At 48.1% G+C, this 144,179-nt stretch overlaps 2 protein-coding genes across 3 annotated transcripts; both read left to right on the top strand.

The window, feature by feature from the left end:
* The first annotated feature begins 59,993 nt into the window (after positions 1-59,993).
* LOC149353101 (RPA-interacting protein B-like) lies at positions 59,994-60,891 on the top strand. The gene has a single exon (XM_089582304.1). It carries the CDS (start codon positions 60,030-60,032, stop codon positions 60,717-60,719), a length of 690 nt encoding a protein of 229 aa, XP_089438430.1. The 5' UTR covers positions 59,994-60,029; the 3' UTR covers positions 60,720-60,891.
* A 599-nt stretch (positions 60,892-61,490) lies between these two features.
* LOC149353100 (influenza virus NS1A-binding protein homolog) lies at positions 61,491-123,252 on the top strand. Of its 2 annotated transcripts, XM_089582303.1 has the most exons (12): positions 61,491-61,891; positions 62,263-62,400; positions 91,106-91,342; positions 93,824-94,008; positions 95,027-95,151; positions 96,773-97,029; positions 100,312-100,591; positions 103,573-103,776; positions 104,744-104,983; positions 114,918-115,043; positions 118,425-118,598; positions 121,095-123,252. In XM_089582303.1, the coding sequence occupies exons 3-12, from the start codon at positions 91,181-91,183 to the stop codon at positions 121,421-121,423; spliced, it is 2,082 nt and encodes a 693-aa protein (XP_089438429.1). In that variant the 5' UTR covers positions 61,491-61,891; positions 62,263-62,400; positions 91,106-91,180; the 3' UTR covers positions 121,424-123,252. The 2 variants fall into 2 exon arrangements, with proteins under 2 accessions (XP_089438429.1, XP_089438428.1); XM_089582302.1 differs by lacking the exons at positions 61,491-61,891; positions 62,263-62,400 and adding an exon at positions 84,434-84,637.
* The last annotated feature ends 20,927 nt before the right edge of the window (positions 123,253-144,179 follow it).

The raw sequence follows: 144,179 nt of genomic DNA, 5'->3' as shown, positions 1-144,179 counted from the left end.
TGCGCTCTGTTCTGGATAACGACTGGCGGGAGGGGCTCAGTGACGTTATTTGAAGAGTATCTGCTGCACGGACTCGGTCACCGCTCCAGATGAAAAGAATAAAAGGGTGGCACATCTACGCGGCTCAATTTGCAGTTAACTTCTCTGTTATTGCATTCCTACTTAGTATGCACCGATTAGAGACGTAAACGTGGGAATGAAGCACATGTATAAAACGTCCAGGCGCGTAAGTTGCCCAGCACCCTGGGTAGGCTACAGGGTACACTCGAAACAAAAGTTGGCGAATCACGCGCCTCGCTGGGAAACAAGTCCTGCGGGGACTTCGCACATGGACCCGTCATCGCTTGGTGGCGTGTCGCTAAAGAATGTAGGTTTTTTTAAGTGGATGCGTAAACTCCCGCCTCTGCGCGTGAATTTCTAGATGCTGATGATAGCCAACTTCGATTCGACAATGGCGGCTGCAAGGAAAGGGTAGGATCGTCCCAGGAATTCCTTAGTGCAGTGAATCAACTCTCTGTCACCAGCATGCTCGCTGCACAGACATGACCTATATGGTTACTGCTAGAAGTCGTAGCCTCGATTCTACTTCGCGCAGGAACTTCCGTTCCAAGTTTGCGCGAGCGCTATATCTGCGTTGGAAAGTGGCTGTTTGCAGCGTTTCCCTCGTCTTTCTCGGAGAACATCGACCGCAGACGGTCCCCTTCAACCGGGAGAAGTCGGCCTCCCGCATATGCAGGTGCGCCAATCGAACGCGCCGAGAGCGGCATCGCCCCCTTGAAGGATGAGCAAGCCAGCAGCGGCCGGAATCTCCGATAAGGCGACGCGTCGATGTGCCGAGAGCGGCGGCCGGGGCGACCGCTAATTTCCGCCCGTCTCGTCCCCTTCCCGCCCCCGCTGAAAAAGCTGCAACCCCGAGATAGCTTCGATTTTTGGCTGCCGGGGCGCGCGACGACGGTCGAGGGTACGCCGGCTGTGTTCGCCGGGACCAAACTGTCACTGCAGCAGCTTCCCCTGCTCGACCATCGAGGAGGGGGCGCGCTCCGGGGCCTCCGACGGGAGCCACGCGTTTGGCGCGGCTGCCTCGGGCGCTCGCTCCTTTCCGACGCTCACGAATGCGGAGAGTGGAATGATGGCGACAGCGGCTCTGGCACCGCAATACTTTGAGTGGGCGCTTGGAGACGCCCTCCGCAATGGCGATCGCACCCGTGAGCGACGTGAGCTGCTCGCCTTGTCGCAAATTTGACCGCATTCACAAGCTTTGCGAGCGTTATACAACCTGAGACACAGCCGCGGGAGTTGTGCGCACCTGCTCAAAAAAGCCATTCGAGGGCGCTCGGCTAGTGAGAAATGAGTACCCGGGTTCGAACCCGATCGCGAGAGCCGCATTTCGATGGAGGCGAAACGGCAGAGGCGCCGGTGAGCTGTGCGATGTCAGTGCGCGTTAAAGATCCTCAGGTGGTCGAAATTATTCCGGAGCCCCCGCGGCACCTCTTTCTCTCTTTCTCCTTTTACTCCCACCTTCCTCCCTTCCCTCACGGCGCATTTGAGGCGTCCACTGAGAAGAGAGACAGTTACTGCGCTATTTCAATCCCTCAAAAAGACCGTGAAGTCCTTCAGGCTGCACGAAAAGACGTTCAGTTTGCGTACAGTGTAATAAAGCATTTGGGGAAGAAGCGACGCGCAAAAGGTTACCGCTCATGTGAGCTGCATCGTTGCCGCGCTGTTCCTGTTTTACGCCCGTTTTGCAGCCTGGCATACGCAGCCGTTGTTGACTTATTCTTCGCACTCGCCTCAGTGCCGAGCCACATCTTTGCTCCATCCAGACGCATGCCACTTTTAATTACTCCGTGGCAGCGGCGCATATAGGCACCATACCGGGAGACGCGTTCTCTTCTCGCACCAGTCTCAACTGGCTCGTCGGCACTGCGCATCGGCCGCCGTCGACCGCCTCTCGCGCGAGCAGTGCCCGCTTTATCCTCCGGCCGGGCGGCTGTCCGGTTCTGTTTCGGCGATAGCTCCGTCTTGTTTTCTCTCGCGCTGATTATTCACCGCGCGCGAAATCCCGTTAAGCGCGTCCGCCGCTCGCCGCGCACGTTACACACACCGGCGGCGTCGGGCTTTGCGCCACCGGCTCCTCTTCTCCCGCCGGGAATTGTGGATCAAGTCGGCGGCAGACCCGGAGGCTTTGGGGAGGAGTGGAATATGGCGACGACGCGCCGTTTACGCAGACGAAAGCCCCGAAATCCTCGCTAATCCCCCGGAGGTACATCTTGTCGCCGCCGCCTGTTTGCCGAAGCGCTTTCTGGCCGCCATCGTCGGCTCGCAGCTGCGCGCGTCCTCCCCCTCCTCCTCCTCCGTTCGCCGTCCACTCGTGCAGCTAAGAATAATGATGTCACGTAGCGTACGCCGCTAACTATACGCGCGCGGCCGCCGAGAAACTTTTGGACAGGTGCTGTTTCACGCCTCCAAGGGCCGCTACAGCACTTCGCCGCCCGTCAGCGCGGCGCAGCCGTAATGAGCGCCTGCTGCCGTTTCCCTCCTCGCTCGCTCTCGTTTTAATACGCTCGCGTTTTGATGATACGCGCGTCTCCTGCAGTTTCTCTTGCGACTGCAGCCACGATGAAGCGGTTCTGACTGCTTGCTTCTGATCTCCCCCTTGTTTCGCAGCGCGTAAAAAGGTACTTTTCGTCTCCTCACCGTGGCGCTACTTAAGCGCTTTTCCTTGTGTGGCCCTCTGCTCAGTGGCGAAGTTTGCGCTTGCAGATTTTCTCTCAAGCTCCACTTAACGTTCAAAATAAAAATAGGCATGTAGTAACTGTTTGGAAGGTTTTCTGCCCACATTTGACGACGCGTCGTGCATGCCGGAGGTGTAAAAAAAGGTAGAACACCAGAGCCTATAATAACCTTTTCTACTGAGGACGCTAATCACTTCTATCTTATTTCTCTCTTATTCTTGCATCAGACTCACGCATTCTTCTTGAACACCAGCTATAGGTAAAGTCTTCAAAGACTCTGGCGTCCTCTTAGATGTGGCAAGCAGTGGCACCAGCGATCAAAGACGAGCGATCAGAAAAGCAAGAGAGGAAGTTATCCCCCAGGAAAAAGATAGAAAGTAAAAATAAACGCCAGTTCGTCATCCATACAAAAAAAGTGGTAATTGAAAAATACAAAACCTGTCGTAACAAACGGTGAACAAAAACAGCGAGAAGCGTTAAACCGCTAGCAGCAATTACCAGACTGGCCGCACTTAATAATTCCTCCAGGGGACCGGAACGGAGAGAAGTGCCTCATCCTCGTTTCTGCTAAGCGCCCGGAATAGAGGAAGATTTCCCACATTTCTCCGGAGAGAACCACGTGCACGGAGCGATCGCACGACGCAAAAAAATAATGACGACGAGCAAGCAGTTGACGCCGCTTGACGGAAGTTGAAAGCACGGCAGGCCAGAAAGCAAATAATAATAAAAAAATGACCATGGCACGACCGGTGAGCGCAGCGCCGAGACGAGGCTGTTGCCGGGCTACCGCGCCGCGCAAATTACTATGCAAATTTTTCTACGCGTTCAGGTTTGTCTATCCTAAATTTCTCGTTTGTATTCGCTAATTCCATTTCCTTGCAGTTTACTATATCACCTTCCCTGCAGCTCACACTTACTCGCCTTTCCGCAGGGTGATCCACAGCCCACCGCGGCTGAAGTTCGGGAAAGTGGACGTCTTGTGCCCTCAGCGGTTGCAACTGGCTCGGCTGCCCGGCTACTTTTGCTAATCATCCACTACACATACACGCCCTGCATCTTCTTTTCATCTGCAGCTTATTCTAAACTAACTATTGTGTAGGTCGTAAAGGCAGTCTCGTCCTGGTCTGGCTTTTTTTGTTTGTTTTCCTCCGCTTTGCGTTACATTTTACCTAAAACAGAGGCGCCCCGTGGCGGTTGACGTCGCAGTGACCATATGACAGCCAGTTTCTCCGGAGAGGTCACCGGTGCTGACAGCTGTCGCTAGGCAGTGCAACTCAGCATCGCGCGTATACGCTCCGTAGTGCGGCCCACACGGCGACGCAAAACGCAAGGATACACATTTGCAGCTCGTTTTATTTGTTTCTTCCGGAAGTTCCAAATCCTCAGGCTGTTTAAACTAAGCTCCGTTACTAGCCCTGCGCCAAGCCGTAATCCGCCGTATACGTCCCTCGTGTCTTTAAACTCTCTCTCTCTCTCTTTCTCTTCTACCGCGACGTATAACGTGCGGGCGGAATGCCAAAGAGGAATCGAGCAGCTCCCTCCAAATTCTGCGGGGCTGCTCGATTCTTCCCGGGCGAAATATAATTGTGAACCGTCAGCCACTTTCAAGTCTACCACAGTCCGCGATAAACGATCGTAAGCGAAAAAAAAAAAAGTGCTTCGAACGGAAAGAGTTTTGGCCTCACTCCTCTAAAGCTTTGGCACTGGTGGGAAGAATCAAACCGGTTTGCGACGGAAGTCGCAATAGCTAAACTAGGGACGAACGAAGAGTGAGGCAGACAGTTTTCGTGCGGCGTCCTTTTTGAACAGTGACATCGATTACTAACGCCAGGCATCTCCGTTGCGGGGGATGCACAGGCGTGTCGTGGCTGTGAGCGCTTCTGCCCGGGCTGCAGACGTCCGGTGGGCACGTCGTCGAATCCCTGCAGCATCAGCCCACTCGTCGAACTAAGACATCGAACGACGACGATCGCCGAAGCAAACGAGGGGTTAACGAATTTAAAACGAGAGCAGTACTCCGCTTGGGCAGTCGGCACTTTTCCCCGCTACCTGCGAAGTGCCGCAACTCGGATGTGTCTCCAATACACTGTAGCGCAGCAAAAGACGAGGACACAAGAGACGAGAGACGAACACCACGAGCGCTAACTTCCAACAGATTTTATTCTCCTGAAGCATCACATTTATACGCCAGAAAATGGTAATCACATGTGCGAACAGTATCAATTCCTCAGAAAAACAAGCTCTTTATCTGAGAGGAGAATGGAAGGTGTGCTTACACACGAGCATCCTGACCTATTTATCTTTTCAGCTTCGATGATTTCGCGCGTTACTCTTTCTCTGCTTTTTCCTATTACGACACTTTTATCAAAGAAAGGCTTACAGGTTTTTGACTTGCATGCGAGAATGTGGTCAACCAGCGATCCGCCTTGCCCGTTTCTGACGTTGCGAGCCTGTTCCATTAGGCGCTCGTTCAGACATCTCCCCGTCTGGCCGATATAGTGTTTCCCGCATGACAAGGGAATTTTATACACAACACCTTCATCGCACGTGACGTAGGGCTTCTGGTGCCTAGTTGCGCATCCGCGCGCTTTGTTGGTGTTTGTTTTTCCCAGTTTGCACAACGTTGCAAGTTTTTTCGGCGTCGAGAACACGACGGTTGCATTCGCTCGTTGACCAATTCTTTTCAAATTGTGGGAAATCTGGTCTTTTGCTGCGCTACAGTGTATTGGAACTATGTACCAACAAGCCCAAAAAGCCACGCTCGGATGTATCCACGTAAAAAAAAAAAAAAGCGGGGACGGGGAGAGAGAGGAGTGGAACGCTGTAGCGAAGTAATCCAAAATGGATTTTGTTAGATATTACATATAGTCGCGAATAGTATGGAGTTTAACGACAATTTAACGACAATAATCAGTTTTTCTGTACTGCCTTCAGTGCTCTCGTCTCGTTCGAAATGGCCTAGTTTGTTATCAGAAACAGTTGCTTCAGGTTAGCTTGGATAGAAATGTTTGGCCTCCCTCATCTGATATTTTTTTTTTTTTTAGGAAGGAAGAAAGAAAAAGCCCAGACAAGAAAACAAGAAAACACCCTCAACAGCTCGTCATCACAACGAAGCTTTCAAGCACGATGGCATTAAAAATTAAAGCGCACTCTGCTTAGCACAGAGCCACGCTTCGGTGCTCGTTGAGAGACAAGAGCCAGTGAACTGCGGAAAGGGTCGGAAGCTGGCCAAGTCGGTACACGCTGACGCCACTGTGCGACCAACGAAACGAGGTGCGCGCGAGGACTAGCTCCGTGGTGTCCATTTTTCGTTTCTTGTGAGTCTATTGTTTTGCTGGGGTTGCACGCTGAGTTAGTGAGCAGCCACTGGCGGTTATTTGGGAGCCTGGTCACCTTTTGAAGCCTCTTCGATCTCATGTGTTCATTAAATATACGCACTTAAAGAAAAAAAGGTGATCGCCGCTACAATTAGCTCATGGCAGTATGCTTGGTCCCATTTCTCTGCAACGCTGCACATTCTTTTTAAACACTTAATGCACGCTGGAGTGCTGGGACCGAGCTATGTGATCGAAAATATATGTTCCTCCACCCGCAAAAAGTTAGGACTTCTGAAGCTTCGGATGAGTGGTTGCCCTAGTGCCCTAAGACTGAAGGCATATAAATCTATTGTAAGGCCAAGTCTCGAATATGCCTGCATTGCATGGGACCCGTACACGATAGATGACATCCAAAAACTAGAAAGAATGCAACGTCTTGCGGCACGATTCATTTACAACCGTTACAGGCGCCTAGACTCTCCTTCCGCCATGTTGGAACTCGCAGACTTAGAACCACTTGCAGATAGAAGGAAGAAAGCCCGTCTGAACTTCCTTCATTCATTATACTTTTCTCGACTTGGTATCCGACCTGAAAATTACATCGTTAATGATTCTACACGAGCCTCGAACCATAAGCATGCCCTTAGCCTGAAACCTATTTTTGCACGCACAAATACCTACAAGTTTTCTTTTTTTCCGAGAACAGTTTCTGAATGGAATGCTCTACCGGAGAACTCTCCGTTACTTTGTAATCATTCTTGATTTTCACTGTTGGTCTAGTAGCTGTACTGTAACCGCGTTTTCAATTGTACTTTTGCGTTGCTTGTTTTGTGATATTTATATTGTTCGGTACATCGCACATGCTTTGCTTTTTCCTCCTGTATGTATTTCCCTCTCCTGCTTGGACATACAGCATGTCCGCAGTATTCAATAAATAAAAGATAAATAAAAAAGTAGCCCGAAGCTTTCCGCTTGAGCGTACGTCACGGCGCGATTGCAGTTCTGGCGTGTAAAACTCTATTTTTAAGTAATGGTGCGTGCCAACTTGGGCATGATGCATACTGTAGAAGAATGGTGGGCAGCCGACATTTTTTGTTGTTGTCTTTTCGACGACTAACCTCTCATCATGAGGTCTGCAAAAGTACTTGCTAAAGGCGGTGTATTAAATGTTATTCCAACGTCAAATTAGGCCTGTGTTACTTGCAGTGACAAATATTGTCAGCGATTGCATTGCACGCAAAAGCGAAAAGTAAGTGGTACGGAAACCGGGCAAAAAAAGACAGTGTCCGCGCCAGAGAATAAAAAAAAAATAAATACAAAATGCCGTGCACATCAGTCAAGGCCCACACAATTGAAGCGCTTAGCTTTTATCTTGCAGCGAAAACGAAGAGACTAGAAAAACATCGGGCGAAAGAAAAAACAAAAAAAAACGACAAAACTAAAAGCGCTGCTGTCGGAGGAATGAAAAAAAAAAAAAGAAAAACCCGCACAGGGGGCGCCTCAACAGGGGCAAAAAAGGCACAACGTGCCGCTCCTCCCCAAATTAAGGGCCCCGCCGCCAAAGAAAGCCTCAGCGAGCCGGTTGCAAGAGGAGCCCCTCGGAGGCCCATTTACAGGAGCAATCTCTTTGCAAGGCGACGCCTCTTGGACGCAGTACGCGTTTCTTCCCAGGCTTGAACAGCATGCGACCGTCGCCGTCTTTAGGAGTAACAATCCTCGAGCGAGCATTGTCTTTCGCGCGGTGAAAAAAAGGAAAGGAGAAGGACCGTATACGGGGGCTGACACGAAAGGGGGGAACGTAACAAGTGGCCGGGAGGAGGTGCGACACAAAGGGCTCCCGATAGATTCGCCTGGGAAAGCTGCGTTGCTCCTTCTTTTATTTATTTTTTACAAGAGTCGCATCGCACGACGGGGGCTTGGCATCTTCTCGGGCGTGCGCAACTAGCAGGCCTGGCAAACGAGCACGCCTCGGTTTCGAAGGAGTGCTATCGAAGAACTGAGGAGCGCGAAAAACAGGGAGAAAATGTGAAGCGCCCTAACCAGCACTGAGCGAACGAGTTGCCGAAGTGAACTTTTCCCCTCATTTGAATCGCCCATTTCTTGACTGACGTCCACGCTCAGCGCATGCCGTGCGTGGCTCGAGCGACAGTCGGCACGTTAACGGGTTCCACCGGGGCGCCCCATTAGCGGCCAGAGATTACGCCACGCAACTCGCCTCTGCCTTCTCCTTTCACCCCTGCCCTATCCTCGGTAGAATATTGGGGCCCCCTCTGTCGCGGAGCGCTTCGTTAGAAAGCTACCATTTCGCGCGCTTTCGCGATTTCAAATCTCGCTCACTCGTTTTTGTTTCCCGCTGAGGAGGCGATAATGATCCCGCATGCCCTGCCCTCGCTTCAGATTTTGTGGCACCCTTGGCTTGAGAGCCGGCGTCCTGGCATCGCGAACTTGTCGCGGACGGCTTGTTCAGTCGTGCTTTTCGTTATATATTTATTTTTCTAGCGTGTTCATCTCCATTGTGACAAGCCCTGTTACTCGTTACGCGTCGTGTTGCTTTCATGTTCCCACCGTAATGGGTGTCCAATTCACCAATAGCTGTGCGATATAGGAGTTTCACGCCCAGCACTGCATTTCCTTTCTTCTGGGTGAGTCCTTTTTTTACGTGGCCGCACCATGCGCGACTGGTCTCACACAGAAAAGAGGCAGTCTCAGTGCAGCTGCATATGAGCATGCCTTCCAGCTCAGTCATGCATCTGCCGTTGTGCTAACAGCCCCGTTGACCATTTTCTACTATGTTGTACGAAGGAAGGTGCGCTGCTTGCACGGGCAACGTGGGCCGTAGTGTTTCACCTGCCCCACAGATAACTCACCATGAACTCTTCAGTGGCTCTGCTTTCTCTGCGTTATGGGAGACTTCTGTTTATTCGTCAAAAGACACAGGAAGGTGATAGGAAATAGTAGAGCATTTTTAGCTGCCATGGTTGAAGGATGCAATGCCCCAGAGTTAGCGGTTACTTACAACAACGCCGGTGAGATTCCCAAGAATGTAAAAGTAACTATTCCCCAAAAGCAGCGGACGCGACGGACCCCACGCGCGGCTTTTCAGAGGTACCTGGCAGCGTGGACAAGTGAGAAGGGGTAAACGCGATACACTCTCCCCCGGTCTTCCTTTTAGCAGAAGCCGCTTCGGCGTTAGTCTCAAGGCTCGCCCGATTCAGCGCTATTAACAGCACCTCGCGCAGCTACTGTTGCTAAATTCGAGGTCCCAAGCTGACCCTCTTTACTGGCCATTGAAGCCGCATCCAACCCGCCTTATTGTCGGTATAGGAACGTACGAAGTGTCACTTTAAGAGCAGTTCACATAACGAGAGTGTCAACGTTGTCCGGGCACCTCGACTGTCTCGTGCACACGGGTATCGGTCGAAGGGATTCCTGGTAGGCCGGCGACCTTCGGCCATCTAGGCAGCAACCGGCGCTGCGCGCGACCTTGGCCGCCTGAATGAGTCCACTGAGTGGCTTAACCGCGCAGGCGCCGACGAACCAAAAGCGCTGCCCAGCGAGCGTAGCGCAGAGCCCGTTGCGAGAGCCATACAAGACTTGGCGATTAGGACCGCCCGCAGTGGGCAACTCTCCGAACGATGATTGTGGCTTTCCTTCAATGGCCCTCCTGCCTACGCTGAGCGCATGCTCGAGGGTCAAGCGGGGTGGCTGTTATGGCCAAGTAAGGAAGTCACGTATTTTTTTGGAGAGCCGGTGCGTCATACTCACACAGCTGAAGAAACTCCTAGCGGGATGGCGGCTCACCTTGAAGTGAAGGAGATATGCCGTCGCCTCAGACCCGCTGAAGAAAGGTCAAGCGTTCTTCAAATTACTCTAGGGAACAGTGATTTTTTTGCATGTAGGCAAAAGTCACTGGCCGCTCAAGATATACGTGAAATACCTTCAATAACGGCCATACTATTTACTTCTCACCGTAGCACTTCGCTGAATGAATAAAATGGCCAAGTTTTCAGGCAGAATTCGTTAGGCCACCAAAAGCATGTTTTTTTCTTATGTCTCTTTCGCGTTTCAGTGAAATATGGCTTTATAAAACCGCAAAATACGAAGCTCACTCAAATATCTTTATTTGCTTTAACAAACTCTTTTCTAGCGCTTAAGTGCTTAAAGAAGATTTTAACTCCCGAGCTGCTCACGAACGCCCACTGAAATTTCAAGTCTGAGAGTCAACCGGAATTCCCTTTCCGTTCATGCACTTGTACTAGCATCGGAGCAAATTCAGTCTGGATGTCTGCAGCGCCAACATAAGCTCCTCAAAGACTGCTGCGAGACCTTTCCCCTCCACGCGCTGCCATCCATGAGGAGAAGAGGAGGGCTCTGGCGGCAGGGGAAAAAAAAGCCTCGCAATCTGCCGCGTGATTCGGGGCCAATAGCGGCCACGTCTTCTTCTACCAACGACACCAGATGAGTTGTGGTGCCACGCACCTCCCTCCTTTCCCACCTCCTCCCCTCCTAATGAGTACGGTTTCATCTCGCATCATTACGCGCTCTAATTACCTAGTTCTGCGCGAGAGGGCGCCACAAGTGCGGCTTCCACGGCTACCCCGGGTTCCAGCGCCGAGACGCCGTCTCTATGACTACCGCGGCGCGGCAGCGTTGGTCTCCTCGGAGATGTGCCCGCTTTTCTATTTGCCCTGGGCCTGTCGCATGTCTGCCGCTTGACGGGCAAATAATGAAGAGCGGCTCCTTGGCGCTGTCAAGCGGCTCGGTCCTGTCCGTAATCGCCCTCCGGGAGAAATCAGCCGACGCCACGCTTTCGCTCATTTGGGTGCCCCCCGTGCGCGGGTCTCCTCTAATGGCGCCCCCGCCACGGCGCCGCTCCCTTGTTCGCCCTCCGCAGGAAAGGGGGGAATTCTGCGCGGGGGAGCTGTCTTTCTCCTCTTTTTTATCACTCATCAGACGTCGTTGCTCCATTAGTCGATTGTCAATATCGTGAAGGGTGATAGAGTGAGCCGAGCGCATACGTTGCTGCGCACTCCTTTCATTTAGAGCGGATGAATAAAATCGTGTGGCCGAATGACAGACTTATAGTTGCTGGCAAACGAAAAAGAAAATAATGTCGGCGCGGAATCTCCTTTCCTGCCATGATTGAATTCTTTCGCCTTCATCCTGTGAGTAGAAAGAATCAGTGACCTGTCCAGCCTCACGTTGAGCCCCCACTTGCCGTCCCAACTGTGCTCGACCTTTTCAAGCGCAAGAATGGCACGCTGAGCGCAGTGCGTGCGAATCCTGACTTGGAGGCTCCTGTTACCGTATGTTCGCTATCTGTCACCAAGCTCGGGTCCCAGGGGCCCTATTTTCGTAACGAGTCCTTTCCGATTAATTCCTTTGCCTCTACACCGTCAGTCGCTGCAGGCCTGCCACACAATGTTGACAGCTAGCCAGCAATGTCGTTGAGTGGCTCTGGCGTCAAGATCGACGCTGGCCAACGGCAAACAGGCTCAAGAAAGGGTGAGAAGAGGAATTTTAACTAGATAAGGTGCCTCAAACCATATCCTGCAACTATCTTCCTTTTTCACCGAAATTTTCTTTTGGACCTTTTTTATTGGTGGCGCTCGCCTGTGACGTCAGGGTTAGTAGATCTGACAATCAATGCCAGTCGCCGGCTCCAGTATCAAAGCCGGGCGCTCCAATGGTATAGATGCAGATGAATTAATCGGAATAAAAAAGTGTTACAAAATATGGCTTACTGGTCACAGCAAAAAAAAAAAAAAACGTTATAATTCTTTTTAGAGGGCTTCTGAATGGCTTTGTTAGTCTTGGTATTCCTATTTAACCTCATCTACTTCGTTCGCCGCCCACCTACGAGCTTACCGTCTGTGACTGGCACAAACGGAGAATTTGAGCGCATTCACTAACACCCGGGGTCACAAGCACGAAAGAATCTCTAGTTCCTCGCAGTCACCTGCGGACCATAAAAACGGCGGACTGATCATGGCGTTCTCGAGTCAATGCGCCGGTTGCGTGTCTGCATTTCAAACTACATGCAGTGACGCTATGCAGCTCAGTTCCCTCGCGGCTCAGGTGCTCCGGTAACTTCAGACAGCGAGTGCATACGTGTGCCGCTAGATTCGTCCAAAGTTCACTACTGTTTCAGGTTAGCTTGAAACATGAAAACATAAAATACTCCATAACATTTCATGGCAATGTTGAAATTTTTTCGTCACGACGTCAAAGCTGCGCGGGCGTTGTGTACCATTTCAATTCAGCAAAACGCAACTGTTGCAAATTCGCAGGGCCCTCACTTTTTTTTCCTTTGTTGCGTAACCCGGAAATTTCCTCTAAAAAAAGAAAAGAACTCCCGGTCGAAAGAACTTCGCCTCCAGTACCCTGTCAGATTCTCAATGGTTGCTCTGGAAAGCGGCTCCATTGCACGCATTTCGCTAGCAAATGTCTGTAAAACGACAGCTTTCAGTACTAAAAATCCTCTGTCCCCTAAATTCATTCGTCTTTCTTCGCATGAGATTGGAGCCATTCATTACTTTGCTCCGTAACTTCTCAGGTCGCAAGACACGCTTGTTCGATGTCATTTTTCTTGTTTTTTTTTCTTTCTCAGTTTGTCATGATAGTGTTTTCCTTTTATCATGCCATCAACTTACACTTAAGCCTAGTTATCTTAGCCAGCCACTTTTATTTCGCAGCGAAGCTCATGCTCGCTGCTGGCCTAGCGTCCGCCGCCTACATTTTGTCTCGCCCCTGTCGCCGCGTAACTGCCGCTTAAAGCGGCATCGTCAAGACTTCCTCTTCCTACGCCGCAGCAGCATTTGCATTGCCGTCACGCTCTGTGTGTTGCCACACTGCCACGGGCCGATCTCAATCAAGTACGGATAGAAGTTACGCCTTCCGGACAGAGCGACAGGCTTTTACTTACACACATCAGACCCTCATGAAGTTCTCCGGAAAAGAGTGGAAGCAGTAGGTCAGCAGCAGCAACCTTGCCAGACGAACAGCTCTGTACATCAATCTGCTGGGATACCGGTCTACACAGGATCTATTCCAAGCACTGGTGGTCAAATATTGTGAAAACAAAACTGAGAATTCTGATTACGGTTAATTAGCTGTGCCGCTACAATGTAGAGAGACAGATGAAAAAAAAAATGTTTCAAGAATACAAGATATATAAACTTCATTAAAACTCGCAGGAAAAATTGTAGCATTTCACGCCATTAACACCGTTGTGCCACATTTATAATGTATTCGGAACTATGCTATTTCCGTCAACACGTCAGCCTTGATTCGTAAAAATAACACTGTGGGAGTCGCGCTTTTGACAACTGCAGCCATAATTTCCTTCCCGTTTCGGCTACTCATAACAACCATGTCATTTTTTTTTGTAGTTTGTGGTGTTGTTTGGAATATATTGGCAGAACCTTGCCCTAAACAGCGACACCAGGCAGAAAAACATGAACGTGTAACCAACGTCACGTGCGTGACATATGCTAACCGGCAAAACACACATATATCTTGTGCACATTTTATTTTTCAGTTTGCACAAGCTATACAATTTAAACAGCGCATTGCCATGCAGTAAAGAGTTATTCTACGCCTTTTGATAAATCATGCGTAAACAGCGTCACGAGCCTCATAGAAAATTATCAAAGTGATGGGGACAAAACAAATGGAAAGATGTTCGGTAGCGCACTGTCCGTGCCAGGAGACATTTCAACATTAGCCTTGTTCAGCAACAGTACACGACTTCTGAGAAATTATTTTCTCTGCATAGACTTGAAAGGGGGTGGAGGGAAAGTCCAGAGTGGTAGCTAATGCATACCATTGCCGCCAAGACGTCACTAAAACAGTCACCACTGCTTCAGGCAAAACTTCAGCCGTCGGTTTTTCTCTCCGCAGTGCCTTTCAAGGGATCAGCCTACACTTAACTTACGACAGAGTAATTAGGGCACAATAAAATGGGACTTAAAATGAGAAACGCAGATGCAGTGCTCTCAGTGTGACTCGGCCGTATAATAAAGATATAATATTGTTGGCTGTATTTAATGCGTAACTTCGAGAGACGTAAAAGCTCGCTTGACCTTGCCATCTAAATACGGGAGTGCCGAGCATGCGCTTAACAGGCATTTCTATGACACTTTAAGTTCAAGTAATACCGGCAGTTACAGAGACAGATAACTTAAAGTGACGGGAACGACTTATGTTTTCGCTTAACTTGCTTTATATATTTTCGTTCACTGATTCTTCCTCGAATTAGACTTCAGCCAAAATTTGTTATTTGCATCTTTCTGGGTATGTTAACGCTATTAAGGCTGAGAAAGTTTAATATTAAAATTTTCCCGCCATTCAACTCCAACTTGCTACGCATACACCGAGAAGGCCTGGTTGCCATCATTTTGAAGTGTATGGTGGCCCAGCATAGCCGCCAGGATCCGCACCCCAAATTCGTTCTCAACGCACGGATTTACTTTCCAAAGCAGCCAGTGATGGCGACACCAATATTTCTTGGTCTTTTCAAAGCTATGTTTTCGGTGAGATCGGTCTCTTTGTCGGTATAATGCCCTGCTCTCTCAATATAGGCCAACTTCAACTCGTCCTCAGTGTTCCTTCAACGATACGCCCACGTTGATCGTTGCCGTTCTGTAATCACCCCCTCCGTCTGTGAAGCTTCACAGCAATAACAACCTTGCTGCAACGAAGCATCCTTTACAGGACGGATCATTTGACGCATTTAAAGGGACACCGAAGCGGAATACTATATCAGGCTTGACTGATAAGGTATAGGCTCACCTGAAAGCAAATACGTCATTTTTAACGAAAACAACGCTTATATAAGAATAAAGTTGTATAAAAGCGAAGTGCACGTGGCGTCGTCTCTGGAAGATTCGTGCAGTGGTGGCGAGTGTCGTATTCATGACCGAACACTATTTCGCCGTCTCGATGGGCAATTACCGTCGATATGCGAGGAAAGCAGCGCGGCGAGCATAGCCGACAGTGGGAAGGGTCTCGTAATTAAAGCAACGCAAGACAGACGACGGAGAGAAAGGTTAGTCGCAAACACGAGCGCTGAAGCTTTCTCCTCGCATTCTGTACGCTCAGGCTGCGTGCAGCCGTTCTACGCAGCAAGTTCAGAACCGCAAGCTCACAGCGGCATTCACGCTGTGGGCTTGCTACGGGGCCGGCGAAGCGGTTTCGTTCTCACTTCAGTCACCAAATAAGCTATTTTTGCAGGCTGCGGGCGTTACGAAATTGCGAACTGTTTGTCTCTTCATTTTTTAGCACGCGCTCATGCAGACACGCGCACGCATGCACGTCGTGAACGTGGGAAGCGCTATGTAGCGTGTGGCCTTCCACGTTTTCTGCGCACGTGCTTTGAATCAGGTAGCATTTCGTGACTTTCACTCACAGCTTTCACCGCAACGCAGCCAACTCTCCGCTTAGAAAAAAACGTCGGTAGTGCTCCTGAGGAAAAATCCATCCATCTTGCCTAGTTTGATATATCCATTTAGTGTCCCTTTAAGGTCTAAAATGTATGGCAACGTCACCTTTTGCATAGTAAAATATTAATTGGTGCACTGTTTTTAAACATTGAGTCATTAGCAGTGACTTTTGCAGAAGATCAGTTGTGACTATATATAATAATCGTCAGTGTCGCGTCATTTGCACAGAAAGCCGACTACTGGCTTTGAAGCGCTGTAGCTCCAGCATTAAGGTTCATGACGCGTTCGTGGCATTCGCTTTCCTTGATTAAAGGCGATTCGCTGTGACTGAATTTTCTAGCCGTCCTTGGCAGTGCAGCACGCGCTGCTAGAGAGAAACTGCGATAACCGACGGTGCTGATGCTTGCGGAAAACTGGAAATACACATGACTTTGTTGGTATTCGACGGCGCGGATATTGTAATAGAGGGATTCTATTGTGGGTGGTATTAGGCCCAACGCTTTGTTCTACAAGGTCCGTAGCCTATTCAAACAAATCAACGATAGCGCACCAGTTACGATTCATCAGTTACGCTGCTTCGAAGCTTACCCAGGTGGTCGCCATTTGGGCTTCAAAGGTGACTTTTTATAGCTGAACGAAGTCTGCTGGGCGCCACCGCTAACTGCCCAACTCGCAACCGTTCCTGGTCGAGCAGACCGGTTCCCGCTGTGGCCGTATGTCGGGAGATACTCGCGAAACGACTATAGTAGGATACAACTTAAGTCTGCAGTGAAGCTCCGCCCACATTCAGCCTCCGCGCAAAGAATCCCTCCCCGACGAAAAAGTAGTCCGCTGATTAAACGTATCTTGTCACGTAAATAAGAAGCTTACCACAAGAAAAAGATTATCAGCTCTATAATTTTGACACCTGGAATGTTTGATATAGTCAAACATTAAAAAGCTAATTTCGCTTACTGTTTGTATTGGCCAGCGGAGTAATACAGAACGCAAGGACCGCAGCCCAGTGTTAGCAGCTGCTGTTTTTTTTTTTAAGTTGTATCCTAATATAGTGGGGCTCGGCAACTTGTGTAAGCGCTATGCGACAGCGACACGACGAAATTAACTGAATTCTTGCCTTCGGTGAACCGCAGCCTTTCGTTCCTGTAATTTTCCCGAGTGCCTATTTTACGCGAAGGTAATCGCATAAACGGCGTGGTTACGGCGTCGTAGACCCACTTTTTACACGGTTTTCAGCGTGTGAGTGTGAGCCGTGCCTCTAAAAAAAAATTTCGCCCCTAATACACGCTAGATATTAATATTTACTTCTGTGAGAACACCCATAACAGCCCTCTCCGGTTCGTTCTCAGTGTCAATGAGTGCGCTTTCAAGCTGTGGCGGCAATCACGCCCCTTCGAAAACTGTTCACCCCCTCCAATGGTATAATGCGTGCAAAATACTGTGTCGCCCGTGAATATGAACATGCGCTTATGCTTAAGATGGACGGCTGAATAAACGCAAAAACACTGCAAGCTCAAGGAGTGGCCGCTCTCCAACAGCCATTCTTGTCCACTGGCATGAGTCTGAAAGCACACATAGCTTTCGTGAGGGAAAAAAAAGTGACGATCGCGCCTAATTCGGGTACGTTCCAATGCCAACGCACTGGCGAGAATTCACATACGGCGTGCTACGAGTTCGGAAAAGCCATGTCCGGGCATCGACTCGCCGGAGGCCCAAAGAAGAAATAGAAACAGCGCATGTTTTTGAGCTGCTGCGCGCTAAATGGGTTGGGAGGAGCTCGAAAACGAACACGCAAACCAGAGGGCAAGAAAAATAACGGCCCCGAGTTTTAAGGACCTATCAGAATTTTTAATCTGCTACAGAATGTTTCAAATTGGTTAGACGCTGCAATGAATAAAATCACACCCAGCGTTGAGTAAAGTTCTATAACAGCGTCGCAAACGAAAATTGCCGTTCTGTCGGTATATGTACTGTAAAAGAATATGTGTACTGGGACGCGCCAAAGGTCAACAAAACCAACGGGTTTTTCAAACGGCGCAGACCACGATATTTGTCAGTGACATGAGTGTCATTTCGCCTTAGGTGCATGTTATAAAGATATTGTTAAGACTTCTGGTTGCAGCGTAAAGTGTGCGCGTCCTGTTTGTTCTGTGTCATCTTGAAGAGATGAGCAAGCTCTTCGATTCTGGCATATAAAAACGCTCCTTGCAATAAACATCACACTGTAAACTCAAATAAGCCCAAATAGGAGTATAAATAGCTTGTGTCCGCTTTTAAACTCTTTATTGAAAATTGCGCAATCGACTTTAAGTAGTAAAAATGAGGAAATCCTCCTTTTTTACCGCTTTCGCGAAATGGAGGAGTAAAATAAAGTATTCACATGATTTTACTACTTTTCCAAGCAGGAGCATATCGGCTTCAATACTCCTTCAGACCCTTTATGCACTCCTTAGTGTCTGCGCGCCGCCTAGTGGCAGCTGCCGGTTCGCTGCACTTGCAGGTGACGACGCCTGCTCGCTCGTCGCTGCCTGCTCGCTTCTGCTTTTTCTGCTTCAAGCCCGTTTGTCATGTTACAAGACACCGGATCGTCGCAGCCTTGCGCAGCAGTGTGCTCTGCACAGACAGTTCCTGTGAAGTCTCCAGTGTGTTCGGAGAACGCTTGGTGTTGCATCGCCTACGACGGCAGTCCGCGAGAGGCTTAGCCAGCCTAGCTCAGTCGAACCAACATGGCGGTGTGTGACGCGTCGACCTGCCCGCAGCCGCCAGCTTGCCGCCCGCTCCTTTTCGCGCGCTTGTCGGGACATAAGAGACTGGACATCATCGGCCTTAGCAGCAAGATGCTGCAATGAACGTCTCACTCAAGTCAGCAATATGTGCAGAAGCAGCGGCTGGTCGTTCATTGTCTACGCAGCATACAAGTGTTGGCTGCTGCCGTTTCGCCGGGCCGACATGGCGGTGTGTGTGTGACGCATCAGTTTTCTCGACACCGACGGCCCCTCGTTCTTTCGCTGTATTACAGCAAGAATACAAAAGACCGGATTATCATCGTCGTGTATAGCGGTAAGCAGTATTAAACTCTCCTTTGATGCCACATACGCGCATGCACTTAACGCCGCTCTCTTTTCAGTATGCGAAGGCTTGCTGTGAACCCCGGGTGCACGGAGACGAAAGGCTTCATCGTCGTCCGGAGGAGTCAGCTCACACAGAGGTCATTAAGTAAGCATCTAGAAATTTGTTGTTGCATGCGGCTGAAAAAGAGTGTGGCACTGCAGTCGTGGCTGTTTACGTTAATATGTATGACTGGAAGTAGGGTCAATTCTTCTAGGGACCAAATTTTCTCCATGCGTTCTCGCCCCATGAATATGGAAAAGCTGTACAGGCAATGAGCAGGTGAAAATGCACAGCCTTGGGGTCCGGAAATTTTTGTCACGTTATTACGAACAGTGCTGAGAACAAAACATTGCCTGCCCTAATGTGTTGCTTCCTTTCCTGTGTTTTAAGAGGGCCTTGTTATGCAAAAAATGCAAGCGATTTTTTTCTTTTCAGTCATAGCACAGGACATGGCGAAGCCTTAGCGCTCAAGCAGATTGCCTAAATTGTTACATTTTCCGAGTTGGTGGCGTCTTACCGTAGCAGCGATTGTCGGCAGCGGACATGAGGTGGCAACCATACTGAGCGTTGCCTTTCTGGATCGTTAGGCGTCTAGTGGTGGTGGTGGTTTAATAAAAAAAAAAAGAAATAAAATAAAAATAAAAAGTGAAGCAAAAGAGTGTTGCCGGCCGCGGCAATTGCTATCTAATATCTTAAGCACCCGAGCTGCAGCCGGCGGAAACGAAAGGGAACGAGAGAGGATAGTGAAAAGAAGTTGCCTCTTCGCGTGCAGTTTCCGAACACATTCCATTATGTGAAACTCGTGGAGGCAAGCGTTCCGGTTCGGACTGCTGATCCCGGGAAGGTAGCGAAAGAAAAGAAATAAAGCATACGCTAGAATACAAGATCCCCTGCTCGAGCTGGACATAGTACATTGGCGAAACCAAGCACTTCCCCGAAAAATTGAAGCAGCACAAAACGGATGTCAAACAAATGAATAAGGAACGAAGCGCGGGTTGACAAGACTGACTTCAAGGGAACTCTTGTGCTGGACACTGGGCCGCACCCGCGCAGGACGCTCTTACTTGAGTCACGGCACATTCAGCAGACGCAAAGAAATGTTATACTCTCCCTAGAAACCCTATCCCCCTCTTGTATCAACTGTCTACGAGCAGTGACCCGGCGGATGACTAATCGAAGGCTTAAAAAACGCGTTGTGACTCGCTCGCAGTCGCACCTGGTAAGAACCAAGAAGGTTCCGTCGTGTTTTTTTTTTCGCTTTTTTTTTTTGGTTGGCGTTCTTTCCTACTTAAGTTCCTTTCCCAGCCAGATAGACCTGTGTAGAATGTTTTCTTTTGAATCCTGGCATGGAATGTGAGGGCAAAGCATAACAGAAGACAGGTGGCGGCGGAAGGGTGGGTCTGGTGGTAGCTTTCTATTCCTAACAGTGCCTGCTACGTTAGTCACCCTTGCCCTGCCTTTGACCTGTACCACGCTTTGCGCTTTGTATCAAGCGGCCGTGCCTTTACACAGAATGACGACGCCCTCAAAATGCACGGCTGCGGGTTCTCCCATCAAGGAAATAGCGCTTTGCATACACGCAGTGGAAGCTCACATGCAGTCTTTTGTTTGCATGTTCTGATTTCAATAATTGGTCCTGATATGGTGCCTGGAATGTGTGGGGAATCTTCTGACAAGTGAAAAAGAAAATTATATCGCAATGCTTCTTGCAGTGCCGGAACGCAGACAAAGGCAGCGCGAATGCGCAAGTGCCTCAGTAAGACCATTTTGTTTTTTTAGTTTTATTCTTTACGGGAAAAATGTACCCCATCGACGCTGCTTCCCATTTGCCGTATTGCCTTAACGTTTACGAAAGCGGCTCTCTGGAATTTTTGATTCCCTGAAAAACGCGTTTAGCCGCTGTCATGCGACAGTGTACAGATATGTATTATAGCTAGTTGATTACCTACTATGTTCTACTAGCTAATCTTTTGTCACGAGAAACGTTTAAACTTCAACAACACCTACTTTATTGAAAAGTGCACTCTGAACTGCTTTGGGAACTTGACTTCTACACTTGAAGCACATTATACTTCAAGCTTAGAGGTGTAATTCCTCTGATGCACTTTTTTTCTAATCTTTCTTTCAGAAGGAGCCTCCTTTGACGTCGTGCCTTTTAACCAGCGATAGCATGACATGCCCGTATGTTGACAGCAAAGCATTTCAAGGTTCCCTCCTTGCTTTCTAGTGTGGCATCTCTATTTTTATTCTTTGGGATATTTCAACTCTGCAGCCAAGACATTGGTTTTCTGTAACCATCGAAAGCAAGCTGCCGAACACTTGGTTCAAATGTTTTGTACACAATAAAATATTGTTTGAAATAAATCACTGCAATTTCATCGACGCATTTATCCTGGGAAGGCTTTAAAATGAGCCTTCCATAGGAATACTTCATTTCAAATGGGCTTCCTCATCAAGTGAAATGATAAACTCGTCTGGGCATCATGAATGTTACCTTATAGTAAGAGAAATTGCTAAAAAAATTTCCTGTCAAAACTACTCAGCAGGAACAGGCACGTACTCCTGAAATGTACTATAAAAGTAGCTGCAAAGGAGTATATAATACTTCTGTTAATTGCCATGCTAACTCCTTTGTGATCGCAAATTTACTCCTAAATAAACTCCCGTCTAGAGAGCGGTAACACTTCACTCCTTCCCGCACTCCGAAAGTACCCCTTCAAACAGAGGAGTAGACGATATACTCCTATTCTGAGGAGTATCAAAACCCCTTTTCGGGAGTGTGCTACGCGATGAGCCATTTACTCCTTTTTGGGAGTTTTTCGGTTTGCAGTGCAGGTGCAGGTCTGCGTGTCTTCTATTTGCACCTTTCCTCTGACCCATCCTGTAGCGTAGTTTTTCTTCGTGAAATGTACTTACTGAATAAGTACAGGCTTCAATTCTTACTTCGCGCTCTCACTAGGGACGGTGGTATACAATCTGCCCATTTTTCAACAGTATCGAGTGAGCGTCGCCAGGCCGATGTATCAGTGCCTCATCACGGCACAGGGCGGCAAAAATCAGCGAGGATAGGCGCATGCCTGGAGCGTTCATGCCATGACGTGCGTCATGTTCGTGTCATCCTGTTTCGGCGCCGGGATAAGCTGCTAACACTCAAGCCGGTCGACGCTCGCGCTGTACTGCTCAAAAAAATGATCGGCTGTATATCAGTGTTAGCATGCGCAGGGCGCTACATGCAGATGCAAGTGCGTAAGTTCAGTTGATATATGCCATGAACCCGGGATGACGTCAGCAACGTTCGCCGGGCTGAGGGCGCTTTAGTCGACATTTTTCTTCGCTAAAACCGGGGTACGTCCTCTGTGGTCTGCTTTTAAATGGGCCGTAATTGGTGCATTAAAGAGCGTCATTATGCTCCCTGCTGGCGGCTGCCGTGGTCGGCATGGTAGTCTGCCGGCTGCTTTTGGAAGGAGAGCTTCTTATTTGCTACTCCAACGCTATGCGCAACAATTTCGCGGTCGTTTGTACACCATAATCAGCCTCACGTCACGCATTAGTAATTACGCTACCATCATTAACCTCCTGACAACACAAGTTTAGCGCATTTTTTTCTACCTTTTAGCGGAAACCTGACAAACATATAAAAAATAAACCGAACCAATTAGGCTGCACACGAGTGTAAACCCTTTGACGCACTTGAATGAGCCCTGCCACTGGCCATGCCCCAGCTGGAGTACCATAATTCATATTTAATACACCCATACACACACACCTCATCTATGTTCGGAAAAGCTAATTACATGTTTAGTGGCTAAGACTGTACGCCCTGCGCTGTCGACGAAGTTCATGTTTCCGGCAACCTTTACAGTAAGCTCATAGAATAAGCTTATGAATAGGCAACAGCGTCGCTATGTAGACCGATGATGTCCACCTCGTGGAAATGCAGACATCAGAAGCTTACATGTGAAGCTGTCAGAAGCTGACATCAAATAATCGACATCGGAAACTTGCATCAGTCAGAATTAGTGTTGGCTTTACGCACATGCGCAACTGGTATGTAGGAAGAGGAGAGTTGGGAGGGGGAGGGGGGGGGGGGGGGTGCCTCAGCCCGTTAAACGTTTGTTGGCCTTCACAGCCGTGCATACTATACCGTACTAAAGTTGAGGAAACCGCATCCGCCTAGCATGCGGGAGGTGCGGGGTTCGATTCCCAGTGCTGCCCGGTGCCCACCGGTCATACAATGGGTACAAGCTTCCCCTGCCCTGGTGCTCGGCTTCTTTGGGGTGAAATGCTTGGTAAATGGGTCGTTTACCCCACCTTGAGTAGAAAAAAAAACCCTGAGCCATGGCGCTGTTTGGCCATAGATGCCCTTACGCCATAGAAATTCATCATTATCATCGTGATCAAGCTCAGGAAATAATGATGGCAAAAAATAAAGCTGTATCTATAGCTTACGTTGTGGAAACTAAAAATTATCAAAGTCATACGGCACGTAGAGGAAGAAGCAAGAATTGATGCCTTGTCGATTACTGAACTGAGAATGTAATACAAGTGCCATTTAGATTTCATGCCGCCGCGGTGGCTCAGTGGCTATGGTGCTCGGCTGCTGGCCCGAAAGACGCGGGTTCGATCCCGGCCGCGGCGGCTGAATTTCTTTGGAGGAGAAATTCGAGGCCCGTGTACTGTGCGATGTCAGTGCACGTTAAAGAACCCCAGGTGGTCGAAATTTCCGGAGCCCTCCACTACGGCGTCTCTCATAGCCTTAGTCGCTTTGGGACGTTAAACCCCATAAACCAACCAACCAAACCAAACCAGCCATTTAGATTTCACTGTACATTTCAACTGAGCATAAATGTAACTGGCGTCAACATAAGGCCACAGCAGTTTCGACCTAAGCGTTTTCTCTGTGGGATTAGAATAGGATAACGCGGAACACCGAGGTGTTATTTTTATTTCTATTACTTGGTCGTTACGTGCGCGAAGCTAACGTATCAGCGAGATTAACGCAGAACAGATCACAAATATCCTACCAGCAGACAATGGTGCTCTTTTAAGTGAATGAGAGAAGCGATTACATTAAATAATTGAGAACCTAGGCATTAAAAAGACATTGATATATGTCTAAGAATCCACATGAGTGAAACGAAATAAGTCTTGAACGATTCTGTCAAACGCCAAACGCCCTACTTGCGCAACTGCAGCAGCTTCCAGCACCATCAGTAGCGCGCGTAGCAACGCGCTTGTGCTCCGAAGACGTGATGCGCGCATAGATAATCTAATTTCGTCGAAAAACACGCTGTGCATACGTGAAAATTACACGCGATGCCGTCAGATATCTGTGATAGTATCGATTTTGCTGTAACGATGATCAGCAATGTACGGCATTCAGTAATTTGCAAGCACAGCCAGAACATAACGCACATTTATTATGCAGTTATATGCAACGGCGCTGCACATAGTAACTGAACGTCTTCAACGCTGAGAATTGGATATTTTGATTTTCAAGTTCTAATTCGAAATCCTGCCCATACCGCCAGCGACAGTCCTCGAATCCTAATGCTGGCAGCTATAACCGGTGCTTCCGGTTTGAAGTAGTGTGGAACGCCATCTCAGTTCTGTAGCTTATGAGATCCACTCCACAGAATGATGCACATAACCTCCGTTATATGTGGAGTGTATAGCCCCTAACCTATCTCTGAGATGCTGGTGGACAGGGCGCCGTGCGAAAGCTCTTAAGCGTGATGAAGGGACAAGGGGCGTGCAGTTTTAACGACGGCTCTGTCAGGTACAAAACTAAAAAAAAAACTAAACTGAAAAACTAAACTAAAAAAAAATAGGCAGAGACATTGAAGACTGCTTACGCGTGGGAATGCGAAAGCATGACTGTCCCTGGTTTTTGAGGAAAGGAAATGGCGTAGTTACTGTCTCACATCTCGATGGACACCTCAACAACGCCTTAAGAGAAGGGGTAAAAGGTCTGGTGAGGCATACAATTGCAGGGGCATATGTCGTCGGTTCGAAACCCTGTCTCAAGCTAGCCTCCAACTCGACTACACATGTAAGCTATATGCAACGCGAAATCGTATGACACCACCCGGAACGCTGTACGACAAATGGTTGCGTCACAAGTACGAATGTTGTAGGGAAAACTGGCGCCACATTGAAGTCGGCCAGTGGCGAAGTATGTGTAGAGGAACGACACGTATAGGATTGCCTCAAGTGGAGGTACTCGGCTTGCTGCGTGCGTCATATGGCCTTTTGGTGATGTCACCCTATTTTTCTTGCCATATCTCGAATTTCCTGCACCATCTTCGAGTACAAACACTAACACACACGCCTCCGGCTTTTCTTGTAATGGGACTAGTAATGCTTTTCTATTAAAACTCTCTTTTGCTGTGCGATGTCCGCTTACGTTAAATAACCCCAGGTAGATTAAATTAATCCGAAGCCCTCCACTATGCCATCCCTCATAGCTCTCATGCATCGTTTCGAGACGTTAAACCTCACTTTCCCTATATACAGTCTCAAAACCAGACGGCGTTCTATTGACGAAGCATTTCTGTGTGTGCATATACGGGCTTGAGCTTTGAAGCGGCCGGCTCCTGTATCTGCAAATGGCCTTTGTCGAGATTCCATAGGCTTGTTACGCTTTAATATCCAGTCCGTTTTTTTCTACTAGTGTTAGAATATAAAAATTTCGTACTGGCAAGCTCTCACTAGATTTCTCACAAGCCTTCCATTAACGGCCCCTAGAGCGCAGTCGAGATGTGAAAAATGCGTTCTAGCTGGATGTTTGGCACTAACTCCTTTCCTGAGAACACAGTCCCTGTAAAGTGCATCTCGCCATCGAGAAGCCAGTTATCCTTCCCAGCCATGGTCAGACGCTTGGCATGGGAATGCAGGGATTGTTGGCGACACGACTTTGAGAAGCGTAGTTTCCCTAGGGGTGTAGTTACAGTCATAAGTAGCGCACTTTACGCGACTACAACAGTGCTGTGGCTCAACATTTGTAAACGACAACGCCCCCGTCCAAGTTTCGCGGAGAAAAAAAAAAAGTTATAAATCACGAAGCCCTTCACCTACCAACCCGTCAATTTGGAAACAAATAATATGGCAATGCGTCGAAGCTACACCGAAACGTCCGAGTGTTGAGAATTAACGGCCTCGGTGGAACGAATGTGCTCTCTGCGCACCATCTACTCCGTGTGTTTTCATTATTCTACAATCAAGACTCGAAGAACAGAAAACCGGTGCACCTTTGAAGCGTATTAAATTTTCTTTATATTTATTGCTTTTTTTCTCGCAGAAACTTTATCATAAAACCTATCCAGAGATGAGCCAGACAATGCAGGAAGCGTTAGCCTGAAACTCGCTCGTGCAATACTTTGAAGTAAGGCTGCAGAAGAGGTGAATATATGCAAGCAAATTATACTGTCTCACTAATAAATAGTGCTTGTTAAAAATGAATTTCCCTTTTGGAAGGCGGGCTCCTTGAGCGTCATTAATATGTCGGCTCTTTGCGAATATTGTTCTCCAGCCCCTGCACAACTGCACAAAGGAACATCTGCGTTTGCGTGCCTGGCAGATGATGCTACATCGAAAACCCTCCTTCTGGCGAACGCAGCCCTCGCCGTAGCTAAGTGTGGTCCCGACACAAAAGCCCAAATTACACGTCTCGTTCTGCCCGGTTCTGTATGCAGTGAAATGTTCAAAAGAGTGTTCAGTGTTTCTGACCTCTCACTTTTTACAGACCAGATAAACGACGTACAAAGTCGCACCGCTGCGCTCCATAAGGCAGCGAATCATCCGCCATTTTCCTTGCACCATCGCCGCGTTCCATCAATGCAAAGCTTCGGCAGCTCTGGCGTCAAGCGCACCCCTGCACAAGAGGAACAATCTCGCGCCGACGCTGCAGCGGTGGCAGCTAGCGGTGTCCCCTGTAGTTCGGCGCGAAACATGAAACCAGACAACGGTAGTTGCGTGGCCAACAGCTCACGCGCCTCTTGTGTGGCCTGGATGTACGGACGCCCACAGCCACGGTGGTGTCTCAAACGATTTCATCAGCGATGCTCCGCTGTCTGCTTCTTAGTTATAGCATCCACTCCCGCGAGTTCTGGAGTCATCGCCACTCCACGCTCAAGGTGGTATTTCGCGCCCGAGACTCACCATGGACAGGAGGGCGTCGGGAATGGGGAATTTCTGTGGTAGAGGCAACCTAGTGTAATATTATGCGCATCAGTGTTGAAGCTGAAAACAACAATAAGTGGGGGTGCACAAAGAGGGGAGCCATCTCTTAAACGCACGGGGGCGCGATCGATGTTGCTCGCAGCAGGCCGCTCCCTGGTGCACGGCGGAAGGCAGCACGTGTGGCCCGCAAGGCACGCACGTCCGCAGCTGGACACGAGTGCGCTCCCTGGCCCGAGCTATTTGCAGAGCTGGCGCCTCTGGATCGATGCTGCGCGCACAGGGCGGCTGGCGTGCGAAGCACGGCAGATGCCAGCTCTGCGGATCCACGCCGCAGCACATGGCCAGGATGGGGGACACCGGCGGCACACCGGCCGCAACCGGCTCCTCCGGGATTCGGCCGTGCATCGAGCGCGCTCCGCACAGAGCCGGCGCCCCCTCCCATCAGCGTGTCCCCGCCGCGACGTAACGGAAACGGCGACGTGGTCGGTCTCCTGTGCCGCTTCCGGTGTCCGCGGAAAAGCGCCAAGCGAAGCAGCGCACAAAAGCGAGAAAGATGGCCACCTACTTGCGCAACTCGCTTCTCTGGCTTCGTTCTCTCCCGGTCGCGTCAAAAGGCGGCCTTCTGCCCGTCGTCGGGTGCCTGCTCTTGCAGCACTGCGTACAATGCAAACACAATGCGCGGGTCTTTCCTGCCCGTCGTGTTCACCGAGACGCCTCCTCCACGCGCGCTGAACAGGCGTCCTTCGGCATGGATGCCCGAGCGCCAAGAGCCTCTTTGGCTAGACGGCGTATAATTAGATTCGGAGCAAACAAGCCTCGTACGTGTGTCCAAACAAGTTCGCCTCATTAACGGCAGCGTCAAGTTGACCATCCTGTCCGCAGGCGGGCGCGGTATTGCTCTTGGTGTCTTCGAACGATAAACGGTGTCGTGCACGAGGAACTACAAGAGTAGTTAGTCTTCACAAAATGCCTTCTTTCACACTTTGGGATCTCATTATAAAAGGCGAAACAATACATTAACAACGGCTGACGTATTTTCTGCCTCTTCAGCGACTGCAGATTCTTATGTGCAATGCAAGCCAACGCGGCGCTGCTTACACAACGGCTTGGGTGGTAGAACATATCGCACGGTTTTCCTGACAGAACTGCTGGCAAGCATTTGGTAAGGTAACTCTCTAGATAAAACAAACAAAGGCGTTGCGGCGCACAGCAGTACTTTTACATAAGAAATTCCAGCTACGTGAATAGGGTTTAAAGGTGCTGTCTTACCCATCATTGGCGCTTACACAAAAAGAAGCAAACTTCAGTTAGGAAAAGCAGATGGTTTTATTTGTCGTGTACAAGAAGGCAGCAGCGGCTGCAGTGCGTCCATTTCGTGTCCTGGGTGATTGGCTAAATGATTCCTTTCATTTGAAACATTCCAACAAAGCTACACCGCTGGCAGTGATGCGAAAAGCATAATGTTCAACTTTCTGTACGGCAATGGCGTGTACAGATTCGCAACGCAGCCCCAGCACGCAGGGAAAGTTCAGCGAATCGTAGGGTGAGTGCAAGGAGTTTCGAACTGGCGCCTACAGTTCTTTAGACGTGGTTAAAAGGGAATTACTGAAAATACTTAAGCTGGGACACAGACATATGAGTTCTTAACATCTCACACACTGGCTGCCCGCGAGCACGACATACCAAGTGTCCCTACATGGTCTTACCAAGCATGGCTTTAATTTCCCGTTTCGCTTCATGAAAATTAGCTAATTCCATTCCCAACGGGGCCGGTTTCGATGTGTGCATGAAGGTCGTGAGTGGTTCTGATTCCGCTTCCTTCGTCCGTGTCTTTTTAAGCCGCTGGAATGTCTCAGTTGTATTCGCTTCCTGACCCAGAGAGGGAAAACTTAATGGCCACTCCGTTTCAGTGCACACCTAGTGGCGCGCGGGACAGTACGAGCTAATGATCAACCATGCATGGCGTTTTACGAAACGAATGGTGAACTCCACCATGACTCGAATAGCAGAACACTGATTACCGCGCAATTATGGCCATGCACATTTACCCGTGTTGTTTCTATATTCGCTGCTTTGCCTGAGTAATACAAGTAACAAACTGTATTTGCAGCGTCATAATACACTATACCTGCTTGAAAATACGTTTCACACGCAACAGAAAAGTGTTTGTAGGTCATGAAATGGTGGCATACATTGGCACTGAGCGCAGACAGTGTTAGGACCTGTGTAAGTCTCCACCGAATAAATGCGCATAAGAAATGCTCCCGAAAACGGGGAGAATTTCTCATGAGAACAGACGGCGTTCCGGTTGGATGTCTGCTCTCGCTTCCTGAAATGAAGTGACCCCTGAGGCGTGGCTTTCGGGTGGGCTGTTGCCCCCAACGCGGCCCCGTGGCGCAAGCATAGGCCGGCTCGGCCGGAGGCTGTGCCACCAGCTCCGTGGCAGCGAGCCGGACAGCCGCCCGGAAGCGGCGCCGCTGTCCTGACCAGAGCGTGCACGGACCGCGCGCGATGCACGAATTCGGGGGCCAATGACCACGCGACAGCCACCACTACGAGCACGTCCCGCGAACGATCGGCCGCGTGCCGGCTCCCCTCCGCCCTCCTACGGCGCTCCCTGGCCCGCACTTCTCCGCGTAGCGGGGGCATAGCCTCGCGGCCCGTGCCGCGAGTCCTACGGCGTTTGAAAGAATGGTGCGCCGGGCGCGCCTTACCGCCTCGTGCGTGACGCGCTCTGCCGCGGGGAAGCGCGCGTACTACGCCGAGCTGCCGGCACGCGCGGGGAGGCAGCCCTTTCCGAGCGATTTCGCCGGCTTTACGCTGCCGACCCGACGAGCCACACGCGGCGCGAGAAAACGGGGTTCGCCCTTTGGGCGCTGGCCATAGCTCCGGCGTCGACTAGAGAAGGAAAAGCTCGAACAACGCTGCCGCGCAGCCAACCGGGCATCCGCGTTGTCTGCCTTCGGTGCGCTCCGTGCATTGTTCTAGCGCCGTGTCCGCCGCGCCAGAGAGCCCGGGGTGCAGCCCGAAACCGAAGCGCAACTCGCACGCTCGTTGGCCGCCGCTCGGCTAGCAACGGGGAAGCGCAGCAGCGAGCCTCTCACCGGAACGTGAGGCGGGTCCGGCGTCGCGGGCGTCGTCAGCAGGCCAGCCCAGGAGACCGGAGCAGAACTGGAGCGGACCGGAGACTCTTGCTTCGCGGCTTCGGAGCCCGGGCGGGAACGGTACAAGCCCTACAAATCTGGAGCGTTCTCAAAAAGGTGTCCGGGCCCACGCCAGACGAAGGGCCGAACCCTAGTTCTTCCCTATTTATCCCCTGCGTCGAGGATAACGCTGCGCGCATGCGCGCTCGCGCCACCGCCTGAGGAACCTCCTCTTCATTTTCCGGCCCTCCCTCGCCCCGTTTTCACCCTCGCTCTTTTCTCGCGATCTCTCCTCTCATAGGGAGAGGGCGCTCCCAGTTTCCCCCTTCTCCCGTTCCCTAGATCGGGAGAGTCCACTGCGAAAGGGAGCGCGATCAAACACGCAATGGGAGCGCGCGATAAATATGAGTGGCGATTCGTGCTGGAATGTTTCGGAAGTGTGCGAGGGCCGAGCTTGGACACTCACCCCTGCAACAGCCAGGCGGATGGAAATGACAAGAGGGGAGGGCTAGTGGGCGGCCGCACTTTTCGGCCTTAGCCTGAAAACGCGTATCAGAGAATAAAAAAAACACCAATGTCCGTCCGTGCTCTGGCAGCGTTTCCACGGCTACCTTTCGCACGTGGAACCACGTGGCTGGGCTCCGGGTCCGTCGGTGGCTCTTGCGATGCCTTTTCGTCCGGAGCAGCTCGCGTTAGCTCGGTAATGCTTCCCATAGGAGCGCCTTTTTGGGGGCTCCGTCTTTTGTAAGCCTGTCCTGATTACATACGCTACGGCAGGTAAAAAGTGTGTGCGGACATCGAAAGTCGTCGATGTCCGCACACACATATAAAGGCGTTGAAAAATAAATGAAGGCACAGAACAGGCTTGAGTGGAGAGGTGTTGCCACTTTATTCAGCGAACGAGAAAAACGCACGAGGCATGTCGGGAACAGACTCGTGCGGGAGTGTTTGCTTGTGTGTGTGAATTAACTTTGGAAGATAGTTCAATAAACTGATCCCTTGGCGAAACTCATCGTGACCGCGGCGACTGGAATCAAACTCGAGTGACACAAATGATCCCGGAAAATTTTAAAGCTTATAAGGCTGAATGAATAGCACCTTTTTTCTTTTTCCAAAACCGAATCGCGCACAAATAGTGAATCTTCGCTACTGAATAAATTACTGAAAGGACCGTACAGAGCGCGGAGTATCTGAAAAGAGATCTTGTGACAGCGTGCGCGCTTCTTGTAAAGGACAAAAAAGTATTCTGAAATCACGTTTCTTGGCAATGCCATTACATGAATATATCCCAGAAAAGTACTTGTGCGTCAGACTGGCTGCGTCAGACTGGCTGCGTCAGACTGGCTGCGTCAGGCTTCGCAAAAAGTAAGAAAAAAAATGAGACTATGTTAGTACGTCGGCATCGCCAGAGGAACACGACGCAAAGCAAAGTTCAAATAAAGTAACGGCGAATATTAGAATAGAATCAGGAACAAGATAACATACAGCATGGCATTACTCGAACTTACTAGTGGAAAAACAGCAGTGGTAATTAGCATCAGTAACCAAGCATAACTTCAGCCGAAAATGGTCTATACCTGAGCGTTTCTTAACAAACGTGCAATTATAAATGAGGGCGTTTACATTACTCGAATACGCCAGTGAGAAGACTTTCAGGGCACTTCCTTGCTTATCGTTCGTACATCTCGTAGGAATAGAAGCCATGTGTACATGCGTGAAGAAGCTGTTCGCAGGCTAAACGAGCGAAAAAGTTGCGCTTGCAATTACAGCGTGCGTGGGATTAATTACAGGGCATGCAGCGCGGCCATCTTAACGGTTGCGAGCAGATGATTAAGAGATGAAACAAGAAAACAACCGCACCCGCGTGGAGAAGTAAACTTCGAGTAATGATGATCATGGTGAATGAATGGGTACCAGAACATCCCGGATTCCCGATACGCACGGTTATGTAGCGCAAGACACCACAACACGACGTTCTTAACCTCTTCTCCTGCGCACATATATCACAGTAGTTGTTGAGGCGGAACGGGGCTCTGTCTGTCAGTGAACACTTCATCCATGACTCGTGAGCTGATATTCGAAAAGTACCCGAAAATATTTTCAATAGCATCCAGGAAATGTTCTGAGCTTCTGACAGCTTCGAATGCATCGTACTTAATTCGCTCGCCGTATTACGTGGGCGGGCGCGTAGGTCCGCTGTTCGAAAATTTTAAATGCTCGCCCACCCTTCCTAGACCTGTTATACGTTTTCCAAGACGATACCCCGGCCCACTGCTTACCCTAATAAAAACACATGTCTAGAACGACCGAAATGTGTGTTTCGCAGCTCCCAAAACAGCTGCGACCAGGAAGGCAAAAAATGACGATGAAGTCCTACGAGATTGACTGCACATGCTTACACTCAGACCATTTTTAACCAAATGTTATCGCTATACATGTATATCGCGTGTTCAGCCCGAAACATGCCCAGAACGTGTTCTAGACAAGCGTTTCGCCCTCTGTACCCATGCGTGTATGTAAGTCCCCTCTGCGTCGAATGAAACGTGAACGGGATAACTAAAACGCGAACACAAGAGCACAAAAGTATTAGCTGCTAGAAGAGAAAAACAGGCGGGATCCATTAATACCTCCAAAGGCAAGACAATCGTGCCTTCGAAGTCAAAATCTTCTGCGTTAGCATTCGAGTACCCTACACTAGGATCTTTTCGTCTTTCTGTTCGTGTTCTAAATGTCTTGTTCCCGCTTCATTTGGCGCCGATGGTACGCACAGTAAGCAGCAAAAGTCTGCGCGGTGCCTTTGCTCGGGAACAAGTTAATTGTAGCGCTGCCGGAACCCAGTCGCCTGGTATTGACACCAGCAGACGGAGCATGCAAGTTCCTTCATATACTGTCAGGAATTTTAGGCGATTAGCTTGAGTGACATTGCCGAAATATTTTTTTTCTTTTCGCACCCGATTCCGGCAAGCTTTTCCTGCCGATTGTATACTAGGCGCACCCTGCACTCGCGCCTTGTCGCCATGATCACTGATCTGCTGACTTTCGGTTTTCGTCCTCATTTCCGGTCTTTGGAAGTGGCGCCTCATTGGTCGGATTGCAAAGACGTCATAGAAATGCCGTAGCGGCAGTTCACTTCTCACAGGCGCTTTTAATGCGGAAGGGTTTCGGGACTTTCATTTCCGGTTATCTCAGCAACGCAGCCACCTTTCCGCGTAGAAAAAAAAGGCGGTAATATTCCCGATAAATGATCTATCTGTCTAGCTTAGTTTCATATTTTCCTTTAGTCTCTTTAAAGTGTCTCTTTAAAGTTGCATTGAAGTCGAAACTATAGATAAATGTGTTTAAAGCTTCTGTTTGCTTGCGAATTCAGGCCCCATACGCGGCGCTTTCCAGAACCACCAAACACTATCGACAGCGGTCATCAGTTGGCTTTCAGCTGCAGTCCTATCCATCACCAGCACTCCAATATAACGAGCTCTTCTCTTCTACGCCGAAGAAACAATTCCGACGCTGCCTGCTCAGGATGAAGGTGGATGAAATGCGCAACACCCAAGCGACGCCCACCAAGCCTATGGTCGCTTCTGCGTGCAAGGCATCGTCGGAGCGGCTTCTTATTGTTCCTGGGTACCTGCTGCCGTCGTTTGACTGTCTGTTAGAGTGTGTTCTGCAAAAATTTCCTATGATCGAACCTCTCGCAGTATGCAGACTTCATAGAATCAGGCAGTGGAGATGCGTGCGTTTTTGCAATCTAAGCAGGGTCTCACAAAACCAAACTTCAGCCGTAAGGCACTCGCTGCTTAGTTTAGAACGTAAGGCACAATGCGTATTTGTTTAAACTGAAAAAAAAAAATGAAGAAAATAAGTTTTGTTGTTCTGCGGTGAGCTTGTAGCGTGCTTCGGCAGCCCGGCTGGCGAAGACGGCACGCCACAGCACGCTCGTCTGGCGCGCAATTCAGAATTCGGCAGCTGTATGTCGTTGGTGCGCCGTCTCGGATTGCAGACGGCTCCGCTCCCTCCTTTCTGAGCGAGTTCTTTTCGAAACATATTTATGGACACCAAACAGCACCGGTTTGTCTGGGATGCTCCTCACACAACCTTCTGCCTGGCTGATGCCTGCGGACTTTCTTTGCGCGTGAGTTCTTACTGCATAATACACTGCCAAGGCAGGCTTCGTTGGTTGGTGTGGGTTACGTGGGGTGTGACTATACTCTCTAGGCCGCCTGTTTGCTCCTCCATGTAACGCAGTGTGCCACAGCATGGTGTGCTTTGGGGTCGTTTCTGAGAGCTATTATTAGTACAACACGCCTGAGCACTTCCGACTTGATCAATTTAGGCGCCTGGCTAAACGTAGGCCTATACATACGATCCAGGAGCCCATGATGCCTCGCGCCGCGCAGTAACTTAGAAAGTTACGTTATGGAAGCGGAAGCTATTTCTACTGTCAGAATTGGTTATTTCGGTTTGTTTCTGCCTTTCTGACTTTTTTTTTGTCTGATTTTAATTTGCTTCCTTTTGCGATCTCAGCAAAAATTGGTCGCACCTACCAAATTTCCAGGCGTGTCGCAACCGGTCTTGTCCCGCCAAGAGAGGAAGAAACCCACAGTGGCTTCGAAACAACTTTCTGAATTTGGCTAAGCTCAGTGACGACTTTTTTGCCTCATCGCATAATGCCTGATCAGAGCGATTTTCGTCCAACTATCTTCCCAGAAGGCGGCCATGCCCGGCCTCTTTTGTTTCACCGCTACGAATACCCCGTAACACACCGAGTAGATACATTGCCGCGGAAAGTGAATTTATCGAGCAGCTGACAGTTTTGACGTCACTACTGTGAAACCACCGCTCCCCAAATGTTCCTCTTTTTACTTTGTCGCGGTAACTTAAGAGCGAAAATTTTAGAACGCGTCAGCACCGCAACATCCGGGTACGCGCAGCCGGCGCATCCTGAGCCATGGCTGCTAGGTAACGCGACAGAAGGGGCATCAAACTCCGACATTGCTAAGGGTTTTCGGGGCTTCAAAGCAGATGCAACTTGCAGGCTCTGTTGGGGAATCCCTGAAACAGGCCATTACAGTCATCCGCACTTCGTATATAGTCTGGCTCATTTGCGGTCGTATGCCGGGCGCACTCAGGGCGTAATACTGCAGTGATTTCGAAGATGTGCTCTCCCTCTTTGTTTATTTAACGATATTTAACTATGTTGTATAAATGTCCGTCGCCGACATCCGCGAACAGGAAACCGCTGCTGTGGCAGCGACAAGGCGACAGAGTGAACAGTAACGGCGCAGATGCCGGGAAGCCGGCAAGGCGAACCCCGATAGTGTTTGAAGAACCTGCCGCAAGAGGGCTTTCAGCGGCGCCGCTTATGCTCCCGAAGGGAGCAGAGTTGCGAGAATGGGCAAGCGAGTCCAAATATCTCCCGCAAAACTTGAAATAGAGTTTTGTGGATCTTAACAAAGTGGCAGTTTGGGCTTGTTGATATAGCATATTAGAAGACATGGCGCAGCACAACAAGACAGAGAAAAGGATCACATTGGGCTCTGTCCCGTGGTGCCGCGATATGTCTTCTTCTAACAAAGGTTTGTGAGAAAGCCGCTCCTCGTGTGGAAAGAGCCATGCTAAGGACAGCGATAGGGATGTTCGGTATAGGTCGCTTCATTTTTCTTCGCCAACAAGCTGCGCTCGTGATCAGAGACAACGCTTCTTTCTTGTAGTATCTTAATTTATAGACACTACTGCAAAGTCCAGCGTACTTTAGAAAAAAAAAAAACATTACGCTCAAAACTCGATCATCATGCAGCTCGTCCGGAGATCTCAAGTGATTTGCCGAGCGTCCAACAACATCATGCATGAACGGGATCCCCGGGCTTTTGATTAAATGTGCTCCATTTGCCAAAAGTAACCGAGAAATGGGTTTTGCTTCTCAGGCGTATTGTGGAGTCCTTTTGGCACTCCTACGAACTAAAAGATACCGAAAGGTGAGAACAAGGGTTCTCCTTACCTTACACAGATCCAGTGCTTAAGGGCCCCGCTACACGTCTAGGAGACAAACCCCATTGACCGGTTACTATTGGCAAAGACTATACAGATAAGATTTGCTAGTGGTAGCCTAAGGTCTTGACACAGTGGCCATAAAATTATTGGAAAAAGCAAGACTGTGTCAGTTGCGCGAGGAAACGAAGCACATTCATGTATTTTTAGACCCCGGCTAGTCGGGACAAACAAAGAAAAAAAGTCTGCTTGATGTTTCTTTCGTTTTCTGAAATAAACAACAGCTTACAAACAAAGAAAAGGCAGCATAAGAAGACCAAAAAGTTGAGCCCGCATATATCAAACCCGGATATTTCGAATTATTGTCTATATCGAACACACTGCTTACCCCTAGGGGTGTGGGAATATTCGGAAATTTCGAATGCCGGATCAAACATCCTCCTATTCGATTATTCCAACGGATCAAATATTGTACGCTCAAAATTATTCGAAACGAATTGAATATATCAAGTTTTTGGATACTTTTCGAATAACTGACGCGGTGTTCGAATAATGCCTGCCGTATTTTCCTTCCACGACTATTCCAGAAACAGGGACTATACATGCCGCGTACCATGCTGCCACAATCGGTGTGCGTGGGGTGGAGGGTTCAGCGCCGCGGTGCGGTCCATTCGCGTGGCGAAGTTCATAATCCTCATACATGGCCTCAGAGATGGCACGACGCGGCAGGACCCAGGCAGGTTCAGCAAAGGCGGCCTTTATGCCTGACCTCGGAGGCCATGCCTCATCGTAGCTCTCGTCCGTCTCGTACACTTAGATGTACCTCTATTTTATTATCTTATCAAGAGCAAAATTTTATTTTACCATGCGCATAGCATGACAATGATAACGTTAATACGCTGACTTCGTGTTGTGGCCTCACAAATTTAGATCAGTGTTGCGTCTTTGAACAGATAGAGCTATAACTGAGAAAGCAGAGCTTTGATTTTTCTCACGCTAGCTCATTGAGTATTCGCACAAGTAGCGAATATTTGTAAAACTATTCGATTCGTATTCGTTTCCTTTTCGTTTCGGATTTGAAGAAGTGCTATTCGCACACCCCTAATATATATATATATATATATATATATATATATATATATATATATATATATATATATTGCAAAATCGACAGTTGACGCTTGTCGAACCTGCGGCCATAACCGCCGAAGGAGGAACAGCATAAGAACAAAATACGAAATGAAGATGATGAAGCTGAGGCTTTTGTCCCCTTGAAAATCCCGTGTAAAAGTACAGGAAAGTCACGCTGTATATCGAACTGCAATTTCGCCGGTCCTTCGATATACCGAAATGCTCTCCGAGCTCCTGCAAGTGACGCTTCTCCTAACGGAGCTCTTCGATCGCTTTCCGGCTGCGTGGCCTTTCGCACCTGCTGACAGTGCTAGCGCTGTGAAACCGTGTAACGACGTGAACGTGCGCTCTAAACACGAATACGACTGTATGGGAGTATAAAGGGAGCAAGCAGTCCTCTATCGCAATCCCTTTATAAAGGGGTGTGCGCTAGAGGACAACTTGCTTCCTCTTTACTCATTACTATTTGGAGTGAGCGGTGTGTTTGAAGGGGGCCTTCGGTGTCTAGTACTCATTTTCCACGCCACATCACTGCCATGCGGTGAAGCCAACCTAACTAAAGCCTAACGGCGGTCCTTGCCTAAAGTGTTTTGCTGCCGAAGGCGTTGCGAATAACAACTGCACATTAATTTTAATGAGGTTATTCTATTTATGATGCACTGGTAACCTGATTAGACATCTCATGATAGGCGCTGGCTTGTTCCAAAGCACCGCCCGCAGCGGCTTCGATGCGAAGCAGATAGACCTAGCAGCGCATAGCGCGCGTGGCGCTGCCGGCCTGCCGGCTGGAGGCACGCCGCTGCAAGAAGCGCGTCACTAGCGCGGGTGCAGTGTATTCTCGCTTCTAGGATACAGGTAAGTTTACCTATTGCTATTTTCATATATCGAATTTTCAATATATCGAACTAATTCATGACTCACTTCGAGTTCGATATATTCGGGTACGACTGTATCTACCTAGACGCTGGCATCACACCTGAGGTCTTCGATGTGGCAACCTAAAACTTTACCACTTGAAGAAAACAGCACTCATTGACCACGCAAATATTTGAGGTTGCACTTGCAATGGAAGACTATGTTTCCACGCAATTCAGATTTTGATTGTTTTGGAGTCTTGCTGGGACCATCGGTTGCGCAGTTTACGTATGGTCTGCATAAAGCTAGCTTTAGCCTTGTTTGAAATACACTCGTTAGAGTCCAGAGCCATCTTTCTATACACAGTCACTGCAAATCTACTGTGCCTACGCCAATAGTTCGATCGCATTTAGCCGCTCTCGAATACCTCAGATGAGCGTGAATTGCGACAAATTGAGCCCCGAGAGTAGTGGGTACGCAACATACTGTCCAAGTCGTATGTCATGCGAGGGTTTGAAGCACAAAATTTGCGGCCACTTGCTTGATGGCAATCCGCTACTCAAAGCTCTACACATAGTATGGCTCTACACAGGCATGTAGCAGCTTTGATCCGCGGTTCGGTCACTGTTTATCGGAACCGTTAAGTTTCATGGCTCGTCAAGTGCATGATCGGGCATTAAGTGCTCGGTTGTTACGGCATTACGACAAAAAGTGCGTGTCAGTACCGTTGTCGTCTGCAGTAAATCTCGTACAGGGGATGTAGTGTCCCGAGTGCCCCGGCGACGGTAACAGGAGCACGGTAACACGGTGCACCCTATACTTAAGGTCGCTATCAGCCGGAACGATGCCGGAGCTAGCGAAGAATCAACGCTGCACCCGTGACGCAATGAAATGGAACATCTGGTGTCATCTGGATCATGTGATAACCGCTCGGCGAATAGCGTTACGGGGCGCGGGAAAAGCAGCCGCGCCACTCTGCTACGGGAACCTGTACAAGAACGCTACCACTACAGGAAGCGCTGAAAGGCACATTTTGCAGGGTATTGCAGGGTATTCGGTATTGCTTCTGACGCGATAGCGTTAAGGAGCTCGTATCGCAGAATATACGGCGTCGTCGTTGGCGTCGTTGAACGTGAGCGAAAAATGCACGAAAAATTCCCCAGAGAAGCAACCTAGGAGGCAGATGGGTCACCTTGGTCACGTGACCTTGTGGCGTCATCACAACGTGACCACCGGAATGTGAGTAAACTGCGCACCATGGCAAATGGCAGTTAAATTAATGATTGGCCACGAGATGTTGCTCGGGAAGAGCAGCCTGCATGGGTCGCAGAAGCCCCACCGGTGGAGCGCCTGCTGTCGGAGGGCAGCGGCGCATAACTTAACAGCTGCACCACTCTGCCAGCCAGAAGTGGTCTCAGGACACCCAAAGACCTATGAATGTTAAGTAGAGAATGACCAATTCCGCATATATGGGCGTCAATCCATTAATGCTATGACGTCATACCCTTAAGGCGGATCTTAAGTGTCCCCTCCCTTTTTATTACATTTTTTTTTGAGGAGAGGGGGGGAGCGTACTCGACCTTATCAGCCTTTTTACTTTGACTTGAAATCTTCTGAGAAGTTGAACAGCTTAAGTACCTCGTAGTACTTGCTTTCGTAGAGATTCAGTTAAATGTGCTCCCATTACAGAAATAAAAAAAATACGCCAATGACCACAGCCGCTAGCAGAGCATGAGAAAAACCTGAGGGTGCAGGTCGTTCGACGCCTCGTGCGAAGCGCGATGAAATCTCCTCCAAAACGTATCAGTGCGTTTGTATTTTTGTGTGGGCTTGAAATGCGAAAGAAGCGAACCAGGCTCGGGTTTGAAAGAAGAAACGAAGCGAAAAACTGCTTTTGTTGATTGCTTTCTTGTTATCTTTCTTGCTCATGACGAAGGCTATTGTGAACAACAATGCTCACAAGAAAAAAACACAAAAATATTCCTTGTCTTTCTTTTTTTCTTTCAATATTTTTGTTTTTTCTGTTTTACACCAACAGACTAGAAAAAGCGATACTTGTGGCCTCGTCCAGGTCCCGTGCAAAGTAGAGGATGCAAAGTTTTAAAATGTACATTTTAAAACTTTGCATTCAACTGTTTTGCACGGAACCTGGACGAGGCCACAAGTATCGCTTCATATTTAAAGCTTTCTGATGAAGTGGGCGATATTTTTTTGCCTTGATGTTTTTTTTTACGTGGTCGCTTAACGGCCGGCAGCTGCGTTTTGCGAAGAGGTTATTGATTAACTAGGGCTTTATGGCGCATGGTCGTGGTCACATCTGTCTGTGTAAAAAAAAAAAAAGAAAGGTTTCAACGCTTCGTTTGTGTATCTTGTCAGATCTAAGCTGATTTCAGTGCTTTGGTTTGACCTTAAGGAAAGCAAACACGCTGTGTTTTGTAATGGCTGTCCTATTAGGTCCTCATTAGGTCTTCAAAAATAACCGCGACTGCGTAAGACACACCCAGGAGGTCGTAAATGTGGACTCAATCAATCAATCAATCAATCAATCAATCAATCAATCAATCAATCAATCAATCAATCAATCAATCAATCATTCGATCATTCATTCAATCAATCAATCAATCAATCAATCAATCAATCAATCAACCTGAAAGGGGCTTTTGACATCGTAAAACGGGGGATGTAATTCAAAAGCTGAACGGCAGGCAGCGCAAAGGGCGGCCAGTCTAACCACAGCAACGACCTTATCCAGCACGGCTGCGCTTCCTCTTTCTCATTGCCATCTTCCAGGCGCGGCCGTCATGTTTAGCTACCATTACCCCTGGAAATACGAGGAGCCACCCTGGCGACCTACTGCGAGAGCGAGTCGTAGCAGGTCTTGAGGCGCTGACGTGGACAGTATATCGGTCGCGATGACGCAAGTTCGAAGAGAGTGTGAGCGGCTCCACGATGTAATTTGCAGGGGACGTTTGCTGGACGGCGCAGTAAGGACCGTGATATTAGGTGCGGAATTTCAAAGGCATTCCCGGTGGTGTGCCTGGAACCCACAGCCAAACTAGTGCTCCAGTAGGAAAAAACGTGTGGCGTGTGATCTTTATGGTGGCGATGGTTTTGGCGGCCTGAGATTCTTAGGTAAAATAACGGGCCAACTGACGACATTCCTCTGCCTGCTTTGCAACTTCTGAAAGGGGCACCCATTCGGAGCCGTCGGGAGTGTAAGGTAAGACTGTATCCATCGCGGAGGACGGTCCACGCCCATACAGCAGGAAGAAGAGGGAAAATTCGGCGGTGGACTTCGTGGCGGTGTTGTATGCGTACGTCACGCAAGGAAAGACAGCGCCCCACTTGGTCAGATCTGTTGTGACGTACAGTCTGCGTCGCCCATATGTAGAGCGCTCAGGCGGCGCACTTCCCCGCAAACAAATCCACATCTCGTCGCAGCTGCTACGCTCCAGAGGATACACCTGCGCAGAGGTATAGTGCCAGATAGATTTGCAAACAAAGTTGACACGAGTACTTAGCCCAGAAATCAGGGGCCGCCCTCTGATTTCAGTTTTGGTTGCCGGGTACGCACTGCTCGAGCGTTCCACACAAGGGTAACGCAGGCTGCACATCTTGATCATGTCTCCGAGAGTGCGATCAAGCGCTAGGTCAGCCCGTTAGTTTCAGGTGGCAGGCAGTGCTGGTCCGAGGTACGATGCGACATTCGACAAGCAGAGTTTCAGCGACATGGGAAATCAATCAGTCAGTCACAATTATTGTGACATGTGGCACCACACATTTTTAAAATATGAATCATGCATCTAGTACCAGAGCACCATCACGGGGGTGAAACTTTCTATACCTTCCATCGGCCACGAATTACAGACGCCAGCGCCAATTCATCCTTCAGTTACGTTCATAGCGGTGTTAATCTGCATGACAACGGACGACCGAAACAAGCGGGCGCAGGGGGTGTTCGCATGGCATCTGCTTCACGCCCGGACTGATGCAAAATCGGGCCCGCTTGGGGAGGTGTAGGCGGATGTATCGTTGTCCGCCTGCTCTGCGCGCGGCCTTGCGCCACGCTTTACTTGGATTTTCGTACACGCCTTTTCTTTGCTGTTGTGGCATGTTAAAATTGATTGCGTTGCTGGTCAACAATGGTAAATGCAGCGCTGAACCAATGTACGGAGAACAAAGAATATATTTTCCATGCTTTTATTGACACATATATCCTTCCCGTTACTTTCAGTCTAAAAGAAATATTTCTCAAAATGTGCTATATGCCGCAATATACAAATATACTGTGCGATGTCAGTGCACGTTAAAGAACCCCAGGGGGTCGTATTTTCCGGAGCTCTTCACTACGGCGTCCCTCACAGCGTGAGTCGCTTTGGGACGTTAAAACCCAATAAACCATAAAATATAAACCGTAAAATACAGATAATGTGTGTTGACGCACCAGAGGTGTTAAGTTTCTCTCGAACAGCGCAGCTGACATTTTCAGTACATCATTTCCTGTATCATACACGCAATACATGTGTGATCATTCCGTGCATACTGTTCGCGCAATACAAAAGTATCATTCTGTGCACAGTGAGTGGGCACAATTTAATACATGCACGATGCACGGTTGCAACGGCCGCGCGGGTAAGAAATTCAAAAGCGGTAGAGAGAGAGAGAGAGAGAGAGAGATCTCTTCTCCTTTCAGAAACTTCTTGCTGTTAGTTCTTGTTCTTTCGTACAGACGCTAGCGTCAATTCCTCCTTCATTTACTTTCATAGCGGATGGCGGACCAGTTACTGCTTCAGCGGAAGTTTCTCCAATTAGCCGGGACGGAAGTTGCTAGCGTTTAACTCCCCCTGACACAATCTTCGCTTATGGGAAGTACAATGTTCGAATCCCGCAATCAGCTAAATATCTGGAAAGGGAGCCCGAGGCTTGCTCATGCCAGGAAGATGTCGCGCAGCAGGGAGTATTGGGCGCCCATGTTTTCGACCCCGGACGGCATTGTCTCTGGATGTACGCCGGCCGCAGAAAACATCTTTGGCCGTCGGGCACCTATGTGCCGGTGAGACTGCAATGAACGTTTAACTAATCGTGTGGTGTTCGGCTATTGTTGGCGCGAAACGCTCGGGAACAGGGCCCGTACAAGACCGTAAGCAGAACCTACGGTCTTGTACCGCGGTATACCTCTTGCTGTATACTCCTTGTGTAATTTGTTCTCAATTGCGAATAAACTTTTAACTGCAAGTTCAAAAGAGACAAGGAGCAAGATGCACAGAGCGGTTCTGACGTCCTTGCGCATCAGAACATTTCGTGGTCAGCCGGCGCCCGTGGCAGCCGGCTGTCGTCAGCGAGGCGACAGCTAAGCGTAGCGAATCACAAATCCCAAATCATGTTGATTGGCTGTGCAATAGGGTCGAAACAGGGTGTCGGTACAACTGGTGTTTCATATCGTTTTGCTGTCGCCATGAGCACCGTTAAACGGCCACAGCTATAACAATAATATAAACGCGAAAGGGGCGAAGCCACAGCAACAAGGTCGCGTGTTAGCTAACACCGCGGCACGTTGCATGGTGTAGCTAGCACTGGGGGCTGCTGGTAAGCATTGTCAAAAATATAAATAGTCAATGTCGTAAAACGCATCGCAAGCAACCAATGAAACTTCCACGCGCTGGATTTCACATTATTTAGATTTGCCTCCATCAAATGAAACATGCGTTTTTAGTTTCCAAGACACCCAAATAATCTTGCCATTCCCTGATAGCAAAAAGAAAAATACTTTCCGAGTGAAAGCTGGCAGAAACAGACTTACACGTTGATGCAAACCAGTGCTGCTTAGAACTGGAGGCAATGTTCCTCAGACATTACCGAGCTGCGAATCGGGATTTAACCGTCACTGTGCCAAGGCTCTATATATAATAGAGAAAGAACAATGCCACGAAATTGCCAGAGCAAAGGTGCGGGCCTTACCTTGTTTCTACAATTTGTCACTTATCTTTTTTCACTGGTCCGTTCCCGCTGATCGTGAGAGCGCATTTCGGTAATTTTAGTTTAGTTATAAGAGAAAACGAGGTGCAGTGCGCCCGTAGCCGAGCTGCGTTTGTGGTGGCATGCAAGACTGCTTTTCTGACTGCGAAAACAGAACTCTCTCACACCGACGTTCCGGGCTCAGTCTTCGTAAATACTGACTTTAACTGAATGCAAAGTCTGCGCTCTGCACACATCTGTCACTTTTTTATTCTTTGCACCCTTGTTTTTTTTTCTTCCTAGGCATCACTGGCTTCCTTAACTATAAGCGCAAGAATAATCTGTGTGAGCAAGACTGGTCATTCGCAATTATATTTATTGTAAGCGAAACGCAAATTGCGTTGGGGTAAAAAATTTTCTCTCGTCATTCGGCGAAACTCAGACTGGTTCATCAATTTTCCGTCTAGCTTGAGAAATGCGGAGATGAAAACAAAATAGTGCAACCGTGACGTCAGCGCAGAAGGAAAAAGCACAGAGGTTGGCGGCGCGTGAGAGAGTGCGAAAGGATCGGGCGAAGACAACAGCAAGATAGGAGCCGGCTCTTGCTCATCAGTATTCGCCGCGTCGCGCTCGGCGCAGTGACTGCACTCCTTTTGCCAAGTTTTAATTAGCCGACGCCTTGGCAGGGCACGAACCAAGCCGGCCGCTGATTCTTCGGTTCCCTGCACTTGTCGTCGTCCTCCTCCTCCGCCTCCGTTTCTCCGCACAGCAGGTCCCCGCTCAGGGCGCCTTCGCGGTCCGCAATTATACTGCGATCGGGACGTCTCCTCTCCCTGCATCCACGTGTCTCCCACCCCAGGTTCCGGGGAGGGGGGGGGGGGGGGGGTAACGTACGAGTGCTGCTGCAGCCCCGACGACACGTGCTCGCCAGGCCCGATACCCAGCGATGTACGGGTCCGCTCTTGAGAGCAGCCGCGCCGAGTGGAGTCCCGATGTACTGCTGCTCCGGAACCAGACCTGTGTCCCGGGCAACCAAGAGTGGACCGAGATATTTCGCTGCTTCGAGTGGCGGCCCGCTTGTCGGCTGTGCCCCTGTTCTGCCTGGGTTCGCGATTCACTCTGAGGAACAGTAGCCTTCGTTATCTATGCAGCTGTGGTGGTCCATAGTATACCACCTCCTTTTTTGCTTTGCGTGGCTGCAGTGTCGATCGGTCGCTGAATGTATACCGGACCCGGCTTTCCGTTCAAAGCCTCTGGAGGCGTGCAGACCTGTTTTTAGGCTACTCAGATATTTTGCGCAGGATGCAGGCTGGCGAATCGACACAATCTCGTACTGTAATTCACCGGTAATGAAGTGGAAGCTGCAGAACTGCCGCCAGCAAACTTGGGGATGAATGCCCAAAGTATTTCACACGGGAAACTATTCGAGACTGGCTCGCTCCCGTTACTTCAGCCGCCGCGATAGCCCGGAGTGCAATATACAAGGCGCCATGCCAGCCCGTTTCGGACCGTTTTGATCTACGAACAATGGGCGTTACCCACGAGTAAGTTCGTGGAAAGAGAGACCGATTGAATATATAAAATCTCATGGCTCAATATGAAATAAATGAATTAAAATCAGCCGGGGTGCACAAATTATGCAGCATTGCGGTGCGTATGGGGAATTTAGCGTGCTTACCTGCACTACAGCATCTGTATACTCTCAGGCAGCAGTCAAACGCTAACACCACCATGCATGAGGAGTCTCTGCCCTTTTTTTACGTTACATTGAACATCTAGCGGGACTCGTGTTTTCACATAAAGGGTCCACCAAAACTTGAAACGTAGCGACATTTCCGCATTTCCTGCCGGCTTCCTCCTCAAGTTTCACTGAATATCATAGCACGAGAGCTCCCTCAGAGTCAACATTTGTCAGTCCTCATAAAAAACGCGAAGCTTAGCCAGTGTTTTGCGCCTCATTTATGATCAGCTTTTGATGAGCGTCATTCCACTCACTGAGTGACCACTCTGGCTACGATGCAGCCACGTCATAAGCATGCGCTGAAGTGCTTAATCTTTCCTGAAAGGAAATAAAAATCACCAATGGTCGTGCGATGCATCATGGTTACACAGGGCCAATCACAGATGTTCGAGAGAGAAAGTGGAAAGTGCAGAAGTAAGGAGGACGGTGGCAACATGAAGGAACGTCGTCACCTTCAGTGTCGAGGTGCCTTGATCCTGAAAAGTCCATATTCGTAAAACGGTCACACGTCGCTGATGCGCTACACGCAGGTGAAAGTGACGCATAGCAGAGTTCATGTCCCTGTAGTATAGGCCGTTAGAGTAGGGAAGGTGCGCGTCTCAGAGGTGGTCCTGCCCGTATTTATCCCGGCATATAAAGACTCACCTGAGATGCTTCTCTGGCAGAACAGTTGGTAATCACATGCCACTGGAGAAGGAATTTACGAGGCGCGAAAGAGCAGGATCCTCATCCCATGAGTGCAATTTGCTACTGAACTGTATCTCGTCGCTGCCTGCCTTACGTGCATTCCATCGGCACCTGTCCAAGCTCAATGAGGGACGTGAGTGGCAAGCAGACAGACCGCTTGTCATCAAGAAAAGCACACACACCAGTCATGCGTCATCGTTGCGTTACAGCAAAAAATTTGCGACGCCATACTATTTATTGAAGTAATATCATTTATTGACCTAATAGCACATGAATGGTGTGTGCATGCGTGTGTAACTGCCGCAGCCTCCAATAGTTAGCGGGGCCAAAGAAAATCTATGATATGACTAAATGGGATGGTTGTTTATCATTTTTACATGTCGTCGCGGGTACTTCGCTGGTTCTGCACTGTGGAAAAACGCAACTGGAGCGAGGTCACCTTCATCGGTGCGAAAGCGGTACGGGACGCGCTGTTCTCCGAGGGTAGCGAGGCAGCCTGGCCCTTGTGTTCTCGTGCCCAAGTGACGGCACACAGAGATAAGGAAAGCGATCTGGCCCACCTCCGTCTGGAAAAAATGCCGGCAGCTGCAGTGCTTAACGGCATGCTGCTTGTGTCCATGGAAACCGGTCCTCCGAGACGGAAACGCTACGTGACCATTCTTATAAAGAATACCTGCAGAGCCTGAAGCCCACGACGCGTCATTCGTCCCGTCGACCGCTAAAGCGGTCAGTGACGTACGCAACGACGAGGCGAGGCGCGCGCTGGACCACGCCCTTCCTGAGGCAGCGCCCCGACATCGCCACTGGTCGCGCCCGACGAGTAGCGCCAGAGAGACTCTGATAGGAATTCCCCGCCACTGAGTGGCTGTGGCGTGGTCAGTAAGTATGCTTTCGAACAAGAAGTGCGGGCGCAAATAAATCAACGGCGATTCCAGCCAATGAGAGTTTCGCCGCGGACGATAGCTACGGATGAGCAACGGCAGCGAGCGCATTGCGTTTGGCGCGCGACGAATGAAGACATTGCTAACGCGAAGAGAATCAACGGGACCCCTTAACGCGAAAGGTTATCCAGTGAGGCGAGCCTCATAAAAAGCCTATTTATATCGAATATCATTTACATCGGGGCTGCCTCAAATACCACGCCATGTACATGTCTGGACGACGATGTAACTCGACTAACTCGACGATGTAATGTAATGTAAGTAATGTAACTAACTCGACGATCTCGACTAACTCGTCGACGATTTGGGTCGACGAAGTGAAAGGTCCTCCATATTCCAAAAGTGCCTCGAAAAGGGCATGCTAATTCCGTGTTGGTGATAAACGCAAGCTGCTCCACGATGGCTGAGTAGTGCGGAAAAACGAGGACATAAAAGCTAGGCGACAGGGCAGCGCTGTCCTAACATAGTTCTTTGAAGTTCCTGACTACACCAACTATCCTCTGGCTAAACTGCTCTTTGTAAACAACTGTGAGGTAATCGTCCCCATCCCTGAAACTTTTTGTAAGCAGATCGCAGAGTTTCGTTCGGGGGTGCTTTCGGCAATATAAGAGGAGGAAAAAAACTTCATTTATGGCCAGTACTAAGGCCCAGTGAAAAAAGCCGACTACTGAAAATCCAGACGCATTAAATTCTGATGGAATGCTATAAATACAATCCAAACATTGCAATCGCCCTGCGTTAGATATCTGGTCATGCTGGGATCGAGGGTAATGAGTTTGCTCATCAACTAGCCCGCCAAATTAACATCCGGGTGCCCTCGATCCACTGGCCAAATCCAACATCAGCAGAAGACGCCGCAGCATACAAAGAGCAAATAGCTGAACCCTACCTACCAGAACATAGGGAAGATGATCTCCAATATGGGAGCAACCCTTGCGATCTTTGCGACCCTTGAGACCATGGATTGTAAATAAAAGGTCAATAATTCCAGAAAGCTCTCCATGGAACAACACATTGGTTTCGTTTCTGAAGTCCAACTCCTCATTATCATTAAAAGTTTACTCCTTTACGCTCTGCATGAGGTGGGCATGAGACATACTGCAAAACAAATCTTCTCCATCAACGCTAAATCCAAAACAACCTTCGTGATATTGCTCTATTCGGATGTAGACAACAGCCAGAAAGCGAGACATGACGAAAGGATCGTTAGCATTCACTATTTCGACGTGAATTTGCAGCTACGTAAACAAGTAGTGAAGCCGAGAATTCCAGTCTGATGCATTGGAGCGAAAAGGAAACCGTTGCTGCTAAACAACACCTTCAACGTAATCGTTGGCCCCTAGTTAACCTCACCAATCCCCTCGAACCAAGGCAGTCGACACAATATTTGTGAACATACCCACTTACGGAACGACACTGTGATAAGATGGCGGTCATGTTCCTTGCATAACGAAACTTATGCAACAGTGAACGACGCAAATTTACTTCCTGACGGCCGAAAGCTGCGTGCAAGAGAAAAGAGCGTTTGGGGAGGGCTAACCACGTCACGATCGGCAAAGGGAACCGTCCCGAGGTGCAGAGTGGACAGCCAGCCCTGGAGCAAAACTCCCTCGGTCCGCTAGAAAACTGAAGCTCGGCAGGAAGAGGAAGGGAAAGGGCGTCCGATTGTTTCGCAACTGCGCGGCTGTATAGGTGATCGCAATATATGGCGCAGTCCTACGCCAAAAAGCGAGAATAACAAAGAGGAGAAGCTCTCGCGAGCCATCAAATGGGAGATTAAAGGCATATCGCATAACGCCTATCCGGAAACAACGTCGCCCCGCCAACAGGTGAAATGGAAAGCGGATTGTTTAGAGAAAAAGAGGGCCCGCGATGCTCCCTAAAGCAAGATATTGGAGCAAAAGCCCCGGGGTATGGCCGCAGCGAATTGGTCTGGCAGCGCGCGCGTGAGTCGCGGGAAAGGGGGCGCACCGGTGCACGCGGCCGTCCGGCCATGATTGGAATGCTTAGATGAAAAAGCGACCTTCCAAAACGGGCACCGTCTGCTGCCGCCGCCTCCGCCGCCACTGGCCGGGCTTCGCGAGAAAGCGGGGGGGAGGGGGTGGCGGGAGGGTTGCATAGGGGAAAAAAGAGTAAAAGGGACGACTAGCCGGCACGACTGGAAGGGTGTGGAAGAGCTCTTTAGAGTTTGGAAGCGCGTCATGGTTATGGATTTCCGTCGCGCTGGCACCGTGGGGAATATGGGGCGCCCGAGAACGCGCGTCAAAATGAAGAAGGCGATGAAGTATATTGACGCGTTTGGGGGGGGGGGACGGTAATAACAAGGAACAGAAAAAAGGGAAGGGAAGCAAATATGAAGAGCGCCGAAAGGGAGAGAGGCACGGAGGAGAGTGTGAGCCCCGGTGAGTGGGATTGAGAAGTTGGCCGCTCTAAAGCCCATTTGGAAGTTCGGGCTTGCGAGACCTCGCGTTGTGGTAGTGGCCGGCCTGAATGGGGAATGACGTACGGCGAAAATGACCGCGCGACAAAAATGAGAACAAAAATGAGGGGAGTAGGAGAGTGAGGGCGCCCGCGCATAAGGGGAAAAAAAAAAAAAACAAGAAGCGGCCCCAGGCCGAGGTGATTATATGAGAGCCTGTCGAGCGCGTACCGCGTTTCGCCTCACAGAGGCTACACACGGTGCGGATGGTGTGATTACCTGCGTTGTCACCATCGGGTAGGCACATTGCTAAAAAACAGGGCTATTTAATAACTTTGGCGCTTTACAGATTCGTTACAGTGAATAAAGTGAATCCGAAGCGGCTCGCCGTTGTCCCCCTAGCACTCTCTCAACGAAGTGAAAAGTGTTGCTATTTCATCTTGTCATTTTCTACTTGTGAAAACATCATTCTGTTTTTCAAACCCTACTTTCTTCAAGTTTTAGAAGAGGTGAAACATCAAACTATCTTGCTTAAAGCAACACTGAGGGCAAATAGAAGTTGGGCCTGTATCGACTGACTACGACATTCAAATGACATGGAGTCCACACTCACGGAAACCAAACCTTTTATAAGCTAAAAGAGACCAAGAAACTAATGCAGGTGTCGCCATCACCGGCCCATTTCACAAGTCAACGGCGTGTCTGGACATAGGATTTGGTTCACAGATCCCATTGGCTATGCCCAGCCGCCATTAGCTTCAAAACGGCCGAAACCAGCCCATGGTGTCTACGGAGGAGGGTGAAACATCGTATACCTCTCAGCGGCCTCGAATTACAGACGATAGCGCCAATCCCTCCTCCAGTTACATTTATAGCTGATGGCGGGCGAACAACGGCGTACTAATCTCCGTGACAACGGACGACCGAAACAAGCGGGCGCAGGTGGTGTTAGCATGGAATCTGCTTTACACCCGGACTGGCCCAAAATCGGGCCCGCTAGGGGAGGTATAGGCGAATGTATCGTTGTCCGCCTGCCTTGCGCACGGCCCCGCGCCGCGCTTTACTTGGGTTTTCGTACACTATTTCTTTGATGTTGTGGTATGTTATTAGTTGCGCAGCTGGCCAACAATGGTAACCGCAGCGCTGGGCCAATAGACTGAGACCAGAGAACACGTTTTCCATGGTTTTATTGACACATATATATCCTTCCCATTACTTTCAGTCTAAAACAGATATTTCTCAAAATACAATATATGTCTATGTTACAGCATTCCGTACAATGCAGATAATGTGTGCGCAGCTGATATTTTAAGTGCGTCATTTCGTGCATCATTCTCGCAATACATGAGCGATCATTCCGCGCATACTGTTCACGCATACAGAAGGATCATTCTCATTCTATGCACAGTGAGTGCACGCAATTTAATGTATGCACGATGTACGTATAATATTTGTAATAGCAAAAAATTGTTTCGTATTTATGCAAACACGTGAAATCACGGAATGGCCTTCACTGTCCATGCATACCATTGATGACAATGGAATTCAGTTAACATACAGTTGCATGATAATGCGACTAACGGAGTTCGCGAAACACGCAAACGATGCGCGGTGGTTGCAACGGCTGCGCGGGTCAGAAATTCAAAAGGGATAGAAAGACAAGAGAGAGAGAGAAATTTTTTCTCCTTTCAGAAACTTCGCGCGGTTAGCTCTTGTTACAGTAAAAAGGAAAGACGCAGAAAGGAAAGACGAGGCACAGCGTCTGTGTCTCGTCTTCCCTTTCTGCGTCCTTCGTTAAATTTGCGCTGTTTTCCTTGTGATGGCCAACCAACTAGCTCGTGATATGTTCTAGATCTTGTTCTTTATTACAGATAGCGCCAATTCCTCCTGCAGTTACGTATAGCGGTTGGTTGGGGGCGCAGGTACAGCTTCAGTGGAGGTTTCTCCAATTAGCCGGGTCGAAAGTTGCTCGTTATTTCCTCTACCTGGTGTGGACGTCACGATTTTTCATCAAGTGGCAAGAAAATTTTGAAATTCAATTTATTTCAGCCATAAATCTGTTTTTCTTTTTCTTTTTGCTGCTAGATAAACGTTACCATACCCAGAAGAAGCCGGAGAATCGACTTTTACTAAGAGCAATAATTAGATGTAGTTGTGCTGCTGCTGCTGCTGCTGCTGCTGCTGCTGCTGCTGCTGATGATGATGATGATGCATTTCCATGGCGCAGAGGATTTGTGGCCAAAGAGCCTCTTGACACAAGGTGTTTTCCGACTACTCAAGGTGGGGTCAAAGTTCCATTTCCAAAGCATTTCACCCCAGATAAGCCAAGCACGAAGCCAGGGCTTGTACCCATTGTATGACCGGTGGGTACCCGACGCCACTGTGGATCGAATACCGCTCCTCCCGCATGTGAGGCGGATGCTCAAACCACTAGGCCACCGCTGCGGTTGGAGTTGCACTCAGTGTCCCTTTAATGACATTCGAGACGTCCGCTTTGAATTACGCCCTTATCATGAACACACTACTCACGACGCATTATACTTCAGCCGGATTTGAAATGCATTAGGTCCGACATGGCCTTTTTTTTTTCTGTTATTCTGGATAAGCTATGTCTCTCTTAAATGATATATTTTTTCTTCTGAAAATTTTAGCTTTTTTTTTTTCAGCTATCAACATGTGAAAAGCTTAGCTCCCTGACTGTAACAGGCTACTGAAATAGCGTCCACCCAGAGTCGTCTTACTTTCATTAGTTCGCATACATTTGACCGCCTTTCGCACTGCTTTCGAGGTGCATTCTAAAATTTGCAACAGCAGCGTACGTGTTTGACGACGCTAGCCTTTGTTCAACCTCCATGCTATTTTCCGTTGCTCTTAAGTGACTCATGTAGAAACGAGTAGGAGCCTCGCCAAGTTGTCAGCTGCTGCCTGATTATAGCTTGAATCGCAGGGATCTGGGCGCATTAAATAACTTATCACGTTCAATGAAGTTTACTATTTGCTGCCACTAGCGAACACCTCAGCAGCCGCAGTGAAACGTGCACCTCGGGGGCTGACATGGTGCCTATGACTCATGTAGTACATAGCCTCATGATCATGTTATAGCCACCATTTCCAAAACTGCTACGCTTCTGCGTTTTTGTTACCTTAATTACTAAAATGAAGTAGGCATCTTATTATTTATTTTAAGCACGTTGTGGATGCTGCAGGCTAACCTGGAATACTGGAAACGAGTTCTCTTGTGAAGCACTCTCCATTTCCACGGCAGGCGATCACGCCGCACAGGCGATTGGGCTGTTACCGGCAGGGTGCAACCGCGTACGAATTTGATTACTGCCTCGCAGCTGTTTTCTGCAAGTCGTTATGGCTTTTATAGACAATGCCCCTGGTATTCCACACCACGCCTCATGCACCATCAGTCGAATATGCAGTTTGCGTTTTTTCAAACAAACAAACAAACAAGCATCAAACAATTTATTTAGCATTTCTTTCAATACAGAAATAAATGCAAGGGTAAGAACAAAAAGCTGCTTCTCGAGCAGCTTGACAACGGTTCTTACCCCTTTTTTCTCTTGACAACGGATAACAGCAGAAATAAAACAAAGCTGCGATTAAAATTGTACGAAGATAAGAGCATGCAGTATACATAGTAACTGTAAACACAAAATATAGAGTAAACACAAAATACATATAGTATACACAGTAATTCCAAACACAAAATGCCGCATATTAGTAAAAAGTAATAATACAGGTTCAATGTAACTGATAGACATGGATTCAATAAGACGAGTACTAATACTTAATCGCCAATATTTTGCCCACTGAAGAACATCTAACGGCGAAACTGACATATGGCTATACGGGACTAAAAATATTTCCTACTACATTTGCAGGCATAGAAGCACAGACCACAGTTTTACCACACACAGCTGTAATGCAGCCATCATTGAAAATACGTGCACAAAAGGCTGCAATAATAAAACAAGATTTCAAAATATTGACGTTACCTCCCTAAATTGTAAGTGAACAAACGCTTAAGGTGTTGTTTCGACGCCTACAGCGAACACATAGCTGGCGATGACTATCCATTTTCTTACAACAAGCGACGAAGCAAAAGAAACTGCGTGCCATGGTACAGTAAAGAGGGCAGTTCGAATTTGGCGCCGTAGTCACTACAACACGTCACCAGAAATGCACTGGGCTTCCAACAGTGCCCATGAGCTCAGTTTCGGTTTTCTGCAAAAAAAAAACAAAAAAAAGGAGCCGGATTTCCTCGCGCCGAAGTGCTTTTGTAGAACGGCTTGATTTTTTTTTTTCGTTTAAAAAACCCATATGGCATGGTCTTGCCTGAGACTACGAACACGCCATTGACACTAACCACCAGCCCATTAAATACAAGTTATTGTAAGTCTTGTTTAACTAGCTGATTGGAATGCTCTTTTAGGTAATTAACGTCCGGCGCTGCTGAGAGTGCGTTCCTGTATATAGTTTCTTTCTATTTAAACAACCTGTTTTTAGGAATTTTTTTGTGTTTGCTGGAGCACCCGGTATATATTCTGTAGAGTTTCTTGACGTGCAAATTTCTGCCGCCAATCAAATCGAATGCCTTTCTAAAATTGGCGACCCGAACTCTGTTGAACTCTACTGCTAGCTGAGCTGAAAAACGTCTCCAATGAAATGGGGCGTTTCATATTTTGTCCTTGGGCATCCGCAGCGGCAGTGGAAGGCTCAAGGGATGCGCGCGCAGGCGCCGGTGGCTTTCGTGGCAAGAGGCAAGATGTCCCCCCTGCCCATCATCTACGCATAAGCAAGTGCATATGTGGTTTCACGAAAGCCACATTAAAAAGCAACTTATTCTGCCGAAGGGCCCAGCGGCCAAAGCTTTCGGGTTTGCGGGGTTATGGGATGGAAGCCAGAGGCTCTCTCGACCTCATCGCGGCACCTTGGAAATTGTTTCGCTCTGTCCCCATAGGATAACGTTGCTTGCAATTAGTAACGAGCGGGTGTTCGAGTCCTCTAGGTATCTTACACCCAGCTGCAGTTGGGATGAAATTAGGATTTTCTTGACACGGTGTTGTAGTGGCCCTGTTGGCGCGACATACTAAGACAACACAGCGATGGAAAGGAAAATTATAGACGTAACGTTAAGAGACAGGAAGAGGGCAGAGTGCGTCAGGAAACAAACGCGGTTTAATGACATGCTAGTAGAAATCAAGAGGAAGAAATGGGCTTGGGCAGGTACTCACCTATGGGGCAGAAACGTGGAGGCTAACGAAAAGGGTTAAGGACAACGCAGCGAGCTATGAAAAGAAAAATTATAGGTGGAACGTTAAGAGCCGGGAAGACGGTAGGATAAATCAGAGAACAAACGCGGGTTAATGACATGCTAGTAGAAATCAAGAGGAAGAAATAGACTTGGACAGGTACTCACCAATGGGGCAGAAACGTGGAGGCTAACGAAAAGGGTTAAGGACAACGCGGCGAGCTATGGAAAGAAAAATTATAGGTGGAACGTTAAGAGCCGGGAAGAGGGTAGGATAAATCAGAGCACAAACGCGGGTTAATGACATGCTAGTAGAAATCAAGAGGAAGAAATGTGCTTGGGCAGGTACTCACCTATGGGGCAGAAACGTGGAGGCTAACGAAAAGGGTTAAGGACAACGCGGCGAGCTATGGAAAGAAAAATTATAGGTGGAACGTTAAGAGCCGGGAAGAGGGTAGGATAAATCAGAGCACAAACGCGGGTTAATGACATGCTAGTAGAAATCAAGAGGAAGAAATGGGCTTGGGCAGGTACTCACCTATGGGGCAGAAACGTGGAGGCTAACGAAAAGGGTTAAGGACAACGCAGCGAGCTATGAAAAGAAAAAATACAGGTGGAACGTTAAGAGCCGGGAAGACGGTAGGATAAATCAGAGAACAAACGCGGGTTAATGACATGCTAGTAGAAATCAAGAGGAAGAAATGGGCTTGGACAGGTACTCACCAATGGGGCAGAAACGTGGAGGCTTACGAAAAGGGTTTAGGACAACGCAGCGAGCTATGAAAAGAAAAATTATAGGTGGAACGTTAAGAGCCGGGAAGACGGTAGGATAAATCAGAGAACAAACGCGGGTTAATGACATGCTAGTAGAAATCAAGAGGAAGAAATGGGCTTGGACAGGTACTCACCAATGGGGCAGAAACGTGGAGGCTAACGAAAAGGGTTAAGGACAACGCAGCGAGCTATGAAAAGAAAAATTATAGGTGGAACGTTAAGAGCCGGGAAGACGGTAGGATAAATCAGAGAACAAACGCGGGTTAATGACATGCTAGTAGAAATCAAGAGGAAGAAATGGGCTTGGACAGGTACTCACCAATGGGGCAGAAACGTGGAGGCTAACGAAAAGGGTTAAGGACAACGCGGCGAGCTATGGAAAGAAAAATTATAGGTGGAACGTTAAGAGCCGGGAAGAGGGTAGGATAAATCAGAGCACAAACGCGGGTTAATTACATGCTAGTAGAAATCAAGAGGAAGAAATGGGCTTGGGCAGGTACTCACCTATGGGGCAGAAACGTGGAGGCTAACGAAAAGGGTTAAGGACAACGCGGCGAGCTATGGAAAGAAAAATTATAGGTGGAACGTTAAGAGCCGGGAAGAGGGTAGGATAAATCAGAGCACAAACGCGGGTTAATGATATGCTAGTAGAAATCAAGAGGAAGAAATGGGCTTGGGCAGGTACTCACCTATGGGGCAGAAACGTGGAGGCTAACGAAAAGGGTTAAGGACAACGCGGCGAGCTATGGAAAGAAAAATTATAGGTGGAACGTTAAGAGCCGGGAAGAGGGTAGGATAAATCAGAGCACAAACGCGGGTTAATGACATGCTAGTAGAAATCAAGAGGAAGAAATGGGCACGGGCAGGCCATGTAATGCGAAGGCAAGATGACCGATGGTCTTCAAGAGTAACGCACTGGATTCCAAGTGAAGGCAAGCGTAGCAGGGGGTGGCAGAAAGTTAAGGGGGCGGATGAGATTAAGTTTGCGGGTTTAGGATGGCCGCAGCTTGTACAGGACAGGGTTAATTGGAAAGATATGGGAGAGGAGAGGCATGTGCCCTGCAGTGCGCAGTCAGGCTAATGATTATGACGATGGCTAGAAATGACTACACTACAAGACCAGTGATGAATTTAAGAGGGAAAGCTGAAAATTTTCCATGAAAAAACCTTGACAAACGCCATTTTCAACAAAGAAAATTTAATAAATTCATGGCTGAAATACAACCTCCTCCCAACGGCCCCTTCCATGAGTCACCATAAATCCAATGGATAAGTATACGAGACAAAACAGCAGAAACGCTACATAAATATGCACCAGTCTTCTTTCGTCAGTCTGTCCGCATCCCACTAAAAACAGAATACCCTGTAGATGTCTTGAAAGGTCTGTAGCACTCATACATATCTTGGGCTTCAAAAGACATCTTCAAGACAATGCTTAATACTAGCGAGTCGCGTGGCCATTAGACATATATGAGAACAGGAAAAAAAGAAAACTTGACAGTGGCTAAGCTCTGCTATGCCAGGGTATACGTAGCGTGAGGTGAGGGCGAGGTGTCCACATCTCGGTGGGCAACTGAACAAGAGGGAAGACGCATAACTGCCCTCTTGGAACAGTGGACACCTCAACCGTGCTTTAAGCTACGTGGCGGTATGTGCGCTGCATGCGTTGGCGTTGACAACGCTGTGCCAGAAACGCGGCGCTGAAGCCATAGGCCGTCGGCTACCCTCTGGAACGCGCGCCGGCGCCAGCGTGTCTTCCAGGTCTATGACGTCACGGTTCTGGAATGCGCAGCTGGCGAGTCTCCCCCGCGCAGCGGAGGCGACTCCGGCGCACCAGCTGCGCAGCTTTGACGTCACTCGCTCCTCGCGCATGCGCAGCTTGGCTCATTCATGCTCACGCAAAACAGCGGCCAGTGCAGCTCACGCTACAAAAAGCTCGATTCACATGTGACCAACACGTACAGAGGTCAAAACGCTTGTATAGAACACGTTCTGTGTGTGTTTCGGGCTGAACACGCGATATCTAGTGATAGCGTTGGGTAAAAAATGGTATGGATGTAAGCATGTGCAGTTAGCCTCGTAAAACTTCATTGTCATTTTTTTGCCTTCCTGGTCGCAGCGACTTTGGGATCTGCGGAATATACAGTTCGGTTGTTCTAGACATGTGTTTTACCCTGTGTACACGCATGATTAACTGCGCATGATAGTTACTGTAAGTAATTGTCCATACATCTTATAGACGTTTAGTAATTGTCTCAGTGGCCAGTTGAGACATCCATAAGACAGTTAGTTGATCTTGGCAAGGCGCCTGGCAGCCGTCTAGTAGAATGGTTGCTGTTCAGTGTAAAAGGCCTTTGTAAACATATAGAAATCGCCTTTGAGATTTCTACAAAATGTCTTGCAAGACGTCTTGTAGTTTTAAAAAAGTGGGTGCATGAACTCAACCGCCGCTCTAACCTCCTAGAGAGTTTCATTAAAATATTTTCACTACTAGCTAAACATGAAGATGACTGCAAGATGTATCAAGATGTCTAGAAGTTTATCGCGCATGTTGCCAGGACGTCTAGCAAGCGTTTGGCAATTCTCTCAGGTGTCAGTTGAGACGTCTACAAGGCGGCTTGTATATCTTGGCAAGACACCTTATAGCCATTCAGTAGACGGGTTGGTGTTCAGTGTGATGCGTCCCGTTTTCCTTCTCTCGCTCCAGAACAGTGTGACCTAGCTTGCAGCGCAATTACTTCTAGCGCACTTTCTGCGGGCAAAAGGGACGAGTAGTTCCAAAGCCTCGGGATACGATCTTTAACACTTGATTGGCTAACGCAATTCAATATGGGAAATTGTTGATCACCCGGCTCTGAGTGTGCGCTCTATTGAAGATAAGAGCGACTGAAGCATAGAGTCTTACTCACTTCGCTCACGTATATTCTGCGTGAGCAGTCGTTGCGTACAGTCTAGGTGGCCTTGCACGCGATTAGATGCATTGCGTATTAGAAGCTTTTGTGTTTGGCGATGTATCTCTGCTATTGGCTTCTAGTTCGGTGCCTTAAAGGGGCTCTCAATAAAGGTCTGGTATGCCTAGGATGTTAAAGGACGCCCCCCCCCCCCCCCCCCCGGTTGCTGACGTAGCTTGCACGACAGGACGTCATGTGCCAGATTTCGCTCGAAAGCCCGGCACCTCTGTTCGCCGCGAGCTGGTGTGAAAGCGGTAATAAATGATCTGCGTTTTGAGGTCTTTTAAGCGGCATGAACGCTCTGTGGCCTGTACTCTGCATAATTCTAGCGGCTGAAATCTAGTGAATAGTTTGACCGCTGTTCAAATATCTGGATGGTGGCTTGCAGGCTCTCTCACAGTCTCCTGTAGTAGGTTTCTTAGCGCAACCGATGGTAGAGAGCCTATATATATGGGCGCGGGTTTCGTTGAACGCAAAGTGAGTGCGGTCAAAATTAATCCTTAATGAACACCCTACAAGGCTTTATGTCGTCCGTGCACTTTTTTTTTTGTACGCCACAAAGCTCATAAACCGCAGTGACTTGACCACTTTTCTCTTTTCACCTATGCGAATCCGAACTATGCATTTCCAAATCTGCACACAGCAAATAACCTGAGACATACGAAAACAAACCAGAAAAAAATATGTTTCGTCCAGCATGAAGAGTTAAATATTCTATTTTACGGCCAGAACAAAACAACAAAAATTGAGAAATGCAAGTCTCTTTACTTCTTCACTTTGATTCTTTCGTCGTAATTTGGCTATTGAGGCTGTTTCTATCTCTTTTTTTATTTTGCTTGCTGGCCTCATCAACGTAAAACAATCAAACTGGCTTCCGCCTTCGCGAAACATCCATACACTTTTAAAATGACATTTACAATGTAAATTACCATCTCCTGTATCTCCGCTAATTCAACCGAAAATGAAACTAGCTACCTTTCTGCACCTATTACACCTAGTAGAACGTACTGAAGAAGGACCGCGAGCTGGGGCACAGGACAGTGCTTGCCCCACGTACCCATGTGTCTCTTCCGTGTTTTAGTCCCGCTTTTTTCGAATTATGAGCCTTTCAAACCCTTCACAAATCGGTGCGACGCATGGAAACCGAAAGAGATAACACGATTGACAGGACCTACAGTCAAAGCAGTGAAGGCCGATATTAGTAAAAATTTACTTCTTGCATTTCCTGATTGCTTGTTTATGTTTTATACGACTCAGTTTTTTTCCATGTTTCCTTTTAATAATTTCTTAACTCAGTGCTTTTGAAATACCCATCGAGATGACAATATTTTTGGCTTCGGCTGCCTACTTTGCAGCGACAGCCGAGCCAAGCGGAGTCGCTGCTCGTACATGCATTAGGCAAGATGGCGTCCTCATGCTCTCCGGGTTATTTACGCCACCAGTTGCTCTACAAATCGAAGACACCGCCCTGGAAAGAAACGTATCGAAACCGATGCAGGGAGAGGCTTCGAAACGGAAGGCAAGCCTTATTCGAATCTTTCCGCAGTAGCGGAGGGACATGTCACAGTGAACAACAGCTCCGATATTCCGTTACGAAAGTCGTTCGTGAGGAGCTTGACAAATTTCGCTGTTCGTCTGCAGCCTCGTCTGTTGCCTTAGTGGCATCAAGTGCAGAAAACGCTGTTCCAGCAGCACCGTGGGATGAAGCACAACTGAATGAAGAACTCATGGAAGAAACTCTTGCTGCGTTGTTGGCGGAAGAATTGAGTGTTTGGAAGCAGTATGAAGACATCATAGCGCTTCAAAACCAGGAAATTACTGCTGCGGTGCACATGTGGAGCAGCGAACTGGTGGCATGTCCTGTATGCCTCAGAAATGACTTGGAGAAGGATGGAAGCCGCATAATTTGCGCCTGTGGTCTGGCGATTCCTACTGCACTGTCACTGAAAGAGTTTCGTTTGTCCGTTGAGCGCGTTGTTGAAGCTCACTCTCTGCAATGCCGTTCCTTTCTGTCATTTTCCTTTATCGAGACTTGTGAACCCGCCTTGGTGTGCGTCTGTAGCTCGTGCGACTTTATGAGTAGTGTTCTTTGAAGTTCCTTGTGAAAATGTGCTAGCCTGAAAGTTAACTCTTGTTTGATAATGCCTCATTTTGCGTGCTCTAAGAGGTGACTGATTTCAAGATCGCATTGACGTGCCGAGTTGCTCCTTTTGGCTGTTTTCGAAATTGTGTTATTTTGAGTAAAATATTCTTGAAGCCGTGTTATCTGCATTTGTTTCCTTTAAATAGAAATGTGAAAAATTGTGCACTTGGTAGGTTGTGCACAACAGAATGTTCTCTTTAGTGCTCGAACTCCAGAAGGAACTTTTTTTTTCATTTTTTTTTTTGACAGTATAAATTGCGTTGGTTAGTAAACTATCTGCGCTGTTGTCGCATATCTCGTACAACGCAGTGACATAAACTACGATCTGGATAGGTGCTGCCATCTATGAGCGTATGTTTGCGAATTGTGCAGCTAGTCTGCCCACCCTACTGCTAGGTGGCAGCACATCCTCGCATCTTACGTTTAAACGTTTATCTTTGCATTAAAAAAATTCAAAGTAGCACTACAGCTGAGATTAATTTTCGCTTGCAATAAATTTACTGACTTATTTTTTTTTTCATTATAGTTTAAGTGCAAGCATTGCTCATATAGCTACAAAATTAGGTCGGAATGTTTTTCGCATGCATTTAAGTACTAAGTTTTCCACATAGATGTCGTTAGAGGCTATATATAAAATCAAGCTATCAGTTACGAGTTTAAATAAACGCGAAACGGGAGCTGCAGTGGCTGCCAATTTTGCAAGCTACTCACCGAGTTCCTTAAAAGCGCAAACTTGTGTCTTTCTCAGTTTGGCTACCGCTTTTAGGTCATCCGGCGGCGCAAAGCCATAAACTAAGCTGCAGATCAAACCACGACAGCGCCTCGCGGATGGTAGCGCTTCTACACGGGCCTCTGATTGGTTGCTATATGACGTCATGGTGTTGTTAGGATAAGCTCCTGTGCATGCGCGATGCGCCTCCGTCTGTATGCGTTTCGCGGCTTCTCTGTGCAGCTGCTGTTGCTGACAAAATAGCCACGTTAGGTTGGGAGTTTCGGCTTTGAGTGTGGCGACAGCATCTGTATTTTAGGTAGCCTTTGCTTTGGAACTGAGATTTCTGTGATTTTTCGAAGCTCCTGAAGCCGTCGGCGCAGGGAGGCTACCGGCGTGGTCTACGTTTAGAGGTGGGTGCGTTACTACAATTTTCGCGCTTCTGCATGCTACCAAGCGTGCGCGCTGTCGGCAGTGTCTCGTACCATCTTGAATGACGTTTTGAAGAACCGATAAAAGGTAATTGATTTGCACCTTTTTGTAATTATTGCTCTTTGTGATCGCTGGCCAGCAGTAACGTTTAGTGCATGCACATGCGCGGAAAAATGCCCATGAGCGGCGTAAGGCTGGGACTCTGCCAAGCCCTTGGCGCATTGGGTTAGGTTTAACACCGGTTCATGTGTTTGTCCTCCTTCAGCAATAGTCTGGCAATAAGCGCTTCTGTTTCCCACATTCGCTTCGCTTTACACCGTGCGGTATGAGTGTTCCTGTTGCTCTCTGGCAGCTCGGAGGCGCAGAATCAGTTGGCGGTCATCCCGTTGGGCTGCCACCATTTCCGGACACCCCCTACCGAGCTACTTCGCTGCAAGGCATGCACGTGTTCTTATGACGGCTGCTCCCCGACAAGCCATCCTCCATCAAGGTTTGTTGTGCTTGCATGCAGGCTGTTTGTTTTGAGATTGTGACTTCGCACAATGAGATGTCATAGGCGGTACTACTAGTTTCTTCATTGCCAGTGTGTCGGGATTGGTTACGTTGGCGTCATCCTCGCTGCATCGGTTTTGCAGACCGTTGCGTGGGTTTAAGTCGAGTCAGTGTTTCTCGGTCGGTTTTTTTTTGTTATTTAATACACGTACAGGTGCGAACAGCTGTAAAAGTAGTACGCCATGTCCTTCTTACCCTATTTACGCATTGCCAAATGGAAATTGGGCGGCGCGGCATATGCGTGATGCTGGTATCGTTTCTCTTGCGTACACATTGATGTTTTTCAGTGGAGTAGTTAGTTGTTGGGTTAGTTGGCATTGTAGATTTAAGTTCATAGTTTTTCATAGCGTTGTGTTTCGACGTTCTCCTTGTACGTCTTCCCTGCCGTAGCCGTGGGCCGTTGCGCTGGAAAACTGTGAAATCAAATACATATTCTTTTTGATTTCTGCTAGAGCAGGCGTGATTTCACTCGGAGCTGAATAGCGTGCTTCGTTTACTTAGGACCGTACTTGTACATATTTCCTCCTCTACGGGCCTGTCTCGGCCGGTCTGTAATGAAAAGTTGAAGATACAAAACTTGGACCAGTAGTGTTGCGACCGGCAGCAAGTTTTTCAGAATTTTCTTCTAGTTGGGAGGGAGTGCTTTCATAAATAAATTTACTGCGGGCAAATTAAAACTGCACAGAAATGAGTCATCACACATGTCAAAAAAATACTGAATTGAATATGAAATTTTTACCAATGATGCCATGTCGGGTTGGTAAATGTTCATTGTGTAGCACAATAGCTTATCTGCATTTCAATCATTGACTAAGTGATAGCACAACAACAGTTCTGTTGTCTGTGCCTTGTCGGTTTTGAAAACAGCATCCCGACATATTTCAGGTGTTCCAAGGGTTATAGAATCTATAAATACAATAGTGCGGCATTCAAGCCAGTCATGTTCCAGAACAGTGAAGCTTGTGGTAGTAGTATGCGTTGCACCGGGATGGGCATCTCAGCCATGGCACACGAGCACGTTAGAGGTAAAATTTCGGTGTACTTGAGTGTAGGCATCTGCATTGTGATAGGATCAATTTTGAATGCACCAATGACCACATCTACCAATGCCTTGAGTTTGACCTCGCTCATAGCTGGGGTGGTTGTGGTTTTACATTATTGGGTTGACTTCTGTTTTGAAACTGGTTTTACTCTGGAATTTATCAGGGTTGCCCATAAGTTCAGTCTGCTTCTAATGATCTTGGACTTATGTTGTGGTGAGTCAGGTCTTACAGCTTCGGTTGATAGTAGTTGTAACAAAGAAGTGCCTTTCTTCAAAATTTTCAGCACATCAGAAGGACGGCAGATTGGGCGAGTTGGTGTTCCATAGTGACAAGAAAATTCAAACAGCGCTAGACAACTGGACCAGAAAGAGGACAGCACGTCAGTTTTATCTATGAACTGTAAACTTAAGTCTAATGAAACGTGAAACATCTAGTGCAGGAACCACATCACAAAAACGAGCTCCCTAATGACATAAATTACACTAGTGCCTGTACACTTGTTATTGTATTATGCTTTGTAGTCTTCATAGCGTAAGGAATAGCAGACTTTGATTTAATGCAGAGCTTTTGATTCTTGGGGAGAAGTTGCAACATTCAATTCGTTTAGAAGTGAGATTAGTGCTAAAGATATTGACAACTTAAAGGAGCATAGACACCTAATTTTGGTGGCATGTTTTCTTCTCTACAAGGGTATGGTAGACACTACTATGCATGAATCAGCATGTGGTATTCGCCTATGACCGCTAAATAATTTATAATTGAATTTTTCTGTCATGCTGTTTCGGTTTCGAGAGCCAAACGATGGCTGTGACGTCAAAGTGAGGTTTTATGTCACTTGAGGCATGGAAAAACGTCGATATAGTTGCTGTTTCATCATTTTAATTCACTACAGTGCTGAAGCCAGGTTTCCTCAAGAGCCCGAATGATAAAAAATATAGAAGCAGCTTTTATATTGCAGTTTTTTATGTCTCGCGTGGCCTATAACCACACTTTGATGTCATAGTCCTTGTTTGGGTGTTGAAACCAACACTGAAGCAGCACAAGAAAGAAATTTAATTGTAAATTATTTAGTGGTCATAGGAGAATACCAGGTGTAGTCCATAAATAATAATGCCTTATGCATCATTACAAACAAGAAAATGTGCTCCCGAAAAATAGGTGTCTGTACTTCTTTAATCTTTCGACAGCCCAAAACTGCATACAATGTGGAGCTGCCCACTGGAATGCAGTGTTTCACAGCCATTGCTGCCTATCACAGAAACTCCATTTGAGGTTCACACATTAATGAGAAGTTTGAGTCGAAAAAATTGGTGTAGGTCTTTCAGGGAGGGCCAAGTTAGGAATGGTGTAGAGGAGACATAGAGGGGGATTGAAAGGGAGGGGTGGGAAGTAACATTAGATCTTTTCTTAAGCCTTGTTTGTGAAGTTTTTGTGATGAAAAATGAACCATGATGTCAGCTGGACGTATTGTGTGTGTGTGTGTGTGTGTGTGTGTGTGTAGTGTTTTTGGCAGTAAATTTTACGCAAATTCAACATAAGTGGTAACATTTTTTTCTCCTTTTCTTGGGATGATATTCTTTGCAAGCATACCCCCATCTTTGAAGAATGTGATGAGCTTTGTTTTGATGTCTTGCAGTTAAGCTTTTTGCCCATGCTACTGCTTTATTCATTGTTTCAATTACTGGGTACACTCCGAACACTTGTACGCCTTTTTACAGCCTTGTGATTTTTGCTGTAATCTATTTTCTTGCTGAAACTCGAATTGGCCTTTAAAGGCACAGTTTCAGATATATCATTTGACACCATGTAATGAGAGTTCCAAACAAGATCCCATCTGATGAATTTTTTTGGAGAGTGGATAAGAAGGTGATGTATGGACACACTGTTCCAATCATGTCCACTTCACCCGAAACAAGCTTGCGAGATGCTGCCAACGAAACGTGTATGGTTGTCTTGAGACAGCATGTGAACAGCACATTTGTGTAAGCCACCGCCTCACACTGCTTGCATTCTTCACCTTCCAGTTTACTGCTAGCAAGTTGCTGCATGAAACCACTGCATTTCTAGAGGCCTTTGTATTGTCGTACTTTCATTTTGTTTGCATTGCTGCAGGGGATGCATTCTAAATTTGCTGCTCACATCTTACTAGGTTCTACAGCTTTGCTATGATAATCATGTTCGAGCTCAATGTACTGTGTGATGCTTAGAGTTGGCAACCACTGTTGCTTTGATCAAGTCAGACTTCAGTTTTTCTTCTGTAGCGCATGCTCAAAGTTTCGCAGTATTCAGCCATGTGTGCAGCAACCTAAATTATAGTACAGAAAACAGTTAACATCATGCCCAAATTGAGTTATCTGGACTTGCATTTCATGGCATGTTAAAATTCATGATATGCTAAAGATTCATGGAAGGCCTATTGTACATGATGGAACCTGGTGCTTTCCTCAAGTTTTTAATTTGGTAGACATGTTCATTAATGGCATTAAAATCTAGCCAGAACCACCTTCTATCCAATCGTTTGCGCTGTGCATTGCGCAGAAGTCAAGGCTTTAACGGGGAATGTGGAGAGAGGTGAAATTTGTTGGTTTTTGGTGCAGATTAATGAAACTTGGCATGCTTATTGGGTTGTTCACTGAATGAGTAAATATAAAATTCTGCTGAAAATGTTGAGCAGTTTTGACAGTTTTTTTTTATATGCTTCATTGCTATACCAAACTTGCAGAAAGCCTGGCTGGCATGACAACAAAATGTGGTAGGAGCCTGTAGTCACTCTTAAATTTTACCCAAAGGAATGGTTGATAAAATGATAGTCTGTAGTATTTTTAGCAGCCTGATAGCGTTCCACACAGAATGTTATATCCATGCTTGCATAATGCACCCATTATTGTCTAGTGACACAGTGAAAAAATGAAATAAATAATTCAGAAATATAGGAACATCACTGCATAAACTTATCAAGGGACACCATGCAGCAAATTGCATGAAAATCCATGTAGCCATTGCCGTGCTATGCTTTCTGTAAGCAGGGCAGTCATGTAAAAAAAAAACACTTTTGAGCAGACTCATTTTCACGGAGATTTCTGCCAGTTTCTTGCTACCTGCAGTCGCAAATAATTTTTCAGAGTCACTTCTGGGCTGATTTCGGGGAAAATTTTTGGGGGGGTGTAGCTAAGAGACCCTATAGATACCAAATCTGGTGTTCTCTATGATCCTTTTTTTTTTTTTCTAGATTTTCGGGATTTGATCTCCGCGTCTCCCATTAAGTGACTTTACGATAGTGTCGCCTCGCGGGCTAGGACCGATTGCACGTCGCGGGTGCAACCGACATTTTTCGTGACTTGCACATGCGGCGATGTTTTCCTGCTCCACTGTTGCCCCCTGGGCAACCTTGAGGCGCGCCTGTCCCCCAGGTCCCTCTTTCGACTTCCCAGTGGGTGTCGCGCGTCAACCAGTGCCGCTAGCTGCATGCCATGCACGCCTACTTAGTATTCTGGCCGCCGCGTGAGTTGCGTTACGCGACCACTTACGCGCTGCGCCTGCCAGTCCTTCTTCCTTGCCCTTTCTGTTCTTAAGTGGCATCGAAAGCGTAGTGTTAAGCAGCAGAAACCATGAAATGAACCTGCAGCACACCAGGTGTGCAGACGGATCTTAGGCGCTTGCAAGATTATCATGGATAAAATCGTTAAAGGTCTCCTGATTCCGTGTGCGTGACGTCCAAACATCGGCCTAACGCTCCATTTTGACGTAGTGAGAAATTTTGATTTCCCAGCTGCGCCGAAAAGTTATCAAGAAATCAAGGACGAAACTCATTGGCAGCGAAAGTAGTTGATTCATAAATGCATTGGCAGTTTCTTGTGGGGTTCGAGAAGCGTCGTTCATCTGGCATTGCAATGGAGCTCCCGTCCTTTTGCAGTCCACAGCTATGCTAAGCTTGACTGTTGCTTCCTGTTTCTTTGCCTTTGAGGCTAAGCACGGCGCATTCTTTGCCGAATGAAAGTTTGAGTGAATTTCCTCCTTTTGATGGCAGCTTGCAGGTTATCCTACATGCCTCTTCTTGCCGTATCCGAAACCCTTTGTGCAAGTAATTAGCCCGCAGTTCACTGAATGCGAGTCAGAAGGAAACGTCCGCACTGTATTTCGAAGCCGTATAACGCGGGGCATCATCGGGCGTTTGAGCAATGGCAGAACGTGTCGAAAACAGCGAGCGAATGGTCGCACATGGTAAGCGCACCGAAGCTAACTTTGTGCACGGACGTGCTCCGGGGACAGCGATTAGGAGTGCGCGAAATGGAGGAAGGGGTGCTTGTCGTGTCCGCGTCGTTCCCGTGTGACCTGACGCCAGGCACGCCGCCTACGTAGACGCTATTTCTACTCTTGCGTGCTTGGCGGGTCTCTGGGACGTGCCCCCGAGCAAAACCAAAGCCTGGAGTCCTTTGTGTGGCTCCCGACGGAGGTCGCCGGTCGGGCACCGCGTTCCGCCTCCCGATGTGCCCCGGCGGCGTCTGCCCGCGGCCACAATGAGCTCGAGAATAGCGCGCGTGTTTATTGCGAACGGATCTAGTCGGCCGGGGAGGCTTAACGGGTCCTCGTGTTTTGGCCTGCGAACAACTGCTGTGCCAGTCCAGTGACCAGGCGACGGACTCGCAGAGGTTTCAGCTTGAAGGAGCGCTCGATGCCCGGCGGAAGGTCCAGCGACCGACTGGGAGGTTCTTCGGCCCCCTCGCGCTGATCGGTGTTTACACGCAGCTGCGTCGTGGCGAGCGGTTGGGGTCTCCAGCCGTCTAAATTCGGGCTGCCGGCGCAGCCAACGGAGGCGTAAACTCGAGTTTGAGAACAAGCAGATGGCCGATGGTGAACGCCAAGAACGCGAAGCTTCTTCTGCGCATTGTGCGGCGCAAACAGAACTGTTTGGTTGGCGGCTAGCTTCAGACAGGAGTCTGATCTGGAACGAGTGCCGTCTTTTATTGTTGGCGTCGTTTCTAACGCCACGCGAGCCAAGCGAAGTAGGGTACCGCGGCGCCTGAGCACTGCGCAGTACTGCTGAGGGCAGGGAAGAACCACAGGGCTGAATCGTCGGGCAGATGGCGTTTTGTCCACCCGTTACGTCCCCTGTTGAAGGCAGCTGAGAGGGAACGTGTCGCCGTGCGTGTTGTACGACTCCCATGATGTGCCCCCCTGACAGGCACCGGGATTAGCTTTTGTTGTTTGTGCCGCAATTACAGGAAATTTGTCCTGTTTCTTAATGCGATACGTGGTCCTTTAGTCTTCCTCTATGGACGCTAGTAATGTCGTCACGTGGCGAAACGGTGCCGACGTCCCTCACTTTGCTGCGAAATAAGGTTTGGATTTGCGCGCTTGGACGGCGCGGCGTGCCCCACTGCTCTGAGAAGTGTGTCCGAACCGTGTCAAGCTCTCTCGACCACCTGCTGTCCGTCGAAGGTGCCCCCTCGGGTCCTCTGGCACGTGCCCGCGATGAGCGGAGTTGCGTCTCGCGTTTCGTGCCGTGCTTTCATGACGTCACGCACTCTACCGTGGGGCAGCTTTCCAGCTGTGTGCATCACCCGAAAACGACGCAAAAGAAAAGTCTGACGTTGGCAGACATGAATGAACGCTGTCTGCCAGCCCCGGTTAATTTTAGAGCCGGGTCGGACTGTCGTGGCGCTCCGTTTTGTTCGTATTTTCGACTTGGTAGGCGTCCAGGTCTGGTCCAGGTTCGAGAGTCCCCGGCGCCCTGTTGGGCGCGCGTATCGAAGTACCTTCGCGCCTGCTTTGTTCGCGGAATCCATGCAAGGCTGCCGAAGGACTCGCGGGTTGGGGCGGGACCGCTGTCTTGGCTGGATTCGGGGAAGCCGTACAGCCCTAGTCTCGTTAGGGCGCCCAGCGGGAGGGGGGAGAGGCGGCCGAAACCGGTAATGCGGGCACTCGGACCCCGCGCCGACCGCCTTGTTTGGCCGGCCCCTTCCGCGGCCACGGCTTCCCCACGCCCCAAGACATTTCTGAAAGCAGGCCCGCACTGCGCCTTCGGCGTTTTGCTTCTCTGCCGCGAATCCCGGTCGCAGCAGTAGCAGTGTCCACTGGCGTGCGTAGTTGTGGAGCTCGCGGCTGGCTGGCGGCGGTTCCGCCGCCCAAGGTCGTCTGCGGGTATCCTCGTGCCAAGGCAGGAACTGACCTTGAAACAGTAGTTAGAAATAGTTTTTTTTTTTACCCTTTCCGTTATTCGATTGCTGGATGTTATCAACGGACAAAATGAGCACCGCCAGTTTTATTTTTTAAGGTTTCGGCCTTAACTCGAGATTACTGCTTGTCATTTACTAGGCCATTTTCTTATATTATTACTGCCTCCTGCTATACTCCCCGCCGTTGGCTGTTCATTCCGCGGCTGCGTACATCTGCGCCGCAATAACTGAACCGATGAAGAGCCGTGCTCATTGTCCCTGCCTCCGACCAAATGGGACCGCATCAACTCTTGCTGTGTCGTCTTCAATAAAGGCTGTGCATTCTCCGCTCTAGGCAAGAGCGTTATCCCATTTTTCGGCGTTGGCTTCTGCGCCGTTATCGGTGTCGTTTGACTGCCGCCAAGCTGCACGGCTTCTGTCGGGCGGGGAGGACACGGCGCCTCGGTGGCTGCCGCCTTTTCTTCGAGGAACCTCGAGGAAAAGCGGTTGGGAGGCGCTGCCCCAGGGCGCCGAGTTGCTGCAGCGCCTTAATTCCGCGTGTGGTGATAGCGCTGTGTATTTTGCTCTCTCCTCCCTCTCTCTCTTATTCCCTCGCTGCCCTGCGCTGTGCCTAGCACTGCTTCATTTGTGCGTGTTTCCCCAGCGGTTGAACCGGCTTCGAGTGACGCGACAACTGGGTCGGCGGGAACCAGCGCTGACCGGCTCGCACCTGTGCGCCTCAGGGCGCAGCTGTCTGCCGGCTTGATCGCCGGGCTCCCGCGATTGAAGACGCGTTTCCTCGAAGAGGCAGCGCCGCGGCCGATGTCCTCTCGTCCGCGCTCCAGCGCTTACCGTCTCTGAATCGAACCCACGACCTGGCCTTTCGAGAAACTACCGGCGAGCTCCTCTCTTTACTGGGCGTCCTGCTTGCTACACGTGCCAGTGTCGTCGCGTCTGGAGTCATCTGGACGCCCGCTGCGCGAAGCGGTGCAATCCCGCGCTCGATTCGAGGTCGCGGTGGCAGCTCATATGAGCGGTCGCGTGGGGCGACTGTTTTTGCCGAGCCCCTTGCATAATGCCAGTGCTGCTTTCTGCCGCGTCGGTCTGTTAAACGCAGCTGCGAGCTTGCTTTTGCGATAACCTTGCATCCGAGCCCTGCTGAGAAGCCTCATCCCGGAATCGTTGCATCTCCGGGGTTTTACGTAACCCCGATGCAATGCTCGGGCGTGTAATGTGCTGCACGGTCAGTGAAGCACTAACAAGTCCGTTTCCGTGTCTTCTACTGGCACCCTTACTTTTTTTTTTGTTTTTCATTCTCCTGCGAGACGGATCCCACGACCCTGAATGGGACGCCGTTCGATAGCTATGCGTAATCGAGGCAAATGGCTCGCGTTCCGGCATTTCGCTTTGGGCGTAATTGTAGCCGGCGCGACTTGACTTCCCGGTTGGCATGGTCATTTTCGGTCGTGTTGCGTGCTGGTCGATGTTGGCGTCTGTTACCCGACTTGCTAATTTCTGCCGTTCGAGTCGCGTGGCGGTGCGGCATTCGCTTCCATTAGGTTAACTCACCCCCCCTTTGGTTTAGACTTGCCAGCTAGGCAGGCTATGGCTGGAGGGCCGTTCTTTCGGGTGACCACATCCGTGATCGCCTTGATGTTTGGTTGGACACGCACACACGCACAGAACTGGAGAAACGATCACGCGGATAAACGGCTAATATTGACTTGTTATCAAGCCGAATAAGACGAAACGTTGTTCTATGTCCTTCCTTTCTATAAACTCCATGTCGCCACTATAGTTTGTGACGAACGCTTTTCTTCTTTTATTAACGTGGTCCGTTCTGTCGTGATAACCCTTTGTGTAAACAAATCCCTTATGCGTTGGGAGATGGTATACTGATGGTGAGGGGCTGCAAATTTAGGCTTAAGACGGTCGTTGCGTTCCTTGAGGGCGGCGCTGTGACATCGCTGGATGATGCCAGGACATGGTCATTTACCGCTTGTAACGTGACCCGGTCCTTTCTTTGTTCAAGCGGCGTTTCGAAAACTGGACTGTGCGCAATCCTTTCTTTTTTTTTACTGATAACGCGAGCACATAGAGCTGCGACTTGCAACTGCACCGATTAGATGCACCCAGTTGCGAAACGGAAGTTACGAAAACCACGTAGGGACTGCATGCTCCGGTGACCGTTACGTAGTCTAACGAACCTGTGTCGCGAGAACCCTTGGCACCCGCACTTCTCCCACCACGTTCTAGCGCCCCGTCGTCCGGTCGGCAGAAAGACGCGCCAGTGCTGTTCGCCCCGCCCCCATGCAGAGGCGTTGGCCCGAGAGTCAGTAGTCTTAGAATTACACTGCAATCGGCGGTCGCCGCCTCTTGTCGTCTCGCTGGCGAATACGTGCACAAGGCAAAAGCCCCTTAATCGGCTAGCCGCTGCGTAACGTGTGCTTAGAAATTTTTACATGCTCTCGTTACGAGGGCTTATACGTGTCATCGAGCGTACATTTCTCGCAGAACGAGGAGGCGTCCTGCTGATTCATATTGAACCGCTTGTCCTTTGCGATCCGCATATTCGGCGAACGTTTATGCTGTGCTGCGAGTGCCAACGCCCAAACAGTGGTGTTGCTTTGTCTGCCCATTGCTCACCAGGAGCGCTGGTCATCGTAACTTCTGAAGGGCTCAGCAGAACTTAACTGACGTCATTGGCGTCATGATGTCCTCGGTCGGATCGTTAAGTGCAGTTTTCGCAAGAGGTAACTGGTATTTTTGGCCTACGCGGCCTAATGAAATCGGTCTGTTTGAGCTCTGTTAGCAGTGCCCCCTCCCCCCCTTTTGTGGGGACGAAGCGTGGCTTCCGCGCGCACGTGGCGCGCTGTTTCGGCGTCCTTGCACAGCAGTGTGAGAATTGCTGTCGCTTTCATCACACCAGCGTGCGTCACGTGCTCAGCGATGAGAAACTTCCTCGAAGCGCTGGCCAGAATCCAGTCATTGTGCGCGTGTCGTTAGGCGCGTGCCATGTCGGAAGCGCGGCCACCGCGATCCCGTTCGCCCGCCTGTGCGCAGCCCGACTGATGTCTCGGCTTGACGTCGTCCGTTCGGCTGCCAGGCTTGTAGGCGTGTAGGGTTGTTCGCTCAGCCTGCGACGAGGGCGTTGCCCTCCCGGCTCTGCTAGGCTCTGCGAGCGAGCGAGGACCGGGGAACTGGCGCGTTCGTCTTCTCGGTCGCATGCGCGGCAAGTGGACAGCAGTGTTCTGTAGGGCTGCGTTTTTGAGTGCACGTTGGTAGGTACGCATCTCAGTCGTCACGGAGTGACGGTGTTTGTAGGCCTCATGTGCGTTTCTCAGACTGTGGGGTTCGGTTTCAGAGCGCTAAGTCAGGGGTTCGATGCCGGCTACGGAGGCGAAATGCAAAAATGACCTCTATCGGGTCCACCGACTGTATACCTCAAGGACTGCATGCTAAGGAACCCCAGGTGGTCGAAATAAATCCCTGTGGCATGCCTTTTGCCTGCTTTGGCACGTAAAAAGTAATCGTACAATTTCTCCGCCTGTGTCACGTATTAAACACGCGTTGGGCTTCAGTAAATTTTTCCCAAGCGAACTTTCAAAATCTCACGCTCTTGACGATTTATTCGCGGAAGTGTCATGAGTTTGTCTTTGCATTGTGTATGAGATCACCCTTTGGATGTTTAGAATTTCAACTTTAAATCCGGCATTTAAAGCTACGTATTAAAGGTTTCTAAATGAAATACAGACAATCGACCGCCTGTGAGTGGCTTAATGTTCACTGCTTTTGGCTGAACACGTCGATTGCTTAGGAAAGCACAAGCTTGCATGGCACACACCACCGGGACATAACCGGCGAACAGTTGAACGCTTTCAACGTGCAGGCCATCGTGTGTCTAATAGAGAGCAGGGAAATCTTTGATGTGTAATCGGAGGCGAGAGGGTTGAGGTGTCCTCTCGTACAGACATGGCTGCAACATCTCTTGGCGCACATTGAGTTTATGGTGCTACCGGGATGTCCTTCGAATGACAGTGTTGGCCGATACATCCTGAACGCTGCGCCTGGGCGTCCCGCTCCGGTCTCGTCTTGTGCCGCCCGTTGTTTCCTGTGCAGATGGAGAAGGGGTACAGCACATCCGGCGGGCCCTCGCTGGGCTGTGAGTAGGAGTCTCCGGTGTCCGCAAGAGTTGGCCCGATGCGCCAACTCTTGCGATGATTTGTCATGCAGGAGCCAGAGCGAGACGGCCCGCTGTCGCTCGGCGCGCGGACTCCCCGGATGCTGCGTGCCGCGGAGGGAGCTCAATCTCTAGCGGAGCGGCGGCACGGCGCCAGTAGTCTCCGCGCGCGAGCCCCCGAAAGGTCCCGCCAGCGTTGCACTTTTTGCGCTGGCAGAGGCGCACGGCACGTCCGCGCGGTCCTTCCCGGCGCGTGCGCTGCTCGCGGGCATCCCCGCCGAGCAGGCTGCCCCTCTCGGAATGCGTCGCGGCTGACGACCGCACGGCCAAGGCCACCGGCGGAGGCCTGCTGGCTATGAGGAGAAATTTGATTGCCGCCCAGAAGCGACCGTCTACGTTTCCGCCTGCCAACGTGTCTCGAGCGCTCTGGGTCATCCTATGGCTGCCGGTGACGCAGATTGAATGCGAAGGAGCGGAGTTTCCGTTTGCGTGGAGTATCACCGTTCCAAGTCCCACAGTTGTGCCGAAGCTGACCTTTCGCCTTTTAGTTTAGTTGAACGTTTCCGTGCGGTTGGCATTTACAGGAGTCGGTATACCTCAGTCTTGTGAAGGCCGCTGATAGGTCATTGACTCCAAAACTCGTCATTCATGTCGGAGAACGAGCTTGTTCATTTCCCGAAGATTTTTCTGCTGCCGGCAAAACAACGTTTTGTGTTATTTTATGAAACCGAGAGTTTCGGATTACGGCTATAGCCGTTCTTCTCGGAACGGTCGAGCGCGTCGAGACCTTCGCTGTTCAACCCTTCGGTTTTTATCAGCTGTGTAAAAGGGCGGTGCAGTGGCAAACGCATGACAGGTGCGCGTCCCTGCATCACTGTCCATCCCCTGTCCTTGCTGGCTGTACCTTCCCCTTATTTCCCCCCATCCCTGTCTATACTCACTGTCCCTTTGATTCCGCTAGGTGCACAACTTAATTTTGCAATGAAGCCCCGCCCAAATTCAGGGCCGACGCACAGAATTCCTTCGTGACAAAAAAGCTGATTTCGTTTACCGTTGTGGTTGGCTAACGTTGTAATACAGGACGCCGCGGACCGTGGTCCAGTGTTAACAAACTGCTGTTTCTTTAAGTTGTATCCTACTATAGTTACGATGGCAGATGCCGCGGCCAGCAAAAATATTTCCCTTCCTTTTTGTATTTTATTCTCAAATTAACTGCTGATAATATATCTAGGGGTTAGACTTTTCGGTTTTTATTTGTAAAAAATTTGGTGTACTTTTTTCGGTGTTAATTTCAGGATCCACGTCAAACGCGGTTTTCCAACTAGCCCACACCCATACCCTAATGAGAGATCTACTGCCTTGCCCGACTTCTACTGAGTGAGGCCACAAGCCAACGTCTTTTGGAAACTGGAGCAGGCGGTTCCGCGGAAGCGAAGAAGGCGGCCCGCGTTGCTCTGACTCCCCTTTCTTAGTTTAGCTTGGCAGGGATAATGGGATTCAAACGAAGTGGTTATGAGAGACTGATTTTGTGAGGTTACTTTGTGAATCGGTCATTTTGACGATTTTTCCGTTGAAGCTTCGAAAAGAAAAAATAAATGTGTCAGTTAAATTTGTCCTCGAATAAGGCTACTTAGCAACTACGAATCAGCAAAACGCCGACTCATCGTATCATCAGTCAACATGTAGTCAACACCGTTCAGAGAAAAACTCAACCGTATGCTTGATTCTTTTGCGGAACAAGCAGTTCACAGCTGTGCATTTCAGAGCAGTGCGGCGACGGACCGTTTGGAAGAGAAATTTGCCATTACTGCTTGTAATTCTTCCCGCATGATATGGTGCAGTAATAAGACGAAGGGATACCAACGAATGTCGAAAAAGGGAGCTTTAACTACGTAGATATAGTTATATTTTGCAAGTTATCCTCCGCGCTGCTGGCATAAGTCCTTACGTACGAACAGCAAATGCAGCATAACTCTACTGAATTCGGCGACCGTGACACTATAAATTACAACTACGAAGGAACACCAAATAACCGCTCTCCTTTTTCAGTGCAGCCAGGGACTGGGGAACGTAGCAGTCCGTCATTACTTTTCGATTGCCGTGTGGTTAGAGCGACTGCAGCATGCATAATACACACTCAAAAGTGCCAGAATGTCATTGCTACGAGCGAAACAACCATGTGCTGCATATTCCCAGCTCAGTCGCATTATTCCAGTCTCCACGCAACCGCATACAAACCACGCCACACGCGTAGCGCACTGTACGCGACCGGTGCGTGGGACCCAACGTGCCGCTGCGAGAGGGAAACGGCGGCGCAGGGTGGTACGAAGGGTGTCCTCACCCTGAAAGCGGAGGCGCGCGGACATCAAGACACCCTAGAGACACTGGATAGGCAGCGCGCAGCGGAAGTGGCGGATCGCGCGGCTGCTGTGATTCACGTGGTACGTGTCCCGTATTTACGTACGCAGCTCCGCTCCTCCTGTTCAAGGTCGTTCGTGCAGACACAGCGAAATCGGCGCCGCTAGGCTAGTGACAAGTCCGTTTACAGCGCGCTTTTCTTCCTTTTGAGACCAGATGACGCCACAGGCGCGCTCGCGACACGGCGCCATTACGGGCCTCGTAATCGCGGGTGGCTGCCGAATCTGTTCTTCCTTCGGAGATGTGAAAAGGCAGAGGAAATACGTGCTGTGTTGTTGGATTGAAAGAATTGCGACTGAGAGTTGAAGGTGCGGGATGCGATTGTTTGCGAGCTTCACGGAACTGAACTGTACAACGACGTACTGCCCCTGTTTGCGCCCGCTCGCCATGTACCCTTTCCGAATGGGCGAACGCAACAAACACTCGCCAGCGCTAGATAGCCAGTATACCGGGTGTCCCAGCTAAATGTAACCAAACTTTTAAAAAAGGCGAAGTGTCCTAGTCCAGTGAAACCAACTGAGGGTTGCTCATAGTCGCGTGGCCTAGTCTTGAGTATTTTTTTCGCTCTTCAAAGTTAATTCATTAGTGAAGTTTATTTAGCTAACTTTTTAATTATTGACTTCAGGAAGAAAGTGTGCATTAAAGTTTTAGATTGCCTCCAAAAACCTCTAGTAGTGCTGTTTCCGTCAGGTTATGATTTACGTAGCTTCATTTATTGGCCTTAAAAGAAATTTGTCATGTGACCAGCTGCTCGCTCACTTCTCTGCCCCAATGTGCACCCAAAGTTTCATCGAAGAGAGGACTTCAGAAAAAAAAACAGATTTTATTCTTTAAGGCGCGTCTTGGGACGTTGAAGTGGCACAGCTGTCATGTGGAAGTTTTTGCTTATTGTGCGAGTTGTGGTTAAAGGCCGGTAAAAAAACTACTTTATGTAAATATTACTTTGCGGCAAATGTCCCAGTAAGCTGTTTCTCAAAGCGATCTACAACTTTTCCATTGACACTTTGTTCCTCAATTCAATAATTAAAAAGTTAGTTAATTAAGCTTAACTAATTAGGCAACCTTGAGGAACGAAAAAAATACTGCAGACTAGGTCACGCGACTCTAAACAACCCTCATTTGGTTTCAGACGGCTAGGACACCCCGTGTTTTTTAAAAGCTTGGTTACATTTGGCTGGGACATCTGGTAGAAAGAAAGGTCTCGATCTTGGAAAGTCTGCGAGGGTAAAGTGCACAACACAGACCCATGCTTCAATTCCGCCACCGAAACCGTTACTTCGTGCTTTCAGTTGCTGCGCAATATGTTAGACCCCATTGCTCATAAGGTGTGCGGCGATTAAAAAAATGAAAAGCGCCCGAGGCCGAATTAGGAGTGGGGAAAAAAAAAGAGATATACGTTCCTACGTACAGCTACTGTATATTGTGCAGTGCACAGCCGTGCGAGCGGACAACGCTTACCGTCAGTCGTGTATTACACGCAGTCTATACTGTCGAACTTCGCTTCAAGTAGCGCTGTTTTCGTGGACCATATTCGGAATGAAGCACTTGCGTTACGGCTGCTGTGCTGGGTCGTTCTCACTTCGTCGCGGTCCATGCGAGGCAGTCACTAAAAGTGACTCCGCAGCCTCAGAGTGAAGTTGATTACTTACAACAACGAGACCTCGAGCATTTTCATGTCCGCATATCGAGCGTGGAGCGTACCACAATTTTGTATGTGAGGCTGACATACTTTCTTCTTTCACTCCTACCTTCCTCCTTTCCCTTATGGCGCGGTTCAGGTGTCCGCCGAGATATGTGAGACAGATACTGCGTCATTTCCTTACCTCAAAAACCAACCAAACCAACCAACCAAGGCTGACATAACTGTGAACTTTGGGTAGTATGAAAGCGTTGCCATGCGCGCGTTATAACATATCGCGGAATCCTTCGAAACGATTGCACGCCAGCTTTTATGAAGGCTGCTTGATGCGTGGTACTTAGTTAACATTTGTGTGTCTTTTTATTTTTGTCGCCTTTCTGTGTTTAACAAACCAACAGAAAATATTTTACGTTTCCTAAGCACCGTTAACAGGTTGTAAACAAATGCGTACGATGTGCACGTGAGCGTTTTAGTGTGGTGTCTGCATGCAAGTACACAATACCACAACGACCTGCGCTGCCACAGGAGCATTAAACCTTGCCGTTTTAGGTAATAACAATAAAAAAAACATTACGCAACGCCTTTAGCGAATGCTAGTGACAAGCATTCAGGCGATCCATCCGTTGGCTCGAAGAGGCGGAGAGCTCAGCGGCTCTTCGCGGCATGAAGTCCGATCACGTTTTCACGCCTCAAGTGATCAAATTAAGGTTCTCACATATCCTCCGAAGCTTTGGCCTAACCATAGTGTCGTCTTCCCACTCTTTTGCAACCGTATCAGCCGAAGCATTGCCTGTCGGAACCGAACCATCAGATGCAGCAGCCGTCGCGACGAGGCGCGCGCCGAGCAGTCAGGAGGCGTGTAATGGCGGCGTGATCACGTGATCAAAGATGGCAGCCGCTATGATACGGCGCTGTAAAGCCTCTATACGTAATCATACGAGTTAAAGGGACACTGAGGAGAAATTGAAGTTGACTTGCATCGACGGAATACCAGCTCCTGATTACAAAAACGCCATTCATACTGACAACAAAGCTCCTGTAACATAGAAAAGAGCAAGAACCAAAATACAGGTATCGCCGCCACAGGCCAAACTCGCAAGTACAAGCTTCATGGCGTCATAGGACAAAACAGTGTTGCTAGAACCAATAGTTCTAGCAACACTACACGAGAAGCTACGAATCACTGAGGCGCAGCAAATGCATGCGCAAATCTCTTTGACGTCGCCAGATGGCGCCACGTACCCGATAGCTACGCGCGCTCCTGCAGCGCCGGGACCAATCAGCGCTTGCTCTCAGCGGTATGGGGGCTCCCGGTATGCCGCTAACGGTAACAAGGTACACGGTATGCTAAAGGCGTCTATTTGCGAGAACTTCATTGACGACTTCGAGAACGGGATCCATTGTAACGCTGGCAAAACGCCGGTGCAAATGTAAACGAAGCGACGGCCGCAATAGCAGATAGATGCCTTCAACGTGCGGCCGGCGGTAGCTTTCTTTTCGGCTGCTGCTGGGCCGCACTGCTGGCCGCCAGAAATCACGGAGTCTGCGTTACGTCATGTGAATGTCATGTTTCACGTCACTTAGTTCCGTGTCGTCATAGCAGAATCCCAAGTTTTAATCAGAGCGGCGGGAAAAACTATTTCAACTTCGAATCCAAATTTCTTAGACATAAATGCATCTTTCGCTGCCGGCCAAGTGGCAACAAAGCCATGAAATGCCGAACTATCGGATTTTGCTATAAAAAAAAATATTAACAGAGCTCTCCTCAGCGTCCCTTTAAAGACCGGCCTCCATCGCTTCGCAGAGTCGAGCCCCCAACGGCCCCGACAAGCGAGCGCGGAGAGGCGCGCTATTACGGCTGATCACGTGGCTATGTCACGTGGTACGGCGGAGGCTCGGCGCAGCGGCGAGGCGAGCGGCGCAGGCGGAGCTTGGCTCCAGCTGTGGCCAGTCATGTGGTCTGACGTCAGGCATGTGAAGCCTGGCGCAGGGTGAAAATGGAACCTTGTTGACCTTGAAAGTTGCTGCTCGGAGAGTAAAGCTTGCACTTCAGTATACGGTCTCCGGAACTGTGTGCTCAAAAAAATAAGCCTTGCGGGAGGTGTTTGAAGCAGCCACCTGCCAGTGCAGTGGCTCATCGCTTAGCCGCTGCGCCGGTAGGGGTATGAATTGCCGTGATCTAACAATGTGGCACATTTTGCATAGTTGCGTTGTCGCAATTAGAACAGAATCAGAGTTGGAGTATATTGGGGAGCGAAAGACAATGGACTCAGATTGGTTGGTTTTATGGGGTCAAGCGACTCAGGCTATGGTGGACGCCGTAGATAGGGTTCCGAATAATCTCGACATCACCGCGTTCTTTAATGCGCATTGACATCGCACAGTACACGGCCTCTAGCATTTCGCCTACATGGAAATGCGACCGCCGGGGCCTGGATCGAGCCCGCGTCTTTCGGGTCAGCAGCCGAGCACCATAACCACTGAGCCGCCTCGGCGGCCCGAATTGACTCAGAATTGGAATAGAATCAGAACTGGAATAGATTGGCGAGTGAAAGAATGCCATCGCACTTCCTCCACCTTGATGGTCCAATTGGTCGCCCCTAAAGATTGTCGATGCGATAACATTAGGAGGTCCACAAAGGCGAAAACTGTCCCGAGCGTCGGAGTCGTCTGTGTGAAGCCTCTACCTGCTTGGTGGTGTGTGTAAGGGGATCTACCTCTCTCCACCTGCCTTAAGCGATGCGCCACTGCCCTGCGATGGCCGATGGTAGGTGCCGGCACTTCGTGAGACCCAGGTTGCTCTTTCCTGGTAACCTCTCGCGACCAATCATTAATTGAACTGCCACCTGCCATGGTGGACAGGTGGTGATGACGCCGCATAGTCACGTGATCCTGTGGCATCGTCACGTGACAAGGTCACGTGACCGTCCTTTTTTTCCTACCATGGCGGGTTGCGCGAGGCCAAAACAATCTTTGCGCCTCCTGGGCCAACCTACCTCGGTCGATTTTTCGCTCAGAACGACCACGACGACGCCGGATTAAAATCAGAATTGGATAGATTGGTAGATAGATTGGTAATGAATTTGACAAATATACTTCATCATATCATGTTCCATTCATATTTAAGGCTCTTCCCACGGAAATTAGTTTTGTGAATCGACACGTGGTATTCGTAACAACTTAAAGGAATTATAAATCTACTGGTTATGGTATGTTTTATGTGGCGTTGGGGAATTTTTATTGTCTGTCGGGTTCCGCGCGACAAGCCGCTGAGATGGCTTAAGCGAACCTGATTTGTTATTGCACTTGTATAGATGTCTGAATGAATTATTATTATTATTATTATTATTATTATTATTATTATTATTATTATTATTATTATTATTATTATAGAGTTGTACAGAGTGTGCCCGCTGCGTTGCCTTGTTGAAGAGCGCTCGCTCCTTCCCAAACGCTGCTCTCGCATCCGGTGGCGAAACTTTTCCGATCGAAGTTGGCGCTGTGTGCGACGCTGGGCATCGATCGCTCCGGCGCCATCGCGGAGGGCCGCCGGGAAGAGAGCCCTGCCCGGGGCGGCCCCGTTTCCGCGACGGAGGCCGGGTGTCTTTGCCCCCGTCGGGGGAACCTGGGGAACGGCGCTCCGCGGATTGATCGCGGCTCTTCCGGGCGGCCGCGCGTCTCCTTTCCGGGCCCCTTCTCTCCCGTCATGACAGGTGCCCTTTTGGCGGATCTGTTGAAGCAAATGTCGACGCCTGATTGCTGCCAGTTAAGCTTTTCTTCTTCGTTGTGGGGCACAGCCGTGCCGTTGACGTTCCGGGTCTGGGTTTCTTGGTTGGAACTCGTACAAGGATGGAGACGAGCGCTTTCTTCGGAAATAAGATAGTTCTCAGGTCGACACGCAGGGGCGAAAAACGAGGGTCTGGCAGTATGAAGCCGCCCGAGCTGCCCATGTCGAAGCGCCTGGCAAGAACCCTTGAGTAAATTTTCATGGTTCATTCCGCCCCCCCCCCCCCCCCCCCTTGTTTTTTTTGTAAGGGCTCGGATCTCGCCAAACGTGGCGATTGGGCGGTGGATGAAGCGGGAAGTGATGATGCAGATGATGAAGAAATATACATGGTCTGTTCTGAAAGTAGTAGGACTGATTTTTTTAAACAAAATTTATTCAAGAGAATACTACAAACGATTAACATTTTTCAAGGTAGCAGCACCCTTCCGCACCTACACGCTGCTGCCTATGAGTTTTACATTTTTTGTACGCCTCCAGGAACGCCTGGACCGGAATGCTGTTTAGCTCCCTCGTCACGGCCTGTTGAACCACCTCTACCGACCCGTGATGTTTCCCCTCGAGCGTCGATTTTATTCTCGGGAATAGAAAAAAGTCTGGCGGGGCCAAGTCGAGGCTGTAGGGGGGCTGAGGAAGCGTTGCCGCCTTGTGCTGGGCAAAAAATCGGGGTCCTCATTCATATGATGAAGAAGATCCTACCGGTTGGCCTTTTCCTCCTCTGACAACACTCCCGGCACCAACTTCGCGCACGCTTCCCTCATGGATAAGTTTTCTGTCACGATCTCAAAAACTTGGGTTTGAGGAATGCTGAAGTCATCAGCAATTCCCTGATACTCATTTTACGATCACTGTTAAGTGAATGTTTCATTCGCTACACATTTTCGTTGGTCTTGCTGGTCGAAGGGCGTCTGGAGCGGTTGTCTTCCTCCACTCTTTCCTTACCTTCTCGGAACAGCTTGTGCCACTCAAAAAACACCTGATCTACCCATGGAAGCGTCACCGTAGGCCTCCTTAATCATGTTGTGAGTCTCTTTGCCCGTTTTACTAAGATTTACTCAAAATTTGATCGCGTATCGTTGATCGAGCAAACGTTCGACTATTCTGCGTGACGAGACGTTTCGACAGGGGTTCACAGTACAAGCGACCTCCTATCTTCAGCGGCCGAGAGCCTACTGCCGATTTTCCCCAGCATTCCCAATATCCCCCGTCAACGATCCTGCACGCGCAGACCAGCTCTTTTCCGCCCGTTCGCCCAGGAAAAAACCAGTCCTACTACTTTCAGAACAGACCCTGTATATGCAAAAATATGCAAAGGCAGACTGTAAGTTGCAGAAGTGAAGTCGCACAGGCATAAAACAAAACTAACTTAAAACAAAACGATCTCACTTAGCAAAAGACTGATTAACAGTTAAAGCCTAGGACCTGTCGAAGTACGTGCTCAGCATGGTCGGAGGAAAAACCGCGTGCGTTGTCACACTCGTTCAGGATTGGTCCAGAGAGTTATGACGTCACATGTTGAGCTGTGGATTGAAAATGATTAAAATGATTTATATTGTGATTACGAAGTCGTAGCGTGACTCAAATGTCATGTCAGGATTTAAATGACACTTATGATATGCAACGATTTAAAGGAACTTAATTACGCTGAAAAGAAAATTGCGATAATTACTTGGGAATCGAACCTGTTGCCCTTGGGTTGCGAGTCGGACACGCTACGGTTGAGGCACGTTCGATCGACTTGGTTAAAGGGAGACCTTGTGTGTCTTGTGGTGTCACGTGGTCTAGTATGCCAACTGTTGAATGCTAGTGAGTGGGTAATTAGAGAGAGGTACCAATTAAGAAAGCAAATAACTATTAACTTAAGGCGAAGCTTAAGTGTCCCCCTTATTTTTACTAGTGGACCGATGCACAATATCTGGTAGAGAGCCTTTTCTACTTTTTTCATCCGTTTTATTTTTTTCCTGGCCTTATTGGAGCTGGAATCCCCGCTACAAAATGCAATGGCCGCATCAGCATCGGGAAGCATGGCGTCTCTATTTACCCCGCAGCACTGTCAACACTTCCGTGCTGGCGTGAGCACGCTTGGCTCGCGTCGCCTTGGGCATCTGTATCCTGCAAACACTCGGCTACGCGACACTTGTCTTGAGCTTAGTGGCTCTACATCGTCTTTTACGTAGAATTCTGATCCACCTTACGTTGCTACAGATGTCAACACGCCCCGAGTTGGCGAAGCGGCTGTCCCAGCGACGGTCGGAGCTCTGTATTAATGCTGTTCAATGGGGCCGCTTCTGCGTTTCCTTCTGTTCCACTCCTTTCGCCTGCCGTTCCGACAGTGTCCGATCTTGGTGACAACGCCGGCGCTGAGCCAAGAGCGGCAGTTAACTAGACTGGAATGGAGTCTTGTAACATGGCCGACCCTGGAGATAGCTCATTGTTTGTTTGTTTTTTCCTTTCCCAGAGCAAAACGAGTCGCTAGGATTTTCGCAAATCGATCGTGATCTTCAATGCGGCCTTTGACTCGACGGGGCCCTTGAAAGCCTATAGGCGTTCTGTTTCCTTGCATGTCGGTCGGTTCTCGCATCGCAAACTCTGGCAAAGTTCGTCGGTGCCTTACCCTCCGATATTTCCGCCGCGCGTGGCCGCAGGTGCGCGGTGGCTTCTCCGACCTTGTCGCGGCGCGCGGCGAGGGCCGCTTGCGTAACGGGGGAGAGCCTCCGTCCGGCGCTTGTCTCGGCGATTGCCGCCGCGTTCTTATCTGCGGGCGTCTGTCGCGGGGGCCATCGGGAAGGCCGTCGGGACCCGTCTCGCCGCTATCTGGCCGGGCGAGAGTCCGTCTCGGCCGAGCTGACGAGCGCAGCAGCGTCCGTCCACCGTCGCCACCACCCGGGCAAGCAGCGTTCACGCCGGCCGGCTTCGACCTCCAGAAGACAGCTGCGAGGAATCGACACCTATCGAGGTCGGCCACCTACTCTTTGGCGCGAGCATGCGATACCGATGTGGACGTTTTGCGAGGAATCGCTGGTGCTATTTGGCAGTTTTCGTCAGCAAAGTCTGCTTAGTCGAGACGTTGATCTTCCTGCTAGGTTATCGAGACTGACCCGCGTCGTGACTGTGCAGGTTAAATGAGTGTCTTGGAAGATAGCGCAGTCTCTAGTGCAGGGCAGACAAGGACTTATTGGTCTTGGCTAGTCCGAAAACGTTTAGCCTATTTTTCCACATCAGACTCAATGTCCTTTCGAGCGTGTTTAACGAAGTTGTTAGCTTGACTTACTCCGGAACGAGTGTTGTTGGAAAATGCTCGTATACGCCCAAGTGTTTCTGAATAGGACTCATAACAATGTTCCCCCAAGATAATATCCGTTCCTGCAGCTGCTGCTTACTGTTGTGCTGAGCTGTGTTTGTTGTCGCGGTACGCTTTTGAACGTATCTTTTTTTCTGGTCCGGCTGCCCCGACCTCACCTGCAGCACCGGAGCGAATCATGAGCATTTAGCCGTGCTCATTATTCGCTGCTGTTGTTGCTCGTGCAGTGTGCGCGCCTCTGAAGGGCGCGCCCATGTTGTGCGCTTTGCCTGTTGATCTTTAGCTGTACGGATCCATAAGGCTGCGCCGCTCAGCCGTTTTGATTCGGAGAATAACTGAATAACGTTCGATTTTCCGGTAAATTGTATTTCAGAGTCGACAAGTCTGTTTTTGCTGTTCCTGGCACGTTATTGCCTGCCAGCATGATTTTTCTTTTCTTTTTTTCAAATCCGTAGTAGGTAAAAAAAAAAAAAAATTGTATCTGTTCTAACTCAAACGGCAGTAAACCTCAGTGTGCGGAATTGTCTCGTTCCGCTTGCAGTCCTCGCAACGCGTTCTTCGGCAGGCGTTCATTGCCTTCGGCTCTTGTGCGTCTTCACGATTTTGCTACCGCTAGCGATTTCATCACAGTTTCGTTCAGCCGTAGTTCCGCGTTCTTTCTGACTAGCCTTTGCTCAAGAGGCGGAACCCCGTGCTCTTCATTCAGGTGCTTTAGCGTGCAGCCGCGTCGGCTGTAAAACCGCGCGCGCTCATTTGCGCGTGCGCGGCGTACGAAGCTTCGCAGTTGTCGAGAGTGAGAGTCGTACGTAAATAGTTCGGCCGCCAAGTGGTTCCGCGGTCGATACGCGGCACGTGTCGTCGCCGCCGAGTGAGTGTGCACGGAGAAACCCCTGCGTGGCGAAGCGTCGCGACGGGCAGCTGCGTAGTTTGCGAAAGCGCGGCGGCGACGACTCATTCGAGCGCTATGCATATCAATCAGCGCCCGTGCACAAAGGTGTCTGCCCGCGCCGTCGATGCGGCGGTAGTAAACAGGCGCCCTCTCCCCCTGCTGCGTCGGCGGCTGCTTGGGTGACCTTCCTCCCGCCGCAGTCCCATCTGCGTCACTTGTGCGCGGCAGTTCGCGCCCGAGGACAGGCGCCCGAGGGCTGCTACTCCTGTTCTAGCTACGGCGGCATCGCGGATGCTATAGGCGGGCTCATGCGAGATCAAATGCGTAAGCGGCGCCGTTCGTTGCGCCAGATGTGGCCGCGTGGGCAAAGCAGGGCGCTCGACAGAGGCTTCGCACGGCGGCAGGGCCGAGGGCGCTGCGATCGAAGTGGGTGCCGTGCGCCGCGGCGCGCGTTGACGTGCGTTTGCGCAGTTCCCGGAGATTAATTGTGCGTGTACTTTTTTTTTTTGTGGGGGTGTTAGTGTGGCCCAAAGTGAATATTAGCATATCCTTTCAGAGTGAAATTAATTCTCGTCGCCCCCGAGGCTGGGCTGCTAACGCGCGATCGTTTGCGTGCGCGGTTGAACGCGGTTTGTCGCGTGTGACGTCTTCAGTTCGTGTCACGAGGGGGCCATTCCTGTCTCATATACAGTGCGTTGTTCCGGTTAGTCGGTAGCCCTGCGTGTTGTTTTATCTTCTGTGTTCAAGAGCGATATACGTGCGCTCACAGCCAATTTGTTTCTCATACGAGTCGGCGGTTGCACGTCTTCAAGACCGCTTTTCGGAGCGGTTGAACGGCGAGCTTCGCTGTGCGATGCCGACATTTGCCGCTGACTGTTGGGCTCGATATGGCGTTTTGAGACGTCAAAAGCAAACTGCGGTTCAAATGGGAGTTCTCGCTACAGGAGTTTCCTCCGAGCCATAAACCGGCCGTAAAGGTCTGTAGAACAGTACTCTTGCGTAACAAGCCTGGAGGAAGGCTGTGTGACATTAGCTCCGCGCACTGGCTTTGCCAGCTTGCGAAAGCGTGGCACTTTCCGGTTGTTACGGAACTGCTCAGGAATCGAATGATCTTGCAGCGAGATGATTGCCGCACGGTACCACAAAAAGTTCCGAGCCAGTGAATAGGGTTGCTGGGGCTCTGCAGTAAATCTCCGGGAACAGCTACTCGGAGAAGCGCAGTTGAATAAGGTCCAGCCGCTTGCTTGAACCAGTCAGGAGACACAAACTGGACATTTGGTAGTGTGGGGAATGTCTGCTTTTTCGGAGCTTGCAGTTATTGGAAGCCGGTTCCACTCTCTCGGCGAGAATAGGCGTTACCTGTTTGTCGAAAAAAATGGAGGTATTTCAAGCTTTGGTCAACACTGCAACAGAAGGTTGGAAAAGCTGCTTACGACGCTACTTGCTCAGCAGCAGTTGCATGGGCAAACCTGCGAGAAAGAATGTATCAGTTCAGACACGCACCGATCGCCAAAAAAGACAAACATTATTATAAGCATTCCGAAAAGCCCCACTATAGTAATGTAGACGACCTCCAGGGCAAATAGCGAAGCTGGTACTACATCATGTGCTCTGCGTGTGCGAGATAGCTGCGTGACCGCCGATGTCATCGCTGTGACCACGCGCGAAAGACTCAGCGGGATCCACGCTCAGAAATACTTATCCCCTTTGCACGCTCAGAAATACTTATCCCCTTTGTACAGGATTACGGTTGGCACCACCTTAGAAACAGCGCCGCAAAATAAGCTTGCCGTAAACAGCGGAAGACCGGCGAGAAACAATTTCGATTGCCACGGCGAGTTCGTGGCCTCCTTCAATACTGCGAGCCGTGGAGTGTCCGCAGTGGGTCTCGTCAAATATTGTCACTCAGACATTATTGGCGCGGCATGTTTATAACGCCGGTACTGAAATAGCTCATTATAACTGCAGCTCGAACTTATCAGCTGTGCGGTGCAGGAGTGAACGACCGCTTTGAAAATACTACTGGGTCCATCGTGACCTCATCGATAGTGCGTCCTCGCGGCCTGTTGCGAGGGGCAGAAGGGAGTGCGGGCCGATGGCGAAAGCGGCGGTTATTACCCCGCGCGTTTCTCCCCAGCCTTATTGAGGCCGGCAGAGAGGTCTGCGACTGGGCGAATCTGTGATATCTGCAGCGTGCGATTGTGGCCGTGCGTCCATGGGCTCATGTTTGTCGCGTCTCTGATTGGCGGATAGTCCTCGCGCGCGCCCCTTCCACGGCAGTGCCCTCAGTCGCGTGTTCCCCCCTGCGGAATGGCTGTCCACGCCGAGCGCACCAGTTTGCGCTGGACCCTCCCCCATTTCTTTCAGAAAATTGCCTCTTTTATTGTTTTCGAAAGTCTCTTGGCAGACTATTTTTAGCATATATATATGCACACGCACACAGCCAGTTGCACCTTTTTTGCGTTTTTAAAAGTGTATAGACTTTTGTGATTAATATAATTGTTTTTTCTCGGTCGTTTGAGACAACTACAGCGTTTTAAAAAGCTGCCTACCTTTCGGGAGAGGGGGAGGGGAATGGAAGTTACGAAAAAGTTTGTCGTGAAATTCCTTGAATTTTGCCCGGAGGTGCTTAAGTGAATTTATGGGAAACAGCCGATTTGATAGCTATAGTATTATTAGGATTTGGCTCAACGATATTTATCAGAACAATTTTTGTTTTAGCGAGCGGCGCCGCTCATTGTTTCCCCGTGCAACCACTCCACATGCCTTCCCGACAGAGCGTATCCGGCCCCCGCGCTTCTCCTGTGTTGTGTTTACACGATCAGTGATGGCATCAAGTGTCTCGGGCACCCGACGCAGCGCGAGCGCTTCAAGGAGGAAGCGTTTCGTTACCGCTGCGCTCTGCTTTCTCTTGTTCCCTCCCACATCTCTCCGCGAGCCGACATGCTTCGCCGGGGTCCCAGACTGCGTAATGGCAGTTATTCTTCTAATGAATAGTTCATTTTTATCGTGAATACCAGTGATGTCTCATCAGTGCTATGCATCCAGCGCAGTCAGGTGCTGACAAGTGGCAATTCCTTACCTCTAGTTTAGCGCTGCAGTGTACTACTTACCATGAGAATTAAGCTCTAAGCTGTGAGTGATGTGAAGTCTAGCGCTATTTTGAAGGTTATCGCATTCGTTCCGGCTAAAACGTGCCATTAGACTGTACGCCGAAAAAAAAAAAAAAGCCGACAAGGTTTGCTGTACGTACGGTGGCGCGAACAATACCCAGAGTCTTAAGTTGCTCAGTAAGGAGCGAACTTGAGTTTTCGATGCTCCCGGCTTCTTTGCGAAAAGGAGAGCCCAGAACTTCTGGCGTGCGCCTTTTTTTTTTTCTTTTTTAGAAGCGGTGAGAGCGTGTCATGCAGTGGAGTGGCATCACTGGGCAACAGTGAGCGGCGCCGTGGACGCTCAACTAAAAAAAAAAATGCTGTTTCCCGATAATATCAGCTATCAAATGGGCTGTATTTTATGATTGCTCTCGGACCACCTCAAAGCGAAAGGACGCGCTTTTTTGCAACTTTTTTTTTTTTCTGAAACCGGTTTTGTGTCCTAAATGCATTTCTTTTTTAAATAATGCGTCACGTTTCGGGGAGCCGAAAAATTTTTGTAGCGGTCAGAAAAGACTGCGTATTCATTAAAAAATCATTTACTAAACGCATATAAAAAAAATTAAGCACTGCTGCTTTCTTCCCACCAGTTACAAAAGCTCAATGGTTCTGCATTGTTCAGGGAAAAAAAAAATTAAGCGCGAACAAAAAGAAACGAATTTTTGAGACCCTTTTGGTCTGCTCTGAAGGGCTGTCACGTGACCAGATTTTTCTTTTTACAAAAATATTTTTATTTTCAGGTATTGGGTGGTGCGTCCACAAGGCTTTCTCGACGGGACAGTTTTAAAAAGCCGTAATTTTCCGAAAGAAATCGGCGAGGGGGTCGAGCGCAAACTGGTGCGTTTGGCGTGGAATCACCCTCATCGCACCGGCGGGCGTGTGCGTGCGTTGCATGCATGCGGCCCTGGAATGTTTGGCCTATTTTGCGCGCACTTGTTTCGTTATCGCCGAGCTCGACGCGTGCATCTGCGCGTCGATCGGCGTTTCCAGGCCGTGGTTCCCGCTGCGGTTGCGTTCGCATCTCGAACCGATCCGATAAGGAGTCGCCGTCGGAAGTTTTCCATGCAGCCCCGCTGCTTTTTTGCTACCGCGAGTGCGGCCGGTTCGTCTTGCGGACATGCGCTGTAACCTGGCCTCGCCGAGCGAAATCGTAGCATTCGCGCTCTCTGTCCGAGTCGAACGCCGATCGTCTCTACGGCCTGTTCGCGCCTGTCTTGTTGTACGGGGGCTAGCTACTGCCGAGTGCAGCGGGTACTGGCATTTTCCATAAGTGGAACGAATCGGTCGGCTTTGCGGAGTGCCGGTGCTGTGGGCTACTCGGTCACATGTGAACGCTGCGACATGTGCATAGTTGCCAGGAGTCCTGCTCCGTCTCGCATGTCGGAGCGGCGCACTTCACGCGGTGCTTTCCCGTGTCGGGCACGCGTTGGCATGCTGCAGTGTCATTTTCATATTTTCCGAGCGGGACAAAGGTGTGCGTGCGCATTCCGGCCGCTGCGTCCTGTTTCGTGGGAGAAAGGGACGGCTGCCGTCGCTCCGCGGGGAAACCGCCTCTCGCGGTCGCATTGTTTTGAGAGATGGTGAGCCGTGCGCGTCGGCGATGACCCGACTCATTCCCGGTTTCTGCGCTTATCTAATCGCTGTACCCGGCAGCCAGTGGACCTCACGTGTTTTTAGGCCCAGACGGCGCTCATAGATAGCGCGGCTCTCCTGTAGGTTCTACTTGCTTGCTGCTGGGTGATAGCGCCTGTTGTCGGCGCCGTCGGCACGGGTGCACTTAGCGAGACTGCGCAGACGCCGTCTCCTCGCCACGATCTTGTTATGCGAAGTGTATCTACGCCGACCTTGTGGTATCGGCTGCCTTTCTCGCTTCAGTCTCGTGATCTTTTTCTGCAGTCTGGGATCACCCGAGCGTGAAACGAGCTTGGTGGCGGAAAATGCGTTCCACTTACAACCAAGAATACTTCTGTTAATGGGAGGGATTCTTAGTTAATAAAGTCTGCCCAAAGTTGTGAAATTGTGACTCTTTCTGTAGGTGCAGTATTTGCCATGTGCGTGACTAATCTTTGTGCCTTGGTGCAGGACTCTGGTCTTCAGCCTCCAGTCGTGGCATCTCTTAGTAGCGGCTGTGCCTTCAGTGGGACTAATTTGGGAACAATGGATCCGACCGTCGTGATCAGCACCCTTGATGAAGAGGAGCAGAAGCCTGCAAAGCCAGCAGAGATGCTTGTGTTCGACGATTCTGCCCACCTCAACAAAGTGCTCATGAACTTAAACAAGCTGCGCAAGAATAAGCAGTTTTGTGATGTTGTTTTACATGTAAGCATTCTGACCAGGTTATTTCTTCTGGATAGTGTAGATCATAGATCATGCAAAAAGAAACACAATGGAAGCATTTTGTCATTAGGGACAGCCCCAGTTCATGTGCCAAGTAGGCACTTCATTTGTTTCTGCTGCCTGCATGACTCATTGCATTTTAAAGAATTAATACTTCTCAAATAGTTTCCGGCTATGTTTTGGCAGAAGCTAAAAGTACTGCTTAGCCTTCCTTCACATTCAGTTGTTGGCACATTAAAGAAGCCTTCTTGAAAGCCTCAGCTGTATCAGTTTGCTGCCGTTAATGCCAAGATGCCTGTCAATATTTCCAGTGTGTTCACAATCACTCTTGAAAACGCTTCTGTAGTATCATGTTGATGTTTCTTTTTAGTTGTAACGAAGCAACTAGACATCTTCTCACTAATGTGTTAAATATAAATAGGCCAAAAGGTTAAGTAGTGTATTTAAGCGGGCAGGTAGCATGTAGTAGGTGCAGGTTAAGCATGCTTGGATATGTTCTGGCGAATTCCCCCAAAGTGGAGTAATTTGAAGTAAGGGAGCAATTACTCATTAAATCTACCCCAGTGCAGCCGCCAGGGGTACGGAAGAAAGATGTGCAGCTTTCACCAAAACTTCGTAGTTGAAGACATTCAGCGTGGTCCGGGTATCAATCTCGGGACCAGCACCTATCCTGGGCAGTCACTGTGTGAATTAAGCTAACCAGGATGGCTGGCAGATGCCAGGGCGAGTCCAAATTGATCAGCTTGAATTAGGAATGGGGTTCGCCCAGTGTGTTCAGGGGAATCCCCCAGCGTGGAGTAGATTTGAAATAAAATAGTTGTGTGCGAATATTCGTATTAGAGGAATTGGTATTCGAAAATTTTCGAATATTCGCCAGCGATCGTGTACTGCGCCGGCTTTCATAAATTCGACCATGGCAAAAACCACAATATCTGGGAATTATCAAACGATCGAGTTTAAAGTGTCAGGGAAACTCAGTACAAAGGCGTCCTCTTCGCTTTCTTCTCCGGCGTTTATCGCGTGGACTGATAGAGTATTCGGACGCTGTTGGCTTGACCTCGCGCGAAGTTCCGCGAGTGGGCTTTCCCACATAAGCTACTGATGTGAACAAGGTGGCCGACCACCCGCTTCTAACAGTCACTGCGAGAAGGCGCGCTGTTTTTTCTTTGGTCCTTCCATGTGTTCTATACCTAAAGCCATGGGTGTGCATTCGTCCTATCGCCTTCATAACTCTCTTAGCGCCAGCTGCACCATCTCTTTTTGGTCAGCTAAGTTATGCGCGAAAGCCCACTTGCGGAACTTTGCGTGAGGCTCCCGGAGGGGCGAGTCGGGGTGTCACAGCAGGGCATGCGACCCTGTAAATATCCCGCGAATTACATGGTGCATTATAACCCGCCCGCTTCTTAAATGCGCTTAACGGCAGGCATGACGACGATAGAAGGGCCCCTGGCCGCGTAGTTTCGGTTTCTGAGCTTCACCGCTACGACGGAAGATGTCGGCCCGCGCATTCGCCGGTCGTCCGAACCCAGCTCCGCGTCGCTGGTTATTTCTTATTCCTTTTTAGAAGCAGCGTCGCCGTTCCTACGCCATACTGCGTTCCGCTCGCTTATATCCGCGGTATTCTTCCGGCGCGCTGAAATGCGCGCTCGTCATGGACTTTTCGATGTTAGTGCGATGGAGCCGCCTCGTAAGGATTCGCTAAATTTTCTCATTTTGACGGGAGGGGGGGGGGTTAGGGTTGGTAACGTCCCAAAGCGACTCAGGCTGTGAGGGACGCCGTAGTGAAGGGCTCCGGAAATTTTGGCCACCTGGGGTTCTTTAACGTGCACTGACATCGCACAGCGCACGGGCCTCTAGAATTTCGCCTCCATCGAAAATTAACCGCCGCGATCGAGATCGAACCCGCGTCTTTCGGGCCAGCAGCCGAGCGCCGTAACCACTGAGCCGCCGCGGCGGGGGGAGGGGAGGGAGGGAGCATTTTATGAACGACCTTAGGATAATCCGGGCATTTCATCCAGTTCATTGAAATCCGAATTAATAAATATTTTCTAGCCATCATGTTATTTTCAGTTGCCAGCCATGTGTCATTTCATGGATTTATTTTACCTGACTGCATTACAGGTTGCATACTGTTATGCTGTCTTATTAAGTAGTATACATTTCTGTGCATGTCATATTTTCTTTAATGGTGCTGACTTTTATTTCAGTTGCAAGGACCATGCACTATTTTGAAAAAAAAATTAACGTGACAATAATTGTGCTTATTTTTTCTGCAATACTTGTTTTTCTGCAATATTGAACAGAAATTGGATTCCATATTCCAAGCCGTTTTTTCATGCAATATTCCATAGCAGAAAATCCAACGCAGCATTGCATTTCCTGCTCACCTTCATGTGTTAAATACATTTGTTATTTGGGAGAGGGTTCAGCTCTAAAAAAACCCATTTTCTGGCTTCTTTGAAGGTTGGCTCTGGCCAGGATGTGCATGAGATCTATGCACACCGTGCTGTAGTGGCCAGTGTGAGCCCCTACCTGTTTGAGTTGTTGGCTCAGAAGACCAAGGGCACATTACAGAACCAGTGCAAGATTAATGGGAACTTCGACATCAGCGCATTTGAGCGCCTTGTGGACTATGCTTACACTTCCAGGTATGTTCCTTCTGGCATGCTTTCTAACATTAGGATGTACTGTAGTGAATTCGAGCTGAGATTAACTTGATATTTTAATATGTAGTTCATTTTTTACAACTATGTCATTGCAAACTGTCTGAATTCATTTAAAATAGTCTTCGTCAGTTGCTGCTCAAATGCTGCACATGCATAACAGACGCAGCCGGACACTCCTTGAGGATGTGTGTTAGGGTAGCGGTGGGGTGGGAACTAGGAGCACAAAGAACAGGATGGGGTGAAGGCACCCGGGTGGATGCAGCCAGGCACACGAGGGCAATAGGGCTGGAAAGGTCCATATGCAGTGGTGAACAACATAGTTCAGGTTGCATCCACCTATTGTGCTGCAGCATATTTTTAAACCTTGACTAAAGTTAGCTGGTACACCTGATATATTTTTGGAGTAGTGCAGCCCATAAGCTTCATTGAAAACATGTAGGTAGGCAGTACACTGTTTTGCTACACATGCACTTAGCTTCATCATATCCCTCTGAGAGCCTTGTTTTTTTTTTATACGTAGGTTGTGATAATTTGGGTGCAAAGACAGGGCTGAATTATCTTTTAGTGCATTTTGAGTGTTTGAGTATCAGCATAAGAAATTATGAAATTTCCACTGCAGAAGTGATAATTAGATCCTCTTCGCTCAAATATTTTGTGTTAGTAGCACTGTCACAAGTGCTAAGAGATGCTTAAAAGTGCTTTACTCCTCATTAAAATGCACAAAAATCTGCATATTTGTTAGGTATTTGATTGCTGTTTAGGTTTTAACGTAGGCTGCCAGTCTGCAAGCTGGTTAAGTGGAACCATTTCGTAATAAATAGAATCTGTTGCAAGTGTCATTTTGGTTTACTTGTATGGTGTGCATTGTTCCACCATGCCACTGATAGCTATTACAGCACCATTTTTTGTACCCTTGTGTGGTGTGGTGGACTTCTCTCACTTTTGCACTTGATAATAATTGCAAACTCCTGGGTTGATGGTTTGCTTTATGAATTGGCAGGCTGGAGGTACCCAAGTCCAAAATGAAAGCAATGTACCTGGCAGCTGCCAAGCTTAAGGTTCACCCTGTGACCAAATATTGTGGGAAGTACCTTGTGGAGCACTTGACCCCTGAAAACTGCACAGGTAAGATAAATGTGCTACTTTCCATTGCTGGAAGACAGCATTGGCATGTGCCTGGTAATCAAGTGATGCTCAAGGGCATGCCAGAATGGCCCATCAGTTGTGCTCTTACTGCTCTGGGCATTGCAACAGATATGTTTAATGCTACAGGGCCCTTTGCTAAGCAGTTGGCCAGTACTTCTTGATCAGGGAAGTTGGGTATTGAAAGTCTGGGGGCACAGGCACCATTTCTTGACCGTCAGCTGCAAGTAGCATATCACGAGGAGTTTCACTAAAGCAACTTAGCATGTGCTGCCTTGGTCCACATGCATGTCTTTTACTGTGCAAGCAATTCCTTGCAGCTTTCAAACCACACTCTATGTGATCGTTATGAGCTCTTAAAATATTACACAAGCTTGATGTATGGTTAGTATTGACAGTAGTGTCAATAGGTTTGTTGTCATGGTAAACAGGAAGATGCTTGGTATTCTCTGCATTAGGGCAAAGTAGGACACTGTTAGGCTAGGCTGTCTTGGTAATTCAACATAGCATTTCATCGCATGTATTTACAAGTAGTGTCAGTCTTTCCTTCCTTCTTTCTTTTTCTTCATTTTTCAAATGAGTTGTTTAGCTCCGCTGTGGTGTCTGTGGTTATGGTGCTCGGCTGCTGACCCGAATGACGTGGGTTCAATCCCAGCCGCGGCAGCAGCCGAATTTCGATGAAGGCGAAATTCTAGAGGCCCGTGTGCTGTGCAGTGTTAATGCACATTAAAGAACCCCAGGTGGTTGAAATTCACGAAGCCCTTCACTACGGCGTCCCTCGTAGCCTGAGTTGCTTTGGAATGATAAACCCCAATAAACCGAAGTTGTGTAGGCACACCTATAAGCATAATGCTAAACACACTAAAAATGCTGTGTTGACTTGCTCAAGCTTTCAGCGAGTGAACACAGCACTACTCTATTTTTACTAATGAAGTGTCTTGCTACTACACGTTGGCAGTCTCATCTGGCCAGACTTGTACATCCTAGCAAATGGGCATTCTTTCAAAGAACAACCATTACAAATGCTAAATAAGAATTTTCTCCTGTAGATATCTTTATTAAGTGATGGAATTTTAAAAAACGTGGCATTCAAAAGAAAGTTTGGAATGTCTTCTTTCTCAGGAGCGCATTACTTTTCAATAGTTCCCAGCAGTGGCAGTGTACTTGTGCCACCTGTGGGCTAGCCTCTGCATGCTATCATTGGTAATAAGGGGAGCTGTTAATGTCTCCAGTGGTTTACTGCATTGGTGAACTCTTCATTGGATATGAAGCATGTGCCCTTCAATGGATTAATGGTTTCGTCATCCTGCGAAACAGCCAGGTAAGGTGGGTGGGCGCAAGACAGCTGCTCCCATTAGTCTTCGGTGACATGCAGAGATTGGTGCATCAAGTGGTGGAAGCGCATCGCTGTTGGTAGATGTGCACCGGTAAAGGAAGGCAGTACAAACTTTCATTTGGGTGTAGCATTTTTCAGTTATGCGAACAGTCCAGAGGCAAAACTTATTCAGCCCCCCCCCCCCCCTCTCCTCCCAATATTGTATTCAAGGGCTGCATGCATGTATTGGAAGGTCATGAGTTCTTTTTTTTTGGGGCACATCTACAGGGGTGCGAGCCATCCTTGTGGAGTCCATGGACCAGGAACTAGTCGCCGAAGTTGACGCATACATTCGTGACAACATTGCTGAAGTGGTGAAGAGCAAGGAGCTGCAGAGCCTGCCACACATCCAGGTGGAGCTGGTGCAGCACAGCAGCTTGGAGATGGATGCCACCAACAACAAGCACCTGTGCCACATGGTACTGGACTGGATGCGCTCCTCTTTTGACCAAGAGGGAGTCCTCATGGAGACCCTAACTGAGAAGGTGCTGCTGCTCTTCTTTTTCTTCTCTCTCTCTGCTGTTAGTTTGTCTCAGTTGAAGGTGTTATTTTTGCATTCATTTCATTAGCCAAGCATCAGTGAGCCAGTTTCGCGATCTATAGATGGAAACCCTACTGTGTGCATTTATATTTAGACAAGCAGTAGTGTTTTGCTCATTCCTTATGTTGGCATTGCAAGAGCAGCCTTTTTTTTTTTTTAAAGAGATATGTTTCTTCACAGCGTCTACAACAGGTTTCCAAATAAGGTTGAATGTGCATGACTGGCCAGTGTTCTTAAATTTGACAAAAAAAAGATTTAAAATAATTGTTCTCCCCAAATATGCACTGCAGATAGAGCAAGTACAGGACCAGTCTGTTTTGTTTGCTGCTCCTTGTTTGCAACGTCATGAGTACATAGGCAAGTTGATGTAGTGTACTACAAAGGAGTGAAAGCAATGCCTTGAATGGCATAGGTGGCTGGAGTGAATGTGAAAGTTTCGCTCTTGTGGGAAACACCTGTACCTTAGTCAATGGCAACCTAATTTATGCAGTCTCACTTTTGTCAAGTTTGCATAATTTTTCTTGCTGCTGTGAGCCACCGTGGTGGCTCAGTGGTTATGGGGCTCGGCTGCTGATCCAAAAGATGCAGGTTTGATCCTGGCTGCAGCAGTTGCTTTTTGATGGAGGCAAAATGCTAGAGGTCTGCGTACTGTGCGATGTCAGTGCATGTTAAAGAACCCCGGGAGGTCGAAATTTTCCACAGTCCTCCACTATGGTGACCCTCATAGCCTGAGTCACTTTGGGACCTTAAATCCCATAAACCATAAACCATAGTTTTTGCTGTTCGTTCACAGAATACACACACTGTTCAATGTTTTTGCCTTGGCTGCAGTCAGCACCTCTTTCTTGCTGCTTATTATTTAGTAAGATTTGGAAAAGTTTGAGAGAAATTGAGAATCTTGCAGAATGTATGGTAGCATACTTTTGACTGATTGTTTGGTAATGAATTTCTCTTGCTAATTAAATGAAATTGGCACAGACCTTGAGAAAGAATGTGCCAACCATCAAAAGGTTCTCCACCAAGAATGTTTCATCAAGGTTATCTTGTTTTGCATTGGACTGCGCATACCTTACCCATGTCTTTATTCTCATGAAACGAGAGAAACCTACATGTGCACTGTGCAGAGAAGTAATCACCACTAGCCACATTCTATTCTCATGCACAAACTCAAATTAAGGAAAAGGCATTTCTGACAATTTTGTGACTAGCGCATCTCTTCCCACCTTAACTTGCACCTAGAAATTTTTACGGTCATAAAAAAAAAAAGAGCAAAGCTTCTAAGCAAACTGTTACATTTTAAAATCGTTTTAGTTCTTTAGCCTAAAAACACATTTAACCTTGTATTTGGTGCATGATAGCCTTTAGTTGCTTATGTGCCATAACACCCAAACACAACACCTGAAGCTTCTAGCTTGAAGTGAAAAAGTGCTGTATTGCGACAATTTCCCAAAATGTGCCATGTTGCAAAGGTGGCTACCGTATTTACTCGCATAATAGGCGCACTCGCATAATAGGCGCACCCCTAGTTTGGGCGCGAAAAATCAATATTTTTTATTTCCGCGCATAAAAGGCGCACCCAGAACTTGGCACTGTGATCAATACTGTATTTACACGATTGCAAGCCGACACTTCGCTACCCCCCGCTCCCCAATCTTTATTTTAACAAATTTTTTGCTGAACTGACTACTAGTCCTCACTAGTGCTGCTGCGGACCCACAGCACGTACAACGACATCGCGTAGAACAGCCGCACACAGTTTTCAGGGATGCTCACTTTAAACGTCAGTTTGGAAAGCTTCATCTCGAGCCGGAAACGTTCCCGACTTAGGCCCGCGAAAACCTTGGCGCTTGGAGTCGCGTACAAAAATTTAGGGACAACGCAGTCACAACTTCGGCCACGTTGTATTTTCCAACCTGCCGCGCTAGCCGTGTTCGAGAGCAAACTCCCAGCCGTGTAGCTGTTAAGGTGCTTGGCCGTCGAGCTAAAACAGCAACGCTCCGCGGCAAAGCCATAAACTACGATGAACTATCGCGCTGCCGCAGATCCCCGCACTTGACAGCAACAAAAAAAAACAAACAAAAAAAAACGAGCTGGAGATGCTGATGGCGATATGGATAGCGAAAGCTCGCGGCGGAGGAAAACGATGATGATGATAAGCTCTACCTCGGGCGCCCTCCGTGGGTGGCGTCTGGAAGCTCCTATGCGCGTGTGTGGCCTCCACGATCAAGCGCCCGTTGCGCGCAGCCGGAGCCGATCGCACAGGCCTCGGCGCGTGCATTCCGAAGGCTATTCCCGCGTGGGTCGTGGAAAGTTTCGGTGCGGCCCTTACACAGATTTTTTTTTAATATTTTGTTCGGGAAAACGGGGTGCGGCCCGTACACGAGTGCGTTTACGCGGTGTGTTCAATTTTGAGAGTCGAAAAATTTCCGGAAATTTTACCCCGCGTAATAGGCGCACCCCGAACTTTGAGCCGGATTTTCTGGAAAAAAAGTGCGCCTATTATGCGAGTAAATACGGTATTTGGGCAAGTTGATATTGGATTTATTTTTCTTGATTAAAGGCCAGAGCAAGCAAGGACATCTTGACGAAAGCGCCTATGTGATCATTGTTCTTTTTTATACCCTCCTCTTCTTGGTGCTTTATTCAGGGATGAGTGTCATGTCGATGACTTTATGAGGAAAATGGTGTTGGAAAACAGCAGCTGATGCATTTTCTCATTTTGGTGCACATATAGCTTCACAACAGGTCATGTTTCATAGGTCAAAACGACCAATTTTGCACAGCTTAGAAAACTTGCCAGAGGCCAAGGTCAGTTTTGCTAGGTGCTTTTATTTTGCCCAAAAGCACTCTAGATATGTTTTTCCAAGGCAAGCAGCAATGTTACTTAATCAGAATTAAGCGCCAACCAGACATGCACATTTATCATGTCCAAAAACAGCTTATTTCTTTTGTATAGCAGTTTCTGTAGCTTCCAGGAGGCATATTGCTGTTCTGAATTTTCATTCAAGGAAATGACATTGTTTATTATTGCACAGAATATATCTGTTGCCAGACAAAAACTACCAATTGATACGAGCCACTAGATGGTTTTGCTATGCTTGGAAACTGATAATCTGGTTTTATGATTTCACTCGTCGTAAATTTCTTTTATGGTGGCAGTAATGCCTACTCGTCATGCCATGGCTTTGCACTACATCTTGTAACCAAGTATGGGCCCTCTTTTTAGGTGCACATGCTGTACCTGAACCTTGATCGCACTCTGCATGACTGCAATGACATTGAAACTGGGGATGCTAAGGACACGGAAATGATCCAAGACTACAAGCGTCTCTCCCGTCGGCTGTCTCAGCCAAAGGGCAGCAAGACCAAAGGGCGCCCTGGAATCACTGTGACAACACCAGCCAAGCCACGGCAGTTCCTTTACACACGCTCAGATTCTAGTGGATCTTCTTCATCGGACGAGGAAGATCGTGATTGGAAGATCATTGCAACTACATCTACGGGAGGTACGGCAGCTGATTTACTGAACAAAGCATGTTTGTGTGCATCATTACTAGACGCCTTGTGGAAGTGTTATTCCTGCAAAATTAAGGTGAAATATGCTGCTGAGCATTGTAGTTAGTGCTGTATGACTATTTCTGGCTGTCAGCATATTGTTTTATGGGACACTCTTTTTGTCACCTTTTTGTTGAGGAAATCAGCAGTCTCTGATCAAAAAGCCAGGTTCGAAAGCTATAATGCAACCTGTAGTGTGAACTCCCACAAATTGTCACACTGTCGTTATATGCTCATAGCTTTGTCATTTTTAGTGTCTTGTTTGTTTTTGTCGCATTCACGATGAGGCACATTTTGAAAAAACAGTAAATAATAGCACATAACTGAACTACAATGTGATGCTGTTTCCTGCCAGAAACTTCAAAGTTGCAAATGTTTTTGCTGTGAGGTCTGTTTTACTGAAAATTAATTTTTCGCACTTTGAATTTTCCCTCCACCCTCCTCGTAAAACCTCCCCAGCTGAGAACAGTGGCATAATCTGGCCTTTCGTGGTGTTTTGCTCGTCAGCATTGAAAGCTTCGTCTGCTCATTATGAGATCACGTGTTCACTTTGTCTCTTATGGCTGCATTTTGATGGAGGCTGTAGTGAAAAATAATAATTTTGAAAATTAATGCATGCTACATAGTCATAGTTCATCTAAATTAGTCCAGCAGTTTTCTGATAAAATAGCCTGGAACATGGGACCTTGCTAATTCTGTATGAAAGTTTCATATCATTGTGCGACAGGTGTAGGCAGTTCATTCTGCATGTGTGCTATGTTGCCTGTACCATGTAATGAAGACGTCTGTTGCCTGGAGCTCATGAAAGTTCAGTAGTGAATTGCTGTCTCTGCAAAGGTGGCACCTTAGTACAGTAACTGCACACGTTTTGTACCAAAGAAGAGAAGTGAAGTTAGATTTCAAACTGAAGATGTAAGCATGGGCAAAGCTGGAACATTGCCAATCTGTACCCACCTTAAAGGGATGCTGAGGGAAAATTTAAGATGGTGTGCGTCAATAGATTACCCTATTCTAACTACAAAAAAACTACTTCAGTGGAAATGGAGCTCTTAAAAGCTAGGAAAGGCCAAAAAAATGAAGTACAGGTGTCGGCGTCACTGGTCGATTTCACCAGTAGACTGTGATTCAAGGACAGTTTTTTGGCTGTGCATCCCTGAGGCTAGGCTACAGTGCAAACCCTTCAAAGTGGGAGTCATAGAGCCCTTTTCAGGGTATAGATGCCTCAAATTAAAATGAGTAACGGGAAAATTTTTAAATGCAATTTTCTCTGCAATAAATGTGCCTTTTGCTACGGGAATAACATGAGCTAACCCAGAAGAAGCCATAGAATCGATTTTTGCGGAGAAAATATAGGATGGAATTGCCCTCAGTGTCTTTAATGCTTGCACATGCATACAGTGAAAAGTAGAGGTGCTGTTCCTAACATTCGGCACCATTGCTAGCCATTGCATTTGGTACTGGTTTGTCTTAACCAGGCATATACAGTCTTCAGAGGGTAGGCAAGTGTAATATTTCTTGTTATCCGCTGTGGTGGCTCAGTGGTTACGGCGCTCGTCTGCTGACCTGGAAGACGCTGGTTCGATCCTGGCAGCGCCGGTCGAATTTTGATGGAGGAGAAATGGTAGAAGCCCGTGTACTCTGTGATGTCAGGGCACATTAAAGAACCCCAGGGGGTCGAAATTTCCGGAGCCCTTCACTACGGCGTCCCTCATAGCTTGGGTCGCTTTGGGGCATTAAATCCCCATAAACCAGATTTCTTGTTCATCTTGTCATCTCATCATCACCATTTTTCTTGCTATTTCCGAGTTGGGCTTGTTGTCCGAGCCTGTATATTAGGGGTCAAGTTCATTGTCCAGCCTGCTGCTGGTGCCTTCATGCCATAGTGCCACTGATGGCATTAGTATATGCACATCAGAATTAAGGTATGGCGTAGCTCATTGTTTATTCTGAAGATGTGTTAAGCAGCTGTCACTCACATCCCTGTCATGCACGCGAGTTAAGTGTACTTAAGGGTAGTGTCACTCGCAGTAAGTGCACTCTGCCTACACCAAACGACGCAAGTTTGAAGTGCGTTCATGGAACACACTTGGCTGGCCGAGTGCGTAGCCTCGCTGGCAGCGATTGCAAAGGCACAAAATGAAATCTACAAAAAAAAAGAACACAGTAGTTAATTTTAGTTGTTGAACAGTTTTAGTAAGGAATTTGTTTGTTATAGCAAGAAGCAAAACAGTACAAATAAACGAAATAATAATCATGTACGCAACTCATGTCACGACGTGCGATGTGGCACTGTGGAGACGCCATTTTCATTCTGTTAGTTTGGTTTGTGCTTGTTCGTCAGCTGGTGGAGTGCCTACGTGCAACGTTCACACGTGCCGGCCATGCTGGTCATGTTATGAAACGTCTGTGCGGCGTCGACACTTCCGATCACCATGACCTCGTTATTTCCGCCGAGCTGCTTTCTTCCCCACTTCAAGCCGCCATATTGTTAGTCAGAATTCTGGATAGGGTGAGAACTTCTCTTCGCTGGTCTTGAGACTCGTGCTACCTTAGTTTAGAAGGTTGTTTAGTTTGTTTTTATTCGTTCTGCTGATTTAGCCTATCAGTTTTTAAGAAGTCTTCCCTTTTCCATCTACTTTCTCAAGTATTACGGCCATTTTTTATCGCAATTTTTTAATTTTTTTTGCTTCAAGTGCAGTCTGCTTTCCTGTTTAACACCATGCAGCCTGAAGTGTCACTCGAGGTACTGAAGTGCACTCTCTGTAAGTGCATTTAACTTGTGTGCTTGAAAGGGGTGTCAGTGTTTATTAATTGTTGTTCCAGGTCACATCTTTCTTATAGCCTGACTGCTCTTCAACAGACTGTTTCGTGCAAGTCGAGTGCTTGTAAGTTAGTTTCCCCCAGCAAAAAGAGCATGCTCTTTGCTGTGCAGCCCACAGTACTATGGGCCTGGCGGTTGTATCGGGCACCATGATCGTGCTGTCGGTGGTGCAAAGGCTCAATGGTCCAGCCAGCACTGGTGATAGCTCACCTGAGGTGTGCAACACAACACTGGGATACACCACAATGCCTCCCATGATGAGCTCCCGCTGTGGCATGGGCACGGCAGAGTTCCAGGGCAAGCTGCTTGTCTGCGGTAAGTTCAGGGGTCTCTTCAGCCACAAGTTTTCTTGTTGCTTGCATTGGCTTCAGTGTTTTTTTTTTTATTGTGTGTGTGTGTCAGAGAAGAGTGTTCTATTGTCTGGTGTGGTAGAATAATTTTGGTGAACTGTCAGCAGGTAGCTTTACTAATGGACAAAAATACCATATCTGGTCACGTAATTTGCGCACCCCAAATTTATTACCTGGATTTATTTAAAAAAAAAAAACTTTCACTTGCATATTTTACACTCCCCTCTGCACCAGACATGGGTGCATGCAAGGCAAGGTTGGGAAGATTGAGGCAGCCGTGTCACCATGTGCGGGCTCAAAAAGCCTGTGCACAGCGGGCTCTTTTGAGCCTAGAGTGCGAGACTAGGGCATCAGAACCAGCGTACTTCGATGCGCGCTGGAGGGTATGAATACACTTATAACTGGAGTCAACTTTTTTTTTTGTCACTGAATGGTGCGGGTCGGAGAGTCATTGTGTGGAAGACTATATACGGTATATGTTGCGCGTTATGACCTTTGTAGAGATTTTTAGGTAGTGTTTGCAAAGTCTCCACAGGATTTGCGTGCCCCCTTTTTGAAGCCTTGATTTAAAGGAAAAAAGTGCAAATTATGCGAGTAGGACTGATTGACTTGGGATTGAGAGGTGCTTTATTGGTTGCATAAATTGTGCAGCAAATTTATGACTTACTGCTAGTTTTTGCGCCAACTCTGTGTGGCATTTGGCTGCTGAGCCAGAGGTCACTGGATTGAATGCTGAATGTGGTGACAGCTTTTTAACGGCGGCAAAATGCAGACATTCATGTGCTGTGCAGTGTTAGTGCACAAAAAAGGACCCTAAGTTTCCATAATTGAACTACAGCCCAGCTCACTTGGTCACCATTCTTGTTGTTTTGCATAATGGTCAGTACATGGGGACTTGCAAAATCTATTCATCATTGGTTGTTTCTGTACAGGCGGCTATGATCGGGGCGAATGCTTGCGCACAGTGGAGGCCTACAACCTGGCCACAAATCGCTGGAGCTCCTTGGCACCCATGCAGACCCCACGGGGTCGGGTCGACGCCACCGTTTTGAATGGCCTCGTCTATGTGATAGGGGGCAGCGATGGCTCCAAGGAATTGGCATCAGCCGAGGTGTTCAACGGCTCAGCCTGGAACACCGTGCCACCAATGGCTGTTGCCCGCTCCAATGCCGGTAGGTGCAAGGGCACTGTGGATCGGCCCCAGTGCAGCTGCTCTTTCTTTCCAGTGTTTTACTGCACTGGCACAGTGGCAGCCTTTTTTTTTGGGGGGGGATCACACTTTTGACTAAATGTGCAATGCATATATGGATCTCTAGAGCTAATTGTATAAGTGATGGCTTCATATATTAATGTGTACTGTTGATTTTACAACACAGCAGCCACATTATGTCCGAGGTATGTGGAGTCACTGATATTGGTCAAAGTAAAAGATTATAGCTATCATTGTATTCCCTGTGAGCTGAGGTATGTAACTACGAATCAAGTGTTCGCTTCAAGTGTTTACTTTTGAAGTTTTTGTTTTCACAAATGGTAGAAAATTTTAATGTCTTAAAAATAAATTGCCACGGTGAATATATAATTGCATTTTTAAAATTATTGTGAGAAGCTGAAGCATATTCTTACTGACAACCAAGTTTGGTGAAGGAAGTAACGAAGTGCACCTGTGACCAATGCCCTCCACACCTCGCTCTCTTAACCATGGTAGAAATGCATATAAAGTCATATTTCTGTGCATTGGTGAAACTGCTTATCTTGGGCCCATTGGTGTTTCTTTGGTATGAGGCAGTATATGCTGCTCGGTATGTGTTCATTGCAGTTAATTCTTTCCCTTGTCCATTAAATGCTGCAGGCAAGTGTGATGAATATAGACAATGTTACAGGCATCGAAACTTCTACTTAAGCTTTACTTTTTGGCTGGCTTTCACCTTTTCAGTTCTATTCCCTGTGTTGTATTAGATGCCTCTCTTTCCATTGTTACTTCAGGGAGTCTGGAGTAATAGCTAAAATTCAGAATTTGATCAGTATTATTTAATAAGTGAGGTCTTCTGGAAATATTTGATCAGTGCATTGAACTGAGTTAGAACGGCTGCTTGGGCTAGTTGGTATAGATTCATTGCTACGAGGCAGCATGCAGAGACAACTAACAAGAAGAGACACACAGCAAGGTGCTAACTATCAACTGAATTTTATTCAGAAAAAAAAAAATCTCTTAAATATCGCTGTTCTGCACGTCAAGCGGTTGCACATCACGTGGAAATGGTCAATCAGCAAACCTGTCAATAAACGTGAATTCTTTATCATGCAGAGTCAAGGCGGTACTGCTGGCGCGTGAGTCTCCTTTCCTTATGTGACATGCTTCTGCGAGCTCTCGGGTCACTTTATCTCGGTGCCTGAACAGCACCACCACCCTGTCAAGGAGGGAGTTTTCGAGGAGTGTGCAATGGATCTGTCTTTCACCTTGGAGCTCCTGCAAGGCAATGGCCTGCGATTTCTGGACCTTCGGTTGAGTTTTCTTAAGGACCATGTGTGCTGGGCATACGAACCGCGCACAGCAAAACCCCTGCTAGACTACCGGTCTGCTCACTCGAACTTGTGAAAAGAGGCATTGCAGTTACATGGTTAGGGTCAGAAATTTCTAAGTCATGCTACCACAACGTTGGAAGTAGCTTTTCAAAACCAGGTGGCAAGATTGAAGATCACTACTGGGTTTCCGCTTTCTGTCTTGATGTCGGTGAGCAAGAGTTTGCTGAAACGTGCCAGAAGAGGTCAGGCAGGTGCCCCTGAACAAGAACCAGAAGAGAAATGGAAGTATGCAGTGGTGCCCTACGTCCATGGAATGACGCATTGTCTGAAAAAAAATATGGTCACGGTACGGAGTGCAAGTAGTGTTTTCCATTCCAAGGAAGCTTGGCGAGATATGCGCATGGGCCCATAGAAGGGCTTAGTCACAAGCTAATACCTACAGGCTGTAGCGTCCGGCACCAGTTTTGATATGTAACATGTGCAATTGGTGTAGTATACAGCATTCCGCTGATGTGCGGAAGAACATACATAGGCCAAACGGGCAGGTGCCTCAATAAGTGATTATGGGAGCATTTTTGTTCCCTTTCATGTCGGCCTCTCAGGAACTTAGCCGAGCATTGCAATTCATGCAAGGATATTCGCCCCTCCTTGACAGGGCGGTGGTGCTGCTGTTCAGGCACTGAGATAAAGTGACCCGAGAGCTTGCAGAAGCGTACCACATAAGGGAAGGAGGAGACTCATGCGTTAGCAGTACCACCTTGACTCTGCATGATAAAGAATTCACGTTTATTGACAGGTTTGCTGATTGACCATTTCCACGGGATGTGCAACCACTTGACGTGCAGAACAGCGATATTTAAGAGATATTTTTTCTGAATGAAATTAATTTGATAGTTAGCGCCTTGTTGTGTATCTCTTCTTGTCCGTCGTCTCTGTGCACTGCCTCGTAGCAATGAACAGTGCATTGAAGTAAACAAACTTAAATTTTTCATCTTGTCTTTGTGGGCCGTCAGCGAGTTATGTTTTTGAAATATTTCATATCTTGTGCACACTTTCATACTTAATAGCTGAGCATGCATTTCATTTAAAATCTGCGCATGAAGACCTTTTGTCATAGTTGACATTTGAGGAGGAGAAAACAATAACCATACTTGACTCTACTAAAAGGATATAGCTACCCTGCTCATATTGGCGTAAGGCCTGTTGTTCTTTATTTTCTTAAATACGTTGAATTTTTTTTGCGTGTGTGTATATATATAATGTTAGGTGTAAGTGTTATCTCTCAGTATGCATACAGCACATTGTCACCCTGTCACTTATGTACCAAGTAGCCGTAGAGCATCAAATGGCCTACTATTGTGTTTTATTAGATGCTTTCATAGAATTTCTGCTATGGCTCCTGCTACATGGCACTTGATAGACACCTGCATGTCTGAAACAGTTGGGCTTAGCAATGAAAAACAGCCACCTATTGGAAGCCTAAAATCTCATAAATATTGTGAGTATGCAGTGCAGTTGTCCACCGCAGTTATTGCTTTCAACACTGCTACAAGTTTGTGAGCTTTTTTTTTTATTTCAGGCTTCTTTTAATGTTGTAGCAGTTGTGTTGGTAGCCAGTTGCATGTTAATATTCTGGGGCACAACTTCTTTTGGAAGGTGAATTTAACTCCAGGTTGTCAGTGCACACTCAAAAGAAAAATGAATAGAACTGGACAATTCAAGTGACTGTTGTGTCCATGCTGTCCGTCTTGTTTTACCACTGTTGCACATAACAGCAAAACCAACTAACCAAGCTGTCGGCTCTTGAAAGGGCCGTAGGCACCCAATTTTAGTAGCATGTTTTCTTCATTCAAATGATGCTTAGAAATTGGGATACATTATTCACCACATGGTAACGTTAAACCTGGACATAATGATACTGAAAAAAGTATTTTGAGACAGGTTTTCATTGCATGCAGTTTTCAAGTGAAAACTTGAAAGAATAATGCAGAATGAAATCCAGAATAAGAAATAGTGTAGGTAAAATCACCTTGAGAATGGTTACAGTAAGCCCCGTTAATCATAGTCACAAATGCGGGGAAACGTTTCGTGATCACACTGATAGAGTGAGTGCAGCAATAGCTGTCACCACCACCACCTCTGCCGTGACTCACACAACGCCGCTACGAGTGGGATGGGGAGAGCGGGGCAGGCGGAGGAGGAGTCTGAAGCACCACGGCCGGGCTAGAGGAGAGCATGCACTGTTGCCCTGCTTCTTACCACGTGTTCCCACTCTCGGTCTGCCCGCCACCGTTGTCCCAGGAAATGGACTCTTCTCCATGCGTCGCCGGCGCTCATCGCCGTCCCCGCTTCCGACACGCGAGAGCTATCGGTGCTGGGATCACTCGAGCAACTATCTGGCAGCGATGGACGCACACTGCTCGTTCCATGCCTTTAAAGAATTACTTTGAGCTTTCATTATCAGCATGCCATGGGTGACCTTGACGCCAGAACGAAGGGAGGACAGTGAGGCGAACTTAAATGAACTTTGGCAAAACTTCCCGCCTGCCCCCTGATGCCTACATGCTGCGCTGCCGCCGAAGTAGCGCATGCATCAACAATAGCATCTTCCTTGTCCCGTGGTTGGTGAAGCCATTGTGCGATGCGAAGGAGCCTGCGCTGTATTCTGCAGCCCGAGCAGTGCACACACAATTCGCGCATTGTGTGAGAGATGCAAGAGCGCCATGCTTGTTTCGTAATCTGCATGCTTGTGGGCAATAGCTTCAGCTGCCTTCACTGTTTACAACGGCTTCCGCACCGCGCTGAAGGATGGCACCATGGCTCCGCATGAAACTTTGCACTCTCCATCCTAAGCGATGCTGCAATTGTTTGGCCAAGACGAAACCTTACCTTACAACAAGGTTCACTTGCTAGACTGTGCTACGCAAGTACTGTTCTTGCCCAAGTCTACTCTAAACTATGAGGGAGAGTGCATTTTTTTGCTGTCTTATTTTTCGCTGCTTCTGAGTATGAGCTGTCGTTGTGCCATGTGGTGCAAGATTTCAAAAGTGAAAGCAGCAGAGACTACTGCGCTTCCCATGTAGATGCACTGACGGCACTGGAGCATGGCGTGTTGTGTACAACAAGTGCAGTCACTCGTTGTGATTGTAGACGTTCCTGTCATGTCAGTTGACGTTTTATTGACATGAAACTTTCGCCTGGTTCTGCCAAATTTCGGGTACCTCAGCATTAGCTAACAGATAGTCCGTGCAATGAACTCGTCAACCATCTAAACACCTTCGTTGCATAGTTTTCAAGTATGCATGCTTCAGGGGGGGTAATGTTGGGAATTGAGGAACTTCGTAATAACCAGGCATTCGCCTCATCGAAGTGCGTTACAACCAGGTTTAACTCATTCGTTTATGAGCGTTAAATAATTTATAATTACATTTCTTCTTGTTGCTGACACTGCAGGAAATATGAGGTAGTCAACTCAGAATGTTCAGAAATCCTCCAGAGCTGCCCTTTTAGAAGGCCTTTGAGAATGTACACAATGCAACATGCACAATGCAATGTAAGTCTGCAACAGGTATTTTGGGGCTCGCCAGGACCCAAAAAAATGTCAGAATAATCACGGTCCGAAAAATCTGTGAACTTCAGTGATGTCATTTTACTGAGAAAGACTGGCTTGAAAAATCGCGAATTTCGTCATTTCATGCGTTTCACTTGCAAGCAATAATATTAGCTTGTAAATGAACCAGAGTCACGCTTTTGTCATGTCCGCACACCTCACGTCGCCAATTTAAACTGTGTGTGACACAGCCAGAGGGCATACCGCGAATCATGCCAGAAACCAATTCTGCACTAGTGTGCCACAATGCACGCTGTCTAAAATATGCCCCCCATCGTACGCTGCCAGACACACACCGCCCAACACATACCTCATGACGTGAGGAGAGTCCCATTTCTATGGGCAACAGCAGTCGTAAAGAACAAGGCTAGTGGGTACTTGAGAGAAGTGAACGCCTCCAACTGTACCCCCCAACCCATCACTCCTGCACAACATGCTGCTGCATCCGAGCTTCTTCGGATGCCGATGCGCGAGTTGCTTCAGGACGTTAAGCCACACATACCATACAACATACCACTGTACAAAGTAGGCCTGTCTGCTGACTGGGCTGAGATAGCAACAGAATACTATTCTTCAGTTTGTCTGCACACTGAAAAGATATAGATTTATCGAGACAGCTGTTGCCGTACATATGCAGTGAAATTTGAACAAACCTTAAGGAACCTAAAAGAATTGTTTGCTCGATTTAAGGGGGGACACTGGTCTTGAAAAGAAAATTTTAATTTAGTCATAGTTATGAAATTTTCAGGGCACATGTATTTTTGTGCGCTGATTCTAGATATGTCATTTAATTTCATGCAAAATGATTCCTTGAGCACTTATGCACTTTTTATGCACATATTTTGCGAAGAGTTTTGAAGAAAATTTGCTGCAGGAAACTCGCTGAAATGTATGCCATTGGGTTCTCTTGACACCAAGGAATACAATAAGGGTAAAATTATCATCCTGGCTCTCATAGAACTTGAGTAATAGGGTACTGAAGCTGCCACTTCAGAAACAGGAATACACACTTTCCTTCTCAATTCTGAAGCGACAACTTCAAAACTCTATAACTTAAGTTCTATGATAGGCAGGAAGACAATTTCACCCTTATTGTATTCCTTGGTGTCAGGAGAGCCCAGTGGCATACATTTCGGCGAGTTTCCCGCAGCAAATTTTCTTCAAAATTCTCCACAAAATACTAGCATAAAAAGTGCATAAGTGCTCAAGGAATTATTTTACATGACATTAAATGACATATTTAGAATCAGCACACAAAAATACATATTCCCTGAAGATTTCGTAACTGTGACTTCATTAATAAAATATTTTTTTTCAAGACCAGTGTCCCCCCTTAAGTGAGCATACTGCCACACTTTAAAGTCTACTGAGGTTCCTTGAGGCAAAAAAGTAGACTGGTGGGCGATGTGCTTCATGACTAGTTTGCCAACGAAGAGCATGAGGCGGACACAGGACAAAGAAAGAAACGTACACACACATTTCATTCTTTGTCCTGTGTCCGTCTCGCGCACTTAGTTTTCAAACAATCCATTCCATTGTAGCCACCGCAATGGCTCTGTGGTTATGGCGCTCGGCTGCTGCCCCGAAAGGCACGGGTTCGATCCCGGCCACGGTGGTCATATTTCAATGGAGGCAAAATACTGGAGGCCCATGTACTGTGTGATGTCAGTGCAGTTCAAGAACCCCAGGCGGTCAGAATTTCTGGAGCTCTTCACTACAGCATCCCTTATAGCCTGAGTTACTTTGGGTTAAAACCCCACAAACCATAAACCATTGCTTTGCATTAAACTAAAACTTGCAGTGTGCTGAAATCTCTTCATCTGAAAAATATTCGTAGGTATGATATTAATTGCATAAAGTACACTCAAGTGGTATGTATTTCACTATTGCGTCACATGTTCACACAAGCTCTAGTTCAACAGAAAAATAGATGTAATTCTTGAGTCTTCCTCACGAATGAGACAAATGCTGAATTGTTTGAAAAATATTTGCAGTTTCAAATTATCATTTGATAAAGGAATTGCTAAAGTTAGACTATTCAATTTGTCATTCAAAGCTTCAAAATATTTACACCTTTACTGCTATGCCAAAAAAATAACTCATTGTTGAAAACAGGGTTAAGTACAGTTTTCTGCTATGGGTGTGTGTGGTGTGTATTAGAGAAAGAGGAGAAAATTTAAAATAAAGAAATCCCAAGTCCACTACTCGGTGCGGCATGATGGTGCCTGATCAGTTCTTCTATTTCATTGAATCCTCTAGTGATTGTGATTTTCTTAGAAAAAATGGTTTTAACACCTGTCTCAATCCTTGCGTAAAATAGCTTTCTATTATTATTTTTTTACTTTTTGTATCGTTAACATTTTTTTGCCTGTGTAATTTATGAAAGCACATTTTATTTTGAGGTAGTAACACGCAAGTAGTTCTCTTCTTCTGAAACAACCTTTGCTCAGTCTGATTGCATGGATGTCTTTGGTTTCACTTGCCCTCAAAATGAACATTATGTTTAGTTGGCTTTTTTTTTTCTCTTTGGCTGTATTCCGGAAGCATGTAGTCAAAAAAGGAATATGTGAATGGCTTTCTTGTGCAAAGATATATATGTTAGAAGATGTGCATATTAGTCATGGCTTTATGCTTGAAAAAGAATATTTCATGGTGATACCTACTCTTCATTTTCCTTACACACATACGTTGCACCAGTTTTTCTGCCTGCAGAAATAATTGAAAGCAGTGGAACAATGGGTTTCAAGTGACTAAAGTATTGGTTTGATAATTGCTGATCAAAAACTATTTCTGCATTAATCCTGATTCTGCACTGCATGCTCAAACTCCCGAACTTCCGCCACTATGGCTGAGTGGTTGTGGTGCTTGGCTACTGACTGAAAGACACGGGTTTGATTCCGGTCACAGCAGGTGTAATTTGATGGAGGTGAAATGGTAGAGACTCGTGTACTGTGCGATATCAGTACACGTTAAAAAACCACATGTGATCAAAATTATCCAGAGCCCTCCACCGCGGCGCCCCTCATATAGCTTGAGTCGGTTTGGGACATTAAACTCCATTAACCAAACTTAACCAGCAAACTCCCAAACTACGTATACATGTCGAGGCCAGCTCTGTGCTGGGTTTGAACCCGGCCATTGAAGCTAAATTGCATGCGGATACTAAATGGCATGCCGATACAGTTCGGCACATGCTCACAATGGTATTGTTAATTTTGTTCACATAGTACTATGTGTCCTTTTTTAATGTGTCATGTTTTGAGACCTAAAAAAGAGCACCTATCTGCATTTTCAGTGTTCTCCGATTTGCATGCTGTAACTTGTTCCGCCTGTGATTTTGGGGATCTCTTTTTGCAGGGCTACAGCAGACCTCACACTTCGTGGCTTTATCCCCATCACATCACTGTACTTGCTCAAGCGTAGCTTTAATCTACATGCTTTGTCCTTGTACACTGCTGTTTCTCGTGGCATTATTGTGGGTGGTGGTTCCAGAGTGTGTCGTGTATTTCTCGCATTGTCTGTAGAGGCGTGTGTGTGCGTGTGTGTGTGTGCATGTCTGTGCATCTCAGTTGGAGGGCAGAAGAGTGCCAGCCAAGAGCAAACTTTTGGGCCCTGCGGGTCAGTGCAGTAAAAAGCACGTAATGCTCCGTTTCCGTTTTTGCTGTGCTTTCAGGTTGAATCAGCCAACGCCCTCCACACTCCTAGTTCTGCCTCCCGGCGCAGCAAGAGAACACGAAACTGTAAAACACAGCTGTGCAAAAATTCTGCACCCCAAAACAGTGCAGTCAAAATAGAAGCAGTGCAGGTGAGGACTTGTGAAGCTGACGACGTGGGCATCCAGGGTACCAAGCAAAAAAGAAGCATGTAGGGACATCCAGCAAGTGGCGAGCATCGTTTATCTTCCCTAGGTCATTGGATTGCAGTTGCAGGCTTCTCTCCAGAGTCACAGCTCATCTGCCCACTCTGCTGCAAACAAGAGCCAAACTGCTACCCTTCAAGGCGCTACTGCGACACCAGCTTCAGCCCTTCCTGTGCTCCCCTTATCTTGCCTACAGCCTTTCCTTTTCCTTATCTAAGTATTTGTAAGAAGAATACTTGTCCCCTTTTTCTTCAGGTTTCCTGCTCCCCAGCTCCACTTTTCCTCCTTTGTTTTTGTTTACTTTTTTTTCTGTAATGAAAGTACAGAGAATTTCTTTCAGCTCAGCTGGAGACTAGGCTTCCTCCCTTTGTTGTGTAATTCTGGTGTGCTCCTTTGTGTCTACAGTCGCTGACTACATCCACTATACGCTGGCATGATGCAGCTGCTCACAGCATAGGGATGCTTGGAGTGGTCTTGTTTTGCTGCCTGCTTATGTGCTGTTGGTTGTACTGCTATTGCACATTCAGTTATTTGTACCCTCACACTCGCGTGCATTTTATTTTCTTGGTTTCCTTTGCATATGTTTGTCTTTGTTCTTATCTGTTACACAAATTTTCTGCATGCTTTGAAATATTTGTTAGCCGTACAGAACCTCCATTTCACTGCTTTCCTTCTTCATTAAAATCTGCGCAGTTGGCTATTTAATGGCACCATGCACACAACTTTAAATACTTTCTTTGTTCTTTATGTGAATGCCATGCACTTTTCTGGATTTATTTTTGTTTGCATACTCTTCAGGGTGTTCATCCATGGCTGGCCTGTAGTAATTTTTTCCCTGTTTCAAATGCCCCCAGTATACAGCCTGTATGCATAGGTTCAGTGAGAGCATTCCCTGTTCTTATTCCCTATTCTTATTCCTGCATGTCTCCAGCAGGAAAGAATAGTTTCCAGGTGTGAATGAGAATGTGTGAGTGGGAAACCAGCAGCGGTGGTCCCCAACAGTGAGCGTGGTGGCAAGCGAGGTCATCTCACTGCTCACACTGTTTGCACTGATTGTCAGTGCCAGAGGTGCCAGAATCCCCACGAAGTGACTTAGCTGCTGTGTTCTGTGCAGGCATCTGTCAGCTGGACAACAAGGTGTTTGTGGTGGGCGGCTGGAATGGCAAGCGTGGGCTGTCATGCTGTGATGTCTTCGACCCTCTGTCCAAAACCTGGAGCAGTGCAGCTCCAATGTTACTTGGTGAGCAGCCTTGCTTAGCTCTTCCAGAGGATTGTGCGGCTGCAGTGGACAGTCAGCAGCACGTTACAAAGCCAGATTGTTAATGCATATGCAACCTGCTTAGAGTAAAGTCATTTATCTGTTGTATTCATTTATAATGGTTTGTCTGTAAGGCTTGTCTAGTTGATAGGTTATCGTTTCAGGTTCACTCTACCCACCGAATCAGCCCCTTTGATCAGCCTGCACATGCTCTAAAATTAGGAAATTGCCTTTTTTTTTTTCGTTCCCTTCAGAAACGTTTGTGGTCTGTAGTACCCTGTGCTTGTGCAGCACAAGTGCAGCTGCACGCCACTTCCTTCTTCATTGCCCAATAGATATCCTGCTTCATACAGTGGCAGTCTCAAGGCCTCACTGGCTTTGCACTCTACCACAAGCAAGGAACTGTCCTACATAGCAAATCTAGCAGTGCGCACTTATGTGCACTGTGTGTAAACCCAGCTTCTCTGCCTAGTTTGTCAGGACCAGCAGTAGGGTCCATTCTGTTAAGAACGCTCACAAAGCACACATCACAGTGACCATTGCCAAGGCTTGTGTTTGTTTTTCAACGCAGTGTTGCTCCATTGCAAAGCCTAGTGCCATGCTTGATCACTGGCCCAGTATGGCACTGGTAAATGAATTCTTGGTAGCACTGATTGCTGACATACAAATCCAGGGCTCTAAGTAAAAAAAAAACACTAATGCTCGCCTATAAAATAAGTGGTGAAAGTTTTGCTTAGTACATTTTTTGCAAGAAAATAGCCTGCTCACCACCCAAACCTTGAACCAACAATCTCATCGCTTAACTTGCTACACCAGAGCCATTTGTAAAATTGCAGAATTTTCTTCTATGACTGTGGAGCTGAAGTTCTCTGGTGTCATGTTTTTTTCTTATCCACTCAGAGCTCGGGAAATTCTAAGGAGTAAAGGGGAAGAAGTGGCTTAATTTGAGATTTCCTCAGCTGTAGTTTTTTTCATGTAGAAAAGGTGCTGGCAGAGTTCTCGAAGGGTAATTTACCAGTAAATCATATCCCAATGCTTTTGTTTCCTTTCATGTCTGTCTAAGGGGACACTATAGGGGAATAGTCCATCTAGATAGGGAGGTTACTGTCCCTAGATTGCAGATGTCATTTTTATTGAAAACGGAGCTTAAGTAAGTTGGAATCAAGGCAAAGGGCGTTGAGCCCCTTAAGAATTATGGTAACTGCGCCTGGTCACATGAATTCTTTGCTGGTCACGATTGGCTCATCGCTTCCACATTCAGCAGCGTTGTGATGGGAAGTGCTGTTGAAATAGGAAAGCACTGCAGCAATTGCTGTAGAAATACGAGATTACCAAGGGTCGCTACCTTTGCATGCTGCCCAGTTGGCTCGCGTGAAGCCATTACCTGAAGCAACATCAGAAGTGCAAGATAGGCACAAGCTTTCAGGGACCTTTCCAAACAGTGGGGATGCCATTAGCATGAGGAATAAGCTGGGATTCATGACAAGTAATATGGTGGAACCATCTGTTAATACATAGTGTAACAAAGGCTGGTGTGATCTGTGGAAAAGGCAGTTTTCGTTGCATTTCGCTGACTGGCCTAGAATTTTTTTGTTTGCTCAAGGGGTGCCATAAAACTGATGTAGCCACACCAGCATTGTGTGGAACTGTGGAATGGAGAGGAAAAAGAGGGGCCTTCATTTGCCATTTTCTCAGCAACATAAATTGCATTTTTCTATTAAAAAAAAAAATGCTTGTAGCGTTTGCAGAGGGTTATCTGTCAGTCTAGCATAGCTTTATATTTCCATTCATTTTGTCCTGAGTGTTTAAGGAACTGCAGATTATAGAAATTATTCTGGAGCCCTTCACTGTGGATTGCCCTACAGCCCAGGTGTAGCTTTGGCATATAAAAATTAAATTATCCACTCTATGCTCATTTCAGTAGATTTAAGTTTAATTTAATCAGGAGATAGATTTTACAAAAACTGTTTTGTTGGTAGTATATTAGTATTCTTCCCATAATATTGTGTTCTAGGCACACCTGTGCCACATAACAGTGCTTGAATAGTGCACATTACCCAAGTAATTTTGACTTCATCATTCTTGTTCCCCCTCGCAACAAGAGATAGTGAATAGGTGCTATGTAAAGAAAGTGCAGAACATGAGAAAGATATTCAGGATAGTGTAAAGTACTGATCTGTCTTCAAATGTGGTAGCAAGGTCAGGTACTACACTAATGAAGGAAAAAGAACCTGTTTCAAGTCTGTCTTTATCTTTATTTTTTGCAAGTAATAACTTTGTCAGACTTTTATCCCTGATCGGACAAAAGTGCATCCTACTTATTATGCAAGATCCCATTTGGGGGGATTTTTATACCCCTGTCACACTAGCAAATTTAATGTCATTCTAAGCGAATGACATTAGCACCTAATGTCGTTAATCGACTGCTACACGGGAGCATGTAATATCATTAGGTCCGAATGACATTCGCCATCGAATGAGTTAGGGGAACTCATTCGCATTCGATCTCAAACCGAATGTGTACTCTGGACACCAGATACGCAGCCAAAACAAGCGACCAAAAAAACAATGTACACACTGCGAAACTTAGAAACTGTATTTATTTAGTTCTGCTAAAAAAAAAGTTAATGTTGGTGTGAATCTGTTCACACTAGAGGATGTCATGGATAGCTATTACTCTCGGTCTCAGCAGCAGCCAACAGCAGCGGCCGAGCGTGAAGCAGCGTCTTTCCCGCGACCGTCGGTCATTTTGGGTTGTGTGTTTCTTGCTGGTTGGGGTGCCATGTTCGTTAAGCTCGAAAGTACTTAAAGGCGTAACTGAGCAGTTAACCTTTTGGAAGTCATTTCCATCCTCCGCGCGCCACCATGTCAGCCATTTTGTTTGTTTACATTTATCGGATTTGGGGTTGACTTTGTACTTGGCTTGGCTTTGGTTGGCTGAAGTTGTGCAGAATGGCCGGAAATAATATTTTAAGCTTCTAATACTGCACACAAATGTTTTCACCCGCTTTTGAAACGCTGCACAACAGTTTCCAACTTCTTTTATGCGCGCTTATGTCTTTCAGTTGTACTATTTTTTGTTCACTGATCGTCAATGTCATCCTTTTGGAATAGCATTATTTTTTTCCCTGTAGCACCGAACGAGACCGAACGACATTCGATGCATCAAATGCCATTAGATTCGAATGACATTAAATTTGCTAGTGTGACAGGGGTATTATGTTCGTGGTACTGTGCTAAGTCAGCTATATTCACGTTGGAGACCTGTCTAGTTCAGAAAATGCCAGATGTCTTATGTTTTCATGCCCTTGGCATGTATGGCAGTCCCAGCAGTTGTTGCATTTAGTGCTTGTGTGTTTTCAGGGCGGTACCAGGCAGGAGTGGCTTGTTTGAACAGGGAAGTGTATGCTGTTGGTGGCTGCGACTCATGGACATGCGTCGCCTCGGTGGAAAAGTACAACCCAATAACCAACACATGGATGGAGGTGGCACCCTTGCAGAATGCCAGGAGGGGATGTGGAGTGGTGGAATACAATGGTATGAGAGGTTTTTGTGCCATTGCCCTTTCTTGGGGGAGAAGGGTGGGTTGTGTGTGGGCATGACATCAAAGCTAGAGTACTGAATGTTGGTCTGTTTTGCAGTATAAAAGGGGAACTAACTATATAGTATGAGCAGTTTAGGAATGCTGGTTACTGAGTACGAGCAAATTTTTAACTTGATTTGATAAAGGATTCTAATAGTCACCTTGACTAGTGTGTGGCTCTAAGCCTGAGTGGCTGTCGTAGCAAAACAGTGTACATAGGTAAAAAAAAAAAAATTGCCAGTTGCTTGCTGCTTTTTTTTTTAACAGTGCTCCAATGCTATTGAAGCAATGTGGTAGGCTAGGCAAGCTGGCAGACTTCTGTAATTTCAACCAACTTGTACAAGGTGAGACAGAAGTGAAATGGGTGGAAAAGAGCTGACCTGTCCTTTTTGTTTGTCTCGTCTTATGTGAGCATTTTTGCTATAATAAAAGTACAAAGGGCTTCATTTGTTGTTCTTTGGCTTTTCTTACTTTCTATTCCCCCTCTGGTAACTATTATTCTTATGGAATGAAAGGATAGCTATATGTTAGAAGTGCATATTAAAGCATTGTTTTATTTGCTCAGTGCTGTACCTTCTTTTAATAGCTGGGGTCGTTTATTGTATAAATTTAAACCTTGCTATTTAACTCTTTCATTACTACGCCACTGTGCTTCGATCACCGGTGATCGAAAAATTAGAAGCGCTACTGCAGCACGACCGCGGCCGCTACGGACTTGCTGAGTCATTCGGTTTGTTGTTCACACATTGAACTTCAACTTCTTGTTTAGTTTATATTTTTGCCAAAAAGCGGAAATTTTTGAGACGCGCTTGAAGTTGGGGGTGCGGCGTCGAGCGCTCCGAACAAGCTGTCATCATCGGGAATGGCGCTCGCTCGAAAAAACCCCGTTCCACTTAATTCCGCTACGTTTGCACCACATATTTTTGATGTATTAATTAGCACGGACCCTGACGACGATGCTGTATCGTCAGGTATTTTTTCGAAGCTCAAACTGGGCAACGAGAGCCCAGAACGCTCGCCTGTGCGTTCAGATTCCTCGTTCCGGTTTGTTTGTGCGAACCGAAGCTCCTCATTATAGCCGTTACAGTGATGTGGCGCCATCTAAGTTGTTCTTCAGAGACTACAGTTTCGGTTTCTGCGTAGAGTGCAATTTTCCCATGACGCGCTAATTTTTGAAACGCCCTTGAAGCGGAGGGTACGGCGCGGACGCTCCGTGCATGGCGTCGGGCGCGCGGGTGGCGCGCGCTCGGAAAAACCTTGCTGCGCGCAATTCTACTGCGTTGACGGCAATTATTATCTATGCTACGAGTAGCAGAGTCTCTGGTGACGATGTTGCATTGTCGAATTTTGGTTCAGACGCTGTAACTGCGCAAACCTATCCCGGAACGTTGGCCTGATAGTTTCGCTTTCTTTTTCCTGTCCGCTTGTGCGGGCGCATCTGGTTTGTTGTTCAGACGGTTAGTTCCATTTTCGGCCTAGTTCGTAATTTTCCCGCCGATCGTGCATTTTTGAAGTGCCCTTGGAGCATAGGCTTAGTGCGACATAATACGCGGTGAGGATGGCGTCGCGTCGAGGTCGGGCGCTTCGCGCGCTCGGAAGAGTCCCGCTGCACGTGATTCTTCAGCCTCTGCAGCTGATTTTCAAGATCCTCCGAGCAGCAGTGACTCGGACGAAGATGTAACGTCGGATTTCGATTCTGCAGCTACATCGCAGCTATACTTATCGCATACTATATATCGCAATATCGCACCTATACTTGGTTGTGTTCTAAATTTTTTTTTTCAATTTTTGACGTAAATTAAAGTCTTGATTTGTATTTTTTAAACCACTCTTACAAAGATTTCGTTTGGCGCATAACATTACACTTCCAAGTTTTTTTTGGTGGACTGTAAAAATCATATCAAGGGCACTCTCAAACGAGCCTTTTCAAGAGGCATAAAGAAAAAAAATTCTAGCTCGAAAACTATTCAAGTTATAATTTTCAAACTTTAATGCCATATTTTAGAAAGAATTTGAATTGTTTTGTAATTTCTAGAATTTTTTTAGTACAAGTTTTTGGAAAGTTATTGTCATATAAACACAAAACTTTTGTTCTTTTTATTTTTTGTTGTGTACTGATTTTATTTCACAGCATTTGAAGCAGAATATGTGTTCAAATAAATTTCATTATAAAGCGCATTCTATCTCAATTATTGTTATGCATTTTATATAATTTTAGCTATCACACTTTTTCTAAAAAAAATTTTTGTCTGAGACATATGAAAAATGGTCGTTTTCCCGTGGTAACGAAAGAGTTAAGGAATGCTTAGAGTGTGCAAGAGGCAGTCGTGCTCAGATTGGTTCAGAAGATTGCTTCAAGGACCTGTGCCATTTGCTCATGTTTGGGCTTTGAATGTGGGTCTCTGTGCACCTTTAGACTTGTGCAACAAGCTCCATTTCTTGACATGCAGGCAAGCTCTACGCTGTCGGTGGCCATGACGGAGTGCGCTCACTATGCAGCGTGGAAGTGTACGATGCGCAGACCAACAGCTGGAGCCCTGGGCCCCCTCTCACCAGTTGCCGTGCCAACGTTGGCGTGGCTGTGGTGGGCGGCCGGCTCTTTGCTGTGGGTGGCTTTAATGGCAAGGCCTTCCTCAACACAGTTGAGTTCCTGGATGGCCGCACCAACGAGTGGACCACTTTTGTGGCCAAGGCTGAGTCCCACCAGCCAGTCACCAGCATTATGGAGGACGAGGACAGAGACTCCTCGCGTGAGGGCTCGGCTGAGGAGTGCCGTTAGCTCTCTTTGTCTATCTCTCCTCCATTTTTGTCACCCTGTATTTTATTGTGCTCCCTGTGGCCACTGCTCCCAACTTTTGTTCCATGCATCTATCTGTGTCGTACGTGCATACATCCATGTGCCAGCTGATACACACCATTCCATTTGCAATGTTCTTATGGCAATTGGAGGCGTGCTGTGTACGAAGAAGCCTCTGCCCCAGGGTTATTGGCCATCAGGTAATAAACGGTAATGGCTAGAGCAACCTTCCTTTGTTTCACAGAAGCATAACTGTTATGTGCAGCAAAATTTATTTGAAGAGTGACAAAGTTATAGTTAGCAGAAAAGCAAACAGGTTTGAACATACAAAATGCTGTGCTCCTTGATAGCCTGAAATACTGGCAGAAGTGGGAGCAAGTTCTGTTTGCAATAGCAGATGCAAAATCCTGTATGTCCGGAAAGATAATCTTGAGACCAACTTTGCAGTCAGGTAGTATTGCTCATTCATTGATGTGGTGTGTTAACTTCTTACGAGAAAGTTGTTTTGTTGGTTTACACTTGCAGTAGCTGCCGATATAAGTTTTTACAACTTCACTTTCATACAATAACTGAATGGAAAACTTGCTGTACTTTGTTTGTTGGAACAAATTCTGAAAGTATTGTCAAAAAACTTTCACTGTGGTGACTTCAGTTACACAAATATATTAGTGTTCTTTTGATTGACTGCAGTCTATGGGCAGAGGTGGATGCTAAGCGGTACATTGATTTGGATGCCTACTGTTGAAAGAGAGAAGCAAAGTGACTTTATCTGTATTTTACTGTCATTGCCGGGTGCAAAAACCTTCTATATACAGTTTTTCCAAATTATGTCTATTTGTGTGAATTGCTCAATACAGCTGCATTTCTGTTCACATACATGAGCTGCTGCTTGCATCGACGTGTGAATTTCTTGTGATCAGATGTCTTGTACATTGCTAAAAGTAGGCCTGCCTGTTAGATGTATATAGATCTTTACCGTTCAGTTGTCAAAAAAGTTACCCGACGTTGTTGTTTGACAATTCATTGTGTTGGCTGATTTGACAAGACTTGGAAAGATGGAAGTATTAAATATGTTAAAGTTGCAAGTGTGAGTACTGTTACAGCAAATCCTGAGCTGGGAACTTCCTTACTAGTGATATTGGTGCGAACGTCTGTTGTATGGGTCTGTTTTCCAAAGAAATTGTGAAGAAGGCATTGATATGGACCACATTACTTTCTCAGTGAATGCTGCATTTTTGTCTACCTTGTCCTCCATGCTTTTTTCAAAATGGGTACTTTTTGCACCTGGTAGCAAAGGCAGCCTGGTCTCCTTGCCATTGCTGTTGGGCACATCATTCCCGTCCTCAAAAGATGAACAATCAGGATCAATGCGACCTGACCATCTGTTGTCCGTACCCTACAGTACTCACTGCCTTTTGACTTAAGGCCTTGTGCCTGAATGCTGTGAGAGTGCATTTTACTGCACTGAAAAACTTGGTATGTTTTCTTATATAATGTCTACAACAGGAATTGGCTGATGGATGCCAAAACTTGCCCAAGCATCGCCACTGTTTCCAGCCTTGGGCATTTCATAAACCCTGGCAAGGAAGTGCGAGAGCCTGGTTTCTACAATGCACTTTACTGTTTGTTATTTCTTACCTGCTTAAAAGGCATAAACATGACTTGTAATGACCATTTTGTACTCTTGGGGATCATTGTTGAAGGGAACAGAGTATTTCTTTCTTTTAGATTATGTATTGGCGTATTACACAGACATGTTTCCCACACCAGCTAAATGGAAATGCATATATAAATAAAGTGTACATATGTAATTGTTGTACGTGTTTGGTTTGAAGGTTGCATGCAACATTAACCTTGTGAGGAAATGGAGACCATTTGCTACTCTGCACTTTGGTCTCTGCTTCAAACGCTCATAAACCAGCCTTTGTGCTTTCATTGCATACATGGTAATAGTCATTCATATTGGCTAAAAATGCCTGCCAGTATATGCATTTTCAACCTCATTGGGGTTATTACAGGAGTGGGTTAAGAGATTGACACTTGGTTACAGCCCCATTTGGGGCTGCAGTTTTAAGAGCCACATCAAAAAAAAATTGCTGATTATGTTACTTCCTAATGCGAAATTTGAGCGCAGCTCATCAGCTGTATCAGCTTTTCGATAGAATGTGGGAAAGAATTCGACGGCGGTGATGGTAAGGTTCTGCTTTGGCCACACGCACTTCTGGATTCTGGCGGCGACGGCGCTGGGCCTCTCCTCTGGAAGCTCGTTTAGCAGCAGCGGCAGACGGACTTCCACCGGTTGTTTCGCTCATGGCTCAGAAAGAATTGGCAGAGAAACTATTTATATAGGCAGGCGGTTCGCAGTGGCGAACGGCGGCGGCTATGCGTTTCGGCTCGGGTGGTGCACATATCTAGATTCGCCGCCACCGATCCGGCGCTGTGATTGCCGCCGCACAGGGATGGCATTGGAAGAGGAGCGAAGAGAGCAATTAAGTTATCGGGAGGTCGCGGGAGATGGCGCCAGGAGCACGCGCAACTAGGGCAGCGCACTGCCCGGCTGCGGAGCTGGTTACGAGGGACAACGGCGACGCCGCGAAACACGGGAACGGCGCCAATGAGCTGCGCTCTCAAACAGACAGTTACACAAAACAAATGCTGACAGACAGACGTCAACTATGCGTAAAAGAGTGAACTGCTTTCTCAGCAAGCTCTACAAATTTGTCAAATGGCTGCACGATGATTCATCGTTGTAAATCGTTCCATTTACGCACACAGCCGCCACGGTGGCCTTGTGGTTGTGCTCGGCTGCTGACCCGAAAGACACCGGTTCGATCCCGGCTGTGACGGTCGCATTTCGATGGAGGCCAAATGCTAGAGGCTCGTATACTGTGCGATGACAGTGCGCGTTATAGAACCCCGGCCAGGTGGTCGAAATTTATGGAGCCCTCCATTGCGGCGTCCATAGCCTCAGTAGCTTTGGACATTAAACCCCGCAAAACGAAAGCCATTTGCGCACACATTGCAGAAAATATAAGTTTAGTGCTGGAAGATTCCTGTAGTAAAAACTCGTTAATTCAGATAATTGGAACCACTGGCCCCGTCCCAGCCAATGCCTGTGTAAGTCTATGGTGTGGGATGCTCACTAATTCGGACGCTACGAGTCTCGCACCGGGTAATTCAAATGACCACCTATCATGAGGCCGTGTCTGACCGGCAAGGCAAGCGACCATCCAGACGGCAGCACGCAAACCTGAAATGCATGCTGAGGAGTTGCCCTCACACTCAGGCATACGCACAATGGCAGGCATGATGAAAAACAGAATAGTGCAACCACTTAGTTTCCATTTCACTCTTCATAGCTTCGCAGTAGCTCGATCACTGCAATGGCGGCTGTCGACCGCGCCTCAGCCATCCAAATAAGCCCAGCTGTGTGCCATTTAGGACGCTGACTGGCACCGCTCTCCATTTCCCTCTCTCCCATCCGCATGATTCTTCCATAGCTCCGAAACTGCCCACTCGTCACATACCGTTCGCAGTTAGCACGATGAAGCCACTTCATATGTGACGCAGCAGCTTGCGAGGGGGCTGCACCGCTGCTGCGTCGCACCGTGAAGTATGCCGGGGAGGCCCTTAACATTTTGGAGTTGTGCTGTTCGACGCTCCCGACAGCGTGCACGTAATAAAGCATTCATGGAAATGTGAAAATAGTCACTATCGCGCTGTTATCGCCTCAGAAGCAGGCGACCATTGCGCACTCTTTCACCACAAATTTACCATGATAAAAGCAGTTCGTGTCATTTTGTTCGGGATCATTAGATAATTTGGACATTTTTTCCGTTCCCTTGAAGTTCGAATTAACGAGCTTTTACTTGTGAGTACATATCTGCTCCACTTTGGGGGATTCCCCTAAACATTTGACCAATTTAGCTGCTGCTCTGCTCAATTGGCTGGAATATGAAGCCCTGAGCGCTGTAAAAGTTCAGTGCGTGATTCAGCGAAAGTATTGGCTACATAGAAAACGTAAAGCCTTCCTTTGGATGATTTCGAGTGGGTTGACGGGAACCAGACTATATAATTGCATATTTCAAGGTCAGCTGGAAAATTACTCAAAGTGTTTCGTCACATGAGTTTACTGTCGCAAGGTTCTTTTTTAAAAAATTCTGCGTCGCTGTAATGGTTGCCTGTTGCACATGCGCTGTCGAAGTAAAGTCAGTGAAAATGACACCCAAATGATCCACTACAGATCCTGGCGTTAATACGAAATTTTTTTTTTCTCTGTAACATGTGAAACTTTTATGGACTGAATCGCCACTGCACTACTTTCTTTAATGCGTTGTTAAGCTAAATTGATCGTTCGTATCCGTGATCCCTTAATAAATTTCCACACAGGCACGTGTAAATAGTCCGATTTTGCCATCAACTTCATTTGTGATATCATTTTTAATGTTGAAAGCATATCTATAAAGTTGAAAGCCAGACCAATCTGTTTCTGTCTCGAACCCTCAGTATAGGGACATCAAAATGTTATGGCTTGTAATATTTAAAAAGGCTTAAACCTGGTGGTGGCTACTGGCATGATGATGCCTGTCTTTTATTAATGCCTGAGACCTACAGACTTAGTGGCACCCTAGGTTACCACGATCATAATGGACGCGCCGTCGCATGCCTTGTACTGATCATGTGATAGGATGTTAACTGTCTATACCATGGCATTGACCGGGGAATTGTATCATAGCTCTGGCTGGAAAAAAAAAAATGTGCAGCCTTGTTTGGGTTATGTTCCGATCTTTTATCTTTCAGGCCAAAGAAAGAGGCCAGGTGTAATGGGCTTCTAATGTTTAAGCCTGCAGTGAAGGTCCGCCCACATTCAGGGCTGTTGCACAGAATTCCTCCATATGACAAAAAAGTAATCCATTGTTAAAACTTTTCTTGTTACCTAAACAAGAAGCTAATCACAAAAAAATTATATGTACTAGAATTTTACACCTTGCTTGTTTAATAAAGTCAAACATTAAAAAGCTGATTTTATTTTCTGTTGTGTTTGGCTAACGGAATAATACAGGACGCCATGGACTGTGACCCAGTGTTAACAACTACTGTTTTTTTTTTTTAAGTTGTATCCTGCTATGGTACAACAAGCGATATTAAAGGACTGTAGACACCTCCTCAACCGCTGCTCTATTGTGCAAGGAATGGTACGAGGACTCCTAGGGACCTATGAAGGTAAAGTTGATAATGACCAATTCTGCATATATGGGCATTTACTCATTAACGCTATCGCGCACACCCTTAACGCGGAGCTTAAGTGTCCCCTCCAATTTTTAAGTCGTATCGTTGCAGCCTACTCTAATGTCGTTCAGTAGGCTTGCAAGCCGCAGTACTTTGAGTTTCAAGAAGGTCTACAAGACAGGCATTGCTGTTGAGCTGTGCGTTTAGATGACAGTCAAAGATATGCAAGCACTAGTTTTCTTCACTGCCCCGGCGGATCAGTGGCTATTGGTATTCTGCTATGACCATACGGTTGCAGGTTCCTACCCACCAATGTGGCCACATTTCAGTGGAGGTTATATGGGTTCTTATAATAACGCCCAACGGACTATTATAGACGCAGTAGCCTTCTAGCACCTGCATGCCAGTCCTAACAATCGGAGCTGTCACCCCCAACTCGCAGCGCGATGAGTCGCCAGCACGACTGGTTCGGACCAGGGCATGAGTCTTCTACTCAAAGGAGTCTTTATAGTGCTCTCGATCGGGTTACAGGCATTGCAAACAGCCCACATGCATTATGGAAGCACACCTTGCTAAAAACCACAAAAAGGGGGGGGGGGGGGGGCAGCGATGCAAAAGGGACAAGAAGCAGTAACAGCTCAACTCGCGCAGCTATGCGAGCATGGCGGTCAGTCGCGCATGACCCAGATAAAAAAAAACCATTGGAACTATATTTCCAATTGGTTCCAGATGGTTCCAAATGAACCAGTTCACTTTCCGGCTGGTCCCAATTGAAACACCGTATCAGTTCGAACTATCCAATTGGAGCAGTTGGTGAGCCCAATTGGTCTTGCCCATTGCATGTAATTGGTATGCCCAACTGCACCCAATGTATCCATATGAAAAGTTGCATATTTGACAAATGCATAACTAATATGATTGTTATACTTTGAGCTATCAGCAGCTTAACCTACTAAATTGTATTCACAATCTGCACCAGCACTGCGGTCCAAATTAAACATCTGCGCTCAGTGGGCAAGTGCCACTGGCCCCAACATGAGGACCTCATAAATGGGGTATATAATTTGGAGCAGAAGTGTGTTCTCTGGATGTACTGTACAGTCGGGGACAAAAGTCTCCGGACCACGTGTTCCTCAAACGAAGCTCATAGCTCTACTATCAGACAGCGGCTGGAGACCATACTTGTGGAGATGAAAGAACAAAAAATTAACTTTTACCTCCACAAGTGTGGTCTCCAGCCGCCGACTAATAGCAGAGCTATCGGCTTCGTTAGAGGAACACGTGGTCCGGAGACTTTTGTCCCCGACTGTACATATCGAGCTAATATCTCAGCCAACCATTGATCTCCAAGGGATGTCCCAATTTGGTTTCAATGTCCACGAGTTGGAATGCAGATTGGTGGGACGTCCACTAAACGTTTCTGGAAGTGCGTGGGCAGCTGTGTACGTCTAATGAACGTTGTGTGGATGTTATCGTGGGAAATTGATTATTTTTATTTATAATGTGATCCGTAACACGTTCTGTGGGCGTCCCGTGGATGCCCATAATTGTTTTTGCGAAATACCTCCAGTGAGAGCTCAAGGTGATGCAATAAAAGTTTTTTTGGCTAAAAAATATAATGGCTATAGTTGACCCATGTAAAATTAAATATATACCAAGATGTCTTCATCCAGCATTCGAACGAGCAAGTTCCATGTATAAATGAAATGAAATCTGGCTCATTAAAGGCTGCCTGAAAAGGGTTGTTTGAGGTTGGGTACAATACGCTTGCATTATGTAGAGTGTAGGCCATTGAGCGTTCCTGCCGCGTACACGACCTCAAAAGCGAGCCGATCATTTACAATATATTTTTGAAAAATTCGCGCTTCTACGCCTCAGGGCGACTATCAGTGCCTGGCTTTCGTCCGAATACGCGTGCAACGTGTCATACAGCGCTCGTTTCGTCAGCAGCGGAGGGCCATCATTGGTTCACCGTGCCAACTCTTTATGACGTCACGTACCATGGCCGTGTCCGGAATCTCCGTCCCCTGGGGAACTCCCGCGCGCGTCGGCAGCCGGCGGAGGGGCCAATGGGTGGGGCCGGCGGGGAGGCGCCGACATTGCAGCGCACAAGTGTGCCGAGAGAGAAAGGCGCGAAAATGTGAAGATTCAAATTTTAACTACCGATAACTCAGCTTCCACAAAACGCATTAAGAAATTTGTTGCCGGAGGATATTGGTGAGGCGGCATCCTTTAAAGGGGTTGAGACACCAAATTTTGAAGCTATAAAAAGCCTGCTATGGGATTCCTATGTATACAAGAGCACTCACAGCCAGGTGTTGGACACAACAAACGTTTAAAAAATATTTTAATTCGGTTCCAAAGATTACCTAAATGCTCATTCTCACGATCTAGACCCATCGCTAGCGCCATCAACGCTGACGTCACAAGGTAGGTAGAAGAATTAAAGTTTTAGTGACCTCATACCAAAATACAGTGACGTACGATGAGCGGGGCACAGCCGCGTGAGCGCAGTCGACGCACCAGCGAGCCGCGTTTGCTGCTAACCGCCACTCGCTCGGTTTGCGGCGCGCCGTTGCGAACAGCGTCGCAACGTCCGATTGCAGCTCGTTGCCTGCGTCAGAGGCACAGTACAAATCCGTTCAATCAGGAGCAGCGCCATATAAACTCGTCTTGAGAGCTGTCACGGCAAGTCAACTGTTGCCATGCGAACGTGCCAACACAAAATAAACACAACCCTTCGACACCCCTCCTCCCCAAACACGACATGAAGCTACAAGCATGGCGAGGAACATATGAGCAGCTTTACTTTACAGATCCCTGGGAGTCCTCATACCCCTCCTGTCGCAGTGCTGCAGCGGTTAAGCGATGCACCACTGCTCTGCGATGGCAGGTGCTCACAGCGGTCGGCCTTTCGCGCCCCAAGCTGCTCTTCCCGAGCGACCAATCATTAATTTAACTACCACCTACGGTGGGCAATATGTCACTATCCGATGGGCAGGTTGTGATGATGCCGCAAGGCCACGTGACCTATGTGGCCCACCTGCCTCCTGGGTTGCTCTCTGAGCTAGTGCACTGCACGGGCTCGGGCCAGCCCGAAAGCCCGGGCCCGGCCCGGCCCGCGGGCCGGGCCGGGACATGGTTTATTTTGCCGGGCCTGGGCCGGGCCCGGGCCTGAAGTTGCGGGCCCGGGCCGGGCTCGGGCTTAAAGCTGCGGGCCCGAGTCGGGCTTGGGTCCGTACAGAAACGGCTTGTGTCCGACTTTTCATTCGCTATTGCAGAGTGAAGTGCACAACTGCGGCATTGAAGCAGCGACACGGATGAGCTATGGGTTATAGTACGCGCCGAGAAAAAAAAACTAAGCTTTATTCATTGACTTATTTATTTCCTTATTTCCACGCCGCGGTGCAGTACGAGTAAAATTAAACCGGCCTTAATTGGCCATTGATCGTACGTCATCCCAAAACATACCTATACACCTAGAAATGCATTCGGGAAGAACATATCAGTTTAGGGCGCTTATAGTCTTTAAGCACATGCCGTGAAATACTCAAGCCTTTTAGCTTTTCATTTCGGCTGAAAGGCGACCACTTCGGCTGTGAGCTCAGCCTGTGAGATCGCGTTCACTCAAAGAAATGTCATCCCACTGCTTGCTAGGTAGCTTTAATATATATACTTCGCGGGCGGCACAATATAACTGATTAAAATCATGGGCGAACGCAAAGTAGACTACTACGAGTGTATTCAGCCCTTTTTATTTAGCTCTCGGTACTTCCGAGCTTATCTTTGCCCACCTACATGAGATCACGGACCAAAAGACGGGCCTGGCGAGCACTACTCTTCATCACTTCCTTCTGGGTTAAAGAGAACCAAGTTTCTGAAAGCCAAACTGCGGTTTCAGAACCTTTGTCGGCCAGTTTCTTATCGGTGTAGTAGCGGTCTACTTGCTCAGAGTGAGCAGTATACCTGAAGCGTTACTTTGAAACGGGCCGGGCCGGGCCCGGGCTGGGCTTCACTCCGGGATTCACGGGCCGGGCCGGGCTCGCTAGAGCCATAATTTAGCGGGCCCGGGCCGGGCCCGGGCTTGAAGCCGCGGGCCTGGGCCGGGCTCGGGCTTCAGGTCTCGGGCCCGGGCCGGGCTCGGGCCTCAGATTAAGGCCCGTGCAGTGCTCTACTCTGAGCACCTCCTGCCAGAGCCATGCTCGTAGGTTTTCGCTCACAACGCCGTTGCCGATAGCGCCTACACCAGATTTTGTCGTGAACGGGGCCTTTAAGGGACCCTGAAATGATTTAGGAGGGTATATTCTGGTGCGACAAGTCTGTAGATGCGGTTTTTGTGGGTATTCGGGTCAAGTTTGAAAGTTCTGCGTGGACCCTATAATTTAGAAATAATTTTAAAGTTGCTCATCGCAAATGATTATGGCGACGCTTCACCACGCCGCGTGCCCCACCCCAATGACGTCAGTGGCCGGACTGCCCACATGACGTCATCGGGGTGGGGGACGCGGCGCGGTGAAGTGTCGCCCTAATCGGTTGCGAGGTATTGCGCGCAACAATTTTTGAAAAATATTTCTAAATTATAGGGTCTACGCAGAGCTTTCAAACTTAACTCGAATATCCGCAAAAACCACCTCTACAGTTCTGTCACACCAGAATACGCCCATTGAAATAATTGCAGGGTCCCTTTAACGCTATGCTGTTAAAATGTAGGCATGAGAGGCCCTCCTCGTTTGGTTGAGAACAATTGTAATAATCATCATCAGCATAACTACGTCCACTGCAGAACAAAGACTTCTCCCATATCCCAACAACAACAGTGTAGGCGCACTCGATTAGAGTCTCGCATGCCGGACTGCTTCGCAGCTCTTCCGAGAAGCGGCGAGCAAGTAAACCTGAATGTAGAGTACCTGAGAACAGGGTTGCCAGATTGGGCTATTAATAGCCAAATTGGGCTACTTTTTGTCCGAGTTGGCGCCAGAAATTTTGTTTTGGCTACGTGGCTACTTTTGGGCTACATCTTTTTCATGAGTGAAAAAAAAATTTAAGTAGTTATAATGTGCTCTGTTACAATTATACAGGGAGAGAAATAAAAGGCATGCTGGAATCAAAATGCAGGCTATAGCAGGTTAAAGATATTGAGCGCGTCTGCTACAAAATGACAGTATGTAAACGCTGTGTTCGAGAAAACTTATGTGTTTCAGGTGGTCAAGGTTCATGGCCTTTCGATTTACGTGAAAGTTTCCCCCTGGAAGCACTTCACGGCCTATAGATATATTCCACTTAATCCGCGGACTAACGCCACCCGTGCGCGCGCGCCACCGAACATAGACTGTTGCCGTCTGCACATGTGAGCGTTCTCCCATTGACGGTGCACCACGGGTGATCATGGAACCAGAATAGAGGGAAAACACTAAGACAACTTAAGTCTCCCTAAGTGGTCCGAATGCGTAATCATTAAATGCTACTGTTTCGCTTCTGTTGCCTGGTTTCGTGATCCTTACATGTTAACCGTTAACCGCGTAGCCGTGGCCTAGTGGTTTGGGCGTTCGCTTCGGCTGCGGTAGGTGGCTGGTTGGAAACCCACCGCCAGGCATGTCCTTTTCTTGTATTGTTTATTCGGGTTCTGCGGACACATTCTGCTCAAGATACGCATGAGGCAAGTAATGCTTACGCATTAATGAGGTCTTTTTGTGTTTCTTCCTATTCTCGTGGTGGACACAGCAAGCGCGGCACTCGCAAGAGCCTACGCTTTTTTTGCAGCCTCAAGCGGCACACGTGCAGCCCTCGAGATTCATTGCGAGCGACGCGAGAGCGCCGTGTCCGTTGCGCAATCTGCGTGCACTCATGGGGAGCCATGGAGCCATCCTTCGGCGCGGCGCGGAACGCATTGTAACTATATACGAAGGCGGAATGTAGCTTCAAGAAGGCGCATGCTTTTGAGGTGACGCTCTCAGAACATTTCTCTTAAAGCATATAAAATTGAAATGTGAGGCTGCGTAAGTATACAGTAAAGTATTTTCACTGTCGATGTGCCTAATCTGCGCGCGAACCTTCAAAAGCTGGAATATTCCTAAACTAGAGCTACGATTGCGTTATATAGAGCCGCCGTTCTTTTCCGCGTGCAGACTGGCTGTCGTCACCCGCCTCAGGTGATATGGCCTACTGCCGCGCCTGCAAAGTGGAATTGCGGCCCCATCTTTAGGACCTGGTTAGCACACCTGGTTAGCCGCACTGGTTATCGCGAATGATGGATGCGAAACGTAACAACGGAAAGAACACGCCGTGCGCACCCCCTCAGACATCATGTGCGGGACAGAAATCTAATATGTAAATATTGCTGCCGAAAATTAATTCAATATAACTTAAGAAATGTCGTCACAAAAACAAATATTTTTGGCTACTTTTGGGCTACGCAAAAATTTCGCTATTGGCTACGTTTGGGCTACTACAGAGGCCAATTTGGCTACCTGAGGTCGTAGCCATCTGGCAACCCTGCCTGAGAAGAAGAAAAAATCTCGCACATGGCGGGTTCCCCGCATCGCCGTCATTCTTGAAGGGGGCGCAGTGAACTGCCCACAGGGGAAATCTGCATGAGCACTGCTGTATAGCGTGGTTGCCGCCGTGCCCTACAGGTCGTGCTTCGAGGAGCTCAAGCGAACACCAGCAGCTAAACAATAGCAACAACAGGGAGGATCTCTTAGCTTGTGCCGTGTTGAGTTAGCGTAACGCCAATTTTATTTCATTCTCATCCATGGGGTGTGCTTTGTGATTCTCTCGTGTCAAGCTTGTTTGGTGTTTACAGGTAAAACAAGGACGATCAGAGGTGAACACGGTGATACGAACGCGTTGACGTGCCGCGCACGCATCGTATTCTTTCGTTTTCCATTTGCGCGACGTTTACATTATCAACCTATTAATTTCTGGACATACTCACTAATAGAAGCCGCACTGCTTATGCATGCCATGAAGCAGAAGTGTTGCGAACAAAAACAAATTCACATTCACAAATTCTCATTCACACGCCCGAGGCGTTACTATCCGGGCGGGGTCCAGCCCCCATCCCCATCACGGATCGAGGCTAGCGAAGGACAGGTTGACCACTTGTCAAGAGATCACCCAATATCACCGACTTGACCGCCGCCGATAACCACCGGCCGACAGGTCCATATACCGCACGCACGAAATATCCTGGCGCCAGCTCCAAACGCACGCCTTCGAAAATCCCGCAGTCCTCTCCCATATCTACTCCACTCTCCAGTCTCCCAGCTGCAGATTCTGCGCCAGGCAAGCTTCGCTATCCCACATCAAGTGTGCCTGCCTATCACCCCTTCCCCTTGGTCACTACCGAGAAGCAATGCGAATATCTCCTCTCAGTGAAGCCCACAAACCCTTCTCTGCTGGCGCAAATTCTTCAGCCAGCCACCAATATATCGACAACCCCTCAGAGGAGTTGTCGATATATTGGTGGCTGGCTGAAGAATTTGCACCAGCAGAGAAGAGAGGCAAGACCGATGTCCTGAGGCGCATCAGGAAGCTTCCTGTGGATTTCTTCTTACGCTACTACACGGGAGTTCTGCCCGTGAAAGCCCGTCAGGAAGAACAGGGTTTCTTCCTACCATGGGGCGCAAACTGTCTTCTGTGTGGCAGGCAGGAGACTGCCGAACACGTCTTCATTGAGTGCATGCAATACGGCGCTCATCTTCTGGGACAAAGTGCGGAGTTTTTTTGGCTTGAATTAGGATGGCACCTAGCTAGGCCTCCTGTGCCTCGACATGCCTGTGGCGTCTCCAGTTTTCAGAAACTGGGTGCTGGGTGCCGGTGCTCGGACTGCATGCCCTCAGGCGGGCGCGTGTAGATGTGATGGAGTGCGCACGCAGCCCATAATCGGCTTGGCGGCACTTTGAGAATAAGACGGAGTGAACAGCGTACTCGAGGCGAGGCATCGAGGCGTCTGGCTCTAACGACTGCCTGCGAGAGGAGCTGCGGCGGGGCTGCCGCGCTACCACCGGTTCGGTGTCGGGGTGCTACCCGACAGTACAAGCGGTTCGGGTGCCGCTGAAGTCGGCACCATGAGCTTCAGCACCGCCCATAGCTCCCGCTTTCCCTCCCCTGGACATTTCCCGTTTTTTACCTTTCGTTATACCAATCTCAGGCCAATCTGTGCAAGTGCCTTTCTCTATCCCTGTATCCGTCCTCCAGTTCTATTCCTTCAGCACCTTTTTTTACGTTTGTTCATTTGCCTGGTTCTCCCAGGCGATGTCAAAACGGTTTTCACTCTGTGCACCCTTCTATATACGCATGTCAATAAAACTGTTTTGAAAAAAAAAAATGTGGGAGACCGCGCTGCAGACCTCGGAGCCAGGCCTTCAGGCTCGGTTCGTCCAAAGGGCTGATTGGGTCGCCGAGGCGCATAAGCTCTTGGCCATCCGGCGGGGTTGACCTGCTGCGTTATGAGGGGAAGCGCCCCTCCCACTCTACTAATAAAGTTTATTGTCTGTATGTCGACCGAATTCACGGCTCCAGGTAGTTTGGGTGCTCCTATGCTTCCTAAGCAGCGCCGACCTCGACTCGCGGCTGCTAACGCGTGTTCTGATGACGTGTTTGCATACATTCGCTCCGCTCTACATTCCTCGTCGTCACACACCACAACCCTCTTCTTTTTTCCCCCCGATGCAGTGACAGGTGAGATAATTGTAGCTCGAGACAACCTTTCTGCCCTTCTTTGTCATAAACCTTTCTACATATATACGCCTGCCACGGTAGAAGGGTAAGACAACTGTAAAGTAGAAATCAGTGAAGAAACGGACGACAGCAAAGAAGTCAGGTTAAATTGTTTTGAACTGACAGCTGTTAAGCGCCCGTTCCTTGGTCTCGCGTCGCAGTAGTCGTCAGCGTAACCGATGGGTCCGTTGCCATGCATGAGAACCACTGCGAGGGTTTGGAGTGTTTCGGTGGGCGTTACTCAGCGCCTGTGTCGATCGCCTTCCCTTTCTTCGTCCTTCGTGAAGTTTGGGGTGATTACCCCTGAAACCATATGGATACCGGTGGTTGCCAATGCAAACACCCGGAGGGCATTCATCTCGGAAGGAGGAGGGTTACTCTTAAAGGAAGAGGGTATTGTGAGAGCGTAGGAAGGTTAACCGGAGGGTGGCTCCCACGAAAACCGTCTGGAAGGTGTTTACCGGGAAAGAAAGACAGTGTCGCGAGAGCGTATGAAAGCACAACCAGGAGGGTGGTTTGCATTTGCGGCAGCTGCTGCAAAACACCGCCAGAGAAGAGGGTTATCGGTGCCGCCGTGCGCCTGAAAGGCGGACCGGAGAGGGTAGCTAGTCGAAAAACTAAACTAAGCGGAAAACTAAAAAATAGAACTACACAAACATGAAGTCGCTCTCCCATTCTCTGCCACAAGGTATCGTAAAAAATAAATACCTTAACAGCTGTAGCTGATTCTCGCGTTACACTGTGGTAACCATCCTGTCATTTTTTTTTTAATGTGTCTTAGCGTACACTGCATACATGACCACGTAGGCAGAAGGATATACGCGCAGCCGTCAGTGACACGAGTGATTGTCGACGTATGCATAGTCGTCATCTGCATTCCTGCAGCAGTCTATACCCGGCGTTAGCGTGAACATGATTGGAATATTGCTATTATTATTTTTTTTGCGGCGCTAGCTTTTAGTGAGGCGTTGTGAAGGATTCGCGTCGTCCTCATTGTGAATGCCGCAATAACTGCCGCGAGACAATGAAAAGACTGCGTGAGCACACGCGCATGGGCCACGTGGCTCGTGGCTCGCGGCTTAGCGAGCCTAACTCAGTCGTTCTCTACCACGGCACAGAAGATGGATCGCCCGGGGCAGCATCCGCGAACGCGAGCACAAGCGACGACTGCGTAAAGGTCCGGACTTGCGCACCTGCGAAGCATTAGCCACCAGACGTGAGAGACGGGCGAACCACGATGGTGCCACTCGGCCGTTTTAGTGCCGATTCACAGTTCGGCCCTGCGTGTCCGTTCACGAGCAGACTGTCAAAGATTTAGCGAATATCGACAGTAGCTGTACGCTTAACCCTTTCTTGGCCAATGATTATTCATGAAGGAATCACAATTCACTGGCGGGCTTCACTGATTGATACAAAAAAAACGAAGCCGAAACTGACACTTGGAAAGGATTTCTTGAAGAGTCTAGTTAGCATTCCCACCGCTAGGTGGGAGCACAGGCTCCGCTCTTTTCAGATCACGTGAAATTCGTGCGCCAGACGCCGCGATCGCTCAAGTCACGTGGACTTTGCTGGAATTTCGTGCGTCTATTCCGAGGATAAGAGATATTTCTGAGCTTTCGGAAAAATTGATCACGTCCTTTGTGCATTTATTTACGCTCGCACTCACTTTTTTACCCTCTGAAAGGAAGGAATGGCTCCGTGAGATCTCTCGAATGTTTTGATTCCTGCAGGAGTCATCGGCCCACAATGGTGGACCCTGTCACGTTTTATAGACGGTCGCAATCAAGGCGCCTTTCGAAGTTCCGAGGGCGTAGCATCGTGGATATCTTCATTGCCGACACTGCAGACGACGAGGATGATGATGCCCACCCTTCGGAATTCGAACTCGATGATGTGTCACCGCACGAAGTTTCTGACACATCAGAATCGAACTTTGAAAGCGAGAGCTCAGAAAGTGAAGATGAGAGCGGCCAGAATAAAAGCGATACTCCGTCAGACAACAACAAAAATTGTCGCAGTAATGCAAGCCAGTCAGCAAACAGAAAAAAGGCTGCCACAAAAAAGCAAGTGAACAGGACGTTTTTGTGGCAAAAAACGTCCATGTCGGATATTGACGTTCCTTGGAAAAGTTCTGTTCCCGATCCACCACCTGAAGTTATGACTCCGTTTCAATACTTCAGACAGTTCTTTGATCGCCAGACGTTTGACAATTTGGCAGAACAAATTTGTACTCTGTCCAGAAAAGCGGTAAATCTATCAACATCGACGGGGAAGAGATGGAGCAGTTCGTAGGCATGCTTTTTCTAATGGGGCTGATCCCATTTCCTAATACCATCCGTATTGGTCAGAAAAGCTACACTTCACTCCTTTTTCTGAGGCCATGTCCAGAAACAGATTCAAGCTTTTCAGACGGTATTTTCACGTCTCCGACAACACGAAGATGTTGCCAAGAGACGATCCAAATTTGACATTCTTTTCAAGTTGTGCCAATTTTTGGGTGCTCTCCAGGAAAAATGCTTATCAGTTCCCCCCGAGGAAGCACAGAGCATGGATCAGCAAATTTCTCCATTCAAGGGAAGGTCAAGCTTGCGCCAGTACATGAAGAGCAAACCTCACAAGTGGTGCTTCAAAATCTTTGTTCGGGCCGGAATTTCCTGGATCGTGCACCAGTTTGCAATGTACGCTGGAGCATACACGCTCAGCAAAAGCCAAGACTACAATTTAGGCTTCCCAGGGAATGTTGTCATGGCACTGTGCGAAGGCCTGCCAAATCACCAGAACTTCAAGGTAACCTTCGATAACTGGTTCTGCTCAACTGAGCTGATCGAGGCACTTAAGAAAAAAGGAATATACTCGTGTGGTACCATTCGCAGCAATCGCATGAGAGGCTGTGCACTGAAGAGCGAGAAGGACCTTCGTAAGGAAGGAAGAGGTGCTTTTGATCATAGAGTGGAAAGCACAGAAGACGTGGTTTGGTTTGGTTTGGTTTGTGGAGTTTAACGTCCCAAAGCGACTAAGGCTATGAGAGACGCCGTAGTGGAGGGCTCTGGAAATTTCGACCACCTGGTCGCTCTGCAGTGGCTTGACAATAAATCTATTCAGCTCGCATCGCAATATGTTGGAGTTGAGCCAACAGATGAGGTGAAACGGTGGAGTGCTTCATACAAAAAGCACGTGTTGGTTGATCGGCCAGCAATCGTGAATACGTACAATGAAACAATGGGAGGTGTCGATCTGACCGACCAGCTAATTGAGTACTACCGGATCCCAACAAGGTTCAACAAGTGGTACAAAAAAATATTCGTGCACTCCCTCAACCTGCTAGCAGTGAACTCGTGGCTCCTCTACAGGAGGCATGCAAATCAGCTGCAGATTTCAAAGCAGCTCACATTGTTTGATTTCGTCTTGGAGGTCTCTGACGCGCTGCAGAAATCAGGAAAGGTTTCAAAAAGAAAAAGGGGCCGGCCTGCAACAAGTCCAAGAAGCCCACCCATGACAAAATGGGGTCGACCAGCCATCCTACGCCCACCAGCTAACACAAGGTATGACCAGATGGGTCACTGGCCACAGTTCGAAGACATAAAGCAACGCTGCAAGCTCTGCGTTTCTTCATACACAAAGTGGAAGTGTTCAGACTTCACCTGAAAACTGCTGCCGTGGCTGCGGAACTGCCCCCTGATATATGTCACTGACCTCGTGGAAGTGTTGTCGTGTTTCCGGTTGCCAGAATTGAAACTGAACACACGGGCGGCAGCGGCGGTGGTGGAAGGACGCTTGGCTTATCTGCTCTTTTTTTGTCTGTCCAGGTTGGTGGTGGTAGTGAAAAATTTATTTACAACTGGGGAGTTTGGGACACACAGGTCCGTGGGCCCCCGCACGGCCCCACTGCACTCAAACGTTCATGTCCCGGAGGCTCATGACGCTGGCAGCCCGGCCGGTGGCGATGGCTTGCTTGGCCGGGTCCTCAGAACGCAGTAGGGTCTCCCAAGCCTCCCAAGTGGTAAGGTGCTCCAGGCCCCGCGGGGGAGGATCCGTCGGGCAGAGTAAAAGGATATGGTCTAGAGTGGCTTTGGGGTGGTGGCACAGGGTACGGGGGGGGGGGGGGGGGGGGTTGTGAAGACTTGGTGATAACGCGAGCGTATATAAGGGGAGGGTAAGGTGCGTGTTTGAAGCCGCCTCCAAAGTGTCTGATGATAATGGTCAAGAGAGGGATGGGGTGAAGGGTAGAGCCGACGCTCGGCTTTGCAGGCCTGCGTCATTTCACTGAATGAGTGCATGCGCTCCCGCGAGAACCCCAGATCGGAGGCCGCCGTTGCCCGGTTGAGAGAACCTCGGGCTAAAGCATTGGCGGCCTCGTTTTCGGGATTCCCGGAGTGGGCAGGCACCCATATAAACTCCATGTGGCGGGGTGGGTGTGCGGCGAGGGAGTTCAGTATGCAAAATGCAGGGACGCGTGAACTCTCCCGCGAGCAAAATTTAGTATGGCAGTTTCAGAGTCGGATAGAATATATCGGGCCTCCGTGCGTGTGATGGCCAGGGCAATGGCGGCCTCTTCGGCCTCCTCCGAAGTGGCAGTAGGGGTTATGTGAAGGGTGGCAATCGGTTGGAGGGAGGGGTTCGTGATGGCTATAACCGCGTCCTCGTCCGTGCATGCGGCATCCACCCAAACGGCATACGGTTCCGTGCCATAGTGTTTGTGGAGTGCCCGTGCGCGAGCTCTGCGGCGGGGTTCGTGGTAGGTGGGATGCATGTTTTTGGGGGGAGGTTTAATAAATAATTCGCGGTGAATGTGTCGGGGGACCTGGAGCTGTGTGGGATCCGTGGCTGGTAGGTGGATACCGAGGGTGTGTAGATGTGTCTGCCGGTGGTGGTTTTCGCGAGACGTATGTATTGTGCCTGTAGGTGGGCCTCGATAAGCTCCCCTACCGTATTGTGCAGGCCTAGTTGGAGGAGTTTTTCCGTTGAGGTATTTGGGGGTAGGTGTACTGCTGTCTAAAATGCTGTTCGGATCATGGCATCCAGGGTGGAGATTTCCCCGGCCTGGAGTTTCAGGTAGGGGAGCGTGAAGAGAAAGCGGCTGAGGACGAAGGCATGAATGAGACGACATAGGTCATGCTCCTTCATGCCCCGGTGGTGTGCAGAAACGCGGCGGATTAGGTGGGATATCGACACCGTCGTCTGCTTGAGTTTCCGTATGGTGAGTGTGTTTTTCCCGTTGTTCTGGATGTGGAGGCCCAGTACCCTGAAAGTGTTTGCCTCCGGGATGTGCCGGTTTTCCAGTGTCACCATGATGGGAGCTGTGGGGCAGTTTCTGGTTGTGGGGCGGATGATAAAGAGCTCCGACTTCTCCGGAGAGCAGGAGAGTCCGATACTCCGCGCATGTGTTTGGGTGAGGTTAGCTGCCGATTGTAGAGTATTTTCTATGTCTCCATCACTGCCATGAGTGGTCCATAGCGTGATGTCATCGGCATAAAGTGTATGACGAAGGTTAGGGATGGTTTGTAGATTGCGGGCAAGGGGAATGAGAGTGACATTGAAGAGAAAAGGGGAGAGGACGGATCCCTGGGGGGGGGGGGGGGTGTGCCAACCCCACTAAGGGTGTATAGGGGGGATATGTAGGGACCGAAGTGAATTTCGGCCGTGCGGTTAGTAAGGAATGCTTGAATATAGGTGTACGTATACGTTCACCTATGTTCAAGGGGGAGAGGGCTGCCATGATCGCTTGATGGTCTAGGCGATCAAAGGCCTTGGAGAGATCCAAGGCTAGGACAGCTTTTGTGTGACCCGGGATGAGGGGATCAAATGTCTTGTGTGAGTTGGAGCATGGCGTCCTGTGCCGACAGATGGGGACGGAAGCCCACCATGCTGTGCGGGTAGAGGTTTTGCTCCGCCATGTGGTGGGTGAATCGGGCGAGTGCGACGTGTTCGAAAAGCTTGCCTAGGCATGAGGTTAGTGAAATGGGACGGAGATTTGAGGGTGTAAGAGGTTTGTGGGGCTTTGGTATGAATATGATTTTGGCGTGACGCCAGGATTGGGGAAGAGTGCTCTCCTGCCAGCATTTGTTGAAGTATTTCGTGAGCTGGGCGATCGATTGATCGTCCAAATTGCGGAGCATGGCATTAGAGATCCGGTCAACTCCTGGGGTGGAGTTAGAACGGAGAGTCAGGAGGGCCGCTCTGACTTCTGCTTCCGTGATCTCTGCGTCGAGGTTGGCATTCGGGGCGCCTGTATAGGGGGCAGGGGGTTTGAGGTACCGGGAGTTGTATGTGTCTTTCTAAGTATATTGATGAGTGCGTCAGGAGAAAGGTCGGTCTTGTGTTTAAGGCGTGTGGCGTGGTGTTGTGTGGCTGTTTTCGTAAATTCGCTTATTTTCCTGTTAAAATCTGCGCTGCTACTACCGCCGTCGCCACCGTGTTGTGTGATTTGCTCAGTGCTGTTTGCTATACATGCCTTGTGTCTGAGTGCTTCGGTGCGCCTCTGGACCACTTGTCATGGCAAACACATGCCAGTCCTGTGACGAGCCCCTGCCGGATGACGGACGCATCCTGAAGTGCAGCGAATGTGACCGCAGGGCATGGCGATGTGTACCCTGTCGTCCATCAAAATCTAAATGTGGGGACAAAGTGAGCACGGACTCTGAGCTAACTATCTTCCTGGCAGATATAACTCGGAGGCTCGATGCTCTGGCAGGACTGCCAACTCAAGTTTGGGAGATCAAGGATTCTATTGAGTTATTGTCCCACAAGTATGATGACATCCTGAACCGGCAGATTAAACAAGAGAAAGACATCAGTAGCTTGAACAGACGTGTAGACAAGTTAGAGACTGCCTGCACTTCAGGAGATATTCAGCAGCTGAAAGCGACTGTAAATGATCTCGAGTTTCATAGCAGGAAGCTAAACTTAGAAGTTCACGGCATCCAAGTTACGTCGAACGAGGACTTGCTGTCTAAGTTGAACAATGTAGCCAATACTGTAGACTTGCCAGAGCTTACAGGGAATGACATCTGCTCAATTCATAGACTTCAATCAAAACCAAATAAAGTGCCTGGGATTATTGTGCGGTTTTCCCAACAGCCAACCCGTTATAAGTGGCTGGAAAAGCGGAAAGCCCTTAGAAATGCTTCATCTGGTGTTTCCTTCACTGAAAATTTGATGCATCAAAACAGAGAGTTGCTCCGCTGTGCAAAAGAGTGGACAGAGAACAATGATTACCGTTTTTCCTGGCATTGAGACGGGAAGGTTCTAGTAAGGAAAAGAGAGGGTCATAGCGCCGTTGTCATTCGTTGTGCTGACCTCGATAAGCTCTGAAACGATTTCACTTGCCAGTGCCTCCTGATGTTTCTTTTGATTTTGCATTCATCATGCTTCCCTTCTCAAGTGAGCAAGAAGATGTTATAAACCTTAAAAACTTATATAATACTAATAGCCAAAAATGCTGTAGTTGTGTTCATTTTAATCTTAGATCGGGTAGAAATAAGCAGGATGAACTTGATTATTTTTTTAGCGAGGCGCAAATACGCTTTGATGTGATGTTTTCAGAAACATGGTTTGCCTCTGAAGAGGATGTGTTTGCATTTCCGACGTACAAATCTTACTACATGAATCGCACAGGAAAGAGGGGTGGTGGCGTAGCAATGTTAATCTCGAATTCAATAGATTCTGAACTTATGGTTTGGTTTATTGGGGTTTAACGTCCCAAAGCAACTGAGGCTATGAGAGACGCCGATTCTGAACTTATGTCCGAATTTTGCTTCATCACTCCTTTTTACGAGACGCTTGCTGTAAGATGTGGTACTTCTGTTTTTTGTGTTTGTTACCGCCCTCCTTCAAATAATGTTCGTCTGTTTTTCTTTTTTAGACTGTTTTCTAGAATTTGTGAGAGAAAGAAAATACGCACTAATTATAGGTGGTGACTTCAACATCAACATGTTAGCTGATACCAGTGCTAAGACAGAACTAGAATCATTGCTAAATTGTCATTCCTGTCAAAACCACATAACGTCGCCCACGCGAATCACTCCACAATCAGCAACACTTCTAGATCTGTTTATAAGCAATTCAGATCCTCCTCTTGTTAGAGCTGGCACTTTAATTAACAATATTAGCGACCATTTGCCTATATTTTTATTTGTCTGACAAGTTCATAATACACGTAACCAACTGCGTTCGGAATATTCCTAGACTCATAACTCCTGAAACGCTATCTGCTTTCAGAGTAAGCTGGATCGATGTGTTTGCAGAGAGCGACCCCAACTTAGCGTACAATTTATTTATGGAAAAGTTCTCTGAAATATATTTTGCGTGTTTCCCGATCAAGACGTTTCAAACATGCAAAAAAGTCGGAAACCATGGGTAAATAAAGAAAGCCTTAAGCTTATAAAACATCGGGATGTTCAAGAGATTTATAGTCAGTAAATCCCCCGAAGCACTCAAGGAATTCAAGAAATACATAAATTTTGTCACTAAACACCTTCGTGATGCAAAAAAGCTGTATTATTCCAATCTGTTCAACTAAACACAAGGACGCACAGACAATGTTGGGAAGGCACTTAACCCTGTAATTAGTAGTGCACCAGAAGCGGTAACTCATATAGTTAAGGATGGGATAGAAATTCAAGGCACTGAGCTAGCCAACGCATTCAATGACTTCTTTCTGTCAGTTGGTGACCAAAGCACCAGCACTTCTGACCTAAAATATATGAATGACCGAAGTAATTCAGCCATATTTCTAGAGCCAGTCTCAAATAGTGAGGTTGTAGCCACATTTTTAGCCTTGAGCAATAGT

The sequence above is a fragment of the Amblyomma mixtum genome, chromosome 3 (assembly GCF_055824585.1).
Source record: "Amblyomma mixtum isolate Tamu chromosome 3, ASM5582458v1, whole genome shotgun sequence".
Classification (NCBI taxonomy): domain Eukaryota; kingdom Metazoa; phylum Arthropoda; class Arachnida; order Ixodida; family Ixodidae; genus Amblyomma; species Amblyomma mixtum.
This window is presented reverse-complemented; position numbering and strand designations above follow the sequence as displayed.

Bases quoted from the DNA above. Each gene is read 5' to 3' on its own strand.
- LOC149353101 (XM_089582304.1), top strand. From the start codon at position 60,030: ATGGCGTCCTCATGCTCTCCGGGTTATTTACGCCACCAGTTGCTCTAC.
- LOC149353100 (XM_089582303.1), top strand. From the start codon at position 91,181: ATGGATCCGACCGTCGTGATCAGCACCCTTGATGAAGAGGAGCAGAAG. The intron at 91,343-93,823 runs GTAAGCATTCTG...GCTTCTTTGAAG, and splicing joins TTTGTGATGTTGTTTTACAT to GTTGGCTCTGGCCAGGATGT. The intron at 100,592-103,572 runs GTACGGCAGCTG...TTTGCTGTGCAG, and splicing joins TGCAACTACATCTACGGGAG to CCCACAGTACTATGGGCCTG.